The following is a 101,887-nucleotide window of genomic DNA, read 5'->3' on the forward strand; positions in this document are numbered from 1 at the left end:
GAAATGCAAATCAAAACCACAATGAGATACCATCTCACACCAGTCAGAATGGCAATCATTAAAAAGTCAAGAAACAATAGATGCTGGTGAGGCTGTGGAGAAATAGGAATGCTTTTACACTGTTGGTGAGAATGTCAATTAGTTCAACCATTGTGGAAGACAGTGTGGCGATTCCTCAAGGATCTAGAACCAGAAATACCATTTGACCCAGCATCTCATTACTGGGTAGATACCCATAGGAATATAAATAGGAATGCTTTTACACTGTTGGTGAGAATGTCAATTAGTTCAACCATTGTGGAAGACAGTGTGGCGATTCCTCAAGGATCTAGAACCAGAAATACCATTTGACCCAGCATCTCATTACTGGGTAAATACCCATAGGAATATAAATCATTCTACTATAAAGATACGTGCACATATGTATGTTTATTGCAGCACTATTTATAATAGCAAAACATGGAACCAAGCCAAATGCCCATCAGTGATATAACTGGATAAAGAAAATGTGGTACATATATACCATGTAATACTTTGTGACTTTAAATTCCATCTATATGCAGATGACACTCAAATTTCTATATCCAGCTTGGTCTGTTCTCTGAATTCCAGGTTCATGTGACCCAACTGATTCAACATCTCTATCTGGATAACAGGCATTTCAAACTTTTTTTTTTTTTTTAACTTGGTCTGTTCTCTGAATTCCAGGTTCATGTGACCCAACTGATTCAACATCTCTATCTGGATAACAGGCATTTCAAACTTTTTTTTTTTTTTTTAACTTTAAGTTCCAGGATACATGTGCAGAATGTGCAAACATAGAAGAGAATGAGATCATGTCCTTTGCGGGGACATGATTGGATCTGGAAGCCATCATTTTCAGCTAACTAACACAATAACAGAAAACCAAACACTGCATGTTCTCACTCATAAGTAGGAGTTGTATAATAATAACACATGGACACAGGGAGCAGAACAACATACACCGGGGCCTGTCAGAAGGTGGGGGGCAAGGGGAGGGAGAGCATTAGGACAAGTAGCTAATGCATGCAGGGCTTAAAATCTAGATGAGAGGTTGATAGTTGCAGCAAACCACCATGGCAAATCTGTACCCATGTAACGAACCTGCACATTCTGCACATGTATCCTGGAACTTAAAGTAAAAAAAAAAAAAAAAAAAAAAAACAGTTTGAAATGCCTGTTATCCAGATAGAGGTGTTAAATTGGCTGGGTCATATGAACTTGGAATTCAGAGGAAAGACCAAGCTGGATATAGAAATTTGAGTGTCATCTACATATAGATGAAATTTAAAGCCACAAGCATTAATGGGATTACCAAGAAATTAGATATAGACTATAGATAGAAAAAGAAAGAAGTTCTAGGATTGAGCCCAGATAATTCCTATGTAAAGACATCAGGAAAAATAAACCAAGGCATTTCTTTTTCTTTTTAGCTAAGCAACTCAGAACCAAAGCAATTTTTCGAGTAACAATCCTTAAGAGGGTTACCAGAACATTTTTGTGTTTATGACTGGAAAAGTAGTTAACTGTATATACCATAGCATATACCACAAAACTATGGAATCTTGAGCTAAAATAGACCTTAAGCTAAAGGATGATAAAATTCAACCCATTGGTTCTTCAACAACAAATACTTTGAACTTTAAAAAACTAGCTTACTGGGTCATTCATCCAATTTCAACTTACAGATTTAGTTTTAGTCAAATTACGGGAAAAGATTGAAAAATGAACCTCCAGTATAAATTAGGTAGCTTAGAGTACATATGGACTTGTTCAGACAAAGGAGGAGGATCTAGCTCTAACTCAGGGATTTGGGCAGCTCTAATCACTTTAATTTCACAAGTATTTATTGAGTGTCTATAACACGTAAGACACTTGATCGAGTACTTCGGGAAATACAAACGTGAATAAGACCCTGTCCTGTTCTTCAGAAACATTACAACAGAAAAAAACGGGGAATAAAATAAGCAAAATGTGATTAAGAGCCATGGAGAAGCAGAGACAGGTCATGGAGGTTCAAGCCGAAGTGTGGAATAACTGCAGCTAGGGATTCTAAAAAGCCCCTAGGTGTCACCCTCTGCCTCCTGACTTGTCTTCTTTCTCACTGCAAATCTGCTTTCCCCACAGGGTGGCCAACAAGGCTAATAATTCCCAGGTCTCACACTTCAGACTTTCTGCCACAAGAAAGAGTGCCCAATGCTCCCCCTCCAAGTACAGAACGCTAAGAAGAGCTCCCAGGGGCCCATTCAGCCTCTGGACTAACTGATGACAGGAAAGAGGATTTGATCATGTAAGAAGAACCTGGTAAATCATGTGGGAACCCTATGACTGGGAGTGGGCCTGGGTGGGAGGTATATTGGTTAGGTTATTATCACTACAAAGTTCTACATCAAAGTGCCCCAACTAGTGGTTTAACACCACTATCATTCATTTTCACGGATCTGACGGTGGACTTGGGCAGCTCTGCCAGGCAGTGATGACTAGAGTGGCTGTACTCCATTCTAGTGGAATAGTGGGTCTTACGAACCCAGATCACACTCCTCCTGGGCCCCTAAGCTAGGCAGGGAACATAAGAGCCTCTGAAGTTTAGACTCAGAGCCATCCTAACTCTGCTGCTACTGCCTGACCAAGCCATTGGTCAACGAAAGTCACATGACTGGACACTAAGTCAAGGGGAAAGAAATACCTTCTGCCCACAGTGAAGCTATTGTCAAGAGTGGGAGGCAGGGAAGTGGGAAGGGTGGCACCAATCATTTAAGCTACCACAAGAGTTTAATGTGAGAAACAATTCTCAGAAGATAGTGAGAGACAGGACTACCTGGATTTCCTGGCCGACTAAGAATTCCTAAGCCTAGCTGTGGAAGGTGACCACACCCACTTTTAAACACAGGGCTTGTAACTCAGCTCACACCCGACCCATCAGGTAGTAAAGAGGGCTCACTAAAATACCAATTAGGCTAAAAGCAGGAGGTAAAGAAATAGTCAAATCATCTATCACCTGAGAGCACGGGGTGGGGGGAGGGATGATGATCTGGATACAAACCCAGGAATTCCAGCAGGAAGAGGCAACCAACCCCCTTTGGGTCCCCTCCCGTTGTATGGGAGCTCTGTTTTCACTCTATTAAATCTTGCAACTGCGCACTCTTCTGATCTGTGTTTGTTCCAGCTCCAGCTGAGCTTTCGCTCGCCATCCACCACTGCTGATCGCCATCGTCGCAGACCCACCACTGACTTTTACCCCTCTGGATCTGGCAGGGTGTCCAGTGCGTTTCTGATCCAGTGAGGCACCCATTGCCCCTCCCAACTGGGCTAGTCTTGCCATTGCTCCTGCGCAGCTAAGTGCCCAGGTTCATCCTAATGGAGCTGAACACTAGTGGCTGGAATCCCATGGTTCTCTTCCATGACCCACAGCTTCTAATAGAGCTGTTAACACTCACCACGTGGCTCAAGGTTCCATTCCTTAGAATCCATGAGGCCAAGAACCCCAGGTCAGAGAACAAAAGGCTTGCCGCCATCTTGGGAGTGGCCCACCCGATCTTGGGAGCTGTAAGAACAAAGACCCACCGGTAACAATAGGATGTTGGGTAAACAAAGCAATAGGTATCCAATGTACTATTATTACATTTTATACCGAGACATTCAGTTTCCAGGGGCAGGCAGGAGACAGTGGCCTTCCTCTATCTCAACTGCAAGAGGCTTTTCTCTTTTACTAATCCATCTCAGCACAGACTCTTTATGGGTGTCGGGCTGGGGGACGGTCAAGTCTTTCTCATCCCACGAAGCCATATTTCAAACTATCACATGGGGAGAAACCTTGGAAAATACCTGCCTTTCCAAGGCAGAGGTCCCCGTGGCTTTTCGCAGTGCATTGTGCCCCTGGTTTATTGAGACTAGAGAATAGCAGTGACTGTTATCAAGCATACTGTTTGTAAACATTTTGTTAATAAGGCACGTCCTGCACAACCCTAGATCCCTTAAACCTTGATTCCATACAACACATGCTCTTGTGAGCTCAAAGTTGGGGCAAAGTGGCTGGGGCAAAGGTACAAATTAACAACATCTTAGGGCAAAGCAATTGTTCAGGGTACAGGTCAAAATGAAATTTCTTATGTCTTCCCTTTCTACATAGACACAGTAACAGTCTGATCTCTCTTCTCCCTTCAGAGATGGAGCAAATTTGGGAAGGAATATAAATTAACATGTAGACATGATGAATTTGCAGTGCCTGTGGGACTCCCAGTGGAGATGTTTGGTAGCAATCACAAAATGAAACTGGAGTTTCAGAGATAGATCAGAGTGAGAAACATTAATCCAGGAATTATCAATAAGTAGGTGATAACTTAAATTTTGGATATGGGTGAGATTACATAGGAAAAGAGAATAGGTTGTGGGAAGATGGAAATCTGAAGGGAGAACCCTGGAGAATACCAGCATTTAAGAAGCTAGAAGAAGAAAAGAGCCCACATAGTTACAACCAAATCAGTTGGGGGAAATCAAAGGAATTACAGGAGGACTTTGACAGAATATCAATCATTCTAGAATTAATGAAAATTTATCAATATTTAATTTTACATTTAGTTCAAGATAATAATGGTATTTGACATTAACTTTCAATTAAATTTCGTTCATAGGGTTTTAAAATAAATCATTTTAACTAGCTTAAGAAGACATGTGACTATAGTAGAAGAAGTGAATACAGAAGAATGGTTATAGTTATCAGCATTAATAATCCTTTTTGTCAACATTTGAATTAGGAAAACAGCTCTTCTCTTTAAAAATTTGTTTTTTAAAAAGGATCTTCCTGTTTCTATAAGGAATGCCAATATAAAAGAGACAAATTCAGGCCCAGTAGCAGTGAAAAGTAAAGAGATAGACAAAGTAAGAAAGTGGTTTAGGCATTAATTCAAGCGCTTCACTGCTCTGTAGTAATGATTTCGTGAATCTAGAATAGGTGTCAAGATGGGCAGGATTTGAAGGAGAAGCGACGTGTTGAAAGAATCGTTCTGAAAACCCACAATATAGTAACAGTAGCTTCACCATCAACTGGAAAAGGGCACATTTGGGGAAAGTTGTTTTGCAGCTATTGTCAATATTTGTCATCATATCAAGTAATTATTATTTTTTATTGATTGATTTTTTAGTTTCAAACACCTAAACTTTGGTATGCTGCCATCAAGTGGTAGGAGGGTCTATAACAGTAAGAGAACATAGTTTTCTCTGCATTTTACTCTTTTTGAAACTACTTATGAAATTGCATTTTATTCTACTCAAGCTGCACACACATACACACACAAACACGCATTTACTTATTATTGATCCCTGTGGCATATTCTGCTGATATCCTGCCTAGATTCCCTCAGTCCATTCTCAAGGTCACCTACAGCTTCGCAGAAAATTTTTTTTATACGCAGTGGCATCTTACTTCAAGCCCCTGTGTCTCTCCACCTAAGGACGGTTTCAGGTCTCAGGAGTGTGCTAAGCCTACTTGTAGGGCAGGCTGGAAGTGCCAGAGACATAATGTCCCAGAAACAACCATCAATTCATGGTAGATGGGATTTGGTGAACAAAAACACTCCAGCCTCCTCACCCATTGAAAGGGCAATTCTGCACTGTGTTCTACATCAGTTCCGTCAACTCTTAGATGCTACTCAGAGAAATTGAGCCCCGGTCTCCCACAGCAGTGACCCACTGATTAATGCATTGACATTTCATCTTTCCTTGCTTCACTTCATCACACTTTCTGGGATCACCTCCCAGATAAATCCTTATACTAAAAATCCTTGTTTTTGCTTGGTCTGCTTTTGAAAGAGCCAAAAATAAGACAATATTACCCTTTATAATGATATTTATATATTCATTATCATTTCACCTTTAATTTTACTTTTAAAGCAAAAATCCTCCCCAGCACTATATTAAAAGCCATGCTACTCATTTTCAAAGAGTCTAAAGATTGTTTTTCTCTTAGCCACTTGTAAAATATATCTTGAGTCACAGACAGGATATTTACCCTAAGTTTTCTTTGGGGAGCACATGCATAGCCTTTGATTTTGTTATGCTGTGAGACAAAGTGGAAAGATCCTGGGCTTTGAAATGAAAAAGAATTAACCTCTTACTATCTAAGAAAGTTGTCAAGTTATTTAATCTCTCTGAGAATCAGTGGTCTTATTTATGAAATGGGCATAGTTATACCTACCTCTTAGAGCTATGGGGAAGATTAAGTAAGGCTATACTCTGAACACAAGGTTCAATTAAAAGTGGTTTATGCTGTAATGAAATTATGTAGACCAGGCCAGATGCAGTGGCTCATGCCTATAATCCCAGCACTTTGGGAGGCCAAGGCGGGTGGATCACCTGACGTCAGAAGTTCGAGACCAGCCTGGCCAATATGGTGAAACCTTGTCTCTATTAAAAATACAAAAAAATTAGCCGGGCGTGCTGGCATACACCCGTGGTCCCAGCTACTCGTGAGGCTGAGGCAGGACAATCGCTTGAACACAGGAGGTGGATCTGAGATCACATCATTGCACTCCAACCTGGGCAACAAGAGTGAAACTCTGTCCCAAAACATAAAAAATAAATACATTTTAAACAATTATTTCTGTGTTGCTGTATTTATAAAATACCTGTGAGAGCAGGTCAATGGGAGAGGCTTCAGCTCTGCATAACACAAAAGTGTCTCTGCTATTCCTTTAGGTAAAAGTGCCACAAAACTGGAATAAAGAGTAGAGAAGCATTTAAAATGGGATGGCCACAGAATTTTCTTTAATCCACTCTGAGTTTTTCTATTTTCCATTGGTTTATCTTTTACTTTTAAACTCACTAAATTATTGTTTTAGTCTTTAGCTTTATACAATTTGTAAAAATGTTATTTTTAATTTTAAAAAATTAAATTTTTTATCTTTTACTTTTTTGAGACAGGATCTCACTTGGAACAGGAATTAAAAGAAATTTTAAAATGTTTAAGCAAAAACTCAGCTGTATGTAAGAAAAACCAATTTCCCATGAGGAAGAGAAAGAGCTGAAGTCCTTTAAAAATTGACTGCCTATTTTTCTGTGGCTAGTGAGCCTTGTCTCTCCCTTTCCCAGACATTGTGAAGACTGTTCTTCTAGCTGTGCAGCTGCAAGGTCACTAAACAGATAATCTCAAGTCATAAAACATGTTGTTCCTTAAAAAGTAAGAAATAATGTAATGCATGTCTTAATCGAATAACTGTCTTTGTTTCTCACTTCTGTAATATGCTTCCCACTGCACAAATCTCCCCTTGCCCCACAAAATGCTTAAAAGGTGGCTTAACTCTTTGTTCGGGGCTCAGTCGTTTGGATGTTAATCCGACTGGGTCTGTGCACCTAAATAATTAAATAATTCCTCCTCAACCCCTCGATCTCTCTGATTCCTTAATTATCCTGCTGCACACTCTGTCATCTAGGCTGATGTGCAGTGGCGTGATCTCGGCTCACTGCAGCCTCAACCTCTGGGGCTCAAGGGATCCTTCTACCTTAGCCTCCTGAATAGCTGGACTACAGATATGCATCACTACACCCAGGTAATTTTTTTTATTTTTATTTTTAGTAGAGATGGGGTCTTGCTGTGTTGCCCAGGCTGGTCTTGATCTCCTGGCCTCAAATGATCCTACCACCTCGGCTTACCAAAGTGCCGGGATTATAGTCACGAGTCCTGGAATTGACTTGTAAAAACTTTTTTGAGCACCCAATGGAAAGAAATTTCAAATTTTTTTTTTTTTTTAAAGAGGCTTTTGACTTTTCCAGTTTCGCAAGAAGAAAAAAGTCTTTTGGCCATGTTGAAGTGTTTTGATAACTTGTTGGCTGCAAAAATAATACATTAATAGTTTCTACTATGAATTAGTCTGTGCATTAAGAAAATACAAAAGTATACAAAGTAGAAAAATATTTCCAAGATATAACTTTACCACCTTAAGATAACTCTCTTTTGAGGATGCTTAATTACAGATCTTTTTCTTTCAACAGAGACTCATACTTTGTCTTAAAAATCATTCTGTAGATGAAGCTTTCTAATCTTATAATTTTTTCAATTAACACATTATCATACACATTTTCCTATGTTATGTATTTCTTCATACTACTTGTAATAGCTGTATCATATATATCATCCTATGGCTAGATAAAAATTTTGACAAGAAAATCTAAAAATAGTAATTCAGATCATAGGCTTTGGAAAAAAATATCACTGGGTTTAAATTCTGAATCTGCCATTTAGTAGATTTATGATCTTGATCAGAATATTTAATATCTCTAAATTCATTTTTTAATCGATAAAATGAAGAATAAATGAGACAATGTATGTGAAAATGCAGTAATTGACACATAATAAACCCAATAAGTGAGAATTCAATACATAGATGATAGATATTATTATCCCACTTTAAAATTTTTTATCATTATAAAAAATATTAAATAAAATCATCGTTACAACTTTTTGTGCATTTCTATGATTAATTTCTAAATATTAATTTTTGGAAGTAAATTGTTGAGTCAAAGATTAAAACATTTTTGAAGGTTTTTATACAAATTGTAAATTCCCATCCTAACAACGTACAGTTCAACCAGTACAGCATAGATGTGCATCTTTCTCTGTTCCTTTCCCCAGCTTGCCAAGATGATAAAAAAGATTATATTTTATTGGCTTAATGCACATGACTTCGACTATGCCATTGAACATCAAAGATATAATTAACGATCATTTGTAGGTATTCTTTTGTAAAGTGACTATACTCAACATACATTCTTTTTCATTATGGTGTTTGTCCTTAGTGATTTGTAAAATTTTATGATATTCTTGGTTTATACACATTTCCAAGTTTAACCTATTTTACATTTTTAATGACTTGTTTTGACATACAGAAATTTTAAATATTTATGAAGTCAGATCTAACAATCTTTTACTTTAAATATTTTGCTTTTGCATGTATAGTAAGTGAAGCCTTGCAAGATGCTATCTTAGTCCATTTTCTGTTGCTTGTAGCAGAAAATTTGAATATGGGGAATTTATAAAGACAAGGAATGATTTCTCACAGTTATGGAGGCTGAGAAGTGCAAGGCTGAGGGGACACTTCTGGTGAGGGCCTTCTTGCTGCTGGGAGGTCTCTGCAGAGTCCCACGGTGGCACAGGGCATCACATGGTAAGGGCGTTATGCTTGCTCGCTTAGGTGTCTCTTCGTTTTCTTATAAAACCACCTATCCCACTCTCATGATAATCCATTAATCCGTTAACACATAATTCATTAATCCATTCATAAGGGCTCTGCCCTTATGACCCAAGAACTTTTTAAAGGCCCCACCAAGCTGGGTACAGTGGGTCTTGCCTGTAGGACAGCTACTGGAGAGGCCGAGGTAGAGGATCCTTTGAGTCCGGGAGTTTGAAACTAGCCTGGACAACATAGCAAGACTTTATCTTTATTTAAAAAAAAATAAATTAAGGCCTCACCTCTCAATACTGCCACATTGGGGATTAAAGTTCAACATGAGTTTTGAAGGGGACAAATATTCAAACTATAGCAGATGCTATACAAATGAATATGTTTACAGTTGTGATCTTTAAAAACATAAATAAATATTAAGTTGTGGTCTTTAATAGAAGAAAAAGACTTACGGGGAAAAACCTAGGACTGAAGAAGTCAAATTTTTGTGAATATGAGTTTTCTTAGAACTTATAATCAAGTTCAGGTAGCAGTTTCTGAGCTATGTTGTGTGGCTGTGTGGTGACAGGGAGAGTGCTGGAGGCATAGAAACGTAATGAACGTTCATGTACCTGCTTTTTGCTAGGCACTGTGCTTGGCCTAGCAAAAGTAAATGATTGGTAAATCATTTACTTCTCAGACCAGCCCTCTGAGATAGTTATTCTATCCATTTTATGGTTTCCACTCATTTGACAAATATTTGTTGAGCACATTATCAGTCTCTAGGCTTCTATAGAATATTAAATCAGACTGGTTTATACACAAAGAGAACTTATTGGATCATGTTAGCTGAAGAGGTCTAGAAGTAGCTCTAGGTTCAGTGATAGCTTGATCCTGGGCTCAAATGATACTGCCCAGGTCCAGCTCTCAGTTTGCTTCTCCTGGGGGGACTCCACTCTCAGGCTCTTCATAGTGGCTCCCACAGCATAAGACTCAAATTGTCATAACAGGCAGACTGGAAGAGGAAGTCATCTTCCCTGAAGGCTCAAAGTCCCGGAATCAAATTTTCTGGGCCCTAACCGGCCTCCCGTTAGTCACCTGCCTCTCCCTGAGCCAGTCACTGTGGTCAGGGTGTTGTGATCTCGTTGGCCTAACATAGATAACTTTCTCCATCCTTAGAACCAGGGGGCTGCAGAAGTTCTGAAGTCCCTGTGCTGAGGGAATGGCATGAAAAGACACAGATATAAAAAGCCCAAAACTTTGTGAAAGTTCCCATTAGGTTACAAGGTAGTCACTTTCTGTACCATGGGTTGGCTGAGATAAAGCTGGAAAGACAATCAGAACTCAGTTCAACATAGAATGGGCTCAGATGGTACAAGTTCTAATATTCTATGCTGCACGGTTTTGACTGAATTCTGAAGGGAATATCAAGCCTATGAAGGAAACAAAGGGAGAAGAAAAAACCCAAAAAACAAACAAGAAAGAATCCCAGGGGACAATGATTATTTACAGCAGGCAGGGGAAGAAAAGTAGGAGAGAGTTGTGTAATTGAAGCCAAAGGAAGGGAATGTTTCAAAGAGCCAGAAGTAAAACGTGTCCAATTCGGAAGAGATGTCAAGTAACATAGGACCTGAAAGATATCCATTGGATTCACAAATAGGAAACAGAAGGTCATTAAGTGACCAACGAGCATATTATCTAGAATAAGAGAGGTAATGGGCAAATGGGATAAAACGTAGTGATCAGAGAGGACCTGCTAGAGCTTAATATTTCAGAGTTAGGGGATAATGAAGTAAAGATAGCTTTAATCTGGAAAGGTAAAGAGTTTTGAGGCAGAACTATTGGCTTAACAGATTTAATATGGAAAAGAACATTGAGAAAGTCCCCAAATCTGTAAAAGTGAGAAGTGCCTGGGAATTTGTTAGTAAATACATATGGAGAGATAGTTGTCATGAACCTCAGAAGAGGCAGCTTTTCCTAAGGAAGAAGAAACATAAAGGTGTGGAAGGAACATTAGGAACAGTGAAGAACACTGACACTTCTCCCAGGCTTCATGGTTTGTGTAGGGCAGGGGAAAAAAAATGCTCTTTTCTCAAGAGAGGACAGAAAGCAGGGGTGGGAAATCACAGGATTTTCATATTTGGGATGATTAATCACAAATTTTGATTCTTTCTAAACCTAGTAGTTGTGTAGTAAAGAATTTATAGGAAAGACTCTCTTGCCCAAAGAAAAGAAAATCTGGCCTTTGCCCTTGCCTTCTGAGACATAACCTTTGGGCCCTAGGAATGTTATGCCTGATAGGAAGATCTTTGTTTGCCTGAAGATCTTGAGTCATATTGGATAGTCTAACAATCTGATTTAGGATGGGGAGGTGGCCACACCTGCATAGTCTTAGGGTGGGGACTCCAGAGAGATCAACAGTGTGACTTACAGCAAGAGCTTTGGGTCACGTGGTATCTGCCCGCTTGGAGATAGAGATTAACCATGTGGGCAATCGACCAATTATGCCTGTCTGATGAAGCCCCACTACAAACTGAACACGACGCTTGGGTGAGCTTCCCTGGGTAGCAAATCTCTATGTGTGCATTGCCATTCAACAATGCTGGGGAGTAACCTGTCCTGACTCCACAGGAAGAGGACAATAAAAGCTCCACATTTGGTATTTCTGGACTGACTCTGCCCTGTGAACTTCTTTCCTTGGCTAGTTGTAATCTGTAACCTTTCCCTGTAGTAAACTATAACCCCAAATACAATAGCTTTCAGTGAGGTCTGTGAGTCTTTCTAGCAAATTATCGACCCTGAGGGTTCTATTCAGGGTTTTGACGGCCCCCTGAACTTAGTGTCAGAGTAAGGGCAGTTTTGGGGAACATGCCTTCTAACTTTGTAGTTGGCCTACTTCAAAGGAAGTAGCAAAAAGTCTGCAGATTTTACTTTCTTTGCTTTCTTACAGAAAACAGTTTATATTTTAAGAAATCTGTATACTTTTAAAATAAAACAGTCATTAGGCTCCTTTACCCCATATTTATCTATAATAGGTTCATGAACTCATTCAGTAAATACTGAATTTAACTGAGAGCAATTAAAGTAGTTAGGAAAAAATCCACTTGAATTCTTTTTTGTGTACATTTACGGAGCATTTGTTATTAAAGAGAAAATACTTTGTACTTTGTCTTATATTAATATTTATACTTACTAATTATATGATGTTGGGCAAATCACATAATTTCTTTGAGTTTCAGTCAGGTCTTTTCTAAAATCAAAGATAATACCTTTTTCATAGATACTGATTAAGTTTTAAGAATGCAAAGTAAAGGATGAAATTAGAACCATTTTAAAATTGTACCCTAGTACCTGGCATACAGAACATGTTCCATAAATATTAGCTGAGATAATGATAATATTCTAAGAATTTCATAAGATTTGTGCTTTATAAATTTTATTGACTGAAGATTAATGAGTACCTAACATTTCTGAACTCAATTCTTTACTTAAGAAGCTAATTTTCACCTCTGTGCAAATTTTTGAGCTGAAGGTACTATAACAATCCTAGACAAATCACCACTATCAACTAGATTCCAGTTATCAATTCCATACAAATCATTGTTCTTGAATGTATATGGCTTAAAAAAATAAAATAGAATCAAACTACCTTGGCCAGCCACAGTGACTACCCACATCTGTAAATTCCAGCACTCTGGGAAAACAAGGCAAGAGGATCACTTGAGCCCAGAAGTTCAAGACCAGCCTGGGCAACAGAGTGAGGCCCCTGTCTCTACAAAAAATAGAAATAAAAAAAATTAGCTAGGCATAGTGGCATGCATCTGTAGTCCTGGCTACTAGGGAGGCTGAGGTGGGAGGATCACTTGAGCCCAGGAGGTTGAGGTTGCAGTGGGCTATGATCATGCCACTGTGCTCCAGTCTGTGCAACAGAGCAAGACTTTGCCTTAAAAAGAAAAAAAAAAAGAAAAGAATCAAACTACCTTCTACTTTTAATTATTGTATTGTTTGTTTTTCAAATATTTGAAATACATTGATTCCAGTGTTTTCATGCCTTGACTATTAATATCAATTTCTAGCCAAATTTGGATTGCTACATAACTATACTTTTTTTTTTTTTTGCAGTTTTACCATTGCCACTAGCACGGACTTGTGATGACTAATGCAGGTGTTTTTTTTCCTCTTCTTTTCACAGATGTTGAAATGCTGTTTTTTAAAGCTTTTTTCCTCCTATTTTGATGCATCAGATAAGGTATATTCTTGGAATGATGACCAACCCCTGACTTAAAATTTAACCAATGTTGTGAAATTCCCCATCATTTTTAATTAAATACAAGCTGTTTTCAAGTCAGTCGTTCTTAGATTATGACTCTAAAAATAAATGATTCCCATGGCCTTAGTGCAGTTTCTGCTCACACAAGTGAGCATTAAGGACAAATGTTTCCTTAGGATACAGTAAATACAGCAGAATGTATGTCAGAGTGTATCACCATTATGTCTCATAAAAACGCTACATGGTATGTGTGTGCAGCCAAGTTTGCTATACAACTTGAGTAATACAGGGGTGATTTTACTAAGCACATGGGAGGTTTCTTGGTCTTGGAAATAAAATGGTTTTTTGTTTTTATTGTTGTTTTTAAATACCATAAGCCATGAAAGCAATCTTCCATCAAATATTCAAATATAAACTGTTGACTTCCATTCAGATCCACAAGCTGCATGGTGGACTTTGTAAGCTTCTTTTTGAAATTTGATGTTTCCAGGATAGCACAAAAGGAGAAAGGAGGTACAGTAAGAGGAAACAAAGTCACTGTTCTCCAGTTCTTTTTACTTGATCCTCTTCCTTTACTTGACTCTCCTTCCACTCCTTCAGCATAATCGGTATTAATATCCGTAAGCATCTGGGGAGTCTGGGCTTTTAGTGACAAAAGTCTGTGAGCGAAGCCCCTCTGAGAAGAGAACTCTGCTCTCTAGGCCTTTCAGAAGTGGGCAGAGATCGGAAACCGGTTTCTACGGACGGAGGACGCGTTGCTAAGGTACTGAAGGGTGGGGGCGGGGCGCGTAGCCCTCGGAGCCAGAAGAGGGAGGAAAGGAAGACGAGGTTTGTTTCAGGGTGCGGAAGCGTTGGAAAAGCGGGAAATCAAAATTTGTACGAGGGTGGGGGCGAAATAGGAAAAATATCGTTTTACATAAACGACTTTTCTGTCCCTGTAGTCGGTGGGACGTTCTCTAGCGGGGCCTCGACAGGGAGAGTGTGGGTCTGGTCAGGCGAGTGTGGGACCGCGGCGGGAGGCGGGCCCGGGGGCCTCTTCCAGGTTTGCTGAAGAACCTTTCCGTCTTCTAAACTAAATATTAATGAGCGTCCTCAATATTGCCCTTAATTTTGCTCTCCCGTGAAACGACCATAGGCATAGAGCGTTTGAGTCGGGTTCCCTACGTTTCCAGCGAGAAGGAGGCGCCTGGGGGAAGGTGACGAGGGGCGCCGGGGCCACTTAATTGATACACTTCCAAATTGACGACTCCCAACCTCCTGGAATGGCTGGTGGGAGCTGATCACCCCTGCGGTAATTGTGCTGCGATTTCGAGCTGGTTAATCAATTCTTCCAATTATTATCAGATTAGTTGCCCACAATAATACTCCACAATACACGTACATCATAGTTTTTAAATTCCTTAATAGTTTTTCTTAGAAACTTCCCTTCCAGGCCGGGCGTGGTGGCTCACGCCTGTAATCCCAGCACTTTGGGAGGCTGAGGCACGCAGATCACTTGAGGTTAGGAGTTCGAAACCAACCTGGCCAAAATGGCGAAACCCCGTCTGTACTAAAAATACAAAACCTAGATGGGCATGGTGGTGTGTGCCTTGTAGTCCCAGCTACTCGGGAGGCTGAGGCAGGAGAATCACTTGAACCTGGGAGGCGGAGGCTGCAGTGAGCTGAACGCAGCCACTGCACTCCAGCCTGGGTGACAGAGTGAGTGAGACCCTGCCTCAAAAATAAGAATAAATAAATAAGGAGCAAGAAAATTCATAATGTAGCGCTAAGCACATGAGTCGGGTTTTTTAATTAGTTCTCAGTGCCTGGGCTGTACTAGCTTGTGGGGACTGCCATGACAAAACATCACAGACGGAGTGGCTAAACAACAGAAATTTGTTTTCTCACAGTTCTAGAGACTGAAAGTTGGAAATGAAGGGGTGGGCCGGGTTGTTTTCTTCAGAGGCCTCACTCCTTGCCTTGGGGTGCTGCCCTGCCTTCTCACTGAATCTTCACAAGGACTTTCCTCTGTGTATCCTGTGTCCTAATCTCCTCTTCTTATAGGACACCAGTCATACTGGCCAGGGGCCTGCCCTAACAACCGCATTTTAACTTTACTCTTTAAAGGATGTACGTTCAAACATAAGCACATTCTGAGATCCTGGGGCCTAGGACGTCAACATATGCATTTGGGGACAACATAATTCAGCCTATAATATGGGCCATTTATCAACATTTTGGATTTAAAGAAAAAAGATTCCCCTAAGTCTGTCCTTGGAATGTGAGATGGAGATAACTCAGCCAGTTGCCTACTTATTGAGTCAACATTAATCATTTAACAGATGAAATGAGTCCTTACTGTGGTCTCAATAGTGGGCTATGTCAGATAAAAGTCTAAGAAGTGGCCTTGGGCCGGGCGCGGTGGCTCAAGCCTGTAATCCCAGCACTTTGGGAGGCCGAGACGGGCGGATCACGAGGTCAGGAGATCGAGACCATCCTGGCTAACACGGTGAAACGCCGTCTCTACTAAAAAATACAAAAAACTAGCCGGGCGCAGTGGCGGGCGCCTGTAGTCCCAACTACTCGGGAGGCTGAGGCAGGAGAATGGCGTGAACCCGGGAGGCGGAGCTTGCAGTGAGCTGAGATCCGGCCACTGCACTCCAGCCTGGGCGACAGAGCGAGACTCCGTCTCAAAAAAAAAAAAAAAAAGAAGTGGCCTTGTCCTCAAGGAGTAAGCGTTTGAACTGATAAAGCCACATAATGGAAGTGAATTTTAATTTAAGCCTCCATTTTCTAGATAATTTCTCAGGCCTTTAGTTTGTGACTTTAGAGATTCTTAGTTTTCCTGAGTTGTTTAGAACTTGCTGAAGAACCTTTCTCAGCTGAGCCTATTATATTGATGACCCTGGGTTTTGTTATTTTTGTTTGTTTTTAGTCCCAAAGGTGCTGTTAAAACAAAATTGTTCTCTTAAAATATTTAAGACATTTTTATTTTAGATATGACTGAGTATCTTTATTTTATTTTAGATATTTTATTTAGATATTTTAGACTTTATTTTAGATATTTCAGTCATATCTAAAATATCATATCTAAAATGCTAATAATATTGACCTACAATTTTTGTTGTGAACAAGCCTTTGCAGTGAGGCCTGTAGATGATTCACTGTGAGAGTAATTGGGAATTCATTCTGCCCCAATTGGTATGGCCTCTATTTCATTGTGTTCTTTAAAAACAAACAACAACAACAAAAACTGTCACTACTGAGCTAGAAATTAAGAACATAAATCCAAGTTTCCTTTCAAAACACTTTTACCAAGTTTAGATTGGCAAGAACCCCATTTTATAATAATTCACTCAACTTTTTATTTCATCTTCCAGTAAATCATTATGAAGTAACATCATTTATTACAGATAAATTAGGATTACTCTTCCTAAAAAGTTATGTTCAGAGACATCTGCAAATTAAATTGTAATTTTCAAATCCCTGTCAGATGTAAAACGCTTTGCCTGAGGCTGAGATTCAGAGGTAAGTAAGTCAATTCTTGCTTTAAATGAGTTTTCAACCTAGTGAAGAAGAGATTTGTCAAAGAGTAAACCTCTTTTTTTTTTTTTTTGAGATGGAGACTCACTCTGTCACCCAGGCTGGAGTGCAGTGCCACAATCACGGCTCACTGCAACCTCTACCACCTAGGTTCAGGTTATTCTCCTGCCTCAGCCTCCAAAGTAGCTGGGATTACAGGCGTGCACTACCATGCCCAGCTAACTTTTTTTGTATTTTTAGTAGACACAGGGTTTCACCATGTTGGCCAGGCTGGTCTTGAACTCCTGACTTCAAGTGATCCGCCTGCCTCAGCTTCCCGAAGTGCTGGGATTACAGATGTGAGCCACCACACCCAGCAAGTAAACCTCTTAAAACCTGGTGTGGTGGTTCTTGCCTGTAATCTCAGCTACTCAGGAGGCTGAGAGGCTGGAGGATTGCTTGAGGCCAGGAGCACACAACAAATAGACTGTCACCCAGACAAGGAATGAGATAATGCCAAGGAAAGTTTCATAGAAGAGGTAGTCTTGGCTGGGCGCTATGGCTCACGCCTGTAATCCCAGCACTTTGGGAGGCCGAGGCGGGTGGATCACAAGATCAGAAGTTTGAGACCAGCCTGGCCAATATGGTGAAACCCTGTCTCTATTAAAAATACAAAAATTAGCTGGGCATGGTGTCGGGCACCTGTAATCCCAGCTACTCAGGAGGCTGAGGCAGGAGAATCACTTGAACCCAGGAGGCAGAGTTTGCAGTGAGCTGAGATTGCAGCCACAGCACTCCAGCCTAGACTGCGAGACTCCATCTCAAAAAGAAGAAAAAAAAGAAGAGGTAGTCTTTATACCATATTTGATAAAGAGTAGGCTTTTGACTGGAAGACATGTGGGAGAACATTCTGAGTAGAAGGAAACGCATGAGTAAAGGGTGTGCTTGGGAAAAGGGCAGGACATGTCCAGGAAGCAAGAATGGTAGAAAATGGTGGAACACAAAGGGGTAGGATGAATAAACTAGAAAGGTGGGCTGAGCCAGATCCTGGACTGTCTTTTCTTCAGTGGTCTCGTGTGTCCTCGGAAGAGTTTGGGCGTTCTTCAGGTTATGAGAGCAAGCCAAGGTTTGTGGGCTGGAGCTGGTCCTGATCAGTGTCCTGTTTAAGAAAGACAGCTCTGATGGCATTTTGTTTGTTTGTTTTTGAGAAGGAGTCTCACTGTGTCACTAGGCTGGAGTTCAGTAGTGTGATCTTAGCTCACTGCAACCTCTGCCTCCTGGGTTCATGTGATTCTCCTGCCTCAGCCTCCAGACTAGCTAGGATTACAAACATGCACCACCATGCCCGGCGTATTTTTCTTTTTTTAATAGAGACGGGGTTTCATCATGTTGGCCAGGCTAGTCTCGAACTCCTGACCTCAAGTGATCCGCCTGCCTTGGCCTCCCAAAGTGCTGGGATTACAGGTGTGAGCCACCATGCCCAGCCTGATGGCATTTCAAAGAATCAATATTTGAGGAATGAGGAGGAAGGTTTGGGGCAGGCAAATTAGGGGGGTGTATAGTTTGATAACCCAAAGGAGGGAAAGTAACAACCTGAAGGTTTGAAGAAGGACAATGGCAATGAAAATCAAAGCAAGCTTAAGAAAGGTCTGTCTTCTTGATGTTAATGTTGCCCCACTGTTCAAAGAATTCTGTGAGAGGCCACTGATCCATTCCACCCCTGAGATTCTATGAGTTAGGCTTCTGTGACCACATCAGAACCCTATATTCTAGATGAGAGCACTTCCCTCAACTCTAAGTAGAATGCTTCAGAAGACGAGAGAGATGATAACTAGCAGGGTCCGGAGAAGACATTTTTTTCTGTTTTGCAAATAAATTTGAGCATGCTAAGAGGAATAAATTTGTGAAGGAAATAGATAAAAGTTGCAGGAGAAAGGGGATAACTAATAGAGATAATTCTTTCAGGAGACTGGAGGCAATGGAGTCTAGAGTACATCAGGAGGGATTAGCTTTGGGTGGGAGAGCCAACGCCTCTGTTAAAATTGAAGTGCAGAAGGGTTGGGAATGAATAATACTTTGGTATGAGAGGTAGGAGCTGAAGAAGCTCTTGCTTGATGGTGCCTGTTTTCTTAGTGAAATAGGAGAGAGCATCTCCCTTGCCTAGGAAGATGGAGATCACAAGGGAAAATGTTTACCAGGTGCCAACTTCCTCAGTAAATTTGATAGAATACCTAGTACAATGTCTGCATGTAATACATTTAGGTAGCCAGTGACCAAATGAACAAATAAATGCTTATCATCAAATAACAATATATGTTCATAGAAAAAGAAGTATAAAGTAGGAACACCAAAGTATATATTAAAATTAAAAAGATATAATAAAGGACATAAACATAGATCACACTGAGGAACACTTTATATATATATTTATAGATATGATATATAAATATATGTGTATATATATGACAGAGTCTTGCTCTGTCACCCAGGCTGGAGTGCAGTGGCGTGATCTCAGCTCCCTGCCACCTCCACCTCCCAAGTTCAAGCAATTCTCCCACCTCAGACTCCTGAGTAGCTGGGACCACAGGCGCTCGCCACCTAGCCTGGCTAACTTTTTGTATTTTTAGTAGAGACAGGGTTTCACCATGTTGGCCAGGCTGATCTCAAACTCCTGACCTCAAGTGATCCACCTGCCTTGGCCTCCCAAAGTGCTGAGATTACAGGTGTGAGCCACTGCACCCTGTCCATTTAATATCATCTTGATTCATCTTGCATTAAAAGATTAGTGGTTAGTTTATGCCAAGTAGTTGGGGAACACCATCATATTAGTACTGATGTTCCTTTGCTCTCAGCATTTATTTGAGGAGACACAAAATAGGCCCTTGATGAGCTTATGAAATATAATGATGAAAACAAGCAAGTTCATGTATAGTGTTTCCTCACTTCCACTTTTTCCCAGGGCCATTTAGCCATTAGGCACCATTGGCACATTGCCAAAGACCAATGGGAGAGAAGAATTTGCAAACTGAAAAAATTGTATTGGTTTCAAGCTATGAAATTAATACTACTAAACTAACATTCAGTCGATTTCATTAACTGTCAAATTTAGTATTCATAAAACTGTTGTTGACCCTTGAAAATAATTGGTTTTTCTCACTTCAAAAAAATTCATGATCTGCACAATGATTTTCCAGAAATCATTCACAGCCAAATAATTTACTCTTAGCAAAATATTTTTAAAGCAAAAACATAAAAATTATTTCATGCTATGGTTAACTGTATATAGAAAAATACAGCTGTGTGTGCATGTGCGTGCATGTGTGTGTGTATGTGTGTGTACAATGGGATGACCTTTTGCCTCTTAAAATGTCCTATGTGGTGTTGAAGATGGGGTGATTAAAAGTGAGAGGTGTAGGACACCTTACTCTAAAAAGATCTGCTTTCTGTTCTTTCTCACAAGTAAGCAGCATTGTTTCAGCTGGCCCTCATGTAGTTTATACCTTCCCCAAACTGGGAAACTCATTCACTTCAATACATTGATTCTTCCAGTTATTTACCTGTGTCTTGCTGAAAAACAGAAATCTTTGTCTCCAGTAAAATAAACTTAGGTGGGGAATATGAGCACCTTCTCCATCCCCTTGAACTCATATTATGTTTAAGGGAAACAGAAAAGCTAAAACTCCTCGGAGAGTTTTAGTTTAGTTTAGTTTTACAAGAGGAATGGTTCTTGGGTCTGAAAAGAAAATATGTCCACATAATCATAATCTATATTCTCTTTCAAAATCTGTCCCCTATTGTTCTGTAAGAAACCCAGAAAGTCATAAGCATTCACATTGTGCTAATGCCTTTACCCTGTCAATGTCAAATAAAATATAGAGACTAATCTCTAAAATCAAAATGTTTATTTGGGAGGAAATAATTGCAATTAGGGTATACACACAGAGCAGTAGTCTTCAGTATATTCTGAAGAACAAAGAATAGGTTAGAAGTTTTATAAAACCAGGGAATGTTACAAATTGGCACTAGTGAGGTTTTGAGGCACTGACAAGATTGATAAGTGAAGGTTGTGGGCAAAATTGGCTTAGAGTTGCCACTGGTCTTTTCAGTAGCTATTAGATACAACTGGTTTAGGTTACAGCAGTCAATTTCAGCTGCCAGACTTGCAGATGGACTGCATTTTTGGAGCAATGTTCTGTGCCCTGAGTGTTTTCTCTTACCCTGACTTCTCACTGTGTTTTAGTTAGGAACCACAAGAGTGACCCATTTCGTATGATCAGCTTTCACATTCCTGGATCTCCCCAGCATGCAACCTGAGGTTGTGTGGTTTGTCACAAGGCATGCTATCTGCTTGTACCCTTATGGCCCAGAATTTCCTCTGTGTCACATTTTTTTAAAGAAATGGGGTCTTGCTCTGTTTGTCACCAAAGCAGGAGTGCAGTAGCATGATCATAGGTCACTGCAGCCTGGAACTGCTGGACTCAAATGATCCTTTTGATCCTCCCACCTCAGCCTCCCCAGCAGCTGGGACTATAGATGCGTGCTACTGTGCCCGGCTACTTTTTTTTTTCTCTTTTTGAGATGAGGTCTTGCTATGTTGCCCAGAGTGGTCTCAAATTCCTAGGGTCAAGCAATCCTCTTGCATCAGCCTCCCAAGTAGCTGGGATTATAGGCACGCACCACCACACCCAGGCCGTCTGTGTAATTTCTTTGTCACACTGGACTACATCATGTGATGGAGGGAAAATCTGGATGTAGTGACATGATAGAGGGCATGCTGGAATGGGATGTCACTATCAGTGCATGAAGAATTCATACTCAGGGCAATGTATGGTGAAGGAAAAAAGAGTAAAAAAAAAAAAAAAAAAGCTGAAAGAAACCAATTACAAAATAATGTAAACTTTTGGCATAGTATCCCGAATCTTTCTCCTTTGATGAACTGTTGTCTCCATGTGGCACTGCTGGAATAATATACAATATAGGAGAAATATCAGATTTTTTTTGAGCTGGAAAGAACCTTAGTATTAACATTAATATTCATTGAAAACATTGATGATTCTGTACTTTCTGTGAACCATATAACTTTTACACTTAAATGCCCCTGGAGCCCATTTAATTCAGTGAGCAAAAATATACTGACTGCATGGTCATCTACACTATCTTTTTTTTTCTTTTTGAGACAGAGTCATACTCTGTCAGCCAGGCTGGAGCACCGTGGCACGCCATCTCGGCTCACTGCAACCTCTGCCTCCTGGGTTCAAGTGATCCTCCTCCTCAGCCTCCCAAGTTGCTGGGATTACAAGCATGTGCCACCATGCCTGGCTAATTTTTGTATTTTTAGTAGAGACAGGGTTTCACTATGTTGGCCAGGCTGGTCTTGACCTCCTGACCTCAAGTGATCTGCCTGCCTCAGCCTCCCAAAGTGCTGGGATTACAGGCATGAGCCACTGTGCCTGGCCCATCTACACAGATTTTTTAAATAAATAAATAAATAAATAAATAAATAAAATAAATAAAGGGAGTTTTGGGTTGATATTCCTGGATTCTTGCCTCTACTCTGCCCTAGCTATTTCTACTACACTAATAGGGTACTTTGTGGCCTTCAGTTTTCTCATCTGAAGATGTAATAAATTAGACCAGGTTCTGATGTCTTATACAGCTCCCTAAGCTTAATATGGACTGCTTGACCTCAGATGAGACTGTTAGCAATATTAATTAACTAGGAAATATGAACTATTATGGCAATGGAACCTATCCAGCTTAGTTGTTGCTACTTATGTGTGACTAATTACCTGCTACATGCTGTTAACAGTCTTGGATCACTGACCAATTTAATTTGAAGCAATTAATTATAGAAATATGAGTTCCTTGCATTTACTTTGATTAAAATTATATCATGACAGAAAGAAAATAGATATGTCCAAAGTCCTACTCCTGGCCGGGTACGGTGGCTCACATCTGTAATCCCAGCACTTTGGGAGGCTGAGACAGGCGGATCACTTGAGGTCAGGAGTTTGAGACCAGCCTGGCCAACATGGTGAAACCCTGTCTCTACTAAAAATACAAAAATTAGCTGGGTGTGGTGGTGCACGCCTGTAATCCCAGCTATTCAGGAGGCTTAGGCAGGAAAATCGCTTGAACCCAGGAGGCGGAGGTTGCAGTGAGCCAAGATCATGCCACTGCACTCCAGCCTGGGTGACAGAGCAAGACTCTGTCTCAACAACACCACCACCACCAAAATTAAGTCCTAATCCTAGCTTGATATGTTTTTAACTTAAAAAGAAAAAAAAAAAGGAAATAGATATAATTCAAGCCACATGGTCTTGCTTCAAGTATAAGTCACATATGGTTCTCATGGTAATCATGAACTTTCTCCCCCTCACCTTTATCATAAATTTAAAAATTCATGGGGCCTGTACACATCTGGGAGTTCTGATCATATGGCCTTCAACTGAAAAAACTTGGGTACATTTACAATTCTATGATTTACTGTATGATTTAAACAATTCTATTATTTACCTAAAACAGTAATGTAAAAGTGGGTCTTTTGAAAACTTATGCCTAGTTATATGTTTAAATTCGAATTGATTTGTTCTTCTTCCTCCTTATTTTAAAATAGGAATTTAGTGATTGACAATGGCAGAAAAAATCTTAGAGAACTTAGATGTCCTTGATAAGCAAGCAGAGAGAATCTTGGCCAGAAGAACAAAGGTTTGTTAAGTATAAGCTACAATTCAATTTAATCATTAACAGGTTAACATTTCAAATGTGAATAATTTTACTTTTTAACTAATGATACATTAATATGATATAAACTAATTTGTAAAAAGCAACTATCCTGGCTGAAAAGGTAATGTATAAAAATATAAAAATTTTATTGCTGAGTAGTATTCCATTATATAGATGTACAAAGTTTCAAGCAATCATCCAATGAAGGGCTTTTAGATTGTTTTCATGGTTTGACTAGTAAAAATAAAGTTGCTTAAAAAATCAAATAAAGCTGCTATGGACATTTGCATCCAGGTTTTTGTGTGAACATGAGTTTCCATTTCTCTGAAGTAAATGCCTGAGAGTGTGATTGCTGGTGCAAACTTTCTCTTAACTTTAGCAAGCTCAAAGCCACAAGATTTGGTTTGAGTTCCCCCAATACAATGAGTTTCTCCTCCCTGCACCTCAGCTCCGAAACCACCTCCGGGAAGTAAGCTGGGCTATTGGAGGGTGGACCTCAGTTGTTTCCCTTCTCTCAGCGATCTGTCCTACTCTGTTTTCTAATAGCTGAGGGTAGTTGTTTTCATACATTTTGCCTGAGCTCCTAGTTGTTGAAAGCAGGCGATTAATTCCATAGTGCTTCATCTCTTGGCAGAAGCAGAAGTCTCCCATATCCTTTGACTTTGCTTTCAGGGCTTTCATCTCTTTATTCCTTTGTGCTATGCTCTGAGAGAATTTTTTAGAGAAAACTTTCGGCTCCTTTATCCACCTTTTAGCTAGATCCTTTTTCTTTTTCAGTCCATTTGTATAAGGATTTTAACAAAGTCCTCTTTTGATTGCTTTCTTCACTCTATTTCTGGCTCACATGACTAGAGGAAGATCGGTGTGATTCACCGTGTGCATGGCTACAGGAAGAGGAGCTGGCTGGAGAGACATGCCTACTATGGTTCCAAGAACTCTCTGCATCTAAATATCTAGGTCTTTCCTTACATTCTGTATTTTAGAATTAGGAGGGAGCCTTAATAATCCTCTAGTCCTACCCCCACATTTTACAGATGGGAAAAGAATGGCTCAGGTCACACAGCAAAGGCATAAAAACAGTTGGTGCACTAGACCCCCAATTTTCAATCTGTACTATTTTTCCATTATTGCCTGGCACCTAAATTCTCTTTCTCTCTCTCTCTGTGTGTGTGTGTGTTTGTGCACGTAAAGTGAGATTATTTTTTTTCTCTCCACCTAAGATTTTCCCCATATAAAAAGTACTCATCTTTTTTTTTTCCACTTTGGCTTTGCTGCAGATAAACAGGCTTCAGAGTGAAGGAAGAAAAACAACTATGGCTCTACCCCTGACATTTGATTTTCAGTTGGAATTTGAAGAGGCTATTGCTACATCTGCATCTAAGGCAATATCAAAGATCAAAGAAGACAAGTCATGCAGCATTACAAAATCAAAAATGTAACTATCATAACCACCTTAAATTTTCAGTTCAGAATTTGTTTCTTTGTTTGTTTTTGAAACAGGGACTCACTTCATTGCCTAGGCTAGAGTGCAGTGGTGCAAACATGGCTCACTGCAGCCTCAACTTCCCACCTTGGCCTCCCGAATAGCTGGGACTACAGTCGTGCACCACCATGCCTGGCCAATTTTTTATATTTTTAATAGAGATGGGGTTTTCCCATGTTGCCCAGGCTGGTCTTAAACTTCTGACCTCAAGAGATCCACCCACTTGGGCTTCCCAAAGTACTGGTATTACAGGCATGAGCCACCACACCTGGCCCAGTTCAGAGTTTTAAAACATTACTTTATATTTGTCTTAGATTATGCAATGTATATTAAATGAAAGTTGTATGGCATATTTTATAAGGGTTATGAGTTAAAATATACTAGATTAGCTTTCTGAATATTCCTAGTTTATAAAATATTTATTATGTATAATATTTTACTAGTGTAGATGGTAATTACAATTCTGAATTTTCTTGAGCTCAATTATGTTGCCCCAAATTAATGTCAGGATTTAATGCAAACTTTAACTGATATGCTTAAGAAAAAGTCTGCCTAGAAAGCCAAGTAAGGCAATTTCTCTGCGCACTTAGAAGGGATAGCCTAAATATGTCATACTTGGTCTTTCACTGGCATTTAGTGCATGCATAATGCTATAAAATTTTTCCAAATACATCAGAATTGTAAAGGAGAGTTCAGAAAAAAGAAATACTAAGATGTGGAATCAATAGAACTACAAATTAATTGGACATTGGTGGTAGCGTGGATACTGTCCTTATCTCATTTATTCTGGGTAACAAGTTTTCCTCACTTGTTCTCTGCCTAAGTACAAAGCACTACAGTGCACCCAGTCACCAAGCCCAAAAGCTCACAGTCATCCTATTGAATGGGGTACAGTAGTGATGAAGAGCTCAGGCCCTGAAATCAGACTGCTAAGGTTTAAATCCAGCCTTGCCATTTGTTAGCTATGTGACCTTGATTTTCACACATAGTTTAGTTAGGCAGCAGCTATGACACTATACACTAAGCAGCCTACATGAGCACTGTGACATTTGTGGGCTGGGCACGGTGGCTCACGCCTGTAATCCTAACACATTGGGAGGCCGAGGTGGGTGGATAGCCTGAGATCAGGAGTTTGAGACCAGCCTGGGCAACATGGTGAAACCCCATCCCTACTAAAACACATTTTTAAAAAATTAGCTGGGCTTGGTGGTACATGCCTGTAGTCCCAGCTACTTGGGAGGCTGAGGCACGAGAATTGCTTGAACTCGGGAGGCAGAGGTTGCTGTGAGCTGAGATCACGCCACTGCACTCCAGCTTGGGCAATAGAGCAAGACTATCTCAAAAAACGAATAAACAGACCATGACATTTGCATCTAAGACTACTCCTACTTACTTACATTTTCATGTAAGTGTTCTGATTAAGACCTACCACCTGATTGTCTCCAAGTAGCTTTCCTCATGCAGCAGTTTTGTATTATTGCTCAGAGTGAAACAAACTTTTTTAGCCCGATGTTTTAGTGCAGTTTTACAGATGAAAAAACTAAGTCTGGGTGAGCTTAAACAATTTGCTCAAGGTCACACAGCTAACAAGTTGCAAGGCTGGATTTGAACCTTAGAAGTCTGATTTCAGAGCCTGCGTTCTTCATCACTACTGTACCCCATTCAATAGGATGACTGCAAGCTTTGGGGCTTGGTAACTAGGTGCATTGTAGTGCTTTGTACTTAGGCAGAGACCAAGTGAGGAAAAGGAGATTGGGGTGGACAAGAGGATCAAAGTGAGAAGGGCTGGGATTTATTTTGTAGATGTTAAGTTTTAGATGCCCATGGGAAATTCAGGTAGAGATATCTGGAAGAAAGTTGGACAAGCAAGTCTGAATCTAAAGTAAAAAAACATTATTTGTGTAGCTAATATCTGTCATTTTCATAATCAGAATCAAGTATTCTGATTATGGCACAAAATACAGCTCACTCAGATTTTTGTTATTCTTGATTTACCAGGATATCAGAACATGTTTCCATGTAGAACTCTAAGATAAGACAAAGGAGTTTGTTTCTAGCACAAGTAAATACATATCGGTAGTTTATATAATTTAGCTTTATCACAAACTTCTTACATTACTACTTTATTTTTTATGTAGACACAGCCAATAATTCTGCTCCCAAATAATTTATAGAACTATCCATAGTGAAATGGAATATTTTAGAAATACACAGAAAAACATTGCATAAAATGGAAGCTGAGAATGTGGAGAAGGGAAAATGTATGTCATGATTTTTGCATTTTATATTTACATATTACATATATGCCTTTGTGTAGCAGTATAGTATATGGCGAATGACTCATTAGGCACATTTAAAGGTAACATGCAATGTTTTATGGCAGTATTTCCCAGGATGATATTGTTGCTATCCCTTTCCTGCCTGATAAGATTATTTTCTAAATAGCTTATACAGGCATCATTGATCTTGTGTTAGTGACAATATAACCCATCAATAACTGAGCAACGCTCCTTTTAAGTGTAACCTGGATGACTGGGATGTTTGGGGCTAGCAGCAAAGCCAGAGTCTTAAGTATAAAAAGCAAAGAGGCACATATTTCTAAGATCCAAAGACCAAGTAAATTCGGTTTGATCAATATCCGTATGTCTAACACAAGCAAAAACCATGTGTCCAACACCAGCAAAAAAAAAAAAAAAAAAAAAAAAAACATAAAACTTTCAAGAATTTACACAAGAATTAGGATATAACTCTAGGCCGGGCGCGGTGGCTCAAGCCTGTAATCCCAGCACTTTGGGAGGCCGAGATGGGCGGATCACGAGGTCAGGAGATCGAGACCATCCTGGCTAACACGGTGAAACCCTGTCTCAATACAAAAAACTAGCCGGGTGTGGTGGCGGACGCCTGTAGTCCCAGCTACTCGGGAGGCTGAGGCAGGAGAATGGCGTGAACCCGGGAGGCGGAGCTTGCAGTGAGCTGAAATCCGGCCACTGCACTCCAGCCTGGGTGACAGAGCAAGACTCCGTCTCAAAAAAAATAAATAAATAAAATAAAATAAAAAAATAAAAATAAATAGGATATAACTCTAGCCAAAGAAAATAAAATTTGTTTGAAATAATTGAGATGATGATCTTGAATATGTATCTAAGTCCAAGCAGCAGCCTATCTGAACTATGGCATCTGCATCTAAGACCACTCCTATCTACTACCTTCCTGTCTCTCAGTAGCTTTCCTTATGCAGCAGTTTTGTACTATTCCTCAGACTGAAACAAACTTCCTTAGATATTGGTGAATTCAACCAAAAGATACAGTTCCTAGTAACACTCATAGTTTTAACACTCCCTGTATAATTTTTGTTTAATAAAATAGAACACTTGGCTGGGCGGCTGTGGCTCATGCCTGTAATCCCAGCACTTTGGGAGGATGAGATGGGAGGATTGCTTGAGCCCAGGAGTTTGAGACAAACTTGGCCAACACAGTAAGATCCTGTCTCTACTGAAAACAATTTTTTTAAAAAAATTAGCCAGACGTGGTGGTGCACACTTATAGTTCCAGCTACTTGTGAGACTAAGGCAGGAGGATTGCTTGAGCCCACGAGTTTGAGGCTACAGAGAGCTATGATCACACCACTGCACTCTAGCCTGGGCAACACAGCAAGACTCTATCCAAAAAAAAACAAAAAAACCCCAAATACAACTCTTTAAAATAGCAAAACATATTAATTCCTTGCTATATTTAAAAATATAAGAACTCAATTAATTTATGCAAAAATGAAGAAATATAACAGATGTTGTAAATTGCCGTTTAATTCTCTGGACATACCAAGCATTGCTATTTTATGTAGTCCCCTGTGGGTCTCTGTCTGTTACCTTTTTTTGTTGTTGTTTAGAAGCTTATTGTATTATCTCCTCACATGCCTGGTTATTTTTTATCGAGAATGGGACAATGCCATTGTAAAAGTATAGATATTTGAAGCTCTAGATGGTTTCTTCTCCAGAGAAAATTTGTCCTGGTTTTTGGCAAATGACTAGGCTAGGGGCATTTGCAATCCTAGATCGGGTAGAGATCATTCAACACTAGACTTCTGTTCTTTTGAGGGCTTGTCTATTTATTGCTCTCCATTAAATAGGTTACGAACTATAAAGCTTTGGGGTCCCAACCCAAGTCCGAAGGGTATTCTGGGGCCTTTCTTCTGTGGGTCCTGAATTTCAGTTTTGTTTCCATAGCCCTATAAGTTTGCTAAGAGCAACACAGGGCTTTTTGAACTCTCCTGCTGATTTGGAATTGACAAACATGCAAGTCCAAATGCCATTCTTACCTGAGCTTCACTCTTCTTACAGCTCTTGGCCCCCTAAATCCTTACTGCTTTGGGAGCTCTCAGGTATACTCAAATATTTTGATATTTTGTCCAGCTTTTCTAGTTGTTCTTAGAGGGATAACTAGTCCAAACCACCAGCTTCTATTTCCAGAAGTGAACCCAAATTGCTATTTAATGTAATATAGTTGACCTTTGAACAACACGGGTTTGAACTACTTGGTTCCGTTTATATGTGGGTTTTTTCAATAAATGCATTCAGGCCTCCGTATCGGTAGGTTCTGCATCTACAACCAAACACAGATTAAAAATACAGTATTTGCAGGATAAGAAACCACGTATATGTGGAGGGCCAAATTTTTGTATTCAGGGGTTCCACAGGGCTGACTATAGGATGAGTATGCTGAATTTTGGTCTGGGTGCAGACGTTTTTCCAAAGCACTCCATGTGATTCTGACACACAGCTAGCAGTTTAAGAAGCACTACTACAGGCCTCTTTATTTCACACTCCCTCAATCAAGAGATCCCAATATGACAGCCTATTTGCCACTCATTCATTACAAATGGATCGTCTCTGTCACTGTCTGATATTACCTGAGACCAAAATAGCCTGAGCTTCTGAGGTGTGGAAGGAACCTACACTTGCCATGAAGAGTAGTCAAAGAGAAATCACGGATCATTGAAAGGGACTCTTACTTGAAGGAGGGAGATGAAGCCAAGCAATTAGAACGGGTGGCTCCTAATGAGTCTAACTTAATGGAAAGAACAGAAGAAAACTTTAGACAATATGTCTCTTAAGGATAGAAATAATCAGGGGGAAAAAGACATTAAAAATAAGCATTTCTGAACCAACAGCTACAAAGAAAAATTAAAAATAGAATACAAGCTGAGTCTGGTGGCTCACACCTGTAATCCCAGCTACTCAGGAGGCTGAGTCAGGAGGACTGCTTGAGACCAGCATTTAAAGGCTGCAGTGAGCTATGACTACACCACTGCACCCCAGCCTGGGTGACAGGGTAAGACCCTGTCTCAAAAAAAAAAAAAAACCCTTAAAAAAAATAGAATATTGGTGAAAACTGGGTCAATAATAGAGGCACAATCTAGCAAATATAAAAAAAAAAATGGAAGTCATATTGACAAGAAACATTTAGTATGGTTTGGGATACTCAATATGTAAATATGTGCTTAATACATAAATTAGAAGAGAGAGACAGATGTTTAGGAAATAATCAAAGTAATATTAGAAAAAAAATGCCCATGGTTTGAAGATAGACTTGAAGTTTCAGATCAAAAAGGTCACCAAGTGCTCAACTTACGGTAAAATTACTTAATTCAAAAGGCAGAAAAAACAAGTTAATTACAAAGGAAAGGAAACAAAATCAGTTTTATAGACCTCTCTGCATCTCTGAGGCTAGAAAACAGTAAATTATTTCCAACTTTTGAACAGCATGGCAATTGAGGAATCCTCTATTTATATGAAACATCATTTATGTATGAGAACAAAAGAGTTTTTTTTGGAAATGAAAGGTTTTAGAAAGTAATCTATCTATGTATTTTTTTTTCTGTGAAAATTACAGGGAAGAGTATTTTCCCAAATTAAAATTAAATATGAATAAAATAAAGATCCCAAGCTGGGTATCTTATTACAGAAAAAATATTTTAAAAATTATTCTGTGATGCCACAATGTTCTGGGATTCTTTCTCAAAGCTGCCTTCCTATAAAAACATAAAACATTCCAAAGAATTTCCATAAGCAATTTCCAGTTGGGAAGGGGGAGCTTTCAGAGCAACCCCATGCTTCCATCTGAGCTTTACCCTTCTCATGGGTTTCTTTCCTTTTCATGAAAGTACCATTTCAATGACCTGTCCCAGTGATAAGCAGTCACCTTCCTATAATTCCAGCCTATGCAACTCAAAATCAAGGCCTTAATCTGTACTTCCCTTAGTTCAACTAAGACAGGGTATAATTTCACAGGACTTTTTTTAAATGTAAGAGCAAAAACAGGCAGAGGGAAGAGGGGATCAATTTTTTTAATGCAAAAGGACAAACCGATAAAATTCACAAAAAACAGATTTATGATCTTGTACTGGTGAGCCCACCACATTTATAATTCCAAATTCTACTTCTCATTTTCTATGAGAACCTAGAGCTCGGAACATTTTTTTTTCCATAGGTTATTGGGGTACAGGTGGCATTTGGTTACAAGAGTAAGTTCTTCAGTGGTTGTTTCTGAGATTTTGGTGCACCTATCACCAGAGCAGTGTACACTGCACCCTATTTGTAGTCTTTTATCCGTCATCCCCCTCCCACCCTTTCCTACAAGTCCCCAAAGTCCATTGCATCATTCTTATGCCTTTGCATCCTCATAGCTTAGCTTCCACATATCAGTGAGAACATATGATGTTTGGTTTTAGGAACACAATTTTTATTCCTAGCTCAGAGAACTGGTGCAGAAGATGATAATCTGGCTACTCCTTTTTTTCTTCTCTTTTTTTTTTTTTTTTTTTTTTTTTTTTTGAGACAGAGTCTTGCTCTTTCGCCCAGGCTGGAGTGCAGTGGCACAATCTCGGCTCACTGCAACCTCCCTCTCCTGGGTTCAAGAGATTATCCTGCTTCAACCTCCCGAGTAGCTGGGATTACAGGTGTGTACCCCTGCACCTGGATAATTTTTTGTATTTTTCGTAGGTACGGGGTTTCGCCATGTTGGCCAGGCTGATCTTGAACTCCTGTCCTTAAGTGGTACACTCTCCTTAGCCTCCCAAAGTGCTGGGATTATAGGCATGAGCCACCATGCCTGGTCAATATGGACACTCTTATTGTTGAGTAATCAATCATCCTTTGTCTCTGATCCAAGAGTCTCATATCTTCTGCCAGCATTGATGAAACTGCCAGGTGAACTTGTTAGCTGGTAAGTAGGGTCAATCCCAGACTCAGTGGTTTTTAACACCTACTTCTAGGGAAGCATAGGAGTAGAATAACTCATACTTGGATCCTCCTTAAAAACTGGTAAAAGTAATTGTAGCTCAGTCCTCAGTGAGGGTGTTATAGAACACCCTTATCCAGGTCTCTGTCAGCCTAGAAGAAAACTATATATCCATTTTATCTATCCTACAATTCTATCTGCTTCTAGATAGCAGAATTTATAATTTAGTTACACCTCAGCCAAATCAAAAAACTTAATCTATGTAATAAAATGGAAACTTTAAAAAATATGACAAGAGACTATATAAACCAGAAAAGAAAGTCAAGATCAGTTGAGGACAGGATTTATAAATAATTAATCTTATAAATCAAATGTATAACACTTAGTTTTTAATTCAATACATTTATTATAAACCATGTTAAGTATACATTTGTTGGAGGACTAAAAAAAAGAAAAGCTGTCAGTCTCCCAGTACATTCACCAAACTTTGGCTTTCCCCTCCTAAGCACACTGAACTTTTTTTTGAGACAGAGTCTTGCTCTGTTGCCGCCCAGGCTGGAGTGCAGTGGCATGATCTCGGCTCACTGTAACCTCCCTCTCCCAGGTTCAAGCGATTCTCCTGCTTCAGCCTCCCGAGTAGCTGGGATTACAGCCATGTGCCCCCACACCCAGCTAATTTTTTGTATTTTTAGTAGAGACAAGGTTTCACCATGTTGGCCAGGCTGGTCTCGAACTCCTGACCTTAGGTGATCCACCCACCTTGGCCTCCCAAAGTGCTAGAATTACAGACATGAGCCACTGCACCCGGCCTAGCACACTGAACTTTTAAGAGTACTTGGGAAACTTAGTATGTTTAACACCTCCAAAAAAAATGTTAAAATGACCACAGTTTGGAAAATTGAAGAGAAAACAATGGCAACATAAAGGCACAATATTGGTAATGAAGAAGAAGTTATAGCCATGGATATGGAAGACATTAAAATAATTATAATGAACGCTTTGTGTAACTACATTGCTTGACACATGTGTGTAATAATGGATGAACTTTTGGGAAAATATGAAAGGGAAAAATCTCAACAAAAAAGAAAACATAAATAGATCAATAACTGTAGAAAAATTTGAGGAAGCAGTCAAAGAATTCTTTTACAAAAGTACCACTTTGAAGCTGTGTCAAGGGTGAGTTTCTTTGTAGTTTCAAAGAACTATTTAAATAGTTTTGGAACACAGACAAAGGTGAAACAGTTCTCAGTTCTTTTTTGCAAAGGTAGATTTGATCCTTAAGTCTGACCACAAGAATAGAAAGCAAATATAGATTTTTTTTTTTTTTTTTTTTTTTTTTTTGAGACGGAGTCTCGCTCTGCCGCGCAGGCTGGAGTGCAGTGGCCGGATCTCAGCTCACTGCTAGCTCCGCCTCCCGGGTTCACACCATTCTCCTGCCTCAGCCTCCCGAGTAGCTGGGACTACAGGCGCCCGCCACTGCGCCCGGCTAGTTTTTTGTATTTTTTAGTAGAGACGGGGTTTCACCGTCTTAGCCAGGATGGTCTCGATCTCCTGACCTCGTGATCCGCCCGTCTCGGCCTCCCAAAGCAAATATAGATTTTTAAAGAAACATAAAATAAAATATTAGTTTTAACTATTTCATTGCTTATTCTTGATTCAGTGACATAAAAACATAAAGCAGGGCATAGTGGCTCACACTTGTAATCACAGCACTTTGGGAGGACAAGGTGGCCTGATCACCTGAGGTCAGGAGTTCAAGACCAGCCTGGCCAACATGGTAAAACCCCGTCTCTATTAAAAAGACAAAAATTAGCTGGGCGTGGTGGCGCATACCTGTAATCCCAGCTACTCAGGAGGCTGAGACAGGAGAATAGCTTAAACCCTGGAGGTGGAAGTTGCAGTGAGCTGAGATCGCGCCATTGCACTCCAGCTTGGGCACCAAGAGTGAAACTCCATCCCAAAAATAATAATAATAACAAAGCAGTTTTATATTTCTCTAATTTCGCCCTGATCACTTTGGTTGTTAAAAGTCTGTCCAACTTAGTATTTTAATCTTACCCCTCGTCATGGCTTTCCCTTCCCTATACAAGCCAGTCTAGTGACACTGGAGGAGCTGAAATGGAGAGGGGTATGGTCAGTAATTTGATTCTTCTTGTTCCCTCATCTGAAAGTAGCAGGCTGATATGGTCCTCTTGCAGCACACCTCCTCACTCTTCTAATTTCTTTTTCCTCTGATATGGGTACAGTGGTGTGCTAAAGCCAACTCCTACCAACTTATTAGAGCTGCTGGTTGAATTTTCAGCAATTTTGTGAGATGTTTATTAAACACTTACCATTAAAAATTAAATTATATAAACTTAAAATTCAATGGCATACTAAAAATAAAGATAATACTCAGAACTCATCACTTCCTAATTATTGTACATTTTACTATTATCCATGGTTTTGAAGTTATTTACATCTATTATATCCATATGGTAGAAATTTGTATAAAAGTATGCTACTACACATCTCTTCCAAATTTCACATTTAATTATATCACCTTGGTAGAAATTGACAATGGGAGTATTTACACCACAGCAACTGGCAAACACTACAAATCAAGGCTTGAGTTGTTGTCTGTCTAGATTTAAGAAAGTGAGGAAGAAAATGTTAATGATGAAGATTAAACTTAAAAGTAAGTGTTACCAAAAAAAGTATGCCTTACCTATAGCCATTATGCTTTGAATAGCACAAAAAAATAAGGAAATACTCAAAAACTATTATTTGGTTCAACAAAGAGGTAGCTTACGCTATTGATGAATGAGTAAAATTCCACATTAGAACTACACCCAAACTCAAGGTTATTAAAAATTTACCAGCACACCCCCTGTATGGGAGTAAAGGAGGAGGGTGAGAGAAGACAAAATTTCTTATTAACTTTTCCAACTTTTTCCTTAGTCATCAATCATTTTCTGGCCAACTTTAGTCATAAAGAGCACATGTGAGAGATCCTCAGAGGAACCCATTCTCCAACCAAGGAGAGCTTCCTTCAGCTACAACTCTTCAAATTCTTCATCAACTCATATACTCTCCAATATATGCCACAATTTCTTCTGCAAAGGATCCCCAAGCTTGCAGTCAGCAATCTGGGTGGAGTATCAGCAAAATGACCCAAACACAGTTACTATCTCAGTATCCATTTGACCTCCTATATTAGTCAGTTCAAGCTGCTATAAAGAATACCTTACTCTGCGTGGTTTAAATAACAGAAATTTATTTGTCATAGTTCTAAAGGCTAGGAAGTCCAAGATCAGTGTCTGGTGAGGACACTCTTCCTGCTTTGCAGACAGCTGTCTTCTTATTGTATCTTCATATGGCAGCAAGAAAGAGAGGGAGAGATAGCACCTCTCTCATGTCTTGTAAGGGCACTAATCCCATTCATGAGGCTACACCCTCATGACCTAATTACCTCTTAAAGGCCGCACCTCCCAAAAACCATAACTTTGGGGATTTAGCCTTTAATATATGAATTTGAAGGGGATACAGATATTCAGTCTGTAGAATTCCACCCCTGTCCCCTCCAAATTTATATCTTTCTCACAAGAAAAATACATTCATCCCATCCCAATAGACCCAAAAGTCTTAACTGGTTCACCATCAACTCTTAAGTCCAAACTCTCATCTAAATATCATCTAAATCAGATATGGATGAGACCTGAGGTAACAGTATCCTGAGGCAAAATTTCTCTCCAATTGTGAACCTGTGAAAGCAAACAAGTTGGATGTTTCCAAGCTACATTGATGGGATGGGTGTAGGATAGACATTCTCATTCCAAAAGGGAGAGATAAGAAAGAAGGGAGAAATGACAGGTTCCAAGTAATTCTAAAACCATGCAAGGCAAACTCTATGAGATCCTAAGGTTTGAGAATAATCCTCTTTGGCTTAAAGCTCTGCCTTCTAGATTCAGTAGACTAGTAGTGCTGCCTCCAGAACCCACTCAGGCAGTGGTCTCGCCTCTGAAGCTCTGTTTGGTGGGAGTTGCACACCCATGGCCCCACTGGGCAGGGATCTTACCCTTTGAAACAGAAATGGAGGCAGCCCTGTCCCCTGAGTGCATGCCCTCTGGGCCTGTTGTGGGAGTGGCAACCCTGATCATCTTTGAATTGCTTTTGAGGTCCTTCTTCCCTTGTCTTGAAAAACAGTGTACATTTATAGCTGAACAGCTGCATACAATAGCTGTATGGTCTGGTCCTGTAGAATCTTAAGAAGTGCAACAGTCTTCTTTCATTTTGTCCCACTTTCTCTGTTTCCCTTAGTCCCAGCTGGCAGTGTTTCTGCTGGTATAATCCTATCTCTATTCCTGGCTTCTGTTGAGATGGCTGATTTGGTCCCTGGTACACATCCACACTGACCTACCTAGCAAATGGTCAACTTACCATACCTTTAGTGTTCTCTCCCAAGCATACTTTTTCATTTTTTGTAATATGGGCAGACTGAAAATTTTTCAAATCTTTAATTTCTGGTTCCTTTTTCCTTAACAATTTCATCTTCAATTAATTTCTCTCCTCTTGCATTTCACTATAAATATCAGTAGGAACCAAGTCACTCCTCAACACTTTGCTTACAACTAACCTCAGCTAACTATCCAATTTCATTGCCTGCAATTTCTACATTCTGCAAAATACTAAAACACAAACACAAGCCAAGTTATTTGCCATTTTATAACAAGGACCACCTTTCCTCAAGTTTCCAATAACATGTTCTTTACTTCCGTCTGAGATCTCATCAGAATGGCCCTTACCATCCATATTTCTACCAACATTTTATTCATAATTACTTATGTATTCTCTAAGAAAATGGAAGTTTTTCTCTTTTCTTTTTGAGCCCTCACCAAAGTCACCTTTAATATCTCCTTCTTGGCAATGTCAGCATTTTCTAGCATGTACTTCCAAACTCTTCCAGCCTCTACCCATTAACCAATGCCAAAGCCACTGCCACATTTTCAAGTATTTGTTACAACAGCACCCCACTGCTCATTACTAATTTCTGTCTTAGTATGGGCTGCTACAATAGCACACCATAGCCTGGGTGGCTTAAACAACAGAAATTTATTTCTCACAGTTCTTGAGACCAGGAAGTCCAGATCAAAGTTCCAGCAGATTGGGTATCTGGTGAGGGTATTCTTCCTGGTTTGCAGACGGCTGTTTCTTTGTATGTTCACGTCATGAGGAGATAGACAGAAAGGCAGATAGAGAGAGAGAGGGAGAAGGAGTTAGACCAACTCTTCTTAGAAGAACACAAATCCTTTTCATGAGGCTATACCCTCATAACCTAATTATCTCCCAAAGCTCCCACTTCCAAATACCATAACATTAGAGATTTAAGCTTCAGCATTTGAATTTGAGGGGGACACAAACATTCAGTCCATAGCATTTCCTCAGAAACTCAAATATCCTGGCCATGCCAAACAGTGTAGTGCAGAGTGCCTACTTTACCTGCTTGATTTCACCTGCTCCAAATTTGACCTGGGGCAAATCAGCAAGTGTGGTGTCTAACAGATGTGCAGAGAAAAGAGGAAAAAGCCACAGCAGACCCTAACAGGTCAATGACTTACAATTCTGATATTTTTCTTTTTTCCCTCACCAGTTTTCTTTTATTTGAAGGCCTAAAAGAATCTCTTGCTCCAAGTATTCATGGATCGTTGTAGAATATAGAGTATGTATTGCTCCTTTTTACTCAGCTATGGAGTAAAAAGTCACCTGGTCACCAATTCTAAGGCAACGGAATAATTGCCACTCAACAACTTATTTTAACAACATGAAATCCAAAACTATGTTAAATAACTATTACTCCACTATGACTAAGTGGAGTAAATTTCAGGAATAAGAATCAGTATCCTCATTTATCTCTATGACATTTTGTTGATCACTTTCTAAACTTTATTTTACATAATTCTTACAACAATCCCTTGAGGTAACTATTAGCCTTATTTGACATATGAAGGACTGAGATTCATAGTATTCAATATTCTATGGAAGTTCACATAGAGTCAAGATGCAAAGTAAGGTCTAACTTCAAAGCCTATGCTCTTTGGTTTACCACAAGGAAATTCATATGTGAATATCTTTATATACTTTGCAAATGAGTTTGAAAAAAATACTTTAGCAACATAAGTATTTTAAGATAAAGATAAAATATTACCTCCTTAACAAGACTGTATAGCCAGCATCATCCTTAGAAACCCTTGACTCATTCTCATTCAAGTTAGAAACAGAACAATGCCCATTCTCACTAGTATACTACCCTCTTCTAGAAGTCCTCCCCAATGATATTAAATAAGAACATAAGATACATTTTTTTGAAGGAACACATAAATTATTTTATGAAGATTACATAATTATTTATTAAAAGAGAGAATAAACTGAAAACCCATTGGAAAGTATAAGATGATAAGTTCAATAAAAATTTACCAAAAATCCTATGCATTCAATAATTATTTTTTTTCTTTTGAGACAAAATCTCTCTCTGTCACCCAGGCTGGAGTGCAGTGGCACTATCTCAGCTCACTGCAGCCTCTGCCTTCTGCATTCAAGCAATTCTCCTGCCTCAGCCTCCTCAGTAGCTGGAACTACAGGCACATGCCACCACACCCGGCTAATTTTTGTATTTTTACTAGAGATGGGGTTTTGCCATGTTGGCCAGGCTGGTCTCGAACTCCTGACCTCAGTTGATCCACCTGCCTCAGCCTCTCAAAGTGTTGGGATTATAGGCATTAGCCACTGCACCCGGCCTATTAGGCATTCAATGAATATTAAACATGTGCTATGTACCAGTCATGTTATAGGTGCTAAAATACCACAGTGAATAAAACACATAAGTAGTCTGCCCTCAGAGTTTACAATCTAGGATAAGGTGGGGAGACAGATAATAAATTAAATAAACAAATGAATATATAATGTAAATTCACCAGTGATGAATGCTGTAGAGGAACAGGGGTTACTATTTTAGATGGGGGAAGTGGGATGGGCTGGAAAGATCTTTCTGAGGTGGAAATGTGAGTAGAGACTGAAATGAAGGAGTAGGCCACGTCAACCCCTTGTGGAGAGAATACTACAGGCAGAGGAAAGAGCAAAGTCCTTAAGTGGAGCCTAAATTCCTTTCCCTGAACCAAACAGCTAGAAAACTTGCTCAGCGTTCATGTGGAGGTGAGAGGTGAAGGGGTATGCAGAGAGGGGCCTGGAGTGGCAATCAGTGGAAATTCTGCTACTCAGAAATGAGAACTGGGGGAAAAGTTTCTGTCTGTTAGGGAGCATTTTGAATTTTACTCAAGTTTGATAGGAAACAGTTGAAGGAAATGATAGTCACATTTATATTTTACAAGTCTTGCTATGGCTGTATTGCGAAGAGAATGTTGAGGACAAGCATAATAGCAGGGAAAGCAAACAGAAGAAGGCTAGAGACATATGGAAGCAGTTCAGATGAAAAAGGGGTCTTGGACTTGGATGGGAGCAATGAGGAAAGAGGTGTTTGGATTTGGAATCTATTTCAAAGAAAGACACAGTAATATTTGCTGATAGGTTGGGAGTGGAAAAAGAAAAGGAAATAAAAGATGTCTGCAGACTTTTTGGCCTAAGCCTCTGGTTGACCGGAGATGGGGAAACCTGGGTGAGGAGAAGATCAGGAAGGGGGTGGAATCAAGAATTTGGTTTTGAATATGTTAAGTTCGAGATACTTACAATTAAGCTAAGTGCAGGAGTCATGTGGGCAGTTGGATATGTAAATCTGAAGTTCAGAGAAGAGGTTAGAGTCCAGACTGTAAATCTGGGACGTCGGCCTACAGACAACAGTTACAGTGTGGGACTGGATTATATCCCCCTCTACTTTAAATGACTAAAACTAATATTTTCAGCTCCTATTTAAGCAGTCCAATGTTTTGCACTTTGTACTATGATAACATTAACATAACATCCAAGTCTGTGTAACTAGGACTTCACCACATTTCTCCAAATTTATTTATTAGATTTATTTTGTAAATTTTCTCATTAATTTAAATTAATTTTTATTTCTTCCAGGCGTGCGTCTTTCAAATGTGAGCCTGAACCTAGAAAGAGTAATTTTGAAAAGTCAAATTTAAGACCATTCTTTGTTCAAACAAATATAAAAAATAAAGAAAGTGAGTCAACAGGTAATGCTTTGTGTAACATATTTACTTCTTTGATTTATTAATGGGTGCTTTATTTACTTTATTGATGTGTGTCTTAAAAGTTCTTGATAATTTGATGTCTCTGTCAAAAGCATTTCCATGAACTATAAAAAAGAATTTAGTAAGAAGAGATGTTAAATATCAGAATGGACAATTTATACAATTCACAAAATAGGAATATATTTTTATGTTTATAGGGTTATGTGTTTTTTTCTTCTAGAAACAAAATCTCTGAGTTTCCTTTCAGCTCAATACTGAGAATTTCCTTGTTATTGTTTTTTAAAAGTCAAGTATGACCAGCTTGCTTAATAGAAACTTACTTTCAGGTTAGAAATTTTAGGAATCTGGCCGAGTGGACGCAGTGGCTCACGCCTGTAATCCCAGCACTTTGGGAGGCAGAGGCGGGTAGATCCCTGAGGTCAGGAGTTCGAGACCAGCCTGGCCAACATGGCAAAACCCCATCTCTACCAAAAGTAAAAAAATTAGCCTGGTGTGGTGGCACATGCCTGTAATCCCAGATACTCAGGAGGCTGAGGCAGAAGAATCGCTTGAACCCCAGGAGGCAGAGGTTGCAGTGAGCTATCATGCCACTGCACTCCAGCCTAGGTGACAAGAGCGAGACTCTGTCTCAAAAAAAAAAAAAAATTTTAGGAATCTGTGAGCTAGGAATCAGCATTATCAGTTCTCAGAGAATTTGAACATTTCGTGTTGCCTTAGTTTTTGTCTTTCTCTGGCATTATCAATCATTCCATTGCATGATTCTCATCAACCTTCTTAACTGAGGTTTCTTGACTCCACATCACCCCATATTGCTTAATTTTTCTATTGTGCTTCATAACCTGATTTCTCAAATAATTTGTTATACACACTGTTATTTTACTTCTCATGATTCACTTTCATGATGTCTTATTTCCTTATGTGTCTCATTATCTTTGAATGTGTGCTGGACACTATTTGGAAAATTATCTATAGGAACAATTTGAGAACTAGGGTGATGGTACCTTACTCCAGAAAAGATTTTTTTTCTTTTTTCTTTTTCTTTTTTTTTTTTACTGTTTATGCCAGGTATCTGGAGGCAGTACTTGTCAGAACATACCAAAGCATTCAAGGCGTTACTTTCCCTAAAACATCCAGGTGGCAAGCTTAACTATTCTAGTTCACCCTAAGGATGTAACCCTTTTGGATCCCAGGTAAAATGAATAGGTGTGGAGTTTTTTTGTGGAGGAAGGAAAGTGGAGAACATATTAAATATCAAAACTTTGGACCTCTGGCCAGCTTTTTGTTTTTTTCTATCTCAAGCCATGAAGCTTCCAAAACTTGATCTTACTTTCACATCACAAATACCCTCAGGGAAAAAGTGGCTTGGCATGTTGGGCTTACCTATCTGAGTTCTTATCTTCTCCTAGATTTAAGACAAGAGGTCCCTTATCATCTTTGAAGTCTATGATTCTCTTTAGACTTTAAAAAATAGTCCATCTAGCCTTTTAAGATGTTGCAGCAGGAGGGCTGGTACTAATTACCTGGCCTTCCATAATGGTAGCAGAAATCTCTAATCCATTTTCTTTCCTTAAATCATATAGAGATCTTTTAAAAGTAGGCTGATCCTGATTAAAGCCTCTTCAGTGGCTTCTCACTGTACTTAGTATGAAACTTGTATTCCTTACAAAGGCCTGGCTGAGCACAGTGGCTCATGGCTGTAATCCCAGCACTTTGGGAGGCCAAGGCAAGTGGATCACTTGAGGTCAAGAATTTGAGACCAGCCTGACCAACATGGCAAAACCCTGTTTCTACTAAAAATACAAAATTAGCTGGGCATGATCATACATGCCTGTCATCCCAGCTACTTGAGAGGCTGAGGTAGGAGAATCCCTTGAACCAGGGAGGCAGAGGTTGCAGTGAGCTGAGATTGCACCATTGCACTCTAGCCTGGGCAACAAGAGTGAAACTCCATCTAAAAAAAAAAAAAAGAACAAAGACCTGTCTATTGTGACTTTTGTGTGTGTATTCAACCTCATTCCTTACCTCCCTGGCCTTCATTTAAATTGCATCTTCAACCAGGTGGGATGGTTCACACCTGTAGTCCCAGACCTTTGGGAGGTCAAGATAGGCAGATCACTTGAGGTCAGGAGTTTGAGACCAGCCTGGCCAACATGGTGAAACCCCATCTCTACTAAAAATACAAAAATTAGCCAGGTGTGGTGGTGCACGCTTGTAATCCCAGCTACTTGGGAGGCTGAGGCATGAGAATCACTAGAAGCCAGGAGGTGGAGGCTGCAGTGAACCGAGATGGTGCCACTGCACTCTAGCTGGGCGACAGAGCAAGACTCCATCTCAAAATAAATAAATTGCAACTTAATTAGCCTCTTTTCAGTACAACTGCCAGATTTCCTGAGAGGAATATATATTTTCCCCTCTGCCTAAACACTCTGATACTCTATTCATGCTGCTTACAGCTCATTTGCATATTTTGGTTAAATGTCATCTGTTCAGAGAGGCCTCCTCTGACTACCCTATCAACAATATACCTTTTTTATGGTTCTCCCTCACCAAAATGTGTTTATTTTTGTTACGGAATAAATTTCAATTATTCACCCTTTGGTTTTTTTGTTGGTTTTCTTTTCCTGACAGGGTCTCACTCTGTTGCCCAGACTGGAATGCAGCGGTGTGATCACGGCTCACTGCAGCTTCAACCTCCCTGGGCTCAGTAATCCTTCCACCTCAGCCTCTTGAGTAGCTGAGACTACAGGCACACCACCACACTCAGCTAATTTTTGTACTTTTTTTTTAGAGACAGGGTTTCACCATGTTGCCCAGGCTAGTCTCGAACTCCTGCGCTCCAGTGATGCACCTGGCCTGGCCTCCCAAAATGCTGGGGTTATAGGTGTAAGTCACTTCACCAGTCCAACGTCTTGTTTTTTTTGGTTTTTTTTGTTTTTTTTTTTAATCTTCCATATTACCCACTAAAAATCTCCCAAGATATATATTACAACATAACATCACAGTCAGGTTACTCATCATAATACATTTACTAGCATCATTGGGCAGGAGTCACAATTCCAGAGTCCATCAGTGCCTAGCTTATAGTAGTTGATCAACAAATAACTATTGATTGAATGACTACCAGACTCCGTATTAAATTTGTTACATCGATTATCTCATTTAACTCTGAAAGTATTTCTATAAGTGCTATTGTTTCCAGTTAACAAATGAGGAAAGTAAGACTCATAGATGTTAAGTAACTTTCCTATGGCTATGGCTATGTAACTCACACAAAAAGGTGTAATTTGGACCCAGGCTATCTAAGTCCAAAGTCTGTATGACTGACCCCTGCACCATACTTACTTTAAGGATATTCATTGGATGATAATTCAGATCAACAAAACTCATAACTGAATATGAGAGAAATGCAGGTAGAAGAGACTATTTCTATTTCTCTTTTCAAAGGAATTAGCCAAAATATTTTTTGAATAACACATATGATTCTGTTTTATTTAGAAATCCATCATTTTCCAATAGAATATAGCTTTATTGTATAAACAGTTAATAGTTGTAAAAATAGTAAATAATTGAAAGTTATAGTCTGTTAATAGAAATTCACTTTTAGGGCAAATTATTCTAAAATAGATTTAGCTCTAACCATGTACAAGCAATGCATATGTAAGCAAATAAAATTACTCATTTACATTTCTTAAAAGTTTACTGCAGTGGAGACAATGGTTGATTGGGTTTAATTACAAGTAACAATAGCATGGAAATACTTATGTTTGAGTTTGTTTCTTTAGAGCCAGTAGAAGAACATCTAAAATCAAGATCTATTAGACCCTATCTTTATCTTAAGGATACAACTGAGGTAGGTGTAATTTGTATACTCCATAAATACTTAATAGAAATTCAAATTAGTCCTAATAATTTTATATATGCTCCTACAAATCCCAAATTCAAGTGAATTTTAGGATTCAAAATGATCAAATGTTAAACTGATTTCATCTTTGATATTACGTAAAACTTTATGTATGGAGACATTAGAGAAGATAATATATTCTTTGCTGGAGATATTTCAATACAGTAGAGATTATTGAATATGATAAGGACTAGCACTTATAAAGTCAGTTAAGACAGAGCATCATAAAAATCATACATGTATAACTTAAACATTCAAATTTATCAAATAAAAATATATGTCATTTGTTAATCTTTTAATGTGTAACCAAAACCTTGTTTTGCTTGTTTTGAGCATGCTATGTATGATGGTTAATCAAATTACATAATTGCAACAGCAACTACCACAAACAGATTTGGAACCAACACTACTGACTCTTGATAATCACTGAGCAGAAGTTCATGGGCATGCTGGAGTGACTAGCTTTGAGCATTGAGAGTGCCTTGGACATCATTCAGTAGTTTTTATCTAGGAAACTAGAGAGATAAATTAAACCAGAGAATTAGCAAGGGAAAGTCACTTTAGAGAGTCTCTTAGGTATTAATTTTTGTATTTTATATATACATATATATAATGTATAAAGAAATATGGAGAAATACAGACTTAGGGACATAATTAATAACAAATTTTGTTGCATATTCCTACATTTTATATTTTAACAAATATTAAAAGGATTATCAGTTTTATCTTCGTCTACAGGGTTTATTTAATTTCATGTTTTATTTAGGTTCATGGTTAATAAAAGTCTCCCAAGATACATATTACAACATAACATCACAGTCAGGTTACTCATCATAATACATTTACTAGCATCTTATGTAAAAATTGTAAAATTTTAATTTTTTAAAAATAAAAATATCTATGTGATATTTTAGAAGCAAAGAGTAGAGAAACACTAATAAGAACACACAGCCCTTTCATTCTCTGCTTCCTTTTCTAATTTCCTTTTTTCAGAGGCAACCACGTTTAACGTTTTTGGGTTTCAGTACCTTATAAGATTAACTCCATATTTCTAAAGAATGAGTTTCTACTGCTGATTTTAATTTATCAACTTTAAACATTATCTACTGAAAATCAGTAACAAAGATTGTTTATACCACTCTACAAACTGCCTCTCTCCACTTTCCTCTTCTGATCTTTTATAGTTACTTTTTTTGTTTCTTCTGTTGTTAATTTTTGCAACTTGAAATAATATATCTAACTTTTTTCCCCATCATTTTTAATCACTAACTCCTGATTCCTCTTTATATACGATGAAGATCTTAACAGTTTTATCCTGTCTTCCAACTCTCTTCCACACTTCTTCTCTAGGTCAAGTATATATTTACTTTTACATTTTTTAGGTGAACTATTATATTCAGCTTTGACTGCTGATTAAGCCTTTATGTTTTGTTTGTAGGTTAATTCTAAAACTCCAAATACTATTAACAGCATTTATATTATTATGATAATATAAATAATCATTTCATTTACATTATAGTAATGTCTCTGTAATAATCATTACAGAACAAAGTAATGTGCTTGGATTACCTTTCTTCTCAGTGGGTGCAATTTAACAACAATGGACTCTTTTTTCACTATTACTAAAACAATGCCATGTTTTAGTTTCCCTCATATTTAGACCTTAACTGTCTAGTACACTTTTATGGTTTTTTTTGGAATTTGTGATGGCCTTTCTTTTTTCTTGTGGGAAATGATGATAATAATAGCAAACATGTAATTGCATATGTGCCTCAAGCACTGTTCAAAGAAAGATTACATCCTCAACAATCCAATGACGTAAATACTATTATCCCTGAGAAAAAAGAGGCACAAGGAAGATAAGCAAATTGCCTGAGATCAATGTATAAGAACCAGGAAGAACCCAGCAGTTTGCTTCATGCTTATTGTCACTGAGATCTGCAGCCTCCAAAAAAGAAGCATGTAACTTTCTTATCATATGTGAAAATGATCAAGATTTTTACTCATGCTGTCTTCCATTCCAGTCTTCTTGGAGGAACTGTTCATGAAACCCAGTGACTTTTTGTTCTAAATTTGACCTGTTACTATAAGTCTCCTTTTATGTTGTTATTCCATTCCTTGGCTCAGTTCCTCAGATTCTAGTATCCGATGTCTTCTTCTTTCTTTCTTTTTTTTTTTTTTTGAGACGGAGTCCTCCTCTGTTGCCCAGCCTGGAGTGCAGTGGCGCAATCTCGGTTCACTGCAAGCTCAGCCTCCCGGGTTCACACCATTCTTCTGGGACTACGGGCATCCGCCACCAAGCCCGGCTAAATTTTTTTGGTATTTTTAGTAGAGATGGGGTTTCACCGTGTTAGCCAGGATGGTCTCGATCTGCTGACCTGGTGATCCGCCCACCTCTGCCTTCCAAAATGCTGGGATTACAGGCGTGAACCACCACACCCAGCCTTCTTATTTCTTTTTGGATTTCATCTTTATTTTCCTAGAATATATTTTATTTATTTTTAAAATTTTATGTCCATAGTTTTGGGGTAACAGGTGGTTTTGGTTACATGAATAAGTTCTTTAGTGGTGATTTCTGAGATTTTGGTGCACTGATCACCTGAGCTGTGTACATTGTACCCAGTGTGTAGTCTTTTGTCCCTCATCCCTGCTCCCACCTTTCCCCAGAGTCCCCAAAGTCCATTGTATCATTCTTGTGCCTTTGCATCTTCATAGCTTAGCTCCCACTTGTAAGTGAGAACATATGATATTTGGTTTTCTATTCCTGAGTTACTTCACTTAGAATAATGGTCTCTAACTCCATCCAGGTTGCTGCAAATGCCATTATTTCATTCTTTGTTATGACTGAGTAGCATTCCATGGTATATAAATATATCGCATGTTCTTTATCCACTTGTTGGTTGACAGGCATTTAAGCTGGTTCCATATTTTTGCAGTTGCATATTGTGCTGCTATAAACATGCGTGTGCAAGTGTCTTTTTCATATAATGACTTCTTTTTCTCTAGGTGTATACCCAGTAGTGGGATTGCTGGATGAAACAGTAGCTTTACTTTTAATTCTTGAAGGTATTTTCATACTGTTTTCCATAGTGGTTATACTAGTTTACATTCCCACCAACAGTGTAAACGTGTTGCCTTTTTACCACATCCATGCCAAGGTCTATTTTTTTTTTTAATTTTTAAATTATGACCATTCTTGCAGGAATAAGGCAGTATCTCATTGTGGTTTTAATTTACATTTCCCTAATTAGTGATGTTGAGCATTTTTTCATTTGTATATCTTATTTTGAAAATTATTCATATCCTTTGCCCACTTTTTGATGGGATTGTTTGTTGTTTTTTGTTGTTTGTTTTTTTGAGACAAGAGTCTTGTTCTGTCACCAGGCTGGAGTGAAGTGGCGTGATCTTGGCTCACTGCAACCTCTACCTCCTGCGTTCAAGTGATTCTCCTGCCTCAGCTTCCTGAGTAGCTGGGATTACAGGCATGCACCACCATGCCCAGCTAATTTTTGTATTTTTAGTACAGACAGGGTTTCACCACATTGGCCAGGCCGTCTTGAACTCCTGACCTCAGGTGATCTGCCCACCTCAGCCTCCCAAAGTGCTGGGATTACAAGCATGAGCCACTATGCCCAGCCTGGAATTGTATTTTCTTGCTGATATGTTTGAGTTCCTTGTAATTTCTGGATAGTATTGTTGGATGTATAGATTGCAAAGATTTTCTCCCAATCTATGGGTTGTCTGTTTGCTGAATATTTCTGTCACTGGAAGCTTTTTAGTTTAATTAGGTCCCATCTATTTTCATTTCTGTTGCATTTGCTTTTGGATTTTTGGTCATTAACTCTGCTTAAGCCAATGTCTAGAAGAGTTTTTCAGATGTTGTCTTCTAAAATTTTTATGGTTTCAGGTCTTATATTTAAGTCTTCGAGCTGGGCATGATGGCTTATGCCTATAAACCCAGCGCTCTGGGAGGCCGAGGCAGGCAGATCACTTGAGGCAGGGAGTTTGAGATCAGCCTGGCCAACATGGCAAAAACCCCCATCTCTACTAAAAATACAAAAATTAGTCAGGCATGGTGGTGTGTGCCTGTAATCCCAACTATTTAAGTGGCTGAGGCACAAGAATTGCTTGAATCCAGGAGGCAGAGCTTGCAGTGAACCAAGATTGCGTCATTGCATTCCAGCCTAGGCAACACAGCAAGACTCTGTCTCAAGAAAAAGAAAAAGATTTAAGCCTTTGATTTATCTTGAGTTGATTTTTTTATAAGGTGAGAGGTGAGGATCCAGTTTCATTTTTCTATATGTGGCTTGCCAATTATCCCTGCACCATTTGTTGAATAGGGCGTCCTTTCCCCACCTTATGTTTTTGTTTGATTTGTCAAAGATCAGTTGGCTGTAAGTATTTGGCTTTATTTCTGGGTTCTTTATTCTGTTCCATTGGTCTACATGCGTATTTTTATACCAGTTCCATGCTGTTTTGGTAACTATAGCCTTGTAGCAGAGTTTGAAGTCAGATAATGTTCTTTTTGCTTAGTCTTTCTTTGGCTAAAGAGGCTCTTTTTTGTTTCCATATGAATTTTAGGATTGTTTCTTCTAGTTCTGTGAAGAATGATGGTGGTATTTTTATGGGAATTGCATTGAATCTGTAGATTGCTTTTGGCAGTATGGTCATTTTCACGATATTGATTCTACCCATTCCTGAGTATGGGATGTGTTTCTATTTGTGTTATCTGTGATTTATTTCAGCACTGTTTGGTAGTTTTCCTTGTAGAGATCTTTTATCTCCTTCGTTAGGTATATTCCTATGATTTTTATTTTATTTATTTGAAACTCTTACAGAAGGGATTGCATTCTTGATCTGATTCTCAGCTTGGTTGTTGTTGGTGTACAGCAGTGCTACTGATTTGTGTACATTGATTGTGTATCTTGAAACTTTACTGAATTCATTTATCAAATCTAGGAGATTTTTGGATGAGTCTTTAGGGTTTTCTAGGTATACAATCATATCAGCAAACAGTGACAGTTTGACTTCCTCCTTACTGATTTCTTTTCTTTTTTTTTTTTTTTTTTTTTTTTTTTTTTGAGACGTAGTCTTGCTCTGTTGCCCAGGCTGGAGTGCAGTGGCGTGATCTCCGCTCACTGCAAGCTCTGCCTCCCAGATTCACACCATTCTCCTGCCTCAGTTTCCTGAGTAGCTGGGATTACAGGTGCCCGCCACCACACCCGGCTAATTTTTTGTATTTTTAGTAGAGATGGGGTTTCACTGTGTTAGCCAGGATGGTCTTGATCTCCTGACCTCGTGATCCACCTGCCTCGGCCTCCTAAAGTGCTGGGATTACAGGGGTGAGCCACCGTACCTGGCCCCTACTTTTTTTTTCTTTTTTTCAGACATGGTCTCGCTCTGTCACCCAGGCTGGAGTGCAGTGATGTGATCTCAGCTCACTGCAACCTCCGCCTCCCAGGTTCAAGTGATTCTCCTGCCTCAGCCTCCCGAGTAGCTGAGATTACAGGCATGAGCCACCACACCTGGCTAATTTTTGTATTTTTAGTAGAGAAACAGGGTTTCAGGATGTTGGCCAGGCTGATCTCGAACTCCCGACCTCAGGTTTTCTGCCTGCCTCAGCCTCCCAAAGTGCTGGGAGCTTTGAGGGGCACTGATAGGGTCTGATTTCCACAAGATTAGAAGTTAGGATAATCCATGTTACACTGTTAACTTTTAGCAAGCTTTGCTTTTGTTGAAAACCTTGTACATTTGGGATTTTAATTATTCTTTGCTATTAATAAGACCTCCTTCAGTCCATATTAACTTAGAATTGGTATAGATGACTCCTTCCTGATTCTGTAAGTACTTTAAGGTTTGGCAGAGTGCAAACAGCTCCCACGTTTGAGCAGATCAATTATTAGGCAATTTTCCTAACTCTGTTTCTACAAGAGTTTCCTTATCACTTACTGAATACCCATTGTGTCTTTTTCCCTTAATCACCCGGGAGGAACAATCTCCCTCTCCTGAAGGGAGTTCCTCCTAGATCTGGTCAGACCTTTGTATGGTAATTAATTAAGATTTAGATCCCCTGTTAGGAAACCTGCAGGGTTAAGGATTTTTGATAGGAAGGCTATGGATGTCAGTGGCCTCAGTGCTTTTGGGCTATGCCTTGTTTACACTGACAACAGGGTGGTATTGGATCACAGAGAAGACCTTCAATTATCAATTATAGGTTTTAAATTTACCCTGGCTTTTAAAGGAATAGGGTACACTCTTTTTTTCTTTACCAGTTCTTTCTTTCTCTCTTTCTTTCTCTCTTTCTTTCTTTTTCTTTCTTTCTTTCTCTTTCTTTCTTTCTTTCTCTTTCTTTCTTTCTTTCTTCTTTCTTTCTCTCTTTTTCTTTCTTTCTCTTTCTTTCTTTTTCTTTCTTTCTTTTCTTTCTTTCTTTGACTTTTTCTCTCTTTCTTTCTCTTTGATTTTCTGTCTCTTTCTCTCTTTCTTTCTCTGCTGGTCTCTCCCAGCCTCTGCCAGCCACTTTTTGATGGCTTCAGCAGTATAAGACTGCCGCCTCCTTGGGTTTTTGCACTGCATGCAATAACTGCATGGTTTCCTTGTGGTATTTAATGGGGGTCCCCCAGAGGTTAGGAACTCCCTTTCTTTCCATATTGTAGTGTGGGCATGTAGGATTAGATAAGCATACTTGCTATCTGTATACACATTTATTCATTTTCTCTTTGCCATTTCTTTTTTTTTTTTTTTTTTTTTTTTTTTTTTTTTGAGACGGAGTCTCGCTCTGTCGCCGGGGCTGGAGCGCAGTGGCCGGATCTCAGCTCACTGCAAGCTCCGCCTCCCGGGTTTACGCCATTCTCCTGCCTCAGCCTCCTGTGTAGCTGGGACTACAGGCGCCCGCCACCTCGCCCCGCTAGTTTTTTGTATTTTTTTAGTAGAGACGGGGTTTCACCGTGTTCGCCAGGATGGTCTCGATCTCCTGACCTCGTGATCCGCCCGTCTCGGCCTCCCAAAGTGCTGGGATTACAGGCTTGAGCCACCAGGCCCGGCCTCTTTGCCATTTCTAAGGCTTGGGTAAGTGCCACTAGTTCTGCTAACTGGGCGCTGGGGGAAAGAGGCTTACTTTCTGGTACTGTTACATCACAAACTGTTGCATAACCTGCCCTTTGTATCCCATTCTCCACAAATGAACTTCCATCCGTATATAGATTAAGGTCAGGATTAGCTAAGGGGATGTCTAAGAGATCATCTCGGGTAGCGTAAGTCTGGACTATAATTTGTTGGCAGTCATGCTGAATTGGTTCCCCGTCCTCTGGGAGAAAAGTGGCAGGGTTGAGGGTTGCACATGTACGTATTTGAAGCACTGGTCCTGAAACTAGGCCTCATAAAACTTGGAAACTAGGCCTCATATAAAAAATTAACACCAGGTGGCTCTGGATAGGGTCCCACCCTGCCTCGATAGGGTCCCACCCTGATAGGGTCCCACCCTGCCAATTCCGGGAAACAACTTCATGGGGTCCCACCCTGCCAATTCCGGGGGTCCCACCCTGCCTCGAAGTTCCCGGAATCAGCAACTCTAAGAAAAAAACCTCATAAGGTCCTGCTCTAACCAATTAGAACAAGACACCTTGCTCAGGCCATAGCTAGACCCAATTACCACGCGCCTAAAGCTTTGTTTGAATTTCGCGCCTTAAGCTGTGTTTGAACTTGTGTTTGCCTATATAAACAACCTGTAACAAGCACTCGGGGTCCCAGGGCCAACTTAGAGCTTGGGACCCTAGCGCGCTAGTAATAAATAACTCTCTGCTGTGAATCTCGTGTCGGTGATCCTTCGCGGCGACCCCTGCCCAGGAGGGAATCGACAGTTCGGTTCCAACAGTCCCTCAAGGAGTAGTGCCTGGTATCTAAGCAGGGGATTGTCTGATAGCCATAAACTTCCTTTGGCACCTAGTATGCCATTTACATCATGAGTGGTCCAGACAGTGAGATCCTTTCCTTGTATTATTTTGATAGCCTCTGATACTAAGATGGCCACTGCTGCAACTACCCGTAAACAGTAGCCAGCCTTTTGCTACTACGTCAATTTCCTTGCTTAGGTATGCCACTGGTTGTGGGGCTGTCCCACGAGTCTAAGTAAGGACTCCAAGAGCTATTCCTGCTCTCTCCATGATGTATAAAGAGACATTTTGTCCTGTGGGAAGGCTTAAAGCTGGAGTTTGTACTAGGGCCTCTTTTAAGGTTCTGAAGGCTGTTTCTGCCTCTGGCTCCCATTCTACTAGATGAGTGTTTGCCCTCTGGGTCTCCTTGATTAGAGTATAGAGGGGCCTGGCTATCTCTCTGTGTCTGGGGATCCATAGTTGGCAAAAGCCGGTGATTCCAAGGAACTCCTACAACTGTTTAAATGTCTTAGGGTGAGGAAAAGCCAGTATAGGCTGTATTCCTTCCTTGCTGGGGTCCTGGTTCCTTTGACTAAGATTAGGCCTAGATATTTGACTTGTTTTAGGCAGAACTGGGCCTTCAATGTAGATGCCTTGTACCCTTGATTAGCTAGGAAGTTCAGGAGATCTAGAGTAGCCTGCTGGCACGAGACTTCCAAACTGGTGGCCAAAAGTAAATCATCCACATACTGAAGGACCAGAGTTCCTGGACTTGAGAAGTGGCCTAGATCTTGGGTCAGTGACTGACCAAACAAATGAGGGCTATCCCTAAACCCTTGGGGCAAGACTGTCCAAATAAGTTGGGATATGTGGTCTGTGGGATCCTCAAAGGCAAAGAGAAACTGGGAGTCAGAGTGCAGGGGACTACAGAAGAAGGCATCCTTGAGGTCCAGAACAGTGAACCATTCTACTTCCTCTGGTATTTGAGAGAACAGGGTATAGGAGTTGGGTACAACTGGATATAGAGGAATTACTGCCTCATTGATGAGTCTAAGATCTTGCACTAGTCTCCACTGACCATTCAGTTTTTGTACTCCTAGAATTGGGGTGTTGCAGGGACTGCTGCATTTTCTTACTAAGTCTTGAGCTTTTAAATGTCTAACAATATCCTGCAAACCTTTATGAGCTTCAGGCCTTAAGGGATATTGCCTTTGATAAGGAAAAGTAGTGGGGTCTTTTAGCCTAATTTGCACTGGGCAGGTATTTTTTGCCCTTCCGAATTGTCCTACCAATGCCCATACTTCAGGGTTATTCCCTTCTCAAGCAGAGGACAACAAATGGGTAACTTGTTCCCCATATTCATGTAGATAATAGCTCCAACTTTGACTAACATGTCCTTCCCTACTAAGGGTGTGGGACTTTCAGGCATAACAAGAAAGGTATGTGAAAAGAGCAAAGTCTTCCAATTACAATGAGGAGGTGGGAGAAATACCTGGTTACAGGCTGTCCCAGGATTGGACCTTAAAGACAGCTGTCCAGGACAGGAGATTAACACTGAGAAAGCTGCGCCAGTGTCTAGGAGGAAGTCAATTTCTTGGCCCTCAATGGTTAACCATAGCCGGGCCTCAGTGAGGGTGATGACTTGAGCTGGCGCTTGCCCCAGGCACCCTCAGTCCTGTTGTTGGATCATCTGGTTGGGGGCTTATGGCCCAGAGAATATTTGTCCTCTGGGGCAGTGCACCTTCCAGTGATTGCCTCGGCATAGTGGACATGAGTGAGGGGGCAGCTTGTTTCTTGTTGGATAATCTTTTTTAAGGTGTCCTTGCAAACCACACTGGTAACAAGCCTTACCAAGTGGTTGGCCTGCTCCATTTTCTGTCTGCTCTGAACCACCAACGTTTGTTTGTCTGAGGGCCATGACTAAGGCTGTGGCCTTTCTCTGATCTCACTTTTCCTTTTCGGCCTGTTCCTCTTGGTTCCTATTATAGAACACTGAGGTTGCCAGGTTTAATAATGCCTCCAGATTTTGTTCAGGACCCAGGGCTCACTTTTGGAGCTTTCTCCTGATATCTGCAGCTGATTGGTTAGTAAACTTATCTTTTAGGATCAATTGACCCTCGAGTGAGTTGGGTAATAGGGGAGTATATTTTCTTAAGGCCTCTCGTAGCCACTTGAGGAAGGTAGAAGGATTTTCTTCCTTTCCCTGAGTTATGGTGGACATCATTTAATAATTCATGGTCTTTTTCCTAATTGTCCTTAGTCCTTCTAGAACACAGGTCAACAGATGTTTGAGACTCCAGTCCCCATGATCTGAGTCGAGGTTCCGATGGGGATCCATACTGGGCGTGACTGGTAGGAAATTTGTCCCTTTCTTCGGCTGTCATTCTATCATTTACTTGACTAAGATACCAGGTAGCTCCAAACTCTCAGGCTGCAGCTAAAGCCGCATTCTTCTCATTAAAGGCCAGGGTTTGATCTAACAATAGCATAACATCTCTCCAAGTGAGATAGAAGGCTTGCCCTAGACCCTGTAGGGCATCTATATACCTATCAGGATCATCTGAAAACTTCCCCAGGTCTGCCTTGATCTGCTTTAAATCAGAGAGGGAGAAGGGGACATGTACCCGGGTTGGGCCAAATTCCCCTCTCCCTACAGCTTGAAGGGGACATAACCGATAGCACAGGAGTTTCTGTGGTCCTTTGGAGATTTCTTTGCTTGTTTCCTTCTGGGCAGGGGCGATTAGAGGAGGCTTATCATTAACAGGAATGGGAGCTATAGGAAGGCTAGGATATGGGGGTAAACTGAGAGGTCCTCTTGTGGGATGTAAATTGCAAGCTTTGCATAGTTGTAGATTCTTCTTCAATGAAAAGAAAGCTTGGACATAAGGTATTTCACTCCATTTGCCTTTCCTCTTACAGAAAAGGTCAAGCTGCAGGATAGTATTGTAATTTATACTTCCCTCAGGTGGCCATTTTTCACCATCAGAGAGAGAATATTGGGGTCAGGTCATAGTGCAGAAAAAAAATAAGCCACTTCTTTTTCAGGGTTTGTTGATCAAATTGGTCCCAATGGCTTAGGATACATTTCAGGGGTGAGCCTGTTGATGCCTGAGTGTTTCTCATCTGAAAGAAAAAACCGCCCACTGTTTTGGTTTGTTTATTTCCCACCATTCCCCGCCCCACCCGCCCCCACCAAAGAACCCAAAATGGTCCCTGGACCCTGCTGATCGGAATAGTCGTGCTCACCAACGCAGCAGCAGAAACCCTAATTTTCCTCTTAGACCACAAAGAGGACCGAGGAAGGTCCGATTTAGTGGCCCTTACCAATGCATTCTCAAAAACCGGTTAGAGTCCTAAGCATTCTCTTGTTAGTATTGGGAGCTTACCCCTGTCCTGTAAGGATGTTATGCCCCAAAAATGAAGTGGAGGGCCATACCCTGAGGGAGGGAAGGGATGTCAAGGAAGAGTGATGCCTTTGGTCCTCACTTCTCATCATATGAATAGGAAAGATATCATTTCTGAGGCGCTCCATATCCTAGCTTCAGGAATAGCTTTTGTTAGGCCTGCTAGTCTGAGGAGGGATCCTAAAATTCCCGATAGTCCCCCCCAACAACAGGGCTTCAGGCAAAAATTATGTCTTTCTGATTGGTGAGCCCAAGTGCCTAAAGAAGGGAACAGAGTCCTGAAGTTTATACTAGAAATCATTCTCATAGAAGAAACTAGAAAAGCACTAGAGACAGGGAGTGATTTTTAAAAGCTGGACTAGCCTCAGAGAAGAGAGGTGAGAGGAAGTTTTTCTAACAGGCATTAGGACCCAGGAGGCAAGGGTCAGGATAGATAGGATAGATGGGCGAGTCTTGCTTGGGTGACGTGACTTTGAGAGTTCCTCTCATGGCTACAGGGTCAACCAACTTTTTGTCAGGACACTGGAGCTGAATGGCTTTCCTCTCTGTTGACCCTCGGCTCAGCCCAGAAATACAGGAAAAGCGGAAACTGGTTCCAGGCAAACCAACAACCCTAAACTCCGAAGAGTCGGGGGTTGTTAGAGAGCCCTTTCCCAGAAAGTCTGACACCCGTGTCTTTAGTCTGGCGTCTACGCTAGTCGCTTTTAACTGGTCAACAGGTGCCTGGTGTTTAGCACCCGAATTCTAAGGAAAAATAGGACAGAATAGCAAACAAAAGCGGTCCGATGGTACTCACAACTTGGCAATAGTCCCTTTGTGGTCGCCAAGATGTGTACAGAGTTTGTTCCTTCTGGTGGGTTCTTGGTCTCATTGACTTTAAGAATGAAGCTGCAGACCTTCACGGTGAGTGTTACAGCTCTTAAAGGTGGCACGGACCCAAAGAGTGAGCAGCAGCAAGATTTATTGTGAAGGGTGAACGAACAAACTTCCACAGCATGGAAGGGGACCTGAGCGAGTTGCCACTGCTGGCTGGGATGGTCAGCTTTTATTCCCTTATTTGTCCCCACCCACATCCTGCTGATTGGTCCATTTTACAGAGTGCTGATGGGTGCATTTACAATCCTTTAGCTAGACAAAGAGTGCTGACTGGTGCGTTTACAATCCTCTAGCTAGACAGAAAAGTCCTCCAAGTCCCCACTCAACCCAATTAAGTCCAGCTGACTTCACCTCTCAGTGGTTCTTGAAGCAAAAGTGGGTGGTGTGTCTCCACATGCTGTTCTGTCCATCCCAATGGAAGCTGCACATTAACCCTGTCTCCTATCTGCCATCTTCTCAATTTTCTTCCTAGAATATATCTTCAAGAAACTTCTCTAGAAATGTTGCATGGATATTTGAGAGTGTGTTTATTTTTCCAATATACTTGATTGATAATTTGACTGTGTAGACTTAGAGGTTCAAAATCATTTTTTTCCTAGCCTTTGAAGACATTGTTCTACTGTCCTATATAGTTTTGTGTTGCTATGAAAAGTTCTCGAACTTCATGACATTATTTTTTTCTGGAAACTTTTTAGAAACTTTATCAACATTGTGCTGAAATGTCTCAAGGCAGCCTGGCCAACATGGCAAAATCTCATCTCTACTAAAATACAAAAATTAGCTGGGTGTGGTGGCACACACCTGTAATCTCAACTACTCAGGAGGCTGAGACAGGAGAATCTCTTGAACCCAGGAGGTGGGGGTTGCAGTGAGCTGAGATCACACCACTGTGCTCTAGGAACAGAGTGAGACTCCATCTCAAAAAAAAAAAAAAAAAGAAAGAAAGAAAAAGAAAGAAATGTCTCAAGGATGTGCCTGGGTGTGGTAGTTTTACTTTATTCCGTTCAGTGCTCAGTGAACCCCACTCTAAAGCTAAAGGTCTTTCTTTAGTTCTAAAAAATGTATTTTATTTCTTTGCCAATTTCATCTCTACTATTTTCTCTGCTTTCTAACCATCAGATATTAGTCCCTTTGGATTGATTTTCTACATTGCTTTTCTTTATTTTGTCTTTTTGACACTTTGCCCTTTTTTTTGAGATAGGGTCTGTCTCTGTTGCCCAGGCTGGAGTACAGTGGCACGATCACACCTCACTGCGGCCTCTACCTCCTGCTGGGCTCAAGCAATCCTCTCACTTCAGCCTCCTAAGTAGCTGGGACCACAGGTGTGTGCTACCATGCTTGGCTAATTTTTGTATTTTTTGTAAAGATGGGGTTTTGCCATGTTGCCCAAACTGGTCTCGAACTCCTGAGCTCAAGCTATCCACCTGCCTCTGCCTCCCAAAGTGCTGGGATTACAGGTATGAGCCACTATGCCCAGCTAAAATGTTGCTCTTTATTATGGGAAATTTCCTTGACTTTTTCTTCCAGCCCTTTTATTGCATTTTTGTTTAGTAATCATATTTTACATTTCCAATGTTTCTTTTTCTTGGTAGTGGCCCTTCTTTCCCCCCATTGAATCCTGTCCCATTTGTTCTCAAAGTTTTCTGAAGATATTAGAGTTAGTTTTCTTAGGTTCTTTTCTGTTTCTTAAATTACATTTCCTTTAAGATTGTTATATGTATCTTTGATATTGCTGATTTTTATCATATGTGGTTGCTATGGTCTGAATGTATACCCCCCAAATTCATATGTTGAAACTTAATAGCCAATGTGATGGTATTAAGGAGTGATGGCTTTAGGAGGTGATTAGGTCATGGGGCAGAGCCCTCACGAATGGGATTAGTGACCCTATAAAAGAGATTCTAGGGAGCTGTTTGCCCCTTCTACCATGTGAGGACACAGAATAAGGCACCACCTATGAATCCGAGAGTGAGCCCTTACTAAACACCAAATTTGCTGATGACTTGATCTTGGACTTCCCAGCCTAAGAATTGTGAGAAGTAAATTTCTATTATTTCTATTACCCCGTTTAAGGGATTTTTTTATAGCAGCTTAAATAGAATAAGACATTGGTACATTTTTATTTGTGATATTTTAGAATGAAGATGGGGTTAATTTTTCCAGGAAGCTGCCATTAATTTTACAAGTAAGTCTATCCCCAGAATGAAAACCTAACTGTTCTGTGTATATGGCAGAGTTCTCACCCACCTTACTTTAGGATTTGAGGGCAGGGAGTAGGCAGTTGGCCTGGTAGCCTTTTTTGCAGACGCTACCATAAAGAGAATTTTGCTCTGGGGAGCCAAAACCCACACTAGAAGGAAGTTTATTAAGAGAAGGGCACTCTTTGTTTTAGCCTGGGATTAATTAAATACCATTTCCTGTAAATTGCCTGTGGGACAGGACAACTGGGAGATGGGAAAAGTGGTAACTGGTTCAGAAATTTCATTCAGCATTTCAGTTAATGTCTCTTTACAACTTTTGTTCTCATTCCCACCCTCAATACCTGCCTCCTCTAAGCCTGGAGTTTCTCCAGGTTTCATCAAATAGATAACGTATTAGTGACTCCTCTACTGGAAAGCTTCGATTATCTTTCTTTCAGAAATCTGTTGAAATCTCTCCCAGGCACTGATCTGTCTTCCCATCATTCTCTCACAAACACATATGCACACATTCCTGTTCTCTTTCTTTTACAAGTTGATTCTTTGTGGTATTTCCTTGCCATAATCGTAAAGAGATCTTAGTAGGGCATGGGTATAAATAGCATGGCTTGTCATATTGACTCAGAAGGACCTCTCCCATTTAAAACTTATGCCTCTACTAGTTCCCCTAATCTACATTCATACTGACTCCTGAAAGGCCTTGATCCTTCAATAATTTCTTGTTTGACTTGTGTTGAAATATTTCTTAGACATATCTTCAGTGTAAGAAATGGTGAGAGACTGAGCCAAAGCAGTAGAAATGGGAATGTAGTGGAGGACACTGATTAGGAAGAAATTAAATAGTCTGGCTTGATGGAGTTTGCAAGTGATTGTAGTTAGTGCTTAGAATGATAATCCCCCAATTTCTTGTTTGGAAAACTGAAATTCCATGAAATTTGATGTGTTACATTTTCACTATCATTCAGTTTGAAAAAGTTTTCTAATTTCTTCTTTGAAATATGGATTCTTCAGAAGTATGTTATAGAATTTCAAAATATTTGGAGTTTTTCCAGCTATCTTACTGTTATTGATATCTAATTTAATTACGTTGTGGTCAAATAATACATTATGTAGGGTTCCAATCCAGTTAAACTTCTATTTAGACTTGTTTCAGGGCTCAGGATATGGTCTGTCTTATTGAAAGTACTAAGTGCACTTAAAAGAATGTGTATTTAGCAGTTATATGGCATAGTGTTCTATAAGTACACAAGTATATGAGTATATTTATAAATATATATCTCTATTATAGATATAAAATATGAAAGTATATGTATAAATTAGGTCAAGATGGTTGTTAGTTTCATTCAGGTCATCTGTGTCTTTACAGACCTTTAAAAATCTAGTTATTCTGTCAATTGCTAGGAGATGTTAAAATCTTCATGATTATAAAATAGCCCATTTCTCTGACTCTGTAAATTTCCGCTTCATATATATATATATATATATATATATATGTTTTTTTTTTTTCCAAGATCTTGGCACCATCTTGGCTCCCTGCAGCCTCCACCTCCCAAATTCAAGTAATTCTCCTCCTTCAGCCTCCTGAGTAGCTGGGATTACAAGCACCCACCACCATACCTGGCTTTTTTTTTTTTTTTTTTTGGTAGAGATGTGGTTTCGCCATGTTGGCCAGGTTGGTCTCGAACTCCTGGCCTCAGGTCATCTGCCCACCTCAGCCTCCCAAAGTGCTGAGATTACAGGCATGAGCCACTGTGGCCAGCCTGCTTCATGTATTTTGTAACCCTATTATTAGGTGTATATGTATTTATGATATTTATGTCTCCCTGATGAATTGATCTTTTTGTTATAGTGAAATGTCTGTCTCTGTCTCTGGTAATACTATTTTTCTTGATATCTATCTTTCTTTTCTTTTCTTTTCTTTTTTTTTTTTCTTGAGACGGAGTTTCGCTCTTGTTGCCCAGGCTGGAGTGCAGTGGTGCAATCTCAGCTCACTGCAACCTCCACCTCCTGGGTTCAAGTGATTCTCCTGCCTCAGCCTCCTGAGTAGCTGGGATTACAGGCATGCGCCACCATGCCCAGCTAATTGTTTGAATTTTTAGTAGAGACAGGGTTTCTCCAAGCTGGTCCGGCTGGTCTTGAACTCCCGACCTCAGGTGATCCACCCACCTCAGCCTCCCAGAGTGCTGGGATTACTGGTGTGAGCCACTGCGCCTGGCCAGATGTCTATCTTACCTGATATTTATAGAACCACTGCAGCCTTCTTATGCATCCTGTTTACATAGTATGTATTTTTCCATCAGTTTACTTTCAACTTATATTTATAGTACATTTTTTACACATAGCATATACTTGAGTCTTGCTTTTTAAAAAATCTATTCTGACAATGTCTTTTAATTGAAATTCTTATTTCATTAATGTTTAATGCAATTGTTGATATGGGTGAAATTAAGTCTATCATTTTATTCTGTTTTGTTTGTTTGTCCCTGTGCTTTTTGTTCCTCTGTTCCTTCTTTTCTGCCTTTCTTTGGATTATTTGAATATTTATCAAAATTTCACTTTAATGTATCCGTTGGCTTTTAGTTATGTCTCTTTTTATTTGTTTGGGATTTTTAGCGGTTTTGGTATAGATTAAAGTATACATCATCAACTTGTCAGTCTACTTAGAGTAAAATTGTACTACTTCACATAAAGATGTAGAAATCTGGCCGGGCGCGGTGGCTCAAGCCTGTAATCCCAGCACTTTGGGAGGCCGAGACGGGCGGATCACGAGGTCAGGAGATCGAGACCATCCTGGCTAACACGGTGAAACCCCGTCTCTACTAAGAAATACAAAAAACTAGCCGGGCGAGGTGGCAGGCGCCTGTAGTCCCAGCTACTCGGGAGGCTGAGGCCGGAGAATGGCGTGAACCCGGGAGGCGGAGCTTGCAGTGAGCTGAGATCCGGCCACTGCACTCCAGCCTGGGCTACAGAGCGAGACTCCGTCTCAAAAAAAAAAAAAAAAAAAAAAAAAAAAAAAAAAAAAGATGTAGAAATCTTTAAATTGTATAGTTCCATTTACTTCCCCAAACCTTTGTACTATAGTTTCTGTATGTAATACTATAAACCCTGCAGGACGGTATTATAATTTTTGCTTTCAGAAATTCGATGTGTTTTAAAGAAAGTAAAGGGGATAAGAGTCTCCCTCTGAGGTTCTTATTAAACATGTCAGACTTTTCATTATTGTCCTACAGGTTCCTGAATTTCTATTTTTTCATATTAAATAATTTCTATTGATCTATCTTTAAGTTCTCAGATTATTCCCTCAGATATTTTCTCTATTTTAAGCTCAACAGATATTACATGTTTTAATTCTATAATTTCCATTTTAAAAAGTAGTTTCTGTTTCTCTGATAAGATTCCCTATGTTTTTCCTTTACTTTGAACATATTTTACTTTTTTCATGAAGCATGGTTTTTTGTTTGTTTGGTTGGTTTTGTTTTTGTTTTTTAGGTGAAGTCTTGCTCTGTCACCCAGGCCGGAGTGCAGTGGCGCAATCTCAGTTGCTGCAACCTCTGCCTCCCAGATTCAAGTGATTCTCCTGTCTCAACCTCCTGAGTAGCTGGGACTACAGATGTGTGCAACCAACCCCAGCTATTTTGTATGTGTGTGTGTATGTGGATTTTTAGTAGAGACAGGGTTTCACCATGTTGGTCAGGCTGGTCTCGAACTCCTGACCTCAAGTGATGCACCTGCCTCGGCCTCTTAAAGTGTTAGGATTACAGGCGTGAGCCACCGTGCCCGACCCATCAAGCATAGTTATAATAGCTGCTATAAAATCTGTTAATTCCAATGTCTGGGTCATTCAATATCTGGTCTTGTTGGATTGTCTTTTATGTTAACACTAGGTCTCACTTCCTCGGTTCTTTTAGATCAAGTTGGGTTGATCTTGGACATTGTGACTATTGTATTGTGAAGACTGCACGCTCCTGTTGTCCTACAAAATTTATTGATGTTTTTGTTCTAGCAGTCAATTATCTTGATTGTACTCAAAATACAAATGACTCGTGAACAGCAGTTCAAATTTTAGTTCAATTGTTTTATCCTTAGCAGGCTGCTTGCAGGAGTTTCTAAACATGCATGGTTTAGGGGTTAACCAGAGACTTGAACAGGTAGTCTCTTACACATAGAAGTCTCTCATGCAGGAAATGGAGCTGCCATCTTTGGCTCTCTTCTTTGCATCATTCCTTTCTCACTTTCCAGCAGCTTTGTTTGCCCAAACTTTGTCTTCTGGTTCTTCTGGCCAGAAATAACATGGTTTTTCTAGCAGAATTTTAGATGCTCCATGCGATGCCAACTTCAGTCTGCCTTCAAGCTAAAAGCTATACAAATAGCAACTCCACTCCATGCAAATCAGTGATACCAAGTGTCAATACTTTCTCTTTGCCACCTGCTTTTGTTTATTCTCCAGGACCTTAAGGTCATGTGTGTGCATGCATGTGTGTGTGTATTTTATCTAGAGCATTTTGTCTAGAGTCTATGGTTTTTATCTGTGGGTAGGTAGGTCTGATAGAGGATTACTCAGCTATGTTGAATCAGAATTCCCCAGTCTTTACTACTTTTATTATCTTTTCCTGTTGCATTACTGGGCACTCCCTAAAAATTTATAAATAACTGTGGTGATAGATGTTACTGTCGCCATGTCATAGACTAATATATTACCATTAACGATGATGTTGACTGTTACTTTTACATATATATAATTTTTAAAATTATCTTTAAATATTCTTTTTTTTTTTTTTTTTTTTTTTGAGACAGAGTCTCACTCTGTCCCTCAGGCTTGAGTGCAGTGGCATGATCTCAGTGCACTGCCACCTTTGCCTCCCAGATTCCAGCAATTCTCCCGCCGCAGCTTCCCGAGTAGCTGGGACTACAGGTGTGCACCACCATGCCCGGCTTATTTTGGATTTTTAGTAGAGACGGGTTTCACAGTGTTGGCCACGCTGGTCTTAAACTCCTGACCTCAGGTGATCCACCTGCCTCAGCCTCCCAAAATGCTGGGATTACAGGCATGAGCCACCGCACCTGGCCAATATTCTTTCTCACATTAAGAAAGTATTATCTCTATGTAGTTTTATTACCGTTCTTATCAATAATAGTTGTTAAATTTATCAGATTTATCAGTATTGCAGCTATTAAAATAATTACATCATTTTAATCCTTTTGACCTATGGGTAATGAGTTATAATAACATATAGAAACCTTTAATTTCTTGATGGTTTTATTTGGCTGTTGTAAACTTGTACTAGTATAGTGTTGATCGGTATTTTATTTTAAATTTGTGAAAAATCCTGAAGTCATAGGTAAGATTAACTTGTAGCCTTCTTTATTTTTCCAGACTTTGGCTTTTAAGACTATACCAGCTTATAAAAAGAAATGAAAAGTTGTTTACTTTTTAATTTAATGATATTATATTGCATGAGAACAATTTTTTCCATGAAAGCTTAAAACAACTTATCTGTAAATCTATCTGGGGCTGGTTACTCTTTTAAACTATGTTTTAAAGGTAGTTATTTGAAACTCCCTTACATTCCTTTTAAGAATTATTGATGGGCTCCAATTTCCAATTCCTCGTGACAATGTTGGTAATTTTTCTTTAGGATAAAGTTGCTTTGACTGTCTTTCAAGACATCTGTGGTCTATCCCCCTCACAACTCATCTTCTTACCTATTTGAACTTATCTTTTAATCCCAATAAATAATAAATGCCTTCCTGATATAACTATACTGTTTTTCTGCCTGTCTTATGAACATTCCAGGCTTATGCTGTTGATCTTGCCTGAAATACCCTTGTCTTTTAAATCTTAGCATTTTCTTCTCCCTCTATGAAATCTTTCCTATTTTAGTCTTCATGGATATCCCTCCCTTTTTAAACTCTTCCTCATTTATAGATTGTATTGATTGGTTTGCTTTTTAGTGATATTACTCTATTTTATTTACTACTGTTTTGTGTATGCAAATCCTATACCATAAAAATGTGAGGTCTTTGTGGCCTAGACTTTTGTCATATACCTTATTTTTATTTCATATTATCCAGAACGAAATATATTCTGTGCCTAGTGTGAAAAAAAATGGGTTCTAAACAGTTAGTTGTTTAGTTTGTTAACAGAGAACCACAAAGTATTCCATTTATATTAACATGTGCATATGTATATTTTGAATGCCTAGATATGTGCATTTTAATAAAAAATATATGGACCCAATCTGATCCTCTAGTCTAGGAAAAGCCGGATCATTGTTTTTCAGTTTCTTCTCTACTCAGAAATGATCTGCTGTACCAACTCTATGTTAGAGTAATCGTTTGTTAAAACAGAGAAGGCTTTATTTCTCAGTATTTGAACTTCAGACTTCCCCTGAACTTGGAGAGAGAAATTTTTTTTTTTTTTGAGACGGAGTCTCGCTCTGTCGCCCAGGCTGGAGTGCAGTGGCCAGATCTCGGCTCACTGCAAGCTCCGCCTCCCGGATTCACGCCATTCTCCTGCCTCAGCCTCCCGAGTAGCTGGGACTACAGGCGCCCGCCGCCTCGCCCGGCTAGTTTTTTTGTACTTTTTAGTAGAGACGGGGTTTCACCGTGTTCGCCAGGATGGTCTCGATCTCCTGACCTCGTGATCCGCCCGTCTCGGCTTCCCAAAGTGCTGGGATTACAGGCTTGAGCCACCGCGCCCGGCCTGGAGAGAGAAATTTTATGTGAATATAAAGGTTAAGTTTCATAGACAAAGGAAAAATAAATTAGTAAAAAGTGTGAGCATAAGCAGATCTTTTAACTTCTGAAGGTTTGTTTTCTTATTGATAATGCTCATCTCATAGTAGGTTTTTCTGAGAATTAAATCACATTTGAAAATATTTAAAGAACCAGACAGCTGTTAGTTATCATAATTCAATATTGCAAATGTGAATACTCAAACACAAATTATTTATTAATATACACGGAAAGAAATCATTTCTAAGATAATTTTCCATTTTTCCTGATGTTTAGATGGAAAATGCAAGGCCTCTGAATGTTCTACATTCACAGCATAGACAAGCATGTAGAAGATCACTGGGTTCTACAGACTTTTCTCCTATGTTCAACATTCAGTCTAATGCTCATAAAAAGGAAAAAGACTCTACTTTATTTACAGGTATAGAAATTGCATGTTTACATTGAAATAATTGAAAGTTACCTGCATCTAAACTTAGGGTGTAAGCATTAAGAAAATCTTTAACCAAGGAATATTAGTCTTTGATCACACTACAATAACGATCTTTCTCCAGCCTTCTTTTCTTTCTCGTAAACCTATCCACACCACACTGATTCTAGTTATATTTAACAGGCTGTTTTACTTAGTTAACCAAATTACTGTGTGATTTGATTCATTGTATGTTGCCTATGCTTCAAACATATGTTTTCACCTGATGGATTCCTGTTCGACTTTCATAGTTAAGAGATTTTAGCCTCAAATAAAAGAAAATCCAACCGCCTGTAGCTTAAACTGTAAAGATATTTATTATCTAAAAAAACAAGAAGTCCATCAGAAAGGCATTTGCAGGGTTGGCTCGTTCAGGGGCTTTATAATGTCATTAGATATTCAGTTCCATGCATCTATTTGACAGACCTGGAGTAGTTACTGTCTGCTGCTAAGGTTTCCACCACAGATGCAAGAAAAAAAATATTCTCGTGCTTTCTGTCTGTCTGATTGTGGCTGCTGAGATTGAATAGAGGAATACAGTGGTGGAAAAAATGTCCAGTTCCTCTGTCTTTCCTCAATGGTCTTAGCAGGTAGCTTGTCCTCCTATCCTTGCTGTACAGTATGATGACAACTATTCAATATAGCTTGTGTGACTAGAAATGCTTTTTATGCCTTGGTAAGAATGAAAAAAATGTTTTTCCCAAAGCCAACTCCCCCTTATGTTTCTTTGGCTCAAAGAGCCTCATGCATCCACATCTAAACCAATAAATCATCATTGGCTTAGATCACTTTTTCCAACTTTCAACATGGCCACAGTAGGAAATACTTTTTATATTACACACACACACACACACACACACACACACACACACACACACGGAGCAGAAGATTCAGCTTCCTAGAGTCCTAATTATCTCTCTTTCTCTCTGTCAGTTGAATTTGATTGTAGTATTTCTGTATTTTGTAAAGTAATTACTAAGGATCCAGATGATACATTCTGTTATAGTCTACTTCATTTTCTTAAATGCTGTTCAGGATACACTAAATTGATTTCACAACACAGGAATGGTTTGTAGCTCACATTTTGAAAAACACAGCTTAGATTACTCAAGATTTACTCCATTGAGCCGGGAAAGATACCAGCCTTCTTTGTAGGACATGGTTGCTTGGAAGGAGATAAGACTGGAGTGCTGTTAGTAAAGAAGGGTAAAAAATGACTGTGAAGTAGGCAACCTCCATTTGCTACATTATCCTTGAAGGTTCCATTCAGATGCCACATCTTCTCTGAAGTGTTCCCTGAAAGCAGTGACAGGATGTTCTATTAGTTCAGCAAAGCAATCTCCCTTTAGAAAAGTTCTTAAGTCTCTCTAAGGAAGCATTTTATACTTTTTATCAAAGTCCCAAAGTAAGACTTCTGGGAAAGTTGTCAACAAAAATACAAGTTCATCCTGGCCAGAATGAATAACACAAAAAGAAAATAGAGAAGAAAAATTTATTAAATTGAAACTGGGACATTTTATCCCTAACTCAAAGAAAATCTGTCACATATTACATTATGAAGCAGTTTGAAAGAATCTTCCAGAAGTCAGCGCACAATTCCATTTCTTAGGAGAAAAGAATAACCGTTGAAAGAGCCAATAGAGAATATTCTGAAAAAAATCCCCTATTATAACCACCGACTCCACTACACACACACACACACACACACACACACACACACACACAGACACACACACACACTCTCTCTCTCACATTCAACTTAAAGAAATAGAGTTTGTTGTCAATGATAGGTCCGAGAAAGATGCGAAATTCTCCCCTTGGGATTCCTTTCCTCATTGTAAGTCAGCAGCATTCAAAGTCTGTGCTAGCAATATTTGGAGAGAAATATAATGATCATAACTTGTCACTTTTTTCTCTGGCTTCCTCGTATTGCTTTAGATGTACTCAGAGCTAGGGTAAAAACCTCCTAACTTAAAGGAGCAGGGACTTGAAAGGAGGGTTGATAACAGAAGAGACAAAATACAGTTTTCTAGGAACGATTTTTGGATTGTGACCAACGATAACTGCAAAGAAAAAACACAATTCCTTCAAATAGCCTGTGAGCCATGAGGCCCTTACTTGACTAAGTTCCTCCCTCAACTACCAAACTAACTTGCTTACCCCAAGAGAGAGATAAAAAAATGAAACCCAAGTGACACCTCACACATAAACAGAGTACCCACCACCACCACCCTGGGGTCATGAAAAGGTTTCACAAAATATACAGTGCCCAGAAACAAACTTCTCCACCATCTTCCAGGGCTACAGCTTCCTTATCAGCCTACTCAGTAGCTGAGTGCCTGAACTCATAATAAAAGGTAACGACATCTGGATTTACATGTTAATTTCTAAGGGGAGAGTTTAACAGTGCATAAGTAAACAGGGAGAACATAAAAAAATTTACATCTGTTGTTTTTGGACAAATAAATAAGCCCACATTTAAGTGATCTGATTCAAAGTTGAGCAGAAAGAAAAATAAGAACAAAGCATGGGACCTATGGAAAAATTCCATAGCGAAGAGAGGTCATAATTTAAAAAATAGCTGATGGTCACATTTTGGCAGAATTTGTTCCCCATGAACCAGGAATAAACTTAAACAATAATTGTTCTATATGCTGAAGGAGTTAAAGAAAATCAGAATTCTATGAAGTAAGATTTGGAAATGTAAAACATAATCATCAAGAATGAAATGATGCTACCAGAATTAAAAAATATTTTTAAAGAAATAGGTAATGCTAATAGGTAACTTAAAATTATGTTAAAAGCCTCAAAGAGTAAAATAAACATTGAAGTAAACCGAACTGAAATCCGAAAAGCAGTTTTGGAATATATACAGTGTGCAGTGTAAGGGGACAAAAATATGACCACATTAGACAAGATAGTATATTGAGGGAAGAAACCAGGTATCCAACACTGAGATAAACAGTGAGTTTGAAGGAAAGAACAGAACAAATCAAATGAATTGACTAAAAGGGGGTGGGGGGAAACTATCGGAGAATAATGGAAATACTCTATATCTTGATTTTACTTACATGAGTGCATATATTTATCAATGTTTATCAAACTGTTCATTACGTTAAAATACGTGTATTTTATTGTATGTAAATTATACCTCAATAAAGCAAAGTTAAAGAAAAAAACAAAAGGCTGACATGACAGAAGTCTAAAACACCAAAAATACGGTAGATTAAAATAACTGCAAAAAGCTTACACAAGTGCAGCAAATATTAACAATATTTCATTTAAAATACAAAATACTATTAGTTTTTAAAGACAATGCTGATTAAATACATAGCAGTTCATCAAATTCTGTGCTCATCATTGACTCCTGTATCCTACCATTTGTGTTTGTTTATTTTTTTTGAGACAGAGTTTCACTCTTGTTGCCTAGGCTGGAGTGCAATGGCGCGACCCTGGCTTACTGCAACCTCCCAAGTAGCTGGGATTATAGGTATGCACCACCACGCCTGGCTATTTTTGTGTTTTTGGTAGAGATGGGGTTTCACCATACTGGTCAGGCTGCTCTCAAACTCCTGTCCTCAGGTGATCCACCTGCCTCAGCCTCCCAGAGTGCTGGGATTACAGGTGTGAGCTACCACACTCAGCCCCATCTGTGTTCTATTACATTTTTCATGAAGAGCATATGTTAGTCATTCTTTCAATGGTGACCTGTTGGCTGTTAACTCTTTGGATCCTTATATATCTGAAGTGCCTTTATTTTGCTGTCACTCTGGAATGACTGTTGAGTTTATGTAAATTTCTACACTGTAAATTACTTTTTCTCAGCACTTTACAGATAACTTTATTATCTTCTTGAATCATTCATAGATTAGAATTCTGTTCATAGTCCAATTGTCATTCTTCTATAGAATAACTGTTTTTAACTTTCTGGTAGTTTTAGGACTTTTCTCTTTATTCTTTATGATTCGCATTTTTAGTACAAAGTGTCTGGATATAGATGTATTCTGTCTGTCATCTTCAATCCTTGAGATACACGTCTGTCAGTTAGAATTATTGGTTATTATCTCTTCAAATATAGATTCTTTACCATTTCTGCTATTTTCTTCTTCCAAAGCTATTGGATAAATGTCCAAGACTTGCAGTGGGTTTTTCATTATTTTGAACTGTTCTTTCAGGTTTTTTATTTATCTTTCTATGCATTCTTGGTGAATTCCTCAACATTTTCTTTCAATTCATTAATTTTCCCTTTGCCCATGTAATCTAGATTTATATTTCTTACTTCCAAGATTTCCAGTTTTTAAAATATTGACCTGTTTTTATTTTTACCTTAGTCTGTTTTTATTGAATAATAGCTTATTCTCTAATGCATTTTTTTATTTATACCTTTGAAATTTCTAAACATATTTTACCAAATCTAAGATGTCATCAATTGACACTGTTAATTTAAGTATGACACTTGCTACTATACATCTTAAAATTGAGGTATGTATCTTAAGACGGCAAGGGTTTTCAGTTTATTTTTAGATTCTTCTATTTAATTGTATTGCTGACCCCCTTGTAGATTTTGTTTGCTGCCTTTCTTAGATTTATATTTTTCATATGTTTTATTATTATAATTTTTTTTTGAAACTGAGTCTCATCTTGTCACCTAGCCTGGAGTGCAGTGGCATGATCTCTGCTCACTGCCACCTCCAACTCCTGGGTTCAAGCAACTCCTGCCTCAGCCTCCCAAGTAGCTGGGATTACAGGCGTTCGCGACCATGCCCAGCTGATTTTTGTACTTTTAGTAGAGGCGGGGTTTCACCATGTTGGCCAGGCTGGTCTCAAACTCCTGACCTCATGTGATCCACCCACTTCAGCCTCTCAAAGTGCTGGGATTATAGGTGTGAGCCACTGCACCTGGCAATATTTTTCATATGTTTTAGAATTTCAGAAGGTTCTCTCTCTTATTCACCACTCACTATATGTCACTCTTTCCTTTCCAGAAGTTTTGCAGTTGCCATTACTCAGACCTCATGGCCCTCAGGCCAGACCAGATTTTAGAGTTGTGAATGGGATTCCTCTGCCAGGGTAATAATTGGGGATATGGCAGATTCAGTCATCCATCTCTGATGTGGTTTGACTTAGTTCCAGGTTAGCCAATTGGCAATGGAAAGAACTGATTTTTACTCTCCTTTCACAAGTCAGGGATCCTTAACCCAGCACCTTGTTTCAGTCAGTGGGCCTGTTTTTCTCCTATCTATCCCATTCCTGCAAATGGGAAAAAGTTGGATCTCCCTCTAAGTAGAAACTGAAGCCAACCATTTCTCACCACTTACACTGCTACAATCCTTATCGAGTCAACCAACAAGTTTATCTAGATAATAGCAACAGCCTCCTAACTGGTTACTCCATTGCTACTCTTGCCACCCACATTCCCCCTTCTCCCCACAGACCATCCATCTCTGAGCGAGCAGAGTGATCTTTCTAAAGTATAAATGAAACTACATTATTGTTCTGTTGAAAACCCTCCTAAGGATCTCTGTTGTAACCAGAATAATATCTTAACTCTTCACCATGGCTTATGTGACCCTAGATGACTTTGCCCTGCTACGTGTTTCAACCCATCTTACTCTGCTCTCCTCCTAATTCACCGCACCCGAGCAACACTGGCCTCTTTGTTCTTTCAGCATTCCACACTGACTTCACACTGAGACCTCCATCCACACTTGCTGTTTCCTCTGCCTCTTTCTCTTTACTCAGATTTCAGCTCAAATATCCCTTCTTAAAAGAGGACATCTATAGCCACCCTAGGTGAAGTACTATGTTTATATTCTTCCATAATACTTGAATGCTTCAAATACTTCCAAAGTATTCGAAATTATATTATATATTTATTTGTTGGTTGGTTTACTTGTTTTTGTTGTTGTCGGAGTTTTTTTTTTGTTTGTGTTTGTTTTTGTTTTTTGAGATGGGGGTCTTACTATACTGCCCCAGCTGGCCCCAAACTCCTGGCCTCAAGCAGTCCTCCCACTTCAGCCTCCTGAATAGCTGGGATTACAAAGGCATATCACCATGCCCAGCTGGTTTACTTGTTTATTGACCATTTCCTCCCTCTAGAACAGAGCTTCCCAAATAGTACTGTGGTAAACTGTTGTGCTTGGAGGGGGTTATAGGTGTGCTGAAATATTGATTCCTTGGCCATCAAGGTTGCTCAGTTGACCCTATGGTAGCCTACCCAGACTCAAGCATTTATTCCAGTATACTGTACAAATAATATAAATTAGTATGCTTGCAATTAAATGGGAAAGACTGGGAAGTACTGCACTAGAATATAAACTACTTGAGGACGAGGAAAAAGCTGAAACTGTTGCTAATAGCATGTGTGTGTAGAAAAATGCTGGAGTGGCCACCAGACATGTTTGAAAGAAATCAACCTTGGATGCTTACTTCATGCCACATGGCAAGATCTGTTTGATATCTGCAAGCTGTCTTCCCTCCCTACCAAGTGATAACCGTCTGAAGCTTCCTACTGGTTAATAGTGACGCCACATAACGGAGAGATTTGAAAATTTAGGGATGCCTTTCTTCCACAAAAAATCTCCAAGACCACTTTTATGTTTGATCTGTTTTAGCCAAATACTGGAGCTTTGATCTCAGTCTTTTCCAGTTCTATCTAGTTCATTCAAGAAATATTTACTGAGTAGCTACTACAGACCAGGCACTATACTAGGTGCTTTCCATATGTTATTTTAAATTGTAAAATATTTTGTGCAAGATATTTTCCTAAATGTCAGAATATCTATGTGTCTTTTATGAAAATCTTTTAAAATTTCAGGTCAAATTGAAAAAAAACCTAGAAAACCATTGGATTCTGTTGGTCACTTAGAAGGTGATAGAAATAAAAGGTAATTTATTTCAAAATACTTAGTATTTTGTTCTGTTTAATGATGTTTCTAATAGGACACATTTTATAATTGACCAGAATAAATTTATTCTACCTTATTGTTATCATTTAGTTCCATAGTACAATCGAACGGAGAGAAAGGCATGGAAAAATGAATAGAGGGAATACAATTTTTTTTTTTTTTTTTTAGTAAATGCACACATTTACTTACACTACAACACGGATGTGAAAAAGTAGCTTTTCTTTGGATAAAGTTCTCATTTTTCTCATAAACCCTTCAAACTTTATGTAGTGAAAAAATCATTAATCCAGTGTGTTTCAAACTTTGTTTGAATCAATAATGAACAACCACTTTAGGTTTAATTCAGTTTAAAAACTATATCCTGGCCGGGCGCAGTGGCTCACGCCTGTAATCCCAGCACTTTGGGAGGCCGAGGCAGGCGGATCACGAGGTCAGGAGATCAAGACCATCCTGGCTAACACGGTGAAACCCCATCTCTACTAAAAATGCAAAAAAATTAGTCGGGCCTGGTGGTGGGCGCCTGTAGTCTCAGCTACTCGGGAGGCTGAGGCAGGAGAATGGTGTGAACCCGGGAGGCAGAGCTTGCAGTAAGCCAAGATCGCGCCACTGCACTCCAGCCTGGGCGACAGAGCGAGACTCCGTTTCCAAAACAACAACAACAACAACAACAACAACAATATCCTGTCTCTGCCTGACCATACTACTCTATCCTCTTAACAAATGTGGGGCCACCCTGTGTTGGCATGAAGCTGCCCTGTGAAGCTTCTTTCAGAATCTCAACATAGGACGTTGCAAATACCTCTCTACCTTTGGTGTTCTCCTCAACCTACGTAATCATACAACTCGTCCCCACTCAAAATCCAAAGAGGTATATATATGACTCTCTTGCTTCCACTCCTGCTCTTGCTGTGTTCTCCCACAAACCAGGCAGGAAGGGATGATCTTGTCAGTTTGAAAGTCTGTGGGAGAGAGGTTGGTGCAGAAGTTGGCAGTGACTTCCAGGGATAAAAGGAGGCAGACAAGAACTAACAAGCTGCAATCAGCCCTATGAACATTGCCCTGAACTGTGTTTATTTTCAGAAAAAAATCTCCACAGATGAATGATTTTAATATAAAAGAAAACAAATCTGTCAGAAATTATCAATTAAGTAAGTATCATTCAGTAAGAAAGAAAAGCTTGCTCCCGTTGTGCTTTGAGGATGAACTGAAAAATCCACATGCCAAGATAATCAGCGTTAGTCCAACAAAGACAGTAACTTCTCACATGGTAATAAGCATATCATCTATCGTTAAGTAAACATGTGTAGTTATACAACTTACGGGAATCACCCATATATTTTAGTGACCAGAATCTTTGATAAATCCTTCTTACCTCTTGGTTTCATATTCCAAAGTGATAACAGCACTTAAGTTCTTAATGCTCTTTGCATAACCCCCAAACCACGCATTCCTTTACACTAGCTGAAAATTCAGTGTTTTTCTTTATGAAGAAGGCTTTATCAAATTTGCTTGGTTATAATAGAACTATAAAATAAAAAGGATTTTTAAAAAAATGACTGTAGCAATCTAGCAGAATACAGTGGTGTGCACCTGTAATCCCTGCTACTCTGGAGTCTAAGGCAGGGGAATTGCTTGAACCCAGGCATTTGAATCCAGCCTGTACAATATAACAAGATCCCAGTTCTAAAATAATGGGACTATGACTATGTGTCCATTTTTCTAATAATCTGTTTTGGCTTTTTCAACCAGAAAGTGCATTTATTAAAGGCTATTTAGTAACTCATGCTCTCTAGAGAGGCAGTCTGGCTCGAAAGCTGTCTAGCCAGGAATCACCTAATTATATAGCCCCAGACTGCTCCACTGAGGCCCATGCTATTGTCACAGATAACAGTTTATAACTCCGATGCTGAGCAGGGAATACTCTAAGACATTTGCTACTGCTGTTGTTCAAAGCTAGATATAACTCCTACCACCCTCACTAGAATAGTTTTCCCAATACTTTTTCACAGTGCTTGCTTTCTCTGAACTGAAGACTTCATAGGTGTATCTGAATGGCAGAGCCTAGAGCAAATGCCTATGTCCTAACCGCAAAGAAGCTGACAAACATGGTTCTTGCCTCTACCTAAGAGTACATAGACTTATCAAGCAGAAAATGTCCTAAGGCGTTGGACAGACCAAAAACATTACAAACATCCATTATGATGGCTAAATAGGTAATAGTGGCATCACCAGTGGATTGCAAAACTAGATCTTTGTCATCTTTTCAGTAATGATAGCAGACTTGGCTATTACTGTGATAAAAATGATCTATTCTCGAGTCAGTCTATTACTTTGGCTATTTTATTCCACAAATATTTATTGAGCACTTTTTAGGTGTCAGGTGTTAGGTGCTAAGTATTAGGGTACAATAATATCAGTTGTAGAGATAATTTTTAATTTTTTGAATTATTTACTAGAATATCCAGATTTGTAATTTTGGCCTATAATCAGTTATGTCTCTTCTGAACTTTGACTCAATCCATTTTTTGGTATGCTTTTTAATTTCTAGAATATGGAAACCTAAGAAATGCCAGTACAACTACCCTATTTCTCAATGGCAGTACCTCAGATATTTAACAAATATATTTATTTTTTCATATTCCAATTTATTTCAGAAAACATTTAAGGTCAAAAGTTCAAGTTTCATGACTAACATCTCTATAGAATATTAAGATAAGAAGGATGTATGTTATATACAAGTACAGTATTTTCATATATTTGAATAATGCTACTGTTCATATTAAATATTTGTATGTAGTCATTTTTAGAATATTTTACAATTTTATTTACATGTTTTAAAATATATGGAGCTTTCTTGACTCAATGAACTTACGACTAATTACTCTTTTCTTTAATCCACAGGAACAAAAGGACACAAATCCCATAATTTTCCATGACTCAGAATATGTACGAATGTTACTTTTGACAAAAAATAGATTTTCTTCTCATCCATTGAAAAACGAAAACAATTACCCACATAAAAGAACAAATTTTGTTTTAGAAAGAAATTGTGAAATCCTCAAATCTATAATTGGTGATCAATCTATTTCTCTTTTCAAACCCCAAAAAACAATGCCTACAGCACAGAGAAAAGATATACAGATCCCCATGTCTTTTAAAGTAGGCCACACAACTGTCTATGATAAACCAAAGAGGAAAACTAATAAGCAGACACCAGAAAACAGATCTTGGAATACACTCTATAATTTCTCACAGCACTTTTCTAGCCTAACAGAACAATTTGTGGGTTACCTTGATAAAGCTGTTATTCATGAAATTAGTGCCCAAACTGGAAAATTTGAAAGAATGTTTTCTATAGAAAAACCAACGAGCATACCCACATCCAGTGCCTCACCTGTCAAATGTTATTCAAAGCCTTTTAAATATATATATAAACTAAATAATGTAACACCACTGGATAATTTATTAGACTCGTCAAGTGAAATTTTAAATGCCTCATAAAATATCATGTATGCAACAATATTGGAGCAACAAGAAGCAAATATCCAAGTTCCAAAATTATAAAAGAAATTCTTATCCAAATAGTAATGTTCGAATTGATCATATAAGAAAGCAAAGCATAGACATTGGAATTACAAGTCAGCAGTCATCTGTTCAAGAACAATCAACATTTGTAGTAAATAATAGGACAAAATTAGGAAATAATTATCACCAAGAGGATCTAGTTCATGACTTTCTATTATCTCAATTAGATTGCTCAATCATCAGTCTTTCTATACTAAACTCTGATTCAGGACCAAGAACAGTATAGTCTGACTCTGGAAATGCGCTGTTGGAAGCCAAATAACATCAATACTCTTTTTCTGTAATTGAATATCAAATAAGACAAATTATCATTAATTTAATGAACGTGGAGTTAATTGTATATCAGCATTTCAGCAAATCATCATCAATAGTATTACATTAACAATTTGTGCAATTAAAAAGGCTTTGTAAAACTTTGAATAGTTTTTTATTATTGTTAGTAGATGTTGGAACTTCATTATTATATAATGTTTTTGCAAACTTTAACTTTTTTCTGAATTGTTAAATAAAAGAATAACTATCCTTAATCTAAAAATTTTTGGTAGCAAATCCTATAAGGTATTAAACATTTTAAATTATATTATTACATTGTTATTTTACTTTCTCATTAACTTGAACAGTATAAAGGCAAAATTCAATTTAGAAACAAGTTGCATTTTGAAAGTTTATTGGTAATCCATTTGTTTGGAATTCAGAAATGCATTTCACATAAAAATAATCTTGTAAGTAATAAATTCCAAAATTAAATTAACAGAAACTTACTTAAAATTTAATCCCATAGAGCTTATATGAAAATGGTAAAAAGCAATAATTTTGTAATTCCAATAACTAAAAGAGAAAACTGAGTAAGGAAATAATTTTTCAATCTTGACTGTTACTACTTGAAGAAAAACAGATTGAATTAAATGCATTTAAGTTAAGAAAAGGCTTTCGGGGTCTTTTGGAACATTTTAGGGTGAGGAGGTAAACTGGTTTAGGTTCCTCTGCTTCTACTTCAGACTGGAGATTTTCTTTATTATGCATCATCATCAATACTACTCAGGAGCATCTTCACAACTAGAGGGAGGTTTGGACTCTCAAAAAGAATGACAAGGAGAGAAAAATGGAGGTGAGGCCGGGCGCGGTGGCTCAAGCCTGTAATCCCAGCACTTTGGGAGACCGAGAAGGGCGGATCACGAGGTCAGGAGATCGAGACCATCCTGGCTAACACAGTAAAACCCCATCTCTACTAAAAAATACAAAAAACTAGCCGGGCGAGGTGGCGGGCGCCTGTAGTCCCAGCTACTCGGGAGGCTGAGGCAGGAGAATGGCGTAAACACGGGAGGCGGAGCTTGCAGTGAGCCGAGATCCGGTCACTGCACTCCAGCCTGGGTGACAGAGCGAGACTCCGTCTCAAAAAAAAAAAAAAAAAGAAAAATGGACGTGGAGGAGGAGAGATGTACCTGGAGATTGTGTGAATGAGAGAAGAGAGAAAAGCTTCAAGATAAGGTGTTGGGCTCAGGTCTGTAGGAGGTAGGGGAGGGGCATACTTCCGTTGCTGGCTGGGAAAAGGAGACGCTGCTGCAGCTCCAAGTAATGAAGTTGTCTTTTTCTTTTCCCCTTCATTCTTCTCTGGTTGCTTTTATATGTTCTCCCCCTGTTTTCCCTCATCCAAACTTACTGCAAAGCAAAACAGCTTCCCTAACTACACTGCCAACTCAGAACATAAACTCTTTTTAAGCACTAATGATCAGAGTAACAAGAATTAGAAAATATACCTAATATTAGTACAAGTCATGACGGTAGTTTCTCTTGATACTTAGTATAAGAGAAACAATAGGAATAGGGCAGATAGGAGCAAATTGGGGCAAATAATGTAAATTATCTGAGCTTCAGTTTACTGTATCTCCACCTTAAAATGGAGACAACAATAATTTATTACACTGCTATTCTCAGGATTACATAACATAGCATCTAGTACTTTGAGCTTTGTAGCATTCAATAGAAATTTCCTTTCTACTCCCTCCTTTTCTCTGTAAGCCTGCTCTTAATGTAAGTGTGATCTCTTCTCTTCTTTTCTTTTCTTTTTTTTTTTTTTTTATTATACTTTAAATTCTAGGATGCATGTGCACAACGTGCAGGTTTGTTACATATGTATACATGTGCCATGTTGGTGTGCTGCACCCATTAATTTGTCATTTACATTAGGTATATCTCCTAATGCTATCCCTCCCCCCACTTCCTCCCCACAATAGGCCCTGGTGTGTGATGTTCCCCTTCCTATGTCCAAGTGATCTCATTGTTCAATTCCCACCTATGAGTGAGAACACGCGGTGTTTGATTTTCTGTTCTTGCTTTTCTTTTCTTTCTTGAGACGGAGTCTCGCCTGTCACCCAGGCTGGAGTGTAGCAGTAGCGCAATCTCGGCTCACTGCAACCTCTGCATCCCGGGTTCAAGCCATTCTCCTGCCTCAGCCTCCCAAGTTAGCTGGGATTACAGGTGTGTGGCACCACACCTGGCTAATTTTTGCATTTTTAGTTGAGACGCAGATTTTACCATGTTGGCCTCAAGTGATCTGCCCACCTCGGTCTCCCAAAGAGCTGGGATTACAGGAGTGAGGCACCATGCCCAGCCAGTGTAATTTCTAAAAAGATACTCCCAAAAGTTTCTCACTCCAAACTTTTCTAAATTAAATGCTAAAAACTACAGTATTCAGATTTTAACCCGAGGTGGGCTGAAATTACTACTGAGAATTTCTGTATTAGTTATTTTTGGGAGTTTCTGCGGGAACTTGTGAGCTTTATCCTTTAAGAAGGCACTAAATTGGCCAGGCGTGGTGGCTCACGCCTGTAATCCCAGCACTTTGGGAGGCCGAGGTGGGCGGATCACAAGGTCAGGAGATCGAGACCATGGTGAAACCCCGTCTCTACTAAAAATAGAAAAAATTAGCCGGGCGCAGGGGCGGGCGCCTATAGTCCCAGCTACTCGGGAGGCTGAGGCAGGAGAATGGCGTGAACCCGGGAGGCGGAGCTTGCAGTGAGCCGAGATTGCGCCACTGCACTCCAGCCTGGGCGACAGAGCGAGACTCCGTCTCAAAAAAAAAAAAAAAAAAAAAAGAAGGCACTAAATTAACTTTAAAATTACATTTGGCTGAGGATTCTCCATTAAAGCAGCTCAAGAACAAGAAGCAGTGGATTCTGAGAAGATGACAACCTAAGCTCTACTCCAGCTTTAATTTATCATCTTCTAAACTAAACAGCTACTAGGGTCTTCAAGCAGCAGAGTGCAAGGCCAGACTTGGCTTCTATTCTGATACTGAGATCTGAGTATGGCCTTGGAGGCCAGTCTGTGTTCCAGGGAGAGGATTGAGTTTGTGCTGTTTCCTGGACTAGCCGGCCAGTTGGGATCTGTGGATTACTCTAGGTAAAGGTTGCCTTTGTCCCTCTGTAAATGCTCCTGGTCTTATTGGCCCCTAGGAGGCCAAAAAGGAGCCACTATATCTATAAGACAACTTGGAAACCAGAGATCCATGAATTTTCTTTCAAATATCTCATCAGGGGACTGTGGTCTGCTTACTTCTGTTAAATTAAATAAGCATTTAATTTAATTTACTTCTGTTAAATTAAATAAGCATTTGCCTGAGGTTGTCTCTGTACTTTGAGTTTTATATAACAAACTGCAACCTAACTTCATACATAAGCAAACTGAAACTTAGGAGTATAATAAATAGTCGAATTTCATCTGATCACAACCAGCCAGATTTCAGTCAGGTTTCTGCCAATCACAGGCAGTCAGCTCATCACACCAAGCCCAAATAAGGCAGACACTTAGCTGTAGCCAATCAGGTGATTTTTCTATTTTGCTTCTGTGTCAGCCTATAAAAGCTTCCTACTAACAATGCTAAGCAGAATCCTTCGTACCTCTTCTGGTTCTGAGTGCTGCCCAATTCATGAGTTGTTCTTTGTTCAGATAAACTGTGAAATTTAATTTGTCTAAAGTTTTCCTTTAACATTTTTATAGTACCAGCCCACAGTGGACAAGGCATTTACCTTCCACCCCTTACAGAACTATGGTCACTAAGGTACTACAATAAACAGAGCTGAGCTTCCCTGAGCCAACTAGAAAAAATAATAACCCATGTAAAGGGCCTAGCAGCCAAATGTTTCTATCTTGACAAATAATGGTCTTGGAGTTAATTAATATGATGATTTAAATGTATTTATCTGAAATAAGAACCTCTGGCTACAAAAATAACACTCTTCACCAACACTCCTAGGAGAAGCCAAAAAGGCACAGTACTGAAGCAATCTCAAAAGGTGGGAGCAAGACTTCCCTCGTAGCTGCTCATCTCCTTTCCAAGGGATGATAGATAGACCCTGATTGACCATAAACGTAATGATTAAGATCAAAAGGTAGGGGAAAATGACAATGAACATTTATTTCCCCACTCTTCTTGTTTCCCATTGGAAGAAAGTTTTATCTGTAGGAACACTCATAACCTCCACCCCATCCATTACTTACTTTTCCCCACTGATTAGCATGAAACCTGATTTGGGGTGACAGCAATTAGCCCATTTCGGAACTGGGTAAGACTAATCTATTAAAAGATTGTAAGTGCTAGAGAATTGATTACTTTCTTCCCTTTTTGTCCCAGTTTAGAGACAGCAGCATTCTGGTTGATGTGTGTATTTGGTAGACTGAAATGGTCTACTGAATCTCTAACTGGATGAGCAATGCCATACTTGGAGATGGGGAGGCAGAACAGTGTCCTAAACAAGTCCATTCATCTTTGAACCTAAGCCATGCTGTGCAAACATATAACTATATTATAATTACCATCAACCTACCTGCTGCATCTATCAATTGCTTTCAAATTTGGGTGGTGAAGATGGGCATTATTTTTTAGTCCCCTCAAGCCCCAACACATATCTTCCAATGTGCTTTCCCAAAAGGCCTCTTGTCAAAGATACTGATTTCATTATCTAATATTTAAGATTTAAAAGATCACTCGGTTGATACTGTCAGAGATGGGAAAGTCTTGTAGGGCGGATCTATGTCTTACTAGTGATTTTTGGATCCCCAGTGTCTGACACAGGTACTAGCCCACAGTGAGTGTGGATGGGGTGGCAGGGAGAGCCACTAGAGCAATTCAAACTATTTACAAGTCATCAATCTTCCCTTCCTTGCTGAGCCACACTTTCCCAGAACTGAGATTCTGGTAGCCTGGGCCAGCCTCACCCATTTCCCTACCTACACCAGCTCTTAAAGTACCAGCCAGCATGATGGCTCACACCTGTAATCCCAGCACTTTGGGAGGCAGAGGCAGGTAGATCACTTGAGGTCAGGAGTTCAAGACCAGCCTGGCCAACATGGTGAAACCCCATCTCTACTAAAAATACAAAAATCAGCTGGGCATGGTGGCACATGCGTGTTGTCCCAGCTGCTCGGGAGGCTGAGGCAGGAGAATCGCTTGAACCCAGGAGGTGGAGGTTGCAGTGAGCTGAGATCGTGCCACCATGCTCCAGCCTGGGTGACAGAGCAAGACTCTGTCTCAAAAAAAAAAAAAATTTAAAAATTAAGAAAAAAAAACCAGCCAGGGCTGAGCATAGACCTCTACTTGTTCTAGCATGGGGACTGAAATTTAACATGGGTTCTTTACCACAAAGAAGGCCTTTTATTAGAATATTGCACAGATAAATCTGAGATGACATTTCACCATCTTGATCATACTATAGGCAGCGCATCTGGAAACTTTTTTCTGTTACATAGAGTACTAAGTTCTTAGCATATCCAAGTTAAATCTATACCTGAACACAAGACTGGTATACTCTTACTCAGAGCCCACAGTTAGTTAGTCACAATTTTTTAAAGCACATCTAAATATTCACCAATTTTGACACATTTTGTTACCCGCAGATCTTTGTTCTTAGAACTCCCAAGATGGTGGCAGGCTGCTCCCAAGATGGCGGCAAGCCTTTTGTTCTCTGACCTGGGGTTCTTGGCCTCACAGATTCCAAAGAATGGAACCTTGGGCCGTGCGGTGAGTGTTATAGCTCTATTAGAAGTGAAGGGTCACAGAAGAGAACTGTGGAACCCAGTGACTAGTGTTCAGCTCTATTAGGATGAACCCAGGCACTTAGCTGCACATGAACAATGGCGAGCCTCTAGCCCAAACGGGAGCAGCAATGGGCGCCTCACTGGATCAGAAACACAGCGGACACCCTGCCAGATCTGGAGGGGTGGAAGTCAATGGTGGGCCTGTGATGGCGGCGAACAACAATGGTGGAAAGTGAGCAAAAGCTCAGCTCGAACCAGAACAAACACAGACCAGAAGAGTGTGCAGTTGCAAGATTTAATAGAGTGAAAACAGAGCTCCCGTACAACAGGAGGGGACCCAAAGGGGGTTGCCCACTCCCAGCTTGAATGCCTGGGTTTATATCCCAATTATTGCCTCTCCCCCTGTGCTCTCAGGTGATATATGATTTGACTATTTCTTTACCTCCTGCTTTAGCCTAATTTGTATTTTAGTGAGCCCTCTTTACTACCTGATGGGTCGGATGTGAGCTGAGTTACAAGCCCCATTTTAAAGGTGGGTGCAGTCACCTTCCTCAGCTAGGCTTAGGAATTCTTAGTCGGCCAGGAAATCCAGCTAGTCCTGTCTCTCAATTTAATCCAGCAAAATCTCTCCCTCAATTTCAGCCCTCTCTTTTACTAACCTAGATGTCCCTTCCAGACCATCAACAAACCTCCCTTGGCTACATATATGGTAACATTGCAATATGTTTCTCCTTTCTGACATTTCTCTTTCCCAATCCCCATCACTCCTGCATACAACACACACACATACACACACACACACACACACACACACACACACACACACACACACACAAGATAGCTTTTTGTAGACCTATGCAGCCTCCATGTTTAGAAGTCATAGTTGCACAGTTTTGCCTTCTCCCAGAGCAGAGAACTCCTTCATGGCACTAGTGTCTTCTGGTCATCTAACCTTGGCTTGAACACCCCTGGAATGGAGTGGAGTCACTTTTCTAAAAGCAGCCCATTCTATTTGCAGGTCTTGCAACAGAAATCGGATGGTACAAAAGTGGATACTTTGAGTGGAATTTAATAAGGGCCATTATGTGGGGAAACCACAGAGATAATGCGGTGCCCCAGAGCTAGCACCCACCCCAGGCCTACCGAACTGAAGAAAAGAAGAGATTACAGGAATCCCAAAATAGACAGCAGCATGTTGCCCGTCCAAGGCAAAATCCCATGGAGGAATCTGGAATAATGAGTACTAGAACCTCACTCTCCCCTTGCCTTCTTGAACCTGTACTACCTCCCATTGGCTAAAATCGACCAAAAGTTGGGGGTTAAGACAAGGCTGGGACTACTGTGAGGCTAGGGAGGTGAGAGGCACCTGGGGCACAATTAAGGAGCACTTGATCCAGGAGCAATACGTGACCAAGTTAGATTTCTTCTAAGTATACTTTCCAAAAAGTTAAAAAGCATGACTCTCATAGAAATATAACGTGAATGTGTCAAAGATTTTATTCCACCCATTAGTGAATAAAGAGTAAGATGTTAAAACAGTTTGAAGGAAAATATAATAACAGATTTATGTAGTCGACGCAGTCAATACTAAAGTGAATATGCTAATACATGCAAAACTGGTTAATACCCTATAAGGCGATAAACTGAAAACTTTAAAATTATCTTTTCTACTAGGGGAAAATCAGTTGTATCTCTATAGATAAATTCCATTTGCATTGCTATGGGCAAGAATCATTTGCACCGCTATTGGTTTTCCACCAGTTAACCTCTTCCAAATAGAGAGTCAAAGGTGCACAACCTTACAGACTTAATTCATCAAGTGTCCATCGAACAATTGCCCAGCATTCCACTGAAAGGAACTTAAGTAATCACCTCTTTTATTTCTAAGTACTGGATAATTTTTAAAAACATTTCTGTTCTGCCTGGAAGCTATTCAGATATTTTAAAATATCAGAGACATCTCATTTTTCTCCAGAAATCAGGTGCCCAGGATTGGATGCAGGTGTGCTATGAGCAGGAAGGTGTTTTATTTCAGCACTCAAAGGGAGAATTAAAACCAGTCATTATTAAAGCTGAGGGGATAATAGTAAGTGTAAATCCTATTTACTCTCTATTGCACTCTGAAGTGTCTGCCGGGAAAAGAGGTAGGACTACACATTTATAGCTATAACAGTAGGATAACAAGAAAGAAGCGTAGGATTAGTCAGACAAGTAATGCACAACAGATTACAAAGCGGCATCTAGTTTGTCAGCGTGCCCACAGAGAGACAATAGTTCATTTGATCCAAATACCACACTTTTGTATGAACAATAAATGCAGAATCAAAACATGAGCTTTCTATTTCAGTTAAGAGCTATGCAGGTTTAAGGGCTCTAATCGGAAATTAATGACTCAAAGGCAGTTCCATTTTATTTTTTTGCTTATTTTTTTTCATTGTATTTTTTGTCTAGTAAGGATAGTAAGATCGATCCTTACTATCTTGCTGTTTTTATTGTTTCTTTCACTGTTTTTTGCTTAGGACCTCAGAGGTAAAAAGAGTCTTGAAAATCTTCTAGACTAGAATTGTCTGATAGAATGATGATTAGAAGTGTTCTATTATCAGGGCTGTTAATAGCTACTAGTCACAAGTGACTACTAAACACTTAAAATTTTTCTAGGGCAGGATTTCTCAAACTCAGCATTTTTTAAAGTTGGGACCGGATAATTATTTATTAAAATTCCTCTACTGGCTGGGTCTGGTAGTTCACGCCTGTAATTCCACACTTTGAGAGGCCAAGAGTTCAAAAGCACCCTGGGCAACATAGCAAGAGCCCTCCCCTGAAAAACAAAACAAACCAAACAAAACAAACACCAAAAAACCAGCTGGTCACGGTAGTGCATGCCTGTCACCTGTCATCCCAGCTATTCAGGAGGCTGAGGTGGGAGTATCACTTTGAGCCCAGGAGGTCAAGGCTGAAGTAAGCCAAGATGCCACTGCACTCCAGCCTAGGTGACAAAGCAAGACTGTCAAATAAATAAATAAATAAATCTACCATGCTGAGTAACTGGTCCATGGGCAGTCATCCTATTCAACTTCTTCCTCATTCTTCCAGTCTTCAACAATCTTCATATTCAACTCCTATTGTCTTCCCCTCACACATTCTACAGTGACTGTTCCAAACTTTCCCACTCTGCTCAAACTCTTGACCTCACCCTGCCCACCAGTTCCAAGAATAGGAGCAAAGCAAAACAGTCGCAGCTGTTATATGAGATTACTTCCTTGTGTAATTCTGACATTCACTTAAAATTTTCTGTTCCCACAGAGTGATAGAGAATTGTGTTCATCTCTGAATTTCTCCATGCTGTGAGAAATTCGTACTAGGGTTACCTGTCTCCTTGGATCTGAGGGGAGACACCCAGTATAGGGAAAAAAAAAAAAAAAAAAAAAAAACACTGAATGAAGATACAAGAGGCCAGGGTTTTGCAACGGATCCTGTTAATAACTCATGGTTTCTGGGCAAGACCCTCAATCTTTCAGGCCTCAGATTCCCTACTGCATAACAGAGAAATTTTTTAAATAATTTTTTTTCTAAGATTTTAGATGATCTTTTCAGGTATAGACCTTTAAAGTTCTACCTTCTTCTTTGCTGTTCAACTTTTAAACAAAAAATATTTGTGTTTACTATGTTCCATCATTGGGCTAGCTGCTAAAAATGCAACAGTGACTAGAAGAGATTTGTTTTCTGCCCTCATGTAGTGTTGTGGGAAAGCTGACTACCTGTCCAATGCTCCACCCTAGGAAAGCCCAACCTTAGAGAGCCATCAGTCTAAGCAAACGGTTGTATTGCTGTATTCCTAGGCTAACACACAGGGTACCAAAGAGTGAGACTAGGCCTCCCCTTAGTTCATGGTTTCTTCCATACAGCTATGTTAACTGCTTAGTAGAACCAGAGAATATATGCACATGACTCAACAATGAGCACAGTAAAGGTGTCAGCCTATCACAACAAACTTATGGCTGAAGCAGGATTTTACCCCAGACTTACTCTTTTAGTTGCTGGGGATCTGGGGAATTCCAGATTAGGGGCTAGGGTGACCATGGCAGTAGGTCAAGTCTTGAAGGACCTGGGGAAATTACTCTTTCTTAGCAATTATGGAAATATTTAAATATTCCAACTACAGGGTGGCCATACTGGTATCTTGCTGCTGAATATCAACCCTAAGTAGAATTGATGAGCCAATATAGACACACAGCTATGTGATTTATCAATAACACTTGCCTTTCCAGAGTCACCAGGAGAAGACTTCAGGAACCCCAACATTTCTTAGAGGTGCCTTCTTGGATTTATGTGTGTATATAAACCTTGAATCATAACTTTAGCTTCTTCTTTTGACTCTACCCAAATTTCTTCTGAGTCCAAAGTAGGCTCATCCATTACCTCCTTGTATTGACTTGTTTTCTTAAAATGTGGAACAGCTTAGGGTCCTAGACTACCTCATGTGTCCCAGTGTAATGTTCTTCCTTGGAAATAAGTGTAGCACTAGTTATTTTCTGCCAAGTGTGGGAAAATCATGTTATGCTTCCATAACACAAATTATGCAAACTACTATTCCACATCTTCCCTTTCTCTTTCCCTTCCTCTCTTACCTCCCTTCCTTCCTCCTTTATTTCCTTCCTTCCTCCTCCCACTCCTTTGTAATTTATTCATTTAAAATACATTTATTGTATACCTACTTCATGTAAAGCACTATTCTAAGTACTGAGATGTAACCAAAAACAAAGTCTTCTACTCTTAGGGACATGGATGAAAAACTAAAGAAGTTTAAGCTTCAGGGTTCTTCACCTGCACCAGATTTTTCTTAGGCCCCATGAGGGGCCCTAGAAACATGTTCAACTGGTTTATATTTATTTTTTTAAATTATGAAATCTGCAGAAGATATTTTAGTTGCAATAGGTTAACAATGCTGTCTCCACTCCAATTTTGTCACCATTACACTTCTTTTTATATCAGATAATATTTGAGTGGCAGAAGATATTTTTGGACTCCATCTAAGGAGAAGTCGAGTTAGAAACAGATCTAATGTAGGCTTAATAGGATGTATATGGGTGGTATGAAGTCACTTCTATATGAAGTTATTTAGTTGTTCTAATGTAGGGATGTCTTCCAAGGATACTACCACTGCCTATTATGCTAATTTACCAGTACGTTGTGTACTGTGTGACACAATGGTACAGACCCAAAAAATATACCATGAAATTAAATTGTCCTACAGAAACAAGTTCTAAAAGTTTGTGACCAGAGTAGGAGAAGCAAGATTGAAACAAGATTTAAGTCAGAAGCTAGTTGTGAAACACTCTTCCAGTCATTAGACAAATACAATTATTAGAGGGGATTTGAGTTACATTAATTCTTACTCAAAAAAATTATCTCTTGTTGGCAATATACTCAATAAAGTATACAGTTATAAATGCACTATATATTTCTTAATAGGAATTGTACAAAATAGAATTCATTAGAATTCTTGTGTTTGTAGGGCACAGATTTGTAGCAATACTTCAGTAGGTTTGTCTGGGTATTAGGATGCATGTTTTGTAAATTCCATTTATCAATAATAAAAACAAACTAGCCAGCTGGGTGCAGTGGCTCATGCCTGTAATCCTGGCACTTTGGGAGGCCTATGCGAGTGGATCACCTGAGGTCGGGAGTTTGAGCCCAACATGGGCAACATGGTGAAACCCTGTCTCCACTAAAAATACAAAATAAAATAAAATAAAATAAAATTAGCACAGCACGGTGGCTCACACCTGTAGTCTCAGCTACTCAAGAGGCTGAGGCATGAGAATCGCTTGAACCCAGGAGGTAGAGGTTGCAGTGAGCTGAGATCATGCCACTGCGCTCCAGCCTGGGCAACAGAGTGAGACTCAGTCTCAAAAAACAAAACAAAACAAAAAACTATCCAAGCCCTAGAAGAAAGACTGAATTATTTTTCTTTCATTAGAAATATATTGCAAAATTATTTTCACATACAGAGACAGTCAAATGAATATGTAGCAAACAGAAAAAAATAGAGAAGCATGACAGGTGCTTAATTAATAAAAATATTGTATTAATTTTTTGCTACCTAGACTTTTAAAAAGTATTTGTTCTGATTTCTTATTTTAATTAGACATATATTTTGTACCTCATTTAACATTCTTTACTTTTCTTATATAGGGCTCACAAAATCTTCATGTTTGTGAATCATAAAACTTGGATCCACCCCTTCTCATAGAGCTGATATTTTGTTGGGAGAAGACAAACAATAAACAAATATAACATAGTTGGGAAATGGCAAAGCTAAAAAGAAAGATAAGTTTAAGGGACAGGAAGCCCAGGAAGTATGGCATTTTAGATAGATTGGCCAACGAAGAGCACTAAAAAAACAAAAACAAAACAACAAAAAAATCAACATTTTATTTGAATCACACCAGTTTTTCTACAATGTCCTTTTGCTGTTCCGGGGTCCAATTCAGGATATCCCACTGACTCCCATCGTGTCTCCAAACTGTTCTCCAATCTGTGATAATTGTTCAGTCCTTTCTTGTTTTTTATGACCTTGGGAGTTTTAAAGAATATTGGCCAAATAGTTTGTAGAAGGTCTATCTGATGTTTTCTTATGATTAGACTGGGGTTATGAGTTCTGGAGAACAGTACTATAGAAGTGAAGTGTTCTTCTTATCACATCATATCCATTAGTACATGTCAACAGCGTAACTTTACTGGTGATATTAAACTTGATCACTTGATTAAGATGGTGTCTTCCATGTTTTTCTATTGCAAAGCTATTATTTTTCCTTTTCCTCACTCTTATTTGTTAGAATATTTGCTAGAGTCACTAAAGGTCAGCATGCATTCAAGGGTAGAAGAAATAAGCTCTACCTCCTGAAGGAAGAAATATCAAGTATTTGTGGACACATATTGTAATAGGTGTGTAGTGGTATTTCATTGTGGTTTTAATTTACATTTTTCTAAAGAAAAATGATGTCAAGCATCTTTTCACACACCTATTTGCTAACTATATATCTTCCTTGGCAAAGTGTCTGTTCAGATGTTTCCCATTTTTAATTACTTATTTGTTTCTTATTAATGAGTTGTAAGAGCTCCTGCATTCTGGATAGAAGTCTTATAAAATACATAATTTACAAGTATTTTCCCTTTGTCTGTGGCTTGCCTTATCATTCTCTTAGCATTGTCTTTGGCAAAATAAAAGTTTTTAATTTTCATAAAGTCCAACTTATCAGTTTTTTAATATTATAGAATGTGATTTTGGTGTTGTATCTTAAAACTCATCACAAGAGGATGGTGTCAGCAATATGGCACAATAGGAAGCCAGAGAGCTTCCTTGCCCTGACAAAGACACCAACTTGCAGCAACAATGCATGGATCAATTTCCCTTATGAGAAATCAAGAAACCCCTTAAGATGCCCCTGCACTCCAGAAGAGCATGAAACCAGCTGTGTCAAAGTCAGTATGAAAATTTGTGCCACTCACTGACCATAATCCTCCCCCTGGATCAGTGTGGTAGGATCTGGATAAAATTCCCAGCTTCTGCCTTTTCCCTGTAGAGAGAAGGTGAAGATTGAAGCATACATTGATTTTTGGGGGTGGTTGCTCAAGGGACTGGTTGCTGTCTTGCCTAAATCTAGGTGCTAACAGGAAAGTCTGTGAAGATGGGGACCACTAAAGGTGACATTGTGAAGTAGCATGCACTTGTTCATCATAATTCCTCCTGTTGGCTCAGTGCAGAACAAGTGGAAGAAAACCCTCAACTCAAGCTTCTTCCCGGGAAGGGAAAGACTTGGAACATGTATCCAGTGTTCTGGCTTTTCAGGGGACTGATTTCTGTCTCTCCTGCCTCAGAGAATGGACAAAATGTAGTATGTTATAGATACTTTGCTGTCAGGGCCACTGACAACAAAAGATAGCTAGACCTAGGTTTGCTACTGCTCCAGAGGATTTGTGAAACAGCAGACAAAAGTCTGCTCAGCAACCTCTCCTTTAAAGACAGAAGGAAACAGTGGAATATGCATCCAATGCTCTGGCTTTTCAGGGAGCTGCCCAAAGAACTGGTTTCTGCCTTACCTGACTTGGATTGCTGATAGGATTCAACATACTCTAGAAGCCTAGGGGGCACAGCGAAAAACAAAGTGCTGAGTGGCTTGCATAAGCTCTAGAGAACCAATAGCACTACAGACAGACACCAAAGAGAGCAAGAGATTAGGGCTCCTGAAAAGAAGAAAATGGTGAATCCTTCTATTTGGGAATTTATATGCACAACTCCAGAGAAAATACATTCACAGAAAAGGTTTGAGAAACCCTTACAGTCTTTAGCTGGGCTGCTTGATGAAGGTCTTTCTCTGTATGAAGACAGTCCATGAAGACTGGAAGGGGTGGTGGTTGTTTTTTTCAGTGTATAAATGTCAGCACAAAGTTGTAACACATAAAGAAACAGGGAAACATGGTCCAATTAAAAGACCAAAATATCTCCTAAATTAACTCTAAAGAATGTAATTACCTAAAAAACTCAAAATAAAGGTGTCCAACAAGCTCAGGAAAGTGATTTATCAACAAAATGAAAATATCAACAGAGATTGAAAATGTTGAAAGGAACCACACAGAAATTTTGGAGCTGATGAATACAATAACTGAATTGAAAAATTCACTAGAGAGATTCAACTGTCAACTTAATCAAGCAGAAGAAAGAATCAGCAAAGACAAAGACATTTGAAATTTTCCATCCAGAGCAACAACAACAAAGTAGGATGGGTTAAGAAAATCTAAGGGACTAATGTGACAATAGCAAGTGGGCCAAGTTATGCATATGGGAGAAGAGAAGAGAGAGAGAGAGAGGGAGAGAGAAAGAGGCAGAAAGTTTATTTGCAGAAACAAAGGCCAAATATTTCACAAATCTGGAAAATGAAATGAACATCCAGATTCTGCAAGTACAACACACTCCAACTAGATGATTAGAAAGAAGTGTACACTGTTAAAGCAAACTAAATATGGCCTGAGAAGGACTCCATACTTCTATGTTTGAGTCCTTGTGGATGAACTGTAATGTAGCTTAATAGTCAGACAAGATTTAAAACCTATCTTAGGAGTATGTGCCTGTAACAACAACTGAGTCTTGGCCAATCCCAGTGGCCATACTTTAACCACTCATAAACTGTTAATTGTTCAAACTGTGTTCAAATAAGGCAAGCACCAACCTGTAACCAATCCAGCTGTTTCTGTACCTCACTGCTGATTTCTATATATCATTTCCTTTTTTTTTTTTTTTTTTTTTCTGGTCTATAAATCTTCCACTGCGCTGCATTGAAGACTCTGTGAATCTACTGTGATTCTGGGGGCTGTCCAATGTGTGAATTATTCATTGCTCAATTAAACTCCTTTAAATTTAATTCGGATGAAGTTTTTCCTTTATCAATACCAATATATATTATAATCAAATGTCAAATGGCAAAAAAAAAAAAAAAGAATTTTGAAGACAGCAAGAGAAAAGCTACTCATCACTTATGAGGCTATGAGTGAATTTCTCAGCAGAAACATTGCAAGCCAGAAGCGGGGTGGATGAATATTCAAAGTGCTGAAAGAAAAAAAAATTGCCAGCCAAGAACAGTGTAACTGACAAAACTGCCCTTCAGAAATTAAGAGAGCTGGGGACAGTGTTGTGCACCTGTAGCCTCAGCCATTCAGGAGGCAGAGTTGGGAGAGTCATTTGAGCCCAAGAGTTTGAGGCTGCATAGTGCACTAGGATATCACCTGAGAATAGCCACTGCAGAGCCACTGCATTTCAGCCTCAGTGACATAGCGAAATCCGTTTCTAATTAAAACAAACAATAACAAAAAAGGAGAAATAGAAACTTTCCCAGGTAAACAGAAGCCGAAGGAATTCATCGCTTTACAAAAAGCGTGAAAGTGAATTCTTTAAGTTGAAAAGAAGAACGCTAAACAGCAACATGAAAACACATGAAAGTAGAAAACTCACTTATAAATATAGGATACTGTAATACTGAAATGGTAGTGCATAACATATTTTAATTTTGGTATAGAAGTTACAAGACAAAAGTATAAAAATAAGTGTCACTATAAAATATGCTAATGGTACATATTATAAAAATATGTAATTCGTGACATTAATAACATAAAGTGTGTGAGGGGAGTAAAAGAGTAGAGATTTTGTATGCAATTGAAGTTAAATTGTTAACAACTTAAGATACATGGTTATAAGATTTTTTGTGTAAGATCCATGGTAGCTACAAAGAAAATACCTATAGAAAATACACAAAAGAAAATGAGACAGAGTCACAACATGTCACTAAAAAATCACTGAAACAAAAAGGAAGACAATAAGAGAGGAAAACAGGGACAAAAAAAAGTTATAGGACAGACAGAATACAATTAATTATGCTCCTGTCACCCATGCTAGAGTGTAATGGCATAATCACGATGCACTGCAATCTCTGCCTCTCAGGTTCAAGTCATTATCTTGCCTCACATCCCAAGTAGCTGGGGTTACATGTGTCCACCACGATGCCAAAAATTTTGGTATTTTTAGTAGAGATGGGGTTTCACCATGTTGGCAAGGCTGTTCTCAAACTCCTGACCTCAGGTGATATGCCCACCTCTACCTCCCAAAGTGCTGGGAACAGCATCCAGTCAGTAATTACTTTTAATGTAAGTGGATTAAACTTCCCAATCAAAAAACAGAGTAGCACTGAATGGATTTAAAAAACAAGTCAACTATATGCTGTCTACAGGAAACTCACGTTAGATTTAAGGACACATATAGGCTGAAAGTAACAAAGATGAGAAAACATATTCCATGCAAATGGTAACAAAAAAGAGCAGAAGTAGTCATACTTACATCAGAAAAAAAGAGACACTAAGTTTAAAAAGTCACAGGGGACAAAGCACGTTATATAATGGTACAATGGCCAATTCATCAAGATATATACAATGATAAATACATATGTGCCAATGATCAGAGCACCCAAATATCAGACTCAAACATTGACAGAATTGAATAGAGAAATAGACAGCCACACAATCATAGTAGGATAATTTGATTATCCACTTTAAATTTAGTGGATAAAACATCCATATAGAAGACCAATAAGGAAATGATACTTGAACAACACTAAAAGAAACATAGGGGGAAATCTCCATGACATTGGTCTTGACAATAATTTCTTGGATCTGACACCAAAAATACAGGCAACAAAAGCACAAATAGACCAATAGGACTTTAAAAAACTTCTGTGTAACAAATAGAATAATCAAACAATGGAAAGACAAAATACAGAATGGGAAGTAATATTTGCAATTCATATGTCTGATAGGGGTTAATATTTTTAAAAAAGGAACTTGAATGACTCAATAGCAAAAAGAAACAAACACAAATCCTAGATAACCCAATTTTATAAATCGGCAAAGGACTTGGATAGACATTCCTCCATAGAAGACATACAAATTGCCAACAGGTATGTAAAAAGATGCTCAATCTCACAAATCATCTGGGAAATGCAAATTGATTCCTCTGCAAAGAGATATCACCTCACACCTGTTAGGATGGCCATTAGCAACAAAATAGAAAATAGGCCAGGCATGGTGGCTCACACCTGTAACCCCAGCACTTTGGGAGGCTGAGGCAGGTGGAACATGAGGTCAGGAGATCGAGATCATCCTGGTTAACATGGTGAAAACCCATCTCTACTAAAAATACAAAAACTTAGCCAGGCGTGGTGGCACACACCTATAGTCCTAGCTACTTGGGAGGATGAGGCAGGAGAATCACTTGAACCCGACAGGTGGAGGTTGCAGTGAGCCAAGATCGTGCCACTGCACTCCAGCCTGTGTGACAGAGTGAGATTCTGTCTCAAAAAAAAAAAGAAAGAAAGAAAGAAAGAAAATAACAAATGTCAGTAAGGATGTGGAAACTTTGGCATTCTTGTGCACTGAATGTGGTAACATAAAATGGTGCAGTCACTATAGAAAACCGCATAATGTACTGTATTAGTCTGTTCTCACACCGATAATAAAGACAAACCCAAGACTGCATAATTTATAAAGGAAAGAGGTCTAATTGACTCACAGTTCCACAGAGGCTGGGTAAGCCTCAGGAACCTTACAATCATGGCAGAAGCAAATGGGGAAGCAAATACATCCTTCTTCATGTGGCAGCAAAAAGGAGAAGCTCCAAACAAAAGGGGGAAAAGTCCCTTATAAATCAGATCTTGTGAGAACTCACTCACTATCATGGGAGCAGCATGGAAGTAACCACCCCCATGATTCCACTACTTCCCACTGGGTCTCTCCTACAACATGTAGGACTTATGGGAACTATAGTTCAAGAGGAGATTTGGGTGGGATACAGCCAAATCATATCAGCATGTTTTTTAATGAAAAAAACCCACAAAATTGATCATCAAATTCATAGAGATTTTCTCCTGTTTTCTTCTAGAAGTTTTATGGTTTTAGGTTTTACATTTAGACCTATGATCTATTTTTAGTTAATTTTTATATAAGCTATGAAGTATATGCTGAGGTTCCTTTTTGGCATATGAACATCCAATTATTCCATCACTATTTATGGAAATGACTATTCTCTTTCCATTGAAATTGTGTGCCTTTGTTAAAAATCAGGCAACCATATTTGTGTATTTATTTCTGGGCTCTCTATTCCACTCCACTTATCTATATGTATATCCTTATGCTAGTACCACAGTCTTAATTACTGTAGCTTTATAGTGACTCATGAAATTGGATAGTGTGGGTTCTACAAGTTTTTTCTTCTTATTTATAATTTTTTGATCATTCTATTTTCTTTGTCTTTTCATGTATATTTTAGAATCATCTTGTCATTATCTATAAAAAATATTGCTGGAATTTTGATAGGAATTACATTAAAACTGTAGATAAATTTGGAGAGAATTAATATCCTAACAATATTGAGCGTTTCTATCTATGAACAGAGCATAGCTCTTCATTTATTTAGTTCTTCATTCAATTCTTTTTTCAGTTTTGAGAAGACCATTTTGATAAGGAGACATTTGAGTTAAGACCTGAATTAAGTGAGGAAGTGAACCATCTGTAGAAAGAGTGTTTCAGGCAGGCAGTATAATAATAAGTGCAAAGAGTGTTTCAGGCAGGCAGTATAATAATAAGTGCAAAGGCCCTGAAGTAAAGTATGGTCGAAGTAGTCTAAGAACAGTAAGGAGGCTAGAGGAGAAGGTGGAAAATTCTTCTTGTTTGATTCCTGGTAGCATTACTTCAACAATTATTTCTTCACCCCAGCAGCAGCAAGGTCTTCCTATAGCAGTAGCTGAATGGAGTTTGTAATTCTTGAATTTGCAGAATTAGCCTCATTACCACATCACCCCGCCACCTCCCCTACCACCCTCATTAGTGAACAGCACCAACCAGTGGAGTGGAGTGAAGTGGTGTGAAGAGGAGTAGAGGATCATATTACAAAAGTAACAAGAGGCCAGATTATATAAAGTCTTACAGTATAAGACTGTAAGGCATTGAATTTTATTCAGAGAAAGAACAGAAGTGATTGAATGTTTTTGAGCAGAGGAGTGATGTCTGACTTATCTTTAAAAAGATCATTCTGAGTGCTGTGTGCAGAAAGGATTGATGGGAAAAGATGAGTCCAAGATAGAAGCAGGGAAACCAATGATGAGACAATTACAGTATTTCAGCAAGAGCAGATGGTGGCTTGGACTAAGGCATGAGTACAGGAAGTAATAAATGTTGGAATATAGATCTATTTTAAAGATAGCGATGCGAGTTGCTGAAGGTTAGATGTGGGCTGTGAGAGAAAGAGAGGAATTAAAGGTTTTTGTTCTAAGCAACTGGAAGGATAGCATGTCCATCAACTAAGTTGGGGAAGACTGTGAGAGTAGAGGTTTCAAAATTGTTTATCTAGTTTAGAATGAATAGGCAGGGGAAAAAAGATTCTAAAATATTTATGCACCATTAAATTTTAAGTACGGAATCTAAGAACCTGCATCATACATCTGAGTACACTCCAATAGCAACCATCAGGGATAAACAGCAGCCTATGCATTATGGCTCGAATGTGAATGGTGAGGGTAAGGCAATAGGCAGAGGGGAGGAAAATAATATTTTAATTAGTAACTCAAATTATTATGCCTCTAAAGGAGCATGTAGGAATGATATCTGGGGCTCAGGAAGACCTCACTGAATATTATATACTTTACTTGAGACTCAAAGGAGTTAGCCAGAGGAGGAAGCTGGAGTTTGTAGGAATGGGAGGTTAATCCATAAGCCAAGTGATGAACAGATGCAAAGGTCAAAGAATGAGAAGATGTGTTTGACAAAGTAAAAGAACAAAAGCATAAATACAGAAGGGAGAGCCAAATTGAGAGTATTGTGAAATAAAGCAGGAGATATATTTTATTCTAATAACCAGATCTGCATTTTTTTTTTTTTTTTTTTTTTGAGATAGAGTCTCACCCTGTTGCCTAGGCTGGAGTGCAGTGGTGTGATGTCGGCTCACTGCAACCCCCACCTCCAGAGTTCAAGCAATTTTCCTGCCTCAGCCTCCAAAGTAGCTGGGATTACAAGCGTCCGCCACTATGCTCAGCTAATTTTTGTATTTTTAGTATGATGGGGTTTCAGCATGTTGGTCAGGCTGGTCCCAAACTCCTGACCTTGTGATCCACCAGCCTTGGCCCCACAAAGTGCTAGGATTACAGGTGCGAACCACCGTGCCTGGCCCAGATCTGTATTTTTACAGAATGAATTGGAGGGGGAGAGTCATCTAGCCTGAAGACTAGTTAGGATGTCATTGCAGACGTCTTGATGATGATGGTTATGGCAGTGGATTCAGACTTGAGAGATATTTAGCAGCTTATATATGGCAAGTTAGAAGAGACAGGCTCTGAGAATGACTACTAGACTTCTAAGGTGGCAACTTGGCAGATGGCGACACCTTTACTAAAATGGGTGTGCCACGTATTAATTGTCTCTCAGCTCCAAACCTACTCTTTTATATTCTACTTTGTGAAGCTGATGCTTGTATTCTGCAAAACACATTTCTGCTTTGCTAGCTGGTTCTTTTTTTTTTTTTTTTTTTTTTTTTTTTTTTTTTTTTTTTTTTTGAGGCGGAGTCTCGCTCTGTCACCCAGGCTGGAGTGCAGTGGCCGGATCTCAGCTCACTGCAAGCTCCGCCTTCCGGGTTCACGCCATTCTCCTGCCTCAGCCTCCCGAGTAGATGGGACTACGGGCGCCCGCCACCTCACCCGGCTAGTTTTTTGTATTTTTTAGTAGAGACGGGGTTTCACTGTGTTAGCCAGGATGGTCTCGATCTTCTGACCTCGTGATCCGCCCGTCTCGGCCTCCCAAAGTGCTGGGATTACAGGCTTGAGCCACCGCGCCCGGCTGCTGGCTGGTTCTATGTAAACTCTTCCATACGTGGCACTAGAGGGATACTGGGTAGCTGGAGGAGAAGAAAGGAAATGTTTCTTCCCATGTGCTTCCTGGTGGCATCAGTCTAGCAATGATTCTTCCTCTCAGAAGTAGCAAGTTCTTCCCATAGCAGTAGCTGAATGCAGTTTGCAGTTTTCCCTAAATTTAGAGAACAGCCTATATCACAGCATTGTGTTCCCATTCTACTTCCCCTCCTACCCCTCCCTCCCCTACTCCCCTCCCACCTCCATGTCCACACTGAGCCAACAGCACTAACCAGATAGTGTTCTCTCTTCAAGGGTCTGAATTTCAGGCTTATGGAGATCCTCTTTTGAACCCAAAGACCCTAGAATCACTTGAGCAGCATTTCTTCCTCAGAAGTCTGAGTTTTAGCTATTGGAGTTCCTCCTCTAAGTTTCTAAGTTTTGATAATTCTAGCCTCTTTCCTTTGTTCCCTCAGCCCTTCCTGCAGTTGCTACCTCCATGATACCTTATGGTTTGGGAGACTTCTGAAGTGTTTCTTTTTAAGCTTTCATTTACCTAGTTAACATTTTTTTTTTTTTTTTTTTTTTGTGACGGAGTCTCGCTCTGTCACCCAGGCTGGAGTGCAGTGGCCGGATCTCAGCTCACTGCAAGCTCCGCCTCCCGGGTTCACGCCATTCTCCTGCCTCAGCCTCCCGAGTAGCTGGGACTACAGGCGCCTGCCACCTCGCCCGGCTAAGTTTTTGTATTTTTAGTAGAGATGGGGTTTCACTGTGTTACCCAGGATGGTCTCGATCTCCTGACCTCGTGATCCGCCCGTCTCGGCCTCCCAAAGTGCTGGGATTACAGGCTTGAGCCACCGCGCCCGGCCCCTAGTTAACATTTTTTAATGTAAAATTACCTCGAATCAAATAATGTGTGTGGTTTCTGTCTCTTGACTGGACCTTGATTGATATAGAAATTGGTACTAGAAAAGACTTAGAAGTTGGGATTTGGGATTTGTTTGGTTTCGTCCTTGAGCTTGAATGAAGTGCTGAGCTCCCCACTAATGTGAAATAAATTCTGGTAATCCATGTCATGCAGAAGTATCATGATTCATTAAATTGTCACCTGCAGTTAATTGTGATGACATTCCTACTGAACCAAGTGCCTTAGGAGCATGTGCCTGCTGCGTCTAACTGTTAGCAGTAGTAATGCCTGTGAGGACTATGGTGTGGGATAGATTCTTGAGTTTAATAAAACACATACAAAAAGAATAACAAACTTGGGTCTTTACATTCTTTATAAAGTCTCATTAGAGTGCCAAAATGATTCTATAGCAGTCCTAAAAGAATCTCTCTTTTCTTGCAGCCACAGGGCTGATATTGTTAAAAATAAAAAAAAGACTTAATCGGCCAGTTACAATTTTTACAACATCAGTTGAATTTACAACCTTGCTAGGTCTTTCATGTATAAGTATAAAAAATGGAAAGAAAATGACCCTAAAACTTGGAATGAGTACACATTTGTTTGGGCTTAAATGGGGTTAAGAATTTTGAATTGTCAAGTCCTTTTGAGCCTCTTCTGACAGTGGGAGAGCACTGGCCAACGGATACTAATTCCTGGGCACTCACAACCCTGCAGTCTACCAGTTACACTGGGGGCTTATGTAGTGTCTTAGTCAGTTCAAGCTGTTTTAATGAAATATTATTCTTTGGGTAGCTTATAAACAACAGAAATTGATTTCTCCCAGTTGAAGGCTGCGAAATCCAAGATCAAGATGCAGGCTGATTTGGTGTCTGGTGAGTGCCTGCTTTCTGGTTCGTAGGTGGTGTCTTCTAGCTGTGTCCTCACATGATGGAAGGGGTGAGGGGTCTCTCTCAGGGCTCTTTTGTAAGGCTACCAATTCTATTCATGAAGGCTTCACCCTCATGACCAAATGACCTCCTAAAGGCCTCACCTCCTAAAACTATCACCTTAGAGGTTAGGATTTTGTAAACATTGTCAGATTCAAAATGTAGTCACTTCTGTCAAACCCTAGCAAAATGGAGCTAGGGAAGGCCATGCTGGTAGGGCTCTCACACACAACTTGCCTGATAACACAAACTATCACAAGACATTTTTCCAAAACAGTTTACTACGTGAGTCACACAAAGACAGCTGGCAGCACAAGGACAGCTAGCCACTTACACAAGAACACATGCCTGACACACTGACTCACAAACCCAATTCTAAATGTAAAGGCCTAACTGAAACTCCAAGATGACAAGTCCTCCCTAAGGACTACTGACATTCACATATCAGAACTCTCCAGCTCTTGTAAGATGCTGCCAGCACCAAAAAACTTTCTTTTAAAACAAGTTGCATAAATCTCCTCTTTCTCCAATAAAATCCTAACCTTTTGCTCTGTTCTCCATACATACTGGAGGCCATCCTGGTTTGTATATAGGTCCCAAATTACAATCCTACTTCTTGTATACTATTCTCAAATAAAACCTTTCTACTTAGAGATTCGTCTCTATTTTTACATGATAATTTCAATATATGAATTTGTTGGGGGGGACACACACATTTAGACTATAGAAGTGGGTCAGGTGATAATTGGAGACCTAGCCCAACTTTGAAACACAATGTGCTCAGTAGGTCTACAAATCCACTGTGTGTTTTTGTCTCCAGCTCTTTAATTGGAAGAGATATATGTTTAGGCATAATAGATATGCTTGGCAGCTGGTAAAATCCTTACAGTGTCTCTGTGGTCAATGGAATAAGGACCATGATAGTAGAAAGAGGAAGCCTCTGGAGCTTTCCTTCCCTTTCAGGACAGTACAAAAAAAGATATACCACATATTTAGAGGAACTGCAGAGATTAGTGCCATCATCAAAGACTTGAAAGATGGATGAATCCTATCACATCTCCATTTAAATAATCTGTTTGTCTGCTGCAGAAGGAAAATCTTATCAAATAACTGAGTGTGATTATAAACTTAATTATAAACTTAATCAATGTTAGTTGATGCTCCAGATGTAGTGTTTGTACTAGGGCGAATCAACATGACATTTCCTGACACCTAGTGTGTAGCTACTAACATGGCAAATGTTTTGTCTCTATATTAATTTATAGGGTTCAACTAAAACAGTTTACCTCTTACATGTCAGGGCCAGCAGTGTAGCATCATTGGATTGACATCCAATCTTTTACTCTTTGCCACAGTATAGTTCACAGAGATCTCGATCATCTTAATATTCTCATACAAAATATACTGGTTCAACACATTGATTAAATTATGTTGTTCTGATCTGATAAATGCAAAGTAGTAACTATTTGGATGGCAAAATAAGACAGCTAGGATCTCAACTGTCAGGATTCATTACCTGATACAGTAAAGTATAATAGAGAAGCAGAATGTTGGAGTTAAAGGGATAATGACGAGATTAGTTTCAGGCATGTTGAGCAGCATACCAGAGAGTTATCCAAGTGAAGATATTCAGGAGGCAGTCAGACACATTAATTTGGAGTTAGAGAGAACATAAGTAATGTAGATTTGGTAAGCATTGGCAAACAATAAATCATAATTGAAACTATGGAATGGAATGAGATTTAGTAAGAATACACAGAATAAAGAAAGAAGACCCAAGACTGAGCCCTGAGGAATGTAAAACTTTAAAGCTCTGTGAGAAGAGGAGGAACCAGCAAAACAGGATGAGAAGGAGCAGCCAGAGTGCCAGGAGAGGTTTCAGAGAGTATGGGGCTCCAGAAGTCAAGGGAAGAGAGTATAGCTAAAAGAAGTGAGAATATCAGCAATGTAAATGCTGTAGAGTGGTCAAGCAGGAGGACTAAGAGTGTCCATTGGGTTTAGTCCCATGGAGGTCATGGGTAACTTTGCAGTGAACAGCTTCAGTGTAGTGGAGGGG

At 39.4% G+C, this 101,887-nt stretch overlaps 1 protein-coding gene and 1 pseudogene across 15 annotated transcripts; both read left to right on the plus strand.

Annotated features, from left to right (window-relative positions):
• Positions 1 to 7,244: 7,244 nt before the first annotated feature.
• Positions 7,245 to 76,942, plus strand: C1H1orf141 (chromosome 1 C1orf141 homolog). Of its 15 annotated transcripts, none has more exons than XM_071091496.1 (11): positions 7,245 to 7,565; positions 13,369 to 13,425; positions 14,148 to 14,209; positions 23,564 to 23,655; positions 24,951 to 25,108; positions 40,448 to 40,560; positions 44,361 to 44,428; positions 65,837 to 65,981; positions 72,847 to 72,916; positions 74,018 to 74,204; positions 75,839 to 76,942. In XM_071091496.1, exons 4-11 carry the CDS (start codon positions 23,581 to 23,583, stop codon positions 76,436 to 76,438), a joined length of 1,416 nt encoding a protein of 471 aa, XP_070947597.1. In that variant the 5' UTR covers positions 7,245 to 7,565; positions 13,369 to 13,425; positions 14,148 to 14,209; positions 23,564 to 23,580; the 3' UTR covers positions 76,439 to 76,942. The 15 variants fall into 15 exon arrangements, with proteins under 15 accessions (XP_070947597.1, XP_070947608.1, XP_070947621.1 ...); XM_071091501.1 differs by lacking the exon at positions 7,245 to 7,565 and adding an exon at positions 11,710 to 11,726; XM_071091507.1 differs by lacking the exon at positions 14,148 to 14,209.
• Positions 66,437 to 66,571, plus strand: LOC112429616 (small nucleolar RNA SNORA31; annotated as a pseudogene).
• Positions 76,943 to 101,887: the final 24,945 nt, after the last annotated feature.

Source organism: Macaca nemestrina, chromosome 1, assembly GCF_043159975.1.
Source record: "Macaca nemestrina isolate mMacNem1 chromosome 1, mMacNem.hap1, whole genome shotgun sequence".
In the NCBI taxonomy this organism is placed as follows: Eukaryota; Metazoa; Chordata; class Mammalia; order Primates; family Cercopithecidae; genus Macaca; species Macaca nemestrina.

Coding starts and splice junctions, on each gene's coding strand:
- C1H1orf141 (XM_071091496.1), top strand. CDS start 23,581: ATGGCAGAAAAAATCTTAGAGAACTTAGATGTCCTTGATAAGCAAGCA. Junction 40,561..44,360: donor TAAAGAAAGTGAGTCAACAG/GTAATGCTTTGT, acceptor TTGTTTCTTTAG/AGCCAGTAGAAGAACATCTA. Junction 72,917..74,017: donor GAAGGTGATAGAAATAAAAG/GTAATTTATTTC, acceptor GTTTATTTTCAG/AAAAAAATCTCCACAGATGA.